This window comes from Mchenga conophoros, linkage group LG7 (assembly GCF_057382185.1).
Source record: "Mchenga conophoros isolate Kocher_MC1m ecotype Shallow Benthic linkage group LG7, M_conophoros_male_GT1.1, whole genome shotgun sequence".
NCBI classification, from domain to species: Eukaryota; Metazoa; Chordata; class Actinopteri; order Cichliformes; family Cichlidae; genus Mchenga; species Mchenga conophoros.
This window is the reverse complement of record NC_140532.1, coordinates 44,051,218-44,193,403: the sequence shown is the minus strand read 5'-3', so window position 1 is coordinate 44,193,403 and position 142,186 is coordinate 44,051,218. Positions and strand designations below refer to the sequence as shown.

At 39.5% G+C, this 142,186-nt stretch overlaps 8 protein-coding genes across 17 annotated transcripts in view; 5 read left to right on the top strand and 3 right to left on the bottom strand.

Annotated features, from left to right (window-relative positions):
* The window catches only part of cabp1b (calcium binding protein 1b), a 17,437-nt gene extending 6,398 nt beyond the window's left edge, over positions 1-11,039 (top strand). Inside the window, exons 1-8 of one of the 4 annotated variants that reach the window (XM_085279501.1) lie at positions 931-1,823; positions 4,366-4,533; positions 5,414-5,444; positions 5,550-5,693; positions 6,331-6,440; positions 6,536-6,610; positions 6,724-6,796; positions 8,883-11,039. In XM_085279501.1, the coding sequence (XP_085135627.1) occupies positions 1,641-1,823; positions 4,366-4,533; positions 5,414-5,444; positions 5,550-5,693; positions 6,331-6,440; positions 6,536-6,610; positions 6,724-6,796; positions 8,883-8,908 (810 nt within the window). In that variant the 5' untranslated portion in view covers positions 931-1,640 and the 3' untranslated portion in view covers positions 8,909-11,039. Of the gene's footprint in view, positions 1-930; positions 1,824-4,365; positions 4,534-5,413; positions 5,445-5,549; positions 5,694-6,330; positions 6,441-6,535; positions 6,611-6,723; positions 6,797-8,882 lie in introns of those variants that run through there. The other 3 variants (XM_085279498.1, XM_085279500.1, XM_085279499.1) reach the window with 3 other exon arrangements.
* Positions 11,040-13,311: 2,272 nt separating this feature from the next.
* On the top strand, positions 13,312-22,562 carry gpat4 (glycerol-3-phosphate acyltransferase 4). The gene is made up of 13 exons (XM_085279493.1): positions 13,312-13,423; positions 15,494-15,736; positions 16,776-16,845; positions 17,535-17,823; positions 17,900-17,974; positions 18,069-18,158; positions 18,351-18,444; positions 18,538-18,653; positions 20,844-20,899; positions 20,990-21,075; positions 21,158-21,286; positions 21,378-21,457; positions 21,693-22,562. Exons 2-13 carry the CDS (start codon positions 15,569-15,571, stop codon positions 21,841-21,843), a joined length of 1,404 nt encoding a protein of 467 aa, XP_085135619.1. The 5' UTR covers positions 13,312-13,423; positions 15,494-15,568; the 3' UTR covers positions 21,844-22,562.
* Positions 22,563-23,639: 1,077 nt separating this feature from the next.
* On the top strand, positions 23,640-40,215 carry rab11fip1b (RAB11 family interacting protein 1 (class I) b). Of its 2 annotated transcripts, none has more exons than XM_085279492.1 (6): positions 23,640-24,133; positions 33,697-34,100; positions 34,201-36,112; positions 37,988-38,860; positions 39,176-39,290; positions 39,420-40,215. In XM_085279492.1, exons 1-6 carry the CDS (start codon positions 23,793-23,795, stop codon positions 39,624-39,626), a joined length of 3,852 nt encoding a protein of 1,283 aa, XP_085135618.1. In that variant the 5' UTR covers positions 23,640-23,792; the 3' UTR covers positions 39,627-40,215. The 2 variants fall into 2 exon arrangements, with proteins under 2 accessions (XP_085135618.1, XP_085135617.1); XM_085279491.1 differs by having other exon boundaries at positions 23,641-24,133; positions 33,697-34,124.
* Positions 40,216-45,326: 5,111 nt separating this feature from the next.
* On the top strand, positions 45,327-50,022 carry brf2 (BRF2 general transcription factor IIIB subunit). Of its 3 annotated transcripts, XM_085279495.1 has the most exons (5): positions 45,327-45,462; positions 45,817-46,040; positions 47,297-47,356; positions 47,459-47,780; positions 48,891-50,022. In XM_085279495.1, exons 2-5 carry the CDS (start codon positions 45,893-45,895, stop codon positions 49,723-49,725), a joined length of 1,365 nt encoding a protein of 454 aa, XP_085135621.1. In that variant the 5' UTR covers positions 45,327-45,462; positions 45,817-45,892; the 3' UTR covers positions 49,726-50,022. The 3 variants fall into 3 exon arrangements, with proteins under 3 accessions (XP_085135621.1, XP_085135622.1, XP_085135620.1); XM_085279496.1 differs by lacking the exon at positions 45,817-46,040 and having other exon boundaries at positions 45,406-45,462; XM_085279494.1 differs by lacking the exon at positions 45,327-45,462 and having other exon boundaries at positions 45,526-46,040.
* An 8,315-nt stretch (positions 50,023-58,337) lies between these two features.
* On the bottom strand, positions 58,338-68,530 carry LOC146570808 (prolactin-releasing peptide receptor-like). 2 transcript variants are annotated; one of them, XM_085279488.1, is made up of 3 exons: positions 68,454-68,530; positions 63,542-64,020; positions 58,338-61,173 (listed from the first exon to the last, which is right to left on the bottom strand). In XM_085279488.1, the coding sequence occupies exons 2-3, from the start codon at positions 63,988-63,990 to the stop codon at positions 60,540-60,542; spliced, it is 1,083 nt and encodes a 360-aa protein (XP_085135614.1). In that variant the 5' UTR covers positions 63,991-64,020; positions 68,454-68,530; the 3' UTR covers positions 58,338-60,539. The 2 variants fall into 2 exon arrangements, with proteins under 2 accessions (XP_085135614.1, XP_085135615.1); XM_085279489.1 differs by lacking the exon at positions 68,454-68,530 and having other exon boundaries at positions 63,542-64,156.
* Positions 68,531-89,117: 20,587 nt separating this feature from the next.
* anxa4 (annexin A4) lies at positions 89,118-99,224 on the bottom strand. The gene is made up of 13 exons (XM_085279486.1): positions 99,086-99,224; positions 97,996-98,045; positions 97,254-97,341; positions 96,450-96,544; positions 94,397-94,510; positions 93,834-93,924; positions 92,936-93,015; positions 92,100-92,156; positions 91,907-92,000; positions 91,612-91,707; positions 91,189-91,247; positions 89,554-89,676; positions 89,118-89,330 (listed from the first exon to the last, which is right to left on the bottom strand). Exons 2-13 carry the CDS (start codon positions 98,002-98,004, stop codon positions 89,274-89,276), a joined length of 963 nt encoding a protein of 320 aa, XP_085135612.1. The 5' UTR covers positions 98,005-98,045; positions 99,086-99,224; the 3' UTR covers positions 89,118-89,273.
* Positions 99,225-99,656: 432 nt separating this feature from the next.
* LOC146570806 (AP2-associated protein kinase 1-like) lies at positions 99,657-120,744 on the top strand. 2 transcript variants are annotated; one of them, XM_085279484.1, is made up of 20 exons: positions 99,657-100,693; positions 101,943-102,061; positions 103,271-103,379; positions 103,630-103,772; positions 104,875-104,996; positions 105,304-105,385; positions 106,638-106,770; positions 106,873-106,976; positions 107,282-107,364; positions 107,518-107,678; positions 108,169-108,290; positions 108,405-108,743; positions 109,014-109,159; positions 109,256-109,431; positions 109,514-109,603; positions 111,474-111,569; positions 112,503-112,610; positions 113,017-113,187; positions 114,283-114,390; positions 118,932-120,744. In XM_085279484.1, exons 1-20 carry the CDS (start codon positions 100,531-100,533, stop codon positions 119,609-119,611), a joined length of 3,255 nt encoding a protein of 1,084 aa, XP_085135610.1. In that variant the 5' UTR covers positions 99,657-100,530; the 3' UTR covers positions 119,612-120,744. The 2 variants fall into 2 exon arrangements, with proteins under 2 accessions (XP_085135610.1, XP_085135611.1); XM_085279485.1 differs by lacking the exon at positions 118,932-120,744 and adding an exon at positions 114,711-117,892.
* A 2,476-nt stretch (positions 120,745-123,220) lies between these two features.
* Positions 123,221-141,533, bottom strand: antxr1b (ANTXR cell adhesion molecule 1b). Of its 2 annotated transcripts, XM_085279482.1 has the most exons (18): positions 140,935-141,533; positions 138,174-138,245; positions 138,005-138,076; positions 137,817-137,898; positions 137,665-137,698; positions 137,346-137,425; positions 135,260-135,328; positions 133,953-134,033; positions 133,810-133,870; positions 133,353-133,451; positions 131,100-131,169; positions 130,836-130,914; positions 130,478-130,573; positions 130,313-130,354; positions 130,125-130,217; positions 126,175-126,339; positions 125,366-125,446; positions 123,221-124,658 (listed from the first exon to the last, which is right to left on the bottom strand). In XM_085279482.1, the coding sequence occupies exons 1-18, from the start codon at positions 141,132-141,134 to the stop codon at positions 124,281-124,283; spliced, it is 1,854 nt and encodes a 617-aa protein (XP_085135608.1). In that variant the 5' UTR covers positions 141,135-141,533; the 3' UTR covers positions 123,221-124,280. The 2 variants fall into 2 exon arrangements, with proteins under 2 accessions (XP_085135608.1, XP_085135609.1); XM_085279483.1 differs by lacking the exon at positions 135,260-135,328.
* Between the last annotated feature and the right edge of the window lie 653 nt (positions 141,534-142,186).

Below are 142,186 nucleotides of genomic sequence, written 5' to 3'. Positions count from 1 at the left end.
CTGAATTCTCACTTAAAACTCCTGCAATAAACACGCTGTGCATTTTAAAGTCATGCAATATATGTACAGTATGTATCACCAAATCACAACAATAGTCCCTTTAAGGCACTTTATATTTTAAGGTAAAGATGCTACAAAAAATAGAGGACACACTAACAATTAGGTGGCCCCCCTAAGCACTTGGTGACAGTGGGAAGGAATAACTCCCTTTTAAGAGGTAGACACCTCCGGCAGAACCAGGCTCAGGGAGGGGCGGCCATCTCCCGTGAGCTGTTAGGGGTGAGGGGAGGAAGACGGGACAAAAGAAACACTGTGGAAGAGAACCAGAATGGTATGGAAACACATATAGTGAGACAAAATGAAATGAGTGAATTAACTTTAAGCTCATATTTTTGTTTGTTAAGTTTTTATTGCACCCTGGAATAAAAGGTACAGCATTTACTTTAAATGTGAAGCCTAGTAGGACAAAGTGTTGATCAGTCAATTAGCCCACATTTGCATTTGCATGCATTATCCTTTTCACTACTGTTTTTACAGAGGCTTCATTTTTAGAAAGCCACATTTTTGGTCATTGTGCCTGACAACAAATGTATGCGTGTGTGTGTGTGTGTGTGTGTGTGTGTGTGTGTGTGTGTGTGTGTGTGTGTGTGCGCGTAAGATAGGCTGAGAGAGAGCATTTATTTTCCGTCTGTGTGTGTTTGCATTTGCACACACTGATTTGAATCCTCCAGCGCGGTGGTTCAGAATCCATGTGTCATTTCTTGCACATTTTAGCTTTGATCTGAATCCGAGCCCTTCAAGCTTAACGTGACTTTGTGATGCTTCTACGTCTTTGTGTGTATGTGTGTGGTCGACACATACGGGGAGAGGGAGAGAGAGCAGGGATGGATGCTGGGGGTAGAGTGGTGGGAATAGGGGGGAAGAGAGAGCGTGTGTTATATTTTTAGCTCCACAGCCCCACATCCAAGAGTGTCTAATCGAGCGTGTGTACGAGTGAGAGAGAGAGAGAGGGAGAGAGAGAGATGTGTCTGTGTGTGCATGTGCGTGTGTGCATGTTTGGATTAGTGTCTCCAGCATCTTGCTCAGGGGAAGGTAATATGCTTGTCCGAACGAGCTTCTTCTGTCACATTCGTATAGATGGTTTAGAACTGTGGGGTGAGCAGGACTTGGGGGAGCAATTGAGGGGGAAAAGAGCATGAGACAGACTGACGGACAGAGAGAGAAGAGAGAGAGAGGGAGAGAGATAACAGAGACAGAGAGAGAAGAGAGAAAGGGTAGAGGGAGGGAAGACACAGTAGGAGAGAGGATAGAATGAATAAGCAGTCTTTCTTTTCTACTTCTGGCATTTGCATCTCGAGCTGATTACATGCATGCTTCCTCTCTTTCGCGCATCTTTGTGTTTTTTCTGACCTGTCCGTCATTCTTGTTTACATATTTCCCTCCCTTTGTCTCAGTGTCCCTCCCCCTCGTTCCAGTGTCCTTGCCTCCAGGTCCTCTCTGCACACTCCTCTCCGTCCTATTCCCCTCGTACCTCCTATTATATCCCTGCTCTTCTCCCTGCCTTCTCCCAAATGTCTTCCTTTATTAGTCAATGACCCACTGAACCCTCTTTCGCTTTCTAATCACTCTTATTCCCATGCATGCCTGGAAACACTTGCAAACACACATGCATACACGTGCACTTACATGCAGGCTCACTAACACAGCCACAGTTAGAGAGAAAACATAAGACAGGAAGATTTTTTTTTTTTTTTGGTTTGTTTGTTTTTGCAATGGGCAACTCTGTAAAGTCGCTTAAAATTTTCACCAAGAAGGTAAGGTCCGCTTTGAGGTTTTTCATTCTCCTTGAATCTCCTCCTTCCTGGTGCATGTTTTTCTAATGGTTTGTCCCCAACCTGACCGATGGCTATTTGACTGGATCTGCACTGACTGAGCTGGCGTACTGTTAGATATTTTACATTCAGGCTGTGTGGAGAATAACAGCAGAATAATTTAAGATTAAAGCTCGTCTCTTATGTACTTTTAGCCAAGTCAGGAGCTTTTAGTTTTGATCTTTAAAACTCAGTCTGCATTTACACGTTGACATTTTTAAGGACTTCAGAAAGATTTCTCTTTCCTTATCAGTGCATGTATTCACATAGAGGTTCAAGGGGCTGGTCAGTCCTCTCGGTTGACCTGTCGACTGCATCTGTGAATTAGGATCACATCACTTAAGGTCAGTCAGGCTGCACACCACCTTATCAGCCAGGTGAAGATGCTACCTTGTTGAACAGCACCTGCAGGATGCGATCAGGCAGTGGAAATGTTGCAAACAGGTGTGCTGTTTTCACTGGCTCAGAGTCTTTGGGCTTATTAATACATCTAATTTTGGATTACATCTTTCACGTATCAGCGTATGCTTGAATAGACCATCAGTGTAGCAGGGAGACAGACCCACGAATAGAATTTCCTTTATTGCGCCAGCTGCACATCCTTGAGGAAGAACAATATGACAAGCAACTGTTGATGCCATCTGTGCAAAAATTGGTTGGAGTGCTGAAGAAGTTCTTGCTTGACTTCAGCGTTTCTTTGACAACCTCTCAGATTTTTCTTTGGTCTTGTATGTGCGTGTGTGTGCGTGTGTACGTGTATTTTCTTTTTTAGTTATATAAAAGCTAGCGCATGTGTTCATAGTACTTTTCTGGCACGATATAGCCACAGACAGCCCCGCTCCATGCATCACTTGGTCAGATTACCCAGTGGGCATCCGCTCCTGTGGTGAAAACTGTAGGAATGCACGAACTGGCAGGACGACTGGCATGGTAACAGATGGAGTGTGAAGGTCATTTGTAGAGCGCATAATAGTGTGTGTTTGTGCATATTGCACAAGCATGCATATTAATTTTTCATTGCATATGCATGCAGATGTCTTGTGCTGACAGTATAAAGCATCTGAACGTTGTACAAATTCATGTCAGAAAGATTTCAAACAACAGCAAAATGGTCCGCTGGTAACTCGTTGTGATATAATGTCTACTTCTCTACCTTTTAGCTTTAAATTCCTGCATTGAGTTGGATGTTAAAGTGCAGTAATTCAAAACTAGATCAATGTGACATGTTTTATAAGAGATATTGGTGCATTAAAATTAGTTAATCTCATCTTGACCAAAATGCACATTAGACTCTGTTTTTTAAATAGCAATCTGAGCTGTGTTGGTCTGCAGCTGGACCTTCTGGACCTTATTTGGCTTAGAAAAACTGTTTTAATTAACTTGTAGCCCTCTCGGTAATCACAATGACTGATGTGAGAGAACAACATTCGCCCCCTGGTTGATTGGCTAATTGGTGATTATAATTAAATGGCTGGCTGAACGTCAGCATCACCTTCAGGAAAACTGTTTTATAATGTGCACAACCCCCCCAAAAACAAAACAAAAAAACAGAAAACTAGCCACTTCTGGGTAATTTTAAGTAACAATCCCAGCAATAGTGCTGTAGCTGACTTGCATGGACTCACTATAACACTCTAAATGCCCTTATTTGACCTTGTGCTGAACTAAAAGAAAACCGTACTACTGCTTACAGATTTGCAATCTAAAAATAAATTGTGTCAGTCCAAAGCACAAGCACTCTTGTAGAAAAAAAATATTAAGAAATTCTTTGATTTTAGTAGAGCTTGGGTCTTATTTTGTTAGTTCTGGCCATTGCTTAGATAATATTGCACCCTCCATTTTCTGTGATAAGATCTGGGGAGCAATCATGCAACTGCTTTCTACTACTATTATTATTATTATTACAATTCATCCCTGTAGAGCAAAAAAACTGATATCAGAGTTAAGTGTGACCAGTGTGTGGAGTTGGACTTGTTGTTTCCCCACATCTCAGCAATTGTGGTGAGTGCAGTGTTATCGTAATCACTGGAAACAATGGCCAAAGCTACTCAAGTCAAACCACATTGTGTAATGAATCAAAATGATCACAATAACCTGTGAGGACCATTAAAAAATGATAGGCACTATTTACATTAGGCTATTGCTTTGTGACATGAAAAGAGGCCTGCATCCTGCTCTGCAGTGTTCTGCTGTGCAGGATGGTTTTTGCCGGATGGATTTATACGTAGATGGCATCAGTTGCTCTGTCACTATATTTTACACCCACTTATCTGTCACTGAGATCCTTTCCTCTGTCATGACTCACCTGACTCCACACTTTCCAATGACTGACAGACATATGTCTGTCATCTATGATCCTCCTCTGAACCCTCCCTCCTTCCCATCTCCATGTTGGCTCCTTGTTGAAACAATACCTCAACAAACTGAGTCACACTCTCTACCCCTGTCTTTGCCTCTTCATCCATATCCGGCTACCCACCGGATGCTTCTTCAGGACCAGAAGAAGAACTACAAAGCAGTGCAATCCTGTGAGGAGGGGGGATCTGGGGGGGCCTATCTTGAGCCACTAGTAGCCCTGGCCCAGAATGGAGCCAACATGCACAACATACTGGGGCCTGCATGCATCTTTCTACGCAAGGGCTTCGCTGAGAGCCGGCAGGCTGTACGTAAGTCCAGAAAATATCATGTGCATGCATGCCAAGAGAGATTATAGCACACAATGCAGTACATGCACAACAACCAAATCCCATGTGTGTAGCAATCACCTTCTACTGTAATGTCAGCACTTCCTGCATGTATTGAAGAGTGGTCGGGCTTAGAAGATGGGGTTTTTTTGTTGGATAATTTAAGTTGAATGCTGAAAGGGCATGTGAGCATCTGTTATGCATGAGGATGGATGCATTTTGTAGCTGGATGGAGGATTATTAGGACAGGTTATGGCAGCGGCAGAAATGCTACTCACATGGTGATTATTTCTCTTCATCTATTCCCAGCAGCTGACAACACGACTCAAGGTCTTGTTATTAAAGCCAGGAGCAATGCTGAAATCCTCAGTGCGGACGACTCTTCTGATGATGAGCTCTCATATGGGACTTCTTAAAGGATACAGTGGTCGAGACTAGTTATTCTAATTCAATGGACTGACACATATTATTTTGTATTAACATCTTCCTTTAGTCTCTGTATTTACCCTAAATACTAACAATTTTCACTCATTGCGCACACATTCGTTCTAAAGACACAGTAAATGGTTCTGATTCTTTTCTGCTGCAACAAAGGCCATACATTTTGTTTCTGGTATTTCACTTTGATCCCACTGCCTAATTATAAATAGAAGACTCAATGTTTTATTAACTGTGTGATCCCACTAATAATTTCTTTCTCTCTATAGCTGGAGTGAAAACTGAAAGCTCGTGGCACTCTGTGGCACTGTGGTTGCCAGTTTACTTTTTTACAGTGTCATTTTGTATGCTGGGAATTGGCCTGATTTTTTAAGATATCAGCAGTGTTTGGGTACTAACTTGCAATATGATCCTCCACAGGATCGAGAGCTGAGGCCAGAAGAAATGGATGGTATGCTATGTTGTTAGTAAAAAATAAAGAGTGAATTTTACAGTATTCTGAAGTAGTTTTCAACACATCTTTGTCACATTTACACTTAATTTCATTTGGTCTCAGAGCTGCGCGAGGCCTTCAAGGAGTTTGACAAAGACAAAGATGGGTTCATTGGCTGTAAAGACCTGGGGAACTGCATGAGAACTATGGGATACATGCCAACAGAGATGGAGCTAATAGAACTGAGCCAGCAGATCAACATGAACTGTAAGTTAGAAGTGTGCCTGTGTGCTTGATTCATTGCCAAATATGCATAAAAATTGAAAGAGAGATTTCTCCCTAATATGCATTCACTTCTTTTATCCTGTAGCGCTGCTTATCCATCTAGATTGTTCTGATAAGAGCCGCCCAGTTTTGGAGAGATTGGCTGTAGAGATATCAGTCTTCTCTTTTATGTAAAGGAACCAAATGCACTTACCTTATGGTGGATGCAAACTGAACGTGACACTCAGCTTGTGTGTTCTGGCTACAAGATTTGCACAGCCACAACTGGATTACCCAAACCTTTATTTGGAAGTTTAAAAGGTTGCCATTTGACATCCTAGTGTTCTTCACAAAAAGAATCAGGACATTTTAACTCATGAAATTCCCACTTCCTTGGTCTCTGGTCATCACTACATATTGCCATCTAATACCGCTATATTAAAGGTAAAATAAGCAGCTTTACGGCCAATCAGAACATTGAAGATTGATAAATAGTGCTAGCTGCCAGGATTTTGGGGTAAACTGACCCTTTAAAATTAGAGTTTACTCTTCACCATTACTATTCATATGATAATGTTGAAATGAAGAAAACAAAATTCTGCCAGTTTTTGCTCATAAAAGCTGACATTTTATCCGTCAGTGGGAGGACATGTTGACTTTGAAGACTTTGTTGAACTCATGGGGCCCAAACTTCTGGCTGAAACAGCAGACATGATAGGGGTGAAGGAGCTGAGGGATGCCTTCAAAGAGGTAAGGAAAGGCGGGATTTTTTTCAATGCTATATTTTCATTTAATACCAATAAATATTTTTTGTTTTTAGTAATGTGTTTATTTCCCATTTTCAGTTCGATACTAATGGTGACGGCGAGATTAGCACTGCAGAACTCAGAGAGGCCATGAAAAAACTTCTGGGACAGCAGGTACAGAGCTGCTCTCGTGCCTGTAGCTTTCCATCCATCACTGTCCAGCCTGTCTGCTTTTAAACCTTTGTGCCACAGAAGCTCACACTATCACACCAACCTGACTTTTCTAGGTTGGACACAGAGAACTGGAGGAAATACTGCGAGACATTGACATCAACGGAGATGGACGTGTAGACTTTGAAGGTAGAAAATACTGTGAAGTATGTCTGGGAACACAGTATAACCTTTTTTTCTGCTTTTGTCCTTCTCTCTCAACCTTCAGTCTATCTCTGAAACACACACGCACACAGCTATTTCACATATAAGCAAAATCCCACTATGTGTCTGCCTTATATACCAATACCATGCTGAGAGTGAGGTGAGGGGATGAAGCAGTAGGTCTGTCTCAGATAATCTCCTTGCCAAAGGTTTATGTCACCTCATAGATTACCCACAGAGAGAAAGATGTATACAGCAGGATGCCGGGGATGAAAATTTAAGGCTGTTTTGCTGTTCTCAGCAGTGTTACTAAACTTAGAGATACATAATTTCAGGTTTTTGGGTGAAGATCAGAAAAGAACGTACAAGAAGATGTGAGGCAGGAGAGAACCATCAGGTTGCTAATGAGGCTGACGAGAGAATAAATATGAATACTCAGCACTTGGTTATGCGCTCGAGTGCCTCGGTAATTGTTTTAAAGCTAAAAATAGATATGGAAGCAAATATAATTGGGTAGAAAAAGAAATGAGGTTTAGAAATTGCTCTCATAGACGGTATGAATTGGGGTCTACTCAGATCTACTTGAAACCTCAAGTTCAGCTCTGTTTTAGGATCCTGTAGTATTAGTATGTATCCAGTACTTATTTAATATCGTGTGCATGCAAGTGGATCAGCGATTATGACTTTTATAAGCCCTGGTAACACCTGCAGACTGATTCAACCTGATGTGTAGTTTTGCTTTTTGATATCTTTATTAAACTTTAATTGATTTTTTTGTCTTTTACTGGGAACTTTATAGCTTTTTTTTAAGCTTTTAATATAGCACAGCAAACTGATATCAAGGGTAAATGTGACGTGTACTGGACACAAACACAAAGCTCAGAGAGGCAGAACTCTAATAAACAAGGACTTATTTTGGCTGTTGCAAAGTGCCAAACAAGTCGAAACGCAAGAAAAAATAAATACCATGTGATAACACACAACTCGGCAAAGGAAAGGGGACACAGGACTATTTATATACACAAGGCTAATCACGGAGCTGGGCAACAGCCACAGTAAAACACGGACACACAGAACGTGCATACCTGACTAATAACTCCACAAATAACAAAAAGCTGGAGGCTTATCACACTTTAAAATAAATGAAAAATCAAAACCTAAACCATAACTACACGTAAGAACCAAACGGAGATCAGGGAATAAATCTGGAGACATAACAAATACTGTCTGTTTAGTTGCTTAACGCTCCATCATCTCAGTGTTGTGGCTAGCATTTGGCGCTTTACCACTGAAAACAGCTGCCTGCTGCATCTGGAAACAATGCTACTGGAGATGTGAGAGTGGCTCACAGCAGTTTGTTATTCCATAAAGTTTAAAGGTATCACCTGTATACACCAGTTTTGACACCTCAGTATATATCAATAAAGACATATCTTGTAAAGAAGGTCATGAAATATACAAGAAACCACTCAGTTAAAAAAAAAGACCTTCAAGGGTTCCTCTCATTCAGCTTTTAGAGGAAGAAAAATCAAAGTGCTAGTCTGTGTAGCCAAAACAATGAGCTAAAAAGCACAGAAATGCTAAACATAGCTGTGTGAAATCCAGTGATCATTATCTTGTTTGAGCCCAAAATTTACCCTACTATCTTCAGACTAACATATTATTAGCCCCATGACATCATCAGTACAAAATAAAGGGCAAAAACCGAGTTTCTCTTACGTAAACTCATGAGCCGATGTGTCATTGACTATTTAACTTGCATATTTTCTTTGTTGACAGAGATAGATTGGCAGTAATAATACCCAAGTTAATGCATGGCCTAGAGATCAAGTCATGCTCATTTAGCAGCACACGATCTCTGGCGATATCATTAAGACATTTTTTTTGGAAGCAATATAAATATATTCAGCACTTTGAAGCAAATACAGGCTTTCTCATATTCTGCTGCTACTGAGCAAGGTCAGCTTGTGCTCCAGTATCTCCAACAACCATACCGTAGTTCTGCTCCGTTTTGGCCACCACAGGAGGTCCCTGCACTGTGTGAATAATCTCTCCTTTGTTTAATTTTCAGAATTTGTGCGGATGATGTCTCGGTGAGTTCCTGGCTGAGAGCTAAAACGACAGCCTGGATTCTCTGTTGGGTTTTGGAGGAAAAGAAGTGCAAGTAGCACAGAATACTGATGAAGCTTGAACTTCTGAATCTGTCAATGAAGAAGACAGCAAAAAAAACAAAACAAGAAAACATATCAAACCCTGCCCTGAAACTGCCACGCTGAAGCACAAATGCTGACGACTACAGTCGGGAGCAACACTGTTAAGAATAATATGCTGCTGCTGTTTCCAAGAGCATAAACAAAACCAATAGCTGCATTTCTGACTTTTGCAAAGTAGTTTTTACAAACGTATTTTCCTTTAACGACAACATTTCTAATGTTGATGTGCTTTTTTCTCCTGACTCAATGGGTGAAGCTGTTTTGCTCACCTACAAACTACATGCTATTACACTTTAATAATTGTAGCAATTAAGAAGAAGCAGCAGTATGCCAGCAAACACCCGAACTCATACAGCACATTCCTTTTTTTAATGCCGAGCGTATCTGAAGCACAAATACAAATGGCAACATAGAAACATGTTACGTGACCCCTGTCAAGCAGCGTGTTTGTGTTTTGTGCATACTGTTGTTTCTTTCCACCTTGTGCTGTACATGTGTTATGTCACTGGAGACTATCGTGACCCAGTATTTGTTCGGTATATGTTATGTAGCACCGATACAGTTCTCATGACTTTAATAACATTATACCTATTTTACTGTGATATATAGACTATACATATATATTTATGTGTGTGTCATTGCCACTGTGCATAAGACTGACGGACTCTTTCAACTGCAACTTGCTAATCTTGAAGATAGGCCTTACTTTTTATATATATGCTGTGTTTTGCTATTTCTGAATTACTTCCGCGAGTATATTCAGAATACACAAAACATGTTTTGACACTGAGAAATCATCCACGCCTGACTGTGCAAGCGTGGGATCAACAAAGAGGTAAATTATAGGTGGTAAAGAGATGGGGTTAGTGCTTTTATTATCATCAGCGAGCTTTGATAATTTTGAGTTTCTTTGTGAGTTTTGCTGAGTGAACAAAATATTTGTGAAGTTAAAAAAAATCTCACTTGGTGCAACATTTACACTTTTACCTTTAATACCTCAAAATCAGTCAAACGACCAACCTCACTCTCGAACTCCCTCCTGGCACACGCTTATTTTTAATACACTGCATGGACAAAGCTATTGGGCCACCTATACACTACACCTAAATCCCATTTCTTAATTTCCACTCTAACTCTGTTTGAAATGCTGACTATAAGTGATAGGTAAGTTCTCTGTCTAATTTTGCTACAGTGTTACAAAGTCAAATGATAAATTTAACTGAATCTAATTGAATTAAATGCACTTGATTGGCATATATTTAGATTATACAAAATATATTTTCTTTAATAATGACTTATTTGAATAAATTGACCTTTGATTTTATATAGTTCAGTTGCACTTTGCTCAAAATTATTGTTTCGTGTTTATGAGGGTGAAGAATCATTTTTTGTGTGTGATTGGTCGCGATCTCTATTCCACTTCAACCCAAAGGTGTTTGTCGGGGTTGAGGTCAGAGCTCTGCAAGTTCTCCCACACCAGCTATGCCTTTATGGACCTTGCTTCGAGTACATTGATGCTGGAACAAAAAAAAGGGGGCCTTACCCAAACGGTCCCCACTACGTTGGAGAATTGTCTAATATGTCTTGTTAAGATGAAGCTATGGGCGGTCCAATATTTTTGTCCATGTAGTGTACCAGCTTCCTTACCGTCATTATTATTTCCAAGGAAGCAGTGGAAGCTTCTTTATGGTAAAATAAAAAGCCAAAGAAAGTTTACAAACATTATTTGTGAGTCTAATCCAGTTTGGTAAGTAGATGCAATATTTTTCAGAAATTTGATGCACTGAATTACCTTTTCAAAACGACTGCGTGAAATGCGCTTTAGTTGTTGGGACAGCTAAATTATTTGTAGACTGTTCATGAATGGATGTGAGGGTATATGCATGCTGTTTAAAAAAAGAAGAAGAAAGAGTTGTGATTTTACTTGTTTTAACTGTGTGAAACTATGCATGCTAATAAACTACTGCAATTTGTAGCAGAATCTAAAAGAAATAAAGATTTTTATTCCAAATTGAGATTAGGCCATGTGTGAATGTGTGTTTCTTCTTAACCTCAAACACTGTGATGGGGATGTTTCCTTTCTTTCTTTTGACTGGAGTCGTGTCACAGAATTCACATTTTTATTGGACAATAAGATTCTTGTTTAAAGAAACTTTGAAAATATTGAGACTTGACTCTCATCAGACCTACTGTAGTATTTGCACTCCATACTAGCATCTGCTCACATCTTCACATAACAAAAAAGAAACCCTTGTTGGATGCCTCATTATCTTTCACTTCCACCCACTGCTTCCGGACTCTAGAGAAACCAAAAAGGGACATTTCTCCTCTTATGTGGAGTTTATTCAGAAGCAGAGACTGGAGGATATGTGCAAAATAGCTCCTTTATACAAATAGTCAGAGTCAACAGATAAATGCTGAGGTGGAGATAGAGTGATACAATCTGTGAGGAGTGAGAGTGCACTACTTGGAAATCTGAAGTTGCATGTTCAGTCTAAAAATGGTGAGACAGAAATACTTAATACTATAAAAAAAACTTAGAAATGATTTGGAAATATGCTCAATGGACATTTTATTGGGTACACCTTGCTAGTACTAGCCTTGATCCCCAAATGCCTTCAGAACTTCTTTTTGACCCATTGAATGGTGCTGGAAACTTTCCTCAGAGATTTTGGTCCGTACTGACATGATAGCATCACACAATTGCTGCTCATCCATGATGAGAATCTCCTGTTCTACCATATCCCACAAATGTGCTCTGTGTGAACAGTGAACTCACCGTTATATTGAAGATACCAGAATGATATGATTTGAGCTTTGTGTCATGGTGCATTACCTTGCTGAGAAAAGAATCAGAAAATGGATACACTGTGATCGAAAGGGGATGGACATGTCCAGCAACAATACTCAGCTAGGCTATAGTGTGTAAACAATACACAGTTGGTACTAAGTGTGCCATGAAAATACCCCCAACACTATCATATAACATTTCCAGCTCGAACTGTTACTTCTTGCTTCAAGATTTGACATGCCGTGTGTTCAGATGCTCACATGCATACCTGGGTTTAAACAAGCGGTAATTTGATAGCGTTGCTTTTATATCAGCTCCCACCAGTTCTTCTTTTACATTCTCTGTAAAACCTAGAGATGGTTTTATGGGAAAATCCCATCTGATCAACATTTTCTGAAATACTCAGACCAGCCTGTTTGGCACCAACAACCATACCATGTTCAAAGTCAGTAAAATCTGTTACTATAACTCAGGTTCAAAAGTTATAAAAGCATCACCAAACATTTCAGGAAAGTTTATAAATGAGCCGTGGAAGTATGGAATAAGGTAAGAAATGAAGATAAGATGGAAAACAAGGTGCTAGTAGTTTAAAATCTGCTCAAAACTGACTTCATATAGTAGAAACAAACACACTGTAAGCTGTGTTTCTCTTTCCTATGTTTTGTTTTATACACACTTTCATACAAAATAAAATGGAAACACACAAAATGGTGTTTTGACATTTCAAGTGGCCTGTAGCTGAACTTGTGTTTTGCTTTCCTTACACCTTCAGTAATTTTGGAAAATTAAACTTATGCTCAGTACATGAGCCCAAAGTTTCTCCATGCCTCCAGTGCTCCAATGCAGTTTGCACATCTGTCCAGCTTCATCCTTGTCTTTGCAGTTGGCTATATAATACAGGGCATTTTAAAATTAATGAGTTGCAAATACTTGGCAAATCTACACTATTTGCTTTTTTAACTTCAGAAATATCACAATAAAAACACCCAGGACACAACACCAAATGATCAGATAGCTTTGATATTTCTAATATAGATGGAAAATAATAAACTGCAAATATCAGTGATAACTGATGCAGGTGTAACAATGCAGCCAGTCGTATACATGTTATTTTAAATGGGTGGTTTAGAAGCGCAAGGGTGCTCTATATTACATTTTGCTCATTGGTGCAGATTAACTTCATTTGTTTCATTTATTTATTTAAAAGGGACAATGTAATTTAACATAGTCAGAATATAAAGCATAAAACTGATGTAAATAACAGTAGCTCCTCATAACATTGTCATCTGTTTTGGTTTTCCAGGTGGGAATACAAAGCTGTAAGAACCTGACTTCATGTCATCTACAGTGTTTTCTGGCATACTTACTGTAATCAGATTAATACCACGTTCAATCCACAGTGCAGTGACAGCAGCCCTCATTGGCCACCTGTTGCCTTGTTAACTCTATACAGCTCTGTCTGCCTGTGATCTGCAGCCACAGCATGCTGCTGAGAGGCTGCACAGGCAGCACAGTGTCAGAAATCCCTGTTCTTCAGTCCGGACTGTCCAGATGGAACACCACCTGCCATCTCAATCCTTGTTGACGCGGCGGTAAATCCAATGGCCGGTAAGAACTACCTTTAGTAGTTTTAGACTTCAATGGCTAAAAAGTTCATTATTTAAATTAAGGGGCGATGATTATAAAACATAAAGTAAACTTGTTAAAACTCATAACAGATAGGTTTGAAAAAATTGAAAGAAAGAAGTAACACTGCTAAGTCTGCTAAAGTAACATTAAATGACTGTTCCTGTTTGTATCTTCGCGAATGACCACCTAAAATATCCCTGGCTATTATTCATCAAGCACATTTGTGTGTTTTGATACAACATTTATCATTTATATTATGTATAAGAACATCATATCCTTTTTTTCCTGTGAAAGATCAGACTCTTCTCCCCTGCTACCTTTTCAACACAACTTTTGTTAATAAAATATAAAAGCATTTAAGGTAAAACGTTAAAATAGTTTATGTTTATTTCGTAACGAATTTCCTGTTCTTGACATTGCCTTCCCTTCCCAGTTATACAATAGGGTGCACCAGGCTCAAAATCTTAGCTCATTATCTATCAGTCAATCACACAGCAACTCAATGCATTTAGGTATGTTCACATGGTGAAAGGCGATTTAACTGTTCTACTGGGGAGTTTCTGCACAATCGTCTCTAGGATTTATACAGAATGGTCCAAAAGGAGCAGAAGAGGACCACATAAGGAGACACTCCTGGCAGCTAAGAGTAGAAAATTGAGCTGTTTCACAGGGTTCTCCAAAGTGGACGACAGAAAAATTAGAAACATGTTGACTGATATGATGAATGGTAAATGGTAAATGGCCTGTATTTATATAGCGCTTTACTAGTCCCTAAGGATGAGTCTTGGTGTAAACAGCATGGAAGCAGAGATCCATCCTGAATGACAATGTCTCAAATGACCTCCACAGTCACCAGATCTCGATCCAATAGAGCACCTTTGGGATGGGATGGAACAGGAGTCACATTGTACATGTGCAGCTCACAAATCTGCAACAACTGTGTGATGCTGTCATGTTAATATGGACCAAATATGGACTACTTTCCACATCCTCTCGAGCTCTTCTCTCAGCCCTTGATATTTCTCCAGCTTCTCGTGTTCCTTCTTCCTGATGTAGCTATCACTTGGTACAGCTACATCTATCACTACGACCACCTTCCTCTGCTTGTCCACAACTACTATGTCTGCTGGAAGTCCCACAGGATCTTAGGTCATTCATTCTTGACAAGCCTTGTGTAGCACCCCTCTTGTCGTCATGTTGAACATCATGCCAAGTATTGTGTTGTATGTTTAGTCAAGACAAGTTTCTAGCTTCAGCCTCACGTCAAGTATAGTATTGAGTGTATCTTTCACCACAAGTTTCTAATTCTTGTACACCACATTAAATAATACCTTGTGCCTTAGTTAAATAAAGCATTTGAGAACTTTGAACTCTGCACGCCTGTCTTTCACTTGAGTTCAGTTCTGTACAGGCCCTCGGGCCCCCTTGACAGTATTGCTCACGTAGCTTTTGTAACCAGTTTCCAGATTCAGGTTAGCTACTCTTGCACTCAGTGCTCTGCCACACTTGGGGCTTGGTACCCAATCTCAGATGAGGGTGATAATATCTCCCCTATCTAAAACCTGGGGTTGAATATTTAGTCTTAGTTATCCTAAGATGCATTTGCTGTCATCACAGTAAACAGATAAACCTTTCCATTATTTTTCATATTTGTGCAGCTGTACAAGCTTCTAGCCAGTCACCTGCTCTAGTGATACTATAGTGAGGGAACCTCAAATGATTCTGTTATTAAAATTATTCTGTGCATCTACACATTGATTCTGACAGCAATCAAACATGTTCCAGTGTTTGAAGACAATCAGCCTACAGCTGTGAGCAGCAGCCACTAAGCCAGTCTTCAAAGGATGGAAGAAACTTTTGGCTTACAAAGGCTCTCAGAGAAAAGTCATTGTTTATTTGAAAAATCAGATGTTTTTTCTTAATTAATTTAATGATAAGTCACCTGAAAGGGAGCCCCAAGTGTGCTATTGCATCTCTTATCATGGTATTTTGTGCTGTGTTTGCCAAATGGTGCCAATGACTTAATGACTTACTCCATTCTGATTTCAGACAGCATGGCTTTAAACAGCACAGACGACTTTCCCTGAAGCTGAGTGTTTCAGTTGTTCTCCGTGCGATAACAGCATGCCTCCATTTACATGGGCTGTTCACAACCTGCTGTGCAGGTGTCTCAGCATCCCCATCTCTGCGTGGTTCACTCTTCTGTGTCTCTTTATCATTGTGCCAGCTGTACTCGGAGGCTGTTTTAGTATCCGCAGCTTGTATTTGAGGACACTTCTCAAGATATTTGAGGTGAGCTTGATTTGGGTGCCTAATATCACTAAAAAGGTACAAAATCAAAATCCTTTAAGTTCATATGTGTTTCATTCAAAGACTTTCTAAATGATAAAATCTGGATTACTTAATGATCATTTATTGTAACCCCTGAGTTTTTAGCAAAGTACATTTAATCATGTTGATTTGAAAAATGCATTGCAACAACAAAAGGCGCAAAGAGGATGGAGGCCTTTGTTCTTAAGGCTCAGAGGGACTGTTAGAAGCACAGGGGATGTTGCTGCTGCTTCTTCGGGGAGTAAGGCTTAGTGACTCCACCCTAAGAAGAAGCAAGCATTTACCCATGTGATAAATTCTACTACTCAGGAGAAATGTAATCGTAATTAAAGCTTAAGGAACATGCACGAGGATTGCAACTGTTTTTTGTTTTGTTTTGGTTTACGGGCTGGAGGACCAGGTTACAACATGGTCACCCTGCTTGGATGTACAGTGATGTTTTATTTGCAGTACATGCCATTATGATACTGTGACGATGATATAGTGTTTTTTTTAAATGTCTTCTCTGGTGCAAACATCATGTTCCTCAAAACTGTTTGGTTTCTTTAAAACAGTTTTTTTTTTAATTTTTGGAAAAAGGTTGGATTGGAGGTAAATTGGATCACAATATCAGAACTGTTTCTCGAGTTTCTATGCTTTGTTTTCTTAGCTGCAGGCTTCTGAGCCAAACTTGGTTTCCCATCCTTTTCCTCAGCAGAGCTTTAGTCTCCAGGGAGCATCTTGCCCAGTTTCATTACTTTGATCATATTTTTGTCTGTGCTTTCCATTTTCTCTTTGAATCTGTGAACTTGAAGGTATTTTGGAGACCTATAAGGGTTGTTACTAATGCTTATCTAATGCCACAAGAACAACCTTTGAGAGCTCAAATAGAATAGAAAAGCCCTATATAAGAATCAGTCCATTCACAGCTGCTTGTCAACAGAAGAATGAATGCAGCGGTAAATTGTTCAGCCTCTTTTTTATATACTTGTTTTTTTTTTATTTTTTTGTCCTAAATTAGTGGGCAACCTTACGAATGGAAATGAGAGCAAAAGAAAAAAATCAGCAACTCTACAAAACACATACAAATGGTAAACCTTTTTTTCATATATTGATCAGTGTTATGATTCTGGGACGTGTATCTTAGTCATTTTGAAGTGGTTTTTTTTACTATTTAGTTTTCCTTATGTAATCTGGTTTTCTTGGTTTTCTTTGGGTTTTTATATTCATGTATCTTTTCCCTGCAGTACATTAGTTCTGTCCTTGGTCATAGTTTTGTATATTATACTTTCCTTACTGTTCTGCCCTTTTGTGTCAAATCTCCATCGGTCATGTTTACCCTTGTTTGGTTATTTCCTGTTTTATTTGGGTAACCAGTGTCTTCTGTGTTTTGGTAATTAATTTACTTGTCTAGTTTCCCATAATTAGTGCTCCCCTCCTGTCACTGTCTGCCTCAAGTACCTTGTGTATTTATTGGTGTATTTATTGTAATTGCGTCTCCCCTCGTCCTTTGTGGGGTAGTCCCACTAGCTGTGCAGTCCTTAGTCCCAGTCCTTTTTCCTTGTGGATTTTGTCACCTATTTCTGGACTGCCTGTTACTTGTTCTTTTATTGGTTCAAATGCTCAGGTTTAAACTGAACCTTTATCTACTGCATCCTGTATTTGGATACTCCACAACACCTCACACAACTGAACCTGACAGTCAGTCATAAATGTTTATTTGACTTGTATGAGTTTTAAACAATGAAATCATTCATTTTTCTCTGCACGCTCTCTGCAGGTATCATAGCCAAAGAATCACCAGCATCTTTGCAGCAGGAGATCCGGGGTTCTGCCAGCTGTCTGTGCTCAGATCATGAGTTTGATATGGCTGATATCTTCTACTTTTGCCGAAGGGGCGTGGAGAGCATAGTGGATGATGAAGTGACCAAGCGATTTTCAGCCCAGGAACTTGAGAGCTGGAATCTGCTGACTCGGAGCAACTACAACTTCCATCACATAAATATGAGACTTACACTCCTGTGGGGGCTGGGACTTCTCACCCGCTATGGCATCCTGCTGCCTCTCAGGTATGACTTGTGTCATTAAAAGAACTGTGATTGGCTGGGTGACTGCTGAGGAAACTATTTGTTCTTTTTTCTGCAGGGTTACTCTTGCAGTCACTGGCATTAGTCTCTTCCTATTCCTGACCACCTTAGTGGGGTTTTTACCAAACGCAGCGTAAGTTTGCACAACACCTAAAGTCTCCAGTGTTGTGAGCACCAGCCTGAAGAGATATAAAGTGACTCTGTGGCTACATGCTGTATGTCTTCAGGTTAAGATCCTACCTCAGTGAGAAGGTTCACATGATGGGCTATCGCATGTGTGTAAGCTCTCTCACGGCAATCATCACCTATCATAACAGGTACAGTAAAAAAAACCCAAACAAACATCAGCCTTATTCAAACCCATGGCAGCATCACGTTGTTTGACAGGAAAACAGCTTTAACGTAATGTCTCGATTTAAGATATCCTAGAGACTAATCGGGTGACTTTTTAACAACAAACATGGCAGATTTTCACTATTTTGTACTGTGTCTATGTGTCTTATCTGCAGAGAAAACAAACCAAAGAATGGTGGTATATGTGTGGCCAATCACACGACACCCATTGACGTGATCATCTTGGCCAGTGATCGCTGCTACTCTTTGGTACAACATTTTGTTTCTCTGAGTTTGTGTACATCAGCATTTATCAGAGTATTTGAGATGAGCAGAGTTTTTGTTTTTGAACTTGGCTCTCAGGTTGGACAGATGCATCGTGGGTTGCTGGGGATGATCCAAAGAGGAATGGTCAAATCCTCCCCGCACATCTGGTTTGACAGATCAGAAGTCAAAGACAGACACCTAGTGGCCAAGAGGTAAAATTGCATCGTCTTTATATATAAATCCCCTTTCCTCATGAGAGACAAAAAGTAAATCAGTGTGGGTGACCCGGGATAGGAAGGATCAAAACTGCCAACAGAACATATAAAGAAAGAAAGCAATCACTCATTTATTCAATGAGTGATTGCTAATAATATTAAGTTAATATTAAAATTTACTTTGAAGACAAATAGGAGAATTCATTAATTCACTAAATATATCATATATTGCTATTTATGTTCAGATTTGTTTTCATATTTCATTTATTTGGTATTTTTTGATGTTCTTTTTTGATGTTTACATTTATATCTTTACTATTTCCCATCATTTTAGACCCCGTTTATTGACTGACTTTATGTAAAGTGTATTTTTCTTTGCAGATTCATTCATGCATTTTTCTGTTTTAATTTCTGCTTCAGTATGCAAATAAGTGTGCTGTCTTTGGCTGCTCCCTGTTCTTCAAGAGGTCACCACAACAGATTGGTCCTCATATTTCACTGAGCTTAGATTTCACACCCAGTGCCCTCGCCGACTAAATGTGCTTGGGAACTGCACTGGAGTTGTGTTCTTGTGTTTCATCAGGAGGATTCCTTTTTTTGGGGGATGTAACCACTTAGGATGTTAATGTGGTTAGCAACGGATAGGAGGCATGGCTGGATAAATACAATACTGTGCAAAAGTCTTGATCCACTGTCATTTTTAAAAATATTTTTCAAGGAAAATGGGAAATAGGTGCAGCGATTTATTGAAAACATACATGACAATACAGCACATAAGAAAAAACTGTCAGCTTTGTTTTCATTTATTTAAGCAGTCGTCACAAACAGTTTTCTAGGCGTCTTAAAGCACATTCAAAGCTCTTCTTTGGATGATGTTGTTGCTTCACATGGGTTCAATAATGTTGGGGTCTGGGAAGGCCAGTGCATCACTGATAGTATTGCATTGTGTTTTTGTTTTTAATCAGGTGCTATTCTGGATTGGCAGTGTGTTTGGGATCATTGTCATGCAAAACAATGAAGTTAGTCAGATACTTTCCAGATTGTATTGCATGGTTTATTTAAATCTGAAGCTACTTTCCCACTTTCATAATTTTGTTGATTTTGACAAGATCATCAACAGCACTGGCTTAAATGCAGCCACAAAGCATGAAAGAGCCTCCACCTTGCTTACAGATGGCTGTCGATGCTCACTGTTGTCCCTCCCTTCTGAACTTATTTGTACACAGTGGCAAAGATTTTAACCACAAGCTTCAAACTTGAATTCATCACTCCATAAAAGACATGTATCCACTGATTTTCATTTCAGTTCTTGTGTATTTTGGCATCCCTCAGCCTTTTCTCCCTGTTTCCCTTTCTGAAGATTGGCTTCTTGACAGCCGTCCTTCCACTGAGACCATTTCTGATGAGGCTTCAGTGAACAGTAGCTGGATCAGCTGAAGGCCCAGATGCATCTCACGTGTTCTGTGTCAGATCTTTGCTGATTTTTTTCCTATATCTTAAGGACATTAATTTCAGATACTGTTCATGTGCTTTGGATAGCTTTTTAGGTCTGCCATTTCTTCTCTTTTCCTCAAACTTTTTAACAACATGCTTCACATCTACATTACGTGTAGACACAACATTGGTTTGTCTATTGTGTTATAGGTGTGTTTTTTATGCTTAAATGATCCACAGGGCATTATTAAGTGGCTTAAAAAAACATTATTGTGAAAATAGTCAGGGACAAGAACCGGACTCAGAATGAGTGAAAAGGCAGCCAATGTGCAAAAGACAAATTTCGGAAGATCTTCAGAAAGCCTGGAAAACTATTGCTTAAGAGCACTTGAAGAAACTATAAGAAAGTCTAGAAGCTTGGAAGCAAAGCATAAAGCATAAATGAGGGGTGACTCAAGACCTTTGTACAGTAGATGCAATAAGGGGGTGTATATAGTTATGTGTGTGTATTTGCATATGCATGTATGCATCATATCACAGCCAAAATACTGTGTGTCAGGCATTTACCACTGCATGATTCCCACTGTGAGTTTCACTAAATTTGGTTCACGTGATTAAAAGTGAAGTATTCAGCAGTCAGTGTAATACATTGGTTTCGGCTATTTGTATAATTGCAGTAGGTAAGACTAGATTTAAAGTGGTTAGATTTCAATACAAATATTTTAATCTGTTTGTTCTGGTTTTTCATTTCAGGCTTAGTGATCATGTGGCTGATAAAACCAAACAGCCCATCCTCATCTTCCCTGAGGGTGCGTATCATAATGGGTGTAATCTAAGCAGAAAGCAGCCGAAACAGCCTCGTTAGTATTGTTAAGATCCTCACACTGTGTAATTTTCAGGTACTTGTATTAACAACACATCAGTGATGATGTTCAAAAAGGGCAGCTTTGAAATTGGCTGTACTATTTATCCCGTTGCCATTAAGGTAGGAGCTTCAGTCCATTTCCTCCTATCTCCTCATACTGCTCTTACTCACTGCTGACGGGCCGTTTATGGTCATCTTGCAGTATGACCCTCGCTTCGGTGATGCTTTCTGGAACAGCAGTAAGTGTGGCCTGGTGTGGTATCTTCTCAGTATGATGAGCAGCTGGGCCATCGTATGCAGCATTTGGTATCTGCCACCTATGAACAGAGAGGTAAAGCCCTGCCTTAATTTAAACAATTTAAATCATATAATGTTTAATTCATCTTTTTAAGAGCCCGATTTTTCTTATTGTTCATATGCAGGAAGGAGAGGATGCAGTACAGTTTGCCAATAGAGTGAAAGCCGCCATAGCTGCCCGAGGCGGATTAGTAGATCTCATCTGGTGAGACACGTTTATATTTATATATAATTTATATTTCCGAACAATGACGTGTTCATTGTTGGAAAAGGGAAATGTGAACAGTGGTGCAACTGGGACTTAGAAACTGTGCAGTGTTATAGTTGCCCAATTTTACTTGTTTCCTTCAAGCTTTACGGAAGAATTAACAAATGCCGACTTTGCACTTGTAACCGCTGACAATTCAATGAATAATACCCCTCAATGTATGTTCTCTCAGGGATGGTGGACTGAAACGAGCCAAAGTGAACAATGCTTTTAAAGAAGGGCTGCAGAAACTTTACAGCAAAGTTCTTGTAGGTGACCATGAAGACCAAAGTGAAAGGATGGAAACCCAGAAAAAAAAAAAAGATTCAACCACAAGACAATGAGGACACAGTGAATGTATGTTATCACTGCAGAGTTTTACTTCTTAAAGAACATTTTACATAAGGTGAATGTAAAATACCACAGGCAGCAATTTGTACAATAGCTGCTTTGTTGGGTACAACTTTCTAGTACTGGGCTGGACCCTCTTTCATTTTGGTCCAAAATGTGCCAAGAAAATATTCCCCACACTGTTACACCATCACCATCAGCCTGAACTGCTGGTAAAACGCAATATGGATCCATGCTTTGATATTGTTTACACCAAATTATGACTGTGCCATCAGCAGAAACCGAGACTCAAACAGGCAATGTTTTCCAATCTTCTGTTTTACAATTTTGCTGTGCACTCAGGGACACTCTTCTCCATGCCACAATCAGAGTCACTTATATCGTCTTCCTTCCTCATTCTGATACTCATTTCAAACTTCAGCAGATCTTGTACATAGACCATGTACATATTACTAAATGCATAGGATTGTTGCCCTGTGACTAGATGATTAGATATTTGCTGTAACAATGAGTTACACTGTTATTTCTACCAGGCTGTAGACCAAAGAAAATGATTTTATGCATCTAACTATCTATATTGCTTTGTATCCAAGGTCAGTCTAAATGTATTTAAAGTTGTACTTTATTAACTTCTCTTTTTTAACTGTTTGCATTAAGGCCAAAAGCTGAACATCTCTGCAACCGTTTTGTGGGCATGTGAGCTTGTTGTTGTAGTATCTGATTAAAACATTTTCCTCTGACTGCAACAAGTGTTTACTACTAAAGCTGTTACATCACAGCCAGACACTTTGGCAGTGCTAGCTAATGTACTAATCGGCTCAAGTGTCTATATGTGACTTTGATCTTTGCTGAATTTTGTCCATGAAAAGGAAAGCGAGATCACACTTTTTCAGGGCTGCTCCACCGTTTAAGCCTTAATAATGAAGAGCTTCAGTTTACTTGTCCTTGACTCTTACAGCAGACTTTCCTCTACAAAGCAAATTAGCCACATTTTTCTTTAAAGTTTGTTCCCTTCCTCAAACAGCAGGAGTCAGTATTTGAGCAGCAATTTGTGACATGGCAATCCATTTACCTTCATCAACAAACATCTAAATTGCTCTATGGACTCGTTTAGATAGCAGTGACAAAAATAAATAAATAAATTTACCGTGCCTATGCAAGTGTATTCAAGGTCATATGTATAGAGGAAAAAGCCTGCAAGGAACCAGCTCTGAAACTGGGGGAAAACAGACCTGAGAAATATCATCTCACATTCGTGGTTTTTCGGAGACTTACAACCTTGATCTGCAGGTTTGATGTAATCCATGAAGACACTGGCACTTCAATTTAATTACAATTCAGCAGAGCTGAAGGTGACACTGAATCCAGCCAAATGTGGCTTGTCGGGTATCCCATCCCCTCTCCAAGTGACAGAATCATTAGAGCAGAGGTATCAGATTTTAGACATCAGTGGCATAGCTGCTATGGAAGGAGGATTTTTTTAGTTTTAAATTATGACACAATTTGGAGCTAGTCTAAAAATACAAACATATAGAGCCAGATTATTATTTAAATGCATGCACCGTAAATACATCGAGGAATAATAAAATCTTTTACATTCAGTCCTGGTGTTATTTGGGCTCATTCAGTATGCGATGACGCTGATGCAGTCTGACAGGTACAAACAAGCATCAGGTGTTCTCTGTCATCTAATTGATTGCTGTGTCGCGAGTTTCGTTGGAGAAAACGTGTAACCTGTTAATCTGAGGGCGTGCTTTATACAACCAAGGCCCCTTTCTCCGTGTAACCACGCCCAATCAGCTGGTTCCTGAAGTTCAGCGAGCCTGAGGAGGAAAAAAAAACTTTCCCTCGCTTCTGTGCGGTCTCTTGGTGAGCCGATGGTAGCCACCACTGTGTTTTGTTTTGGAGGATTACATTTTTAACGACTCTGAGCCGTGTCAGCATGTCCTTGACGGATCAGCAGTGGTGTCCCACAAGCGTCCAGGTAACGGTACTCCAAGCCAGGAGCCTTAGGATAAAGGGGAAAAGTGGCACCAACGATGCGTACGCGGTCATACAAGTGGGCAAAGAGAAGTACCAGACTTCAGTGGTGGAGAAATGCGTGGCTCCGGTGTGGAAGGAGGAGGCCTCTTTCGACCTCCCGCAGCTGAACCAGGGAGGAGGAGGCAGCACGCTGCACGTCCACGTCCTTCACCGGGCTCTGGTGGGCCCGGACAAACTGCTGGGACAGGCGGTCATTAATCTGTCACAGCTCAGTGAGGACAAAACACGCAACAAAACCGAGTAAGTTTTCGAGTACAGCCCCGAAGTCGGTGTTATCTGACGTAAAAAGTATTCAAAATGTAGTCACAGTACTAAAAATAAAACAAAACTACACAGAGTGACTCATTTCACAGTAGCAAGGGGAAACAGAACTATAATTATCGATGATTTCATATAACTCTGTCATGCAGTTGCCGATGATAACAGCATTTATTAAAATGGGTGGGGGCTTTTCACAAGCTGCAAATTTTTTCCCCTCCTTTAAAATGATTTCACTTAATTATTCGGCTATAACTGTCTTTAAACGGTTATCGATGTTGTGTCAAAGAGTGACCGTCTGCCAAAACTGATTTCCACTGTTTCCATGTTTTGTTTTGTTTTGTTTTTTTCTATGTAATGTCTTTACTTATATTGGTAAATTATATTGGTAAATAGACTTTAGTGAACAGTATTTACCAAGGGGTTATTTTAAAAGTATCTTTATGACTCTGTGTTATTGTACATCATAACCATTGCAGTTCTTTCTGGCCATCTAAAATATCTTTAGAGACCTATTGTTATATTTGTTGCAATTTCTGCTATCCTCTTGGCCTGATTACTCTTAAAAATACTTTTTAAATGGATAAATAAAAGCTATATAGAAGTCACTTTGCCAAAAACAGATTGGGGCTTCTACCTTGTGATAGGAATGTTGTTTGTGACTCAAGATGACTTGATATAATTCATGAGGGATTCATATGACATGTGACATATTATAGGCCAAAAAATTATTTATAGCATTTTAAATATGGGCAATCCCTTTTTGACAAATACCAGATCACATTAAAGTTACTTCAAAGGAAGCATCGCTTTGCCTGCAAAACCGTCCCCTTGGAGTTTCTCTGATCAATCACTCTTGCTATGCAGCCAGCCTCCTTGACCTCTCTAAAGACGGACACGTCAAAAGAAATCAAATGAGGATTTGTTGGTTTCTACTTGCATGTAAATGGGGACATTACGGGAGGCCAAGTGAATAATAAGCACCTCTGATTTTCATCTGTGACACAAGGGGAGGGAACCCTCGGTAGCTCCTTCTGTCAGTCATGCTGTAGTTTCTCGATCTTCATAACACCCCATTAAATAACCAGTATGGTCAGAATCAATAAACATGGTATAATTTGTGAAAACTGGCTAATGGTTGCCCTATGAGTGTTTTTATGTGTTTGCAAGCCTCACTGGGCATGACTCCAATATTTATCTGTTATATTTGGACTTTTTTTTTTTTTTCCCTTAAAGTTGTTGTGATGTGAGCTATTGGAGGATGCACGCTGTGCACTGTTTATGCATCAGTGCCCAGACCTGCTCTGGTGGGTTCGACTTAAGAGTGCCGCCTACTTGCTCCAGTAGAGCTTAAGGGATTTGTTCCCACTAAAGCAGCCTTTAAGAATGCCAAGCAGCATTATTTACCCAGGCAAATGAAGTGAGCTAGATGATTTACTTTCATTGACTGAAGGTGTCAACAAGAGGGAAATTGCATCAAGAAAACCCAAGCTTCTGTTCAATTTTTTCTTTGTTTCAGAAAATTAAAAACTTAAATGTTTAATTTAACAAAACTGCTAAATATAATTAACTATGTGAAAACATCCACACCCATCTATTAGTGTGCAGTAATAATGTAAGTGAACATGTTTTACTGGCCTTGCTGGTACTTTTCTATCTGCTCCTTTAAGCAGAAAATGCTCTTTACTCTGTTAAGTGTATTAGTGCTGAAGTTAAATTTTATTTATTATCCAAGACAAATCTGTCCAGGTCCACAGTGAGACATCTGTATCTCTGTAAGAATGGAAAACATTTTCTTTGTAAGCTGTTCCTGAGTGATTTATTCCCCCCGATGTGTAGCTGGTATTATACAAAAGCACACAACAATCTAGCCTGTTAATCTTAACTCAAACACACACACTTGTTCTCCTACCTGTTGAAAGGTTTTCTTGTTGGTTTTTTTTTTTTTTTTTTTTTTTTTTTTGGTTCCGCTTTGTTAAAGGTCTTTGGATAACTGCATCAACAAGAAGGCTGGATTTGATGTTGTGATTCATTAATTTTCACATTTCCTCCGCCATGAGGAAGCAAAGAGGTCTAGCCATACTCTGGCATTGTGTTTTTTGACTGAAATGAGCTGTGACTGAAAGGCATTTGGTCACAATTAATTTTTTATACCGCTCTGCCTGTTTGGCTAGTGCCCAGCTCTATTATGCTCTGGAAAGAGGATGCTCGAGTATGCAAATGTGAACTCCACCTGCCTGCAGGTTGGACTATCTGATCATGGCTGATTTAATATTTAAGTTTTCCTCAAGCAAAACTGCAGAAATCTGCATTTCTGCAGTATTTTTATTATGTGTGAAGTCAGAAGCTGGTGCTGTGTAAACACTAAGTTCGATCTCTGTTGATTTTTATGTGAGCTCTGCGAATGCACGTTGCCTCCGAGGTTTCATTCTGGCTGCTGCCTTACATTCCTGAACACCTTATCAAGGAAAAACAAACAGTGATGGCAACAGCAATGGTCATGCAAGGTCAGTTTGTCTGAGTAAGACCACTGTGGTAGTACCAAGCTTTATCACACAAGCAGGGTTACATGTGTCATGCTGCTAGCACAACAGTGCTACTGTTAAATGTGCACGATGTGTTTGTGAACTCTGGAAATCAAGAATTCGACCATGTTTAGCACTTTTTGCTTGTTGCTTGCAATAGACATTGGTATTTTATTATGAGGAACTATAGTTTGTGCAGCTGTGTGTGTTTGTTTGTTAATAATTAACAAGGAAATCTTCCATTTTTAGCAAACAAAACTGATTATTTAAAAAAAAAAAAAAAACAATCCCACTATGAGGTGCAGTGGTAGCTGCTCTGGTGCGCTTGTGGTCTTCCCGTAGTATGGTTTTCCCAGCTGTCATGGACATTTTCTTTTTAATTTCACTTATTAAAAAATGTCTGTCACACCAATAAAAAGACACTTTTAATTACATGCACATTAAAATAAAAACCCACTCATTGTATAAACAGACTCGTGAGTTTTGTTATATAAAATTTATGGGCTGCAACCCTGTCTCCAGAAAAGTTGGGGAAAATCTGCAAAGTTAAATTATTTTAATTATTTTCAAATCACTGAAATCATTTAGTTTACTGAAAGCTGTACAAAGAGCACACAGCAAATGTTGAAACTTAGACATGTCTTCAATATTTTTAATTTGAAGCTAGCAGAAAGTTCCAAGTCAGGTAGGGGCATGTTTACTTCTGCGTTACATCATCTCTTCTTTTGGCAGTATTGGGTATTTGAAGACTGAGGACACTAATATATAGTTATTTATGCAGAAAAGCCTTTCAGGCTTGATGTAGGACTTCTGTTCAGCATTTTTCGAGCTCCTCTGTCACATTTTTGTTCCATAATGTCCCACATATTTTCAGTTGGCAACAAGTCTGGACCGCAGGTGGGCCAGTTTGCATCCAGGCTTGTTTGCTATGAACCGTAATGTTTAATACCTGGATGATTTGAATTGGCAGTTTCTTGCTGAAATGTAGTAATGTGCAAAAGTTTTGAACCACCCCTCATTTCTTTATGTTTTGCTTCCAAGGAGCCAAACTTTCTTCTAATATCTGAGTGTGGTCCTGTGCGATCGTTTTCCATTTCAAAGGTTTTCTGTGGACAGTGGCTGCTTTTTCAATCACTTTCACTTCAGTCCAGATCTGAGCAATTTCTCTTTCTTTGCTAAACGTTAGCCTAACTAGCATAACTATCTGCAGCAGATGAACAGTATCTGAAAGTCATGTTTTTAAGAAACTGGGAAGGGAGATAGGGGCGGGGGGAGGAGGGTGTGGGGATCATCTTGACAGAGAACAGAGCAAAAGGCAGCCAACATCCAAAGATGCTTTAAATGTCCTTCAAGAAGCCTGGAGAACTATTCCGGAAGACTACTTAAAGAAATTACAAGAAAGCTTGTCACAGAGTTTATAAAGGTGGTCATGCCAAATACTGACTTTCAAGCTCATTTCAATGGTTTTACCTCATATCCTGTTTTCCATGCATGTTTGCCCATGTTTCAGTAAATAACTTCACCCTTTCCAGTTTTCCAAGAAAAAATATAAAGAGATGAGGGGTTGCACAGTCCTGTATGCCAGGCTTTCCCTTTAAAAAGCATGACCTGGGTGGACCAGCATGTTGCTCCGAAACATACACAGTATGGTCCAATATCCTAAATATATACTGTGTGGACACACATATTACACCATCTATACATTATACCTACAGGAGCTACTTATCCATGGAAACCCACGCCATGAAACTCTTGCACACCGTGTTTATGCTGATGTTAATACCAGAGGAGGTTCTAACTTATTCAATCATCAGTGTTTTGGACTTTGATGCACTATTTGCACTTGGCGACCTGCTCTGTAACATTTTATGTGGTGTGCCTTTTTGTGGCCAAGTGCTGTGGTTCCTAAACACTTCCATTTTGCAATATTACAGCCTACAGTTGATTGTGGAATATCTAAGAGGAAATGCATTTCCTCTTAGATGTATGTATTCTCACTTTTCAACTAATAACAAGTGTCAATAACCAGCCAGATATTCCCTCATAGTCTTTTTTTTTTTTTTTTTTTTTCAGAGTGTAGGAAGAACCAATTTTTAAAAGAATTTTGAATGTTTTGCTTGCCAGTCCACAGGACTGTTTTACACTTTGCCTCAATCAGTCTTAAAAAGACTTTGAGCAACAGTGCTTTTCTTCCCTCTTGTGGCTTTTTTTTTTTTTCTTCCCTCTCCTGTCCTTTTGTAGGGTTATGACTTGAATTTGAGGACCAACAGTGGTCTTCATTGGCTTTCATTGATTTCCACTACAGAGCATAGTCTGTTTTTAATGCTGTGCCACCTGAGGGCTGGGAGATCAGGACAGTTCAATATCAATTTAGCTTCCCACCTCCCTCTTTTTTTTTTTTTTTTTTTTTTTTTTTTTTTCTTTGCTAGATTCCAAATGTCTTTTCCATTGTAAATTTCAAAATGTTATTCATACTTTTATTTATTTATTTTACTTCTGGAAGAGGCTCTCTGGGATGTGCTTTTTATGCACAATCATGCTAAGTCATCTAGGTGTGTGTTGTTGTTTGTTTGTTTGTTTGTTTGTTTGTTTGTTTGTTTGTTTTGTTTGTTTTTTGTCTACCATTAACTATTTTTAAACATTGGGTTTGGGAGATTGTCTTTTGTTGCCAACATTTTTTTTTTTTTTTTTTTTTTTTTAAACCTATTAAAAAGGAGTTTCAATTTGTGCAATGTCTCATTTGTGCTACAGTTACACAAATATATGGGGTATTTGCATGACATACACATGGAGTTGTACAAGGGCATTACAGCAGCCGTCTTAGCGAGAAGCGTTAAATTAAAGGTGCTATCAAGCAGCCAACTTAATTCAGTTTTATTAATATAGCACTAGGTCGGGGAGGGACAAACATCTGATGCGACTGATTGGAGGGCGATGGGAAGTGGTGGAAATACAAACTGTGTGAAGTGCTCAGTGTATAAAGGGGAAGTCCCTGAGCCATTTGAGCCTATAGCACTATAAATAAATGATGGTTCAGGGTCAGCTGATACACACCTGACTGTCAACTATATCAAAAAAAGGTCTTAAGCCTAATCTTAAAAGTGGAGACTGTGTGTCTCCAAAAGCCTAACTGGGATCTAGTTCCATAGTAGAGGCCTGATAGCTGAAGGCAATGATTCCCATTAAACTTGTAGAAACTCCAGGAACCACAAGTAAGCCAGCAGTCTGAGAGCAAAATATTATGAAGACTTTAAGATGTGAAACATGATTAAAGGAATAATTATACACTTGTCATGAAACGGTGTAACGAGCTAATCTAGTAAGGACAGATCTCAAGTATAACTTCTGTTCATCATTTCTGACTTCTTACATAGCTTCATTGCCTTTTTCAAGTTACTGTGTGATCTAGCATATGTTATACAGTTTTTCAGTTTTAAAAGGCACCAATTTCATTCTCTGTTTTGGCAAAACAATGGGAAAGTGAGTTTCTTTTCTTTGCACTGACCTTCATTTTCTTTCTCTGACTCGTGGATACCAATAAGCCTTGAACATTATCACTGTTGAGCTGTTTAACTCACTCAGCTCTTCTCCCACTCACAGCTGGGTTCTGTGATAAGAAGACAGGGCATTGTCTTATCAGTAGTTCACAAGGAAGTGCGTGTGTGTGCACACGAAGTAAAATAGCTTTACAAAATGTTGAGTCATGCATTATCCTCCCCTGGCTCTGCCTGTCCAGCAGAGCTGCAATCTTTCTGCTACTTACAGAGGTGTGAGATTAGTCAAATGGCCTCATCATCACCCAGGATGTCTTGTATGAAAGCCATCAAAGCAGCTGTAACTCCTGCACAGCACTTACTACATTCAGCCAGCTAACGCCCAAACATTTTTGCAACTTCCCTTCTCATTTAACTGAAGTGACTTACTACTTCTGCTCTTTTTATTTAATTTTTTTCTTGTTCATGTGGGATGCAACTGTGTTGCAATGCAGTACTATTTTGTACTGTCAAAGTACTCATCTGCATGTGTTTTTGTCTATTTGTTTTTATATAAGTATGTTATGCATATATACGGCTGTTATTGTGTACATTTAATATAATTATAAAGATTTTACATTTGGTATAAAGAGGTTTGACAAATTGTCAACTTACAGTGAGGGGTTCTGGTGAGTTTAATGCTGCATATTCTGAATATTTAAGCACTCAGTGGAGTGGTTTCTCAAAGGGCGAGACTGTAGCTATCCAGAAGGCCTAAGTGACTGCTGATCCACATGCTAGACAGCAGACTTTAACACCAGAAATGCCAAATGGATATCTTTTGGAAGAAATCTCTTCATCTGTTTAGTAGGCCCCGAGAGGTTTGAAGTACAAATGATGAGCTCCTTAGACTACAAATGGGCCATTGTCATTAGTCTGTGCTGTCACTGGACACCTCAGTGTCACCTTGCTAGTACTGGGTGAGAGCCCTCTTTTGCCATCAGAATGGACTTAATTCTTTGTAGCATAGATTCAACAAACATTTCTCAGAGATTTTGCTGGATGTGTACGAAGAATGATGGATCCATGCTCTCATGTTGGTTGTGCACAACTCTGATCATCTAAATATGAGACTGTTGAAGGAGAATAATGACTATTGTTTAATTTTGGTCAGACATTAGAAAATGTACCTTCAGTTTTCTGTTCTTGGCTGACAGAAGTGGAGCCTGGTGTGGTTTTCTTCTGCTGTAGCCCATCTGCTTCAAGGTTTGACACAGTCAGATGCTCTTCTGCATGCCTCCATGGTTTTAAGTCATTTGTGTTACTTTGTCTGCATTCTGCCCCCTCCTCTGACTAAAAAGGTGTTTTTGCATTTAGAGAACTGCTAACCACTGGATATTTTCTTTTTCTTCTGTAAACTCTAGAGATGGTTGTTTAGGCAATTACTAGCAATTTCTGAAATATAATGGCAACAGAAACTACAGTATGCAACATTCAAATTCACTTATCATATTTCGTCTTTGTACTTCAGCAGTTCAGTCTGACCATGTTTACATTAAATTGCTGATTGACTGCTGTATGTGCATTTTAAATTCATAAAATTAAGAATAAATAGTTAATCAGTTTTAATCCAACAATTAACCTTCTTGTACTAGATTGCATGTAGATGATGAACTATCCTAATTTATCTCAGTACACACAAAGAACGGGACAGACAGTAAAGTTATTCTGGCAATGATATGACTGAAAAAGTGGAATTTTTTTGTTTTGTTTTTTACTTGTATTGAATGAAATATTTTTCATAACTTTATATCACTTGTAGATGTGTCCCCATCCCATCTAGACGCGTTCTGTTGAATGGCATTTATCAGGCAAGCATGAAGAAGCCACACATGACACAGTTATGTCAAGGCCTGAAATCTGCAAATCACAACCAATTACTCATCAGCAAGTAGGAGGCTGTGGATCGTTGACAGCAGTAAGCCATTTCAAAACTTCCAGGAAAAGGCGTTTTCCCCAGCTTCTTAATTTGTTTGCATGACATCTGAAGCATTCCTAGGATGATTAAAATCTCACCATATCTAACTCTGGATCATCCAAAGGAAGCGCTGTATTCAGTTCTTTTAGTGTGTGTGTGTGTGTGTGTGTGTGTGTGTGTATGTGTGGAATTTCAGTGGGCTGTGTTTTGTCAGGGCTGAAGTTGGAGGGAAAAGTCTATTTATGGCACACAAACGCGTGCATGCACAAAGCATCTTTGGACAATAATGTGTAATGCAGAGAAAGAGACAGAAGCCTGCAGCACAACAACAAATGCATGGCCTCGTCCTCATTTCCTCATTTCCCTAGGAATCCAGACTTCAGTGGGACTTGTTTGCTCAGTGGTGAGCTGACCTCAGATTTTTGCCTGATGGGCACTTTTTATGCTGACTGACTTTTTTTTTTTTTTCCTTTTTCCTATTGTGTTAGATTTCTTCTGCCTGTTCTGAGACCCTTCTGTCAGTACTGGATGGCGAAGGTGCAGAAACACTGGAAAGCTGGCCCTGTCTGGTCTTGCTTGGCATTTTTAGGATGTCTGTTTAGGATTTTTCAGCATTTTAAACATGAGACTTTAATTTTATGAATGAATTTTTAGGGCGTAACCAGCATTTATAATTGGTTACTTTATTGTCATCTTGGTGTGTTGTTATTATCCAGCTGTATCAAAATTCTCTTTGGTGTGCATGTGTTGTATATTTAAAGGATGAAGGGGGGGGTAATAACAGAATAAATTCCCTTGAACCTGGCAGGCTAAGTTTCGCAAGGATCCGACTAAATCTCGGATGAAAGCTTTCTCTTTCAAAGGGGCAGTTGGCTTGTTAACTCCCTGCAGGGTTGGTTGCATTATTTAGGAAAACTGGCATAAAACATTTTGACAGTGAACATCAGCACCGTACACCTACCATGCTCTGAAGATTTGATCATGTGAGACAAGCAACAAGGGAACAGGATTTAATAAAGGTTGTCAACTGCTGAGGGTACACACAGTACAAGCTTTCATAAATTCTGCAGGGCTGCTGTAGACTTGACAGAATTTATATTTTTAAGACTTTCCTTTATGGTCAGTTCGCTGGTTGAGCTTAGATCATCACAGACTTTCCAAAAACATTCACGCTGCCACTTTCCATTTGCAGTGAGATGGGTCATGATTTCTGCAAAGAGGAAAAATGAGCAGGACTAGACATTCACATTACTATAAATGAGTCCAAGTCTTGGTGACTCTCATTTGTTTAAATCATTTAGATCGTGATCAGTATTAATTTCTTTTGTTACAAGGGGTTTGTGGTGCATTTGATCTTTATAATCATTACAGAGACATTCAGTTTGGACCTTCAGACAGGCCTCACTTGACTTATAGATTGAGTGATAGATTTTGGTCACAAGTAGCTTGATTTTGTGATTGCACCCCACCTCTAAAACGACCACATATTTCTAGATATTTGATTTGCACTTTTATACAGTGGATGTGTAAATAAGTACAAAACGCTAATAATTTGTGTCTCTTCAACAGATGGTTTAAACTTCTTGATAAGACTGGTAAGCCAGACAAAGACAGAGGAGAGGTGCTTCTGGATATCCAGTTCATGAGAAACAACATGACTGCCAGCATGTTCGACCTTTCTGCTGCTGGCAAATCTCGGTCTCGTCTGGGCAAGTTCAAGGACAAAGTTCGTGGCAAGAAAAAGGAGTCAGATTCTGTGACCAGCGTGGCGCCGTCTTTCAGTCAGGTCCTGACGGACAGCGAGGAGGAGGGCACCGGGGATGGTGAAGCGGCGACGGGCAAGGATGGAAAACAGAAGAAACACAAGATTAAGTCTTTGTTTTCTCCAAAGTCCAACTTGCAGAAGAGCATGTCTCAGTCTATGTCTGTTCTGCCTGGGAAGAACTCCACGCTCACCGGCAGCCAATCATCTGGTCTGAATGTCGATTCCTCAGAGGGTCAGGAATGTACTTTTTCACCATTAATGCTTTCCTCTTTCATTATGTTGTGTTAACGCTCTCATCTTCTTTTCAGGTAAAAAGAAGTTCAAGTTCATGATACATAAACGCTCGGGCAGCTCAGGCAGCAAGGATTCATCATCTGGTCGTGAAAAACAGGTTTCTGTAGAACAGAGTAATTTATGCATCAATGGCAGTCACGTATACTGTGAGGAGCCGCCATCTCGGACTTCTCGCATCAGCTCAAACTTCAGTCTGGCCAGTTCAGGTCATGGATCAATGGAGGATGTCCCTGAAAACTCTCCACCACCTGAGCAACAAAAGGCAGCGAGGCAGTGTTCACCTTGGGAAGAGGATGAGAAGGAGGAGGAAGACACTCCTGAAGTTGAAAACGTTAAAGCGAATGTGAGTGATTTAGAAAGGACTATAATAGAGGAGGAGACGAAAGAAGAGAAGGTTAAAAGGCAACAAGAGAGGCTTGAAAGTTTAGCTGAGGACAGAGAAAAACAAGAGGAAGAGGAGACAAGGAGTAAAGAAGAGGAAAATATTAGAAGTGAGGAAGAAAAGAGAAGACAAGAGCAAGAGGAAAGGGTTAGGATGGAAGAAGAGCGTGAAAGATTGGCAGAGGAAAAGAGACTACAAGTCCTAGAGAGAAGGAAAATAGAGGAGGAAGAAAAGAAGAAAAGAGACGAAGAGGAAAGGATTAGAATTGAGGCAGAGAAGAAGAGGTTAGAAGAAGAGGAGAGGGTTAAGATGGAAGAGAGAAGGCAAGAAGAGCAAAAACTGGCAGAGGAAAAGAGACTTGAGGAAGAGATGAGGGCACAGGAAGAGAGGAGACGGCAAGAAGAGGCAAAAATAGCTGAGGAAAAGAGACTGAAAGAAGTAGAGAGAAGGAAACTTGAGGAGGAAAGAAGAAAGCAAAGAGATGAAGAGGAAAGGATTAGAATTGAGGAAGAGAAGAAGAGACTAGAAGAGGAGGAGAGGGTTAAGATGGAGGAAAAGAGAAGGCAAGAAGAGCAAAAAGTGGCAGAGGAAAAGAGACTTGAGGAAGAGAAGAGGGCACAAGAAGAGAGGAGAAGGCTAGAAGAGGCAAAAATAGCTGAGGAAGAAGAGAGGATTAGAAAGGAAAATGAGGAGGAAGAGAGGAGACAAAAAGAGGAGGAGGAGCTGCTGAAAAAACTAGAAGAAGAGCAAAAGAAAAAAAGGATACAGTTGGAGCAGGAAAGGAAGCAAAGGGAGGAAGAAGAGAGGGTTAAGAAAGAGGAAGAGAAGAAAAGGCAAGAAGAGGAGGAACGGGCTAAGAAAGAAAGGGAAGAACATGAGAGATTAGAGGAGGAGAGGAAACGGATTGAGGCAGAGGAGAAAATTAGACGACAAGAAAGGATCAGGATGGAAAAAGAGGAAAAAAGGAGACTAGAAGAACAAGAAAATCAAAGAGCTGAAGAGGAAAGACTTAGGAAAGAGGAGGAGAAGAGACGGGAGGATGAGGAGAGGGCTAGGAAGCAAAGAGAAGAATATGAAAGACTGTTAGAGGAAAAAATGCAACAAGAAGAACAAAGAAGACTTGAGGAAGAGGAAAGAATTAGAAGGGAAGAAGAGGAAAGGGTTAGGATGGAGGAAGAGATGAAGAGGAGAAAAGAGGAAGAAGAGAGGACTAGAAAGGAAAAGGAAGAAATGGAGAGGCTGGAGGAAGAGAGAAGACTGCAGGAACAAGAAAAGTGGAGGATTGAGGAAGAGGAGAGGATTAGGAGTGAGAAGAAGGAAGAGGAGGCAAGGAAGCTGGAGAAGTTGAGGAATGCAGAAGAGCAAGAGAAGAGGGGAAACAAAACAACAGATGAAGTTAGGGCTGCAGGGAAGAAACCCAAAGTGAGCAGTCCTGCAGTCACTTCCACTAATCCTTTTGATGAAACCTTCTCTTCCAACCCCTTTGAGGAGATTCCCAAGTCCCTCGACAGCAGCACAGCTGACGAGCCAACGGTTCAGCAACGGTTAGTTAAAGCTATACGCTACGTCAATCACAAGCACTGCAGTAAAAGTGTGATTTAATAGTCTTACCTTGAAATACTTGAATTCATTCATACATGTATACATACAACCTCCTTAGCTCTCGAGAACCTCTGACTTTACAGAGGGAGTTTATTTACAGTGCATTTAAACAATTTTGTTAATGTAATTTTAAAACGACCAGACAACAGCTCAAGGTGGATGGAATTTTAAGGTTCTCAGTCTTTGTTTAGCATTTTCTCCATAGCACTCAGTACCAAGTACAATTGTGGATAAAGACAATGGAATTTTTTTTTTTTGTTTTTTTTTTTTTCTGGTCACGAATGTAAAAAGTTGGCAAATCAAACCTGATTTTAGCGATTCAGGTCACTCTTTCCAATTCATTTATTTATTTATTTTTTTCCTTTTCAAAGTGGTGCATTAAAGTCCTTCCAAAGCTGTTGTAAAACAAATTAGAACCACAGGTTTCAGGCAAGGCTGGAGGAAATGTCAAAGGAAAATTGAAATCTTTGTAGTGTCCTCCGGGAATATTAACACTTCGACAAAAAAAGTTTGTGCAAATTAATTCAGACGTTAAAATGCTTTTCCTTTTAAGAGAAACTGCCCTGTGCTGGTAACGCTTAAAAGGCTTGGTGATCACCCCAAGGTAGTTACATTGAACCTCTGTAGACCTTTCCTCAACTAAAGTGTTAGACCGCCTGACATTGTTAAGCATTACATAATGTGCACGGTTGACCAGGCTTAAAAGCAGAACAGGACAGCATCAGGAGCAGAAGAGAAAAGGAGGTAGTGGAGCTGAATTATAATGGTTGATTTAAAAACAACACAACGATGATGTACATGCAGGGAATGTGTTATCTGAAGTTACCTTTTGTGCTTTTGCTCCGTCACAGGTCAGCAGCAGTTCTTCTCAGTACTTCTCTATTTAATAGAATAGAATAGAATTCAACTTTATTGTCATTGCACATGTCACAGGTACAGGGCAACGAAATGCAGTTTGCATCCATCCAGAAGTGCTTTAGCCATGATATAGCTATATTACAATATATATTACCAATAATATAGATATGTAAGTATATTACAGAATGGGTCTATTACGGTATGTAATATGTTATGAATATGCTATAACTATAAGTATGTACAGGCTATGAACAGGATATAAATATGAAAAAAAAAAAACTACACAGAATATGAAATAAAGAACTATACAGAAATATGAGATATACAGCTATACAGAAATGGGAACTATGCAAGTTGTAAACAGTTGTAGAATTAAAAGTTATCGTATGATTATTTACACAGAACTATACAGTAGTGCAGTTAAGAGGCTATATAAAGTGCTAGTGTGTGTGTGTGTGTGTGTGTGTTAACATGGGTCAGATGTCAGGAGGCAGAGTAATGGGAACATAAGTGACACATGTGACTGTTGCACAGCTATGTGTGCGTTACAGTTTATATAATTTTGCAGACTGGGCTGAAAGATTGAGCTCACTGCATAGTTTTACCTCATTATGTGAAGTGAAAAATACTAGAAACTTTGTGAAGAAGTCAGTTTGACAGAAGAAGTAGATGGAAAGAAACTTCAGATGTGCTCAGCACATTAAAATACATTTCCTTTTATAATAGTATCTCAATATCTTATGTTACCTTTTCACTTTCTTTTGGTTGTCCTATAACATTGCAAGAGAATTTGGGACAAGGTATCTTTAATATTGTGAAAAATAAAGTCCTATTATATCAATCTATATTACTTGCATCATTAGTGTGTTTAGCCCCCCACGCCTACCAACCCTCAGTTGAATTCCTGTAATTAAATGCTGACGTATGCCCAAATGTTATATAGTCTGTCTCATTTCCAGGTGTCACTCTGCCATGTCATCGGTGAGAAGTAAGACTGGTTCTGTGGATGAAAAGGACCTGATTAGTACTCAACGGGAGAAGCGAGCAGCTCCTCAGCCGCCAGTAAGGAGTCAAGCTGGCAAGCAGCCTCACAGGGAGCAGGATGTGCCGGCACGACATCTGGCACAAATTAACAAGCAAAGCAAAGACAAAGATGTCAAAACTGTCAGTGTTCCCCCACAGCGCTCGGTGCAAATGATCGCTCCGCTGTGTAGGTCTCCCACAGATTCAAAGAACTCCCAGAGCCTGATGCAAAGCAATAACGCTAATGGAACAACAAACGAAGCCAAACACAGCAAACGTCCTGCGCCGTCCGTACCTCCTCCTGTGGGAGAAAAGCAGTCATCAGAACCAAAAACGAGCTCTAATCTAGGCGGCGCAGAGACCAAACAAGTTAAAGTTGTTTGTGGCTTAAATCCTTTTGAGGATGATGAAGATGAAAGTGAGCTCACAGCTCAAGATGACACAGCAGTCTCTAGTAATACTGGTTCAATACACTGGCCTGCAGCTGTGTCACAAAGTGCAGATAAAGATGCTGCCTCTCAACCAAAAATCAAATCCTCAAAGACGGCCCACGCTCCCCCACCTCCTGCAAAGAATGACATCAGCTCGAACACTTTAACGAACCCGGGCACGGAAAGAAGCCATGCTACAGGTGATCGAAGTGCAACTGCGCCCGATAACGATGCACTCCAAGCATGCGACCCGTATTATGAGTCCACAAGTCCTGGGCATGTCCCAGTGAGTCCACTCCAAGAGTCCCAGTCCCTTAAAGTCCAGAATATAGTGGAGACAGATGTGAAGAAAGACTGGGCCCCTACACCTTCACGCAGGTGAGATGGTTTGGTTGCTAAAGAATAACTTTTATAGGTCAAATGTTACTATATTTATATTTTTATCTGTACGCACGTTTCATTTGTGTAATTTGCAACATTCAATCTTATTAGCTTTCACTTACACAAATGTTCAATGTATTCTGTACAGTATAGTAAGCTTGATATGGGTGAACTGAGTTTTATTATTGGGTATTATGTTCAGTTTAATTGTTGAATGGATTACTGCGCAGTGTACTTGGTTATACGGTTTCCTTTACTCCCATTCAACAGGTGCTTACGTCTGTCTTTTATGCTTTGTTTTCATCATTTCAGGCTTCAGCCGGTAAGACCTCTTAATCCTCTTGAGCAGCAGGGTGCCTCAGTTGTTCAAGAGGAAAATGAAAACAAATCCACAGGAATCCCCAGTGGACTTCAGGACAAAACAACGGTATTTGTTTCTAACTCCCTCTCTCTCTCTCTCTCTCTCCCTTTTTAAGATTTTCAACAAGAAATAGGCTGATGGAATTTAAGTTTCTTATATCCTGGCACTTTTAAAGCATGCTTTGTCGCTCCACAGGTGGATGACAGTGGGATGAAAGGGCCTTACTCCCAGCTGACCCGGGAGGAACTGATCTCTCTGATCTTGAAACAGGAGAACCAGCTCTCGGAGAGAGATTATAAGATATCGGAGCTGGAGCAGTACATTGATAATTTACTTGTGCGAGTCATAGAAGAGAAGCCAAGTATCCTCATGTCCTTGACCGCTATGAAGAAAGCTGCTTAGGTAGCTTTGCAGGCATCACTGTATTCTTGCTGCACTTAATCAGACCTGTTTATTCACAGCTCGTCCACATTAGAAATATCACTTTATATATTGGTTACGTTAATGCAACTGGAATACTTTTGCTGTAAAGTGTGGAGGAACACTTTAGATTTCAAATATTTCATCACCCAATAAAATTAATGATTTGAGGGAAAGAAAATCTTTGAAATATTTGAAATATTTAGCTCTCTCAGCTAAAGGATTCAGTTTGGAAAGACTTTGTAGTTTTTAGATGATCGATAAATTTAGACATTTGTTTCATGTGAGTTTAAAGGATATCTTGTATATATCTGGTCATGCCTGTCATCTTTCTTCTGGAAATAACTTTGATAAATGTGTAATCCTGCCAGCATACCAGACTTGTTGCATTTCACGGTGAAACTCGAGTTGATTTCTCTCTGTAGAGCTTACTGTCAAAGTTTACTGCTAATTCCCATGTGCACTTTAAGTAGCTCACACTATTAACTGTTAAGACACTGAACACTGTACTGAGTATTTTTACTGCTTAAATAAATTTGAAAAATAAAATAAAACCATGAATTAATACAAACACTGTCTGCTACCTTATTTAGTTTCTGATCAGATTATAGCGCGTTTTAAAGATTAGTTTTCCTTTCCTGAAGAAACAGTTGTTCTTGTTTTTTAAATCTTAATTTATATCCTGGAATATTTTTCTGTAGGCTTAATTTCATCTCTGTACGCAGTACTGAAATTTAAGTGTACATGGTCTTCTTCATCATCTTAAAATTAATCTTGACATTAATTTACTAAAGCTTGTTTAAAACATTTGCTTTTGGTGATGTCAAAGGAGAATGGCCAGACTGCTTTAAGCTGATAGGAAGCCAACAGGAAGTCAGATAACCACTCATTATAACCAAGGTGTGCAGAAGAGCATCTCTGAATGAACAGCATATTAAAGCTTAAAGCAGATGGGCTACTGCAGCAGAAGACCACACCGGGGGCCATTCCTGTCAGATGTAAACAGGAATCTGACCTCAGTCCAACAGAGCACCTTTGTGATGTGGTGGAATGTGAGACCTGCATCGTTAATGTGTAGCCAACAAATCTGCATCAACTGTGTGATGCTGTCAGGTCAATATGGACCAGAATCTGTGAGGAACGTTTCCAGCATGTTGCTGAATGTGTGTCATTATGAATTAAAGCATTTCTCAAGACAAAAGGGGCCCCGCCCGGTACCAACACGGTGTACCTGTACGCGAATCACATGGTTAGGTCACCTAGCAGTATTTATAAAACTGAGGATTACTCTGATTTAACATTTGATCTCCTTTTGGAAAAATAAAAACAATAATCATATGAAAATTTCTAGTAATGCAGAGGCTAAGGTTGAAAATCGTGTTTAATCATATCGTCAACATGACCCTAAGATTGCTTAGTCTAAAGTTTGTCTGAAGACAGTCTGCTTGGATATCCTTTTATGCTGTACAAAACATGATGTTCTTGGATATTTCTTCAAGAACTGGTCATGAACAGATGGAGTAATTTGAGATAAACAATCCGGTAATATGAGTACTAATGGGAAACTTGCCTTGGCTGTGATGAGTTCTCAAGGTCTCAAACTGTGAAGTTGTCCTAAAAAAGGTCCCTGACCTCCGTTGCGTCTACCTTCTCAGAATTTATAGTTTAATAATTCAACAGTAACTTCTCAAAGATGGGTTAAAATGTTAGAGCTACTAATCCACGTCAAAGGGGGGTGGTTCGAGCATCTTACAAAGGTGCCTCCTGGGTGTTCCAGGCATGCGTGACTGAGAAGAGACCCCAGGGTAGACTCGGGACGTGCTGGAGAGATTATATCTCTTGGCTGGCCTGGGAACGCCTCAGTGTTCCACCAGATAATTTGGAGAATATAGCTGGGGAGGGAGAGGTCTGGGTCTCTCTGTTTAGGCTGCTGCTCCTACGATGGATGGATAGATGGGTGAATGAATGGGTGGGTGGGTTAGTAAATGAGTGAGTGGGTCCACAGTTTCAATCTACACAGAAAATGGCGTCCCTCCCACGGCTTACATGGACCATCAGTCATATATCTTACCAAATTCCCTCAGAATGGGAAAAATGACTCCTAATAGCAAAAGGTTATCAAAACTCCTGATCAGTAGTCTGTGCGCAAGTGTCTATATTATTCTCTCCCAACTATCCCTGTAACTCTCTCAAAACCTTCCATAATTACATAAATGTGAAAGGAGTCCAGCCAACATTTGTGTCAGTATTTCTTCTTTCTTCAGTATCTACCTTTTTCTGTCTCTTTCATGTTGGGAAGCTTAGATTGTTTTTCTTCTATACTGCCTTGAGTTAAACCAGGACATTGTTGGTGTTGGGTTTCCATATTAACACAGTGTCCGAGTGAGTAGACAATTTTAGGTGAAGGAGTCACTGAGTTTTGCAACCTGTAAGATTATTTCTGGGAATTATTTGCTTACCTCATTGCCCTGCAGCCTTGCTGGCTCTGGTTCCAGTCTTAGAGTACCAAGCCTGTTTTAGTCCATTTCCCTGCTCTGGACACCTGCATGACTCCATTATACCTGCCCCCAGTCTTTACAGCCCCTACAGTGTGCTTGATTGTTTAGGACTCCTGCATGCTTCTGATACTGCTTCACTTGTTCTCTCATTCAGGAAATTCAGCAATCGGCAGTGTCTTTGAGTTTTTGTGTGCGTGTAACGCATTGTGATATCCTTTTCTACCTTCCCTTTCTAAGTAGCTGACAGTGATTTCTCTTATTTGCATTATATAGTGGTGACCAGCTGTTATCCTAGTGTAGATTTGTGTAGTGTGGCACTTTGCATTTGTTAGCATTTTACAGACTGGGAAGACCGCACATTTTAAACAGATGCATTTGTCAAATGAGCTTTTACACTCTCAGAGGAAACATTATGTGCATTATCTGCTGTAGATATGTTTTTGGGGTTTTTTTGGTCTTCTTTCTCATGTGTTGCACAACTATGCTTATTGTTTTCCCAGTATGGGTCAACAAGCTTAGTTGCATCACTTTTTTATTCAGATTAGAGTTGGACTGATTCCTGAAATAATTTCAAGGAGGGCTGGTCTCTTTAGGTTTACTATAGAAAGGTTACCTCCCTACTTTATGTAGAGTTCTAGTCTGGTCTTAATTTTTTCTTTATTGTAGCACAAATGTATTGACCTCAGTGTCTTTCGCTGGCCCTATTTGCCTTTCAAATGCACATATTTTGCACTGCATGGATGGATCTAACTGAGATATTATGATATGTTGGCTCTTGAAGAAAAGAGTGAAACAGGGATTTTTCTTTTGAACTACTTTTATAACCACTGGTAATTTTTGGTATTGTTTTTTTGTTCCTGTCTTTTTGTGTTCATTCCAGCCTGTAATGGCATCCTCTGTTGTTCATCTTGTGTGAGTCTTCATTTTGATTGTGATGACGTCTGTGATGACGCATTTGGCCTCCTGATTCTTTTGTGAGTCTTCTTCGTGAATACTCACACTACTTGAAGTCCACTTTTTCATGGCTTTTTGGGGTTGCTTTTCTTCTCCATCATTCTTTTTGTTCTTTGATGCCTGTTCTTTCACTGGAACTTCTCTCTGCACTGACATTTTCTGTTATTTATTAATGCTCCATTCTCCATGTTGCCCTCAAGTCATTCCGATTTCATGCTGTGAGTCGTTCTTGGGTAAGTAGTTTATCCTGCTGTGATGAGTAGCCTAAATGCCCTCTCTAACATTTCTTTCTTCCTCAGTCTTTTTAGTCTTGCAACATCATCAGAATCCCTTACTCATTTCATGACTTTCCTTTTCATTTATTACTCAACTCTCTCACACCATTTTGAATTTCTGGTCCATGCTGAGGAATGAGGTTTACAGAGCTACCAGGCCTACAGAGGACACCATAACCACAACACTCCTTACTGTTGTCCTGAGCTACACGAGGCTGCTCTTTGTAGATTTCAACCTCCCTCACAAACTGGTGACAAAACTGACAGAGTGTCCAGTCACTTCTGGTCTGACTTTCTGTCTCTTTGACTCCCAAAAGGTGAGAGTAGGCTGCTACAAGTTCTCAGCCCTCAGTCTCAGCACCGGCTCTTCACAGGGATGTGTGCTGAGTCCCTACTCTTCATCCTCTATACTCACAACTGCACCCCCACCCATTCCAGCAACAACCTCATTAAATTTCCAGATGACACCACTTTAATGGGGCTCATCTAAGGGAGTGATGAGTCTGCTTATTAGGTGGAGGTGGAGTATTTATCTGGTTGTCGTAGTGATAACAACCTGATCATTAACACCACCAAGACCAAGGTGTTGATTATTGACTACAAGAGGTAGAAAATGGATATTCAGACCATTTTCATTTCATGTGTGGATAAATTATTGGACTGATTCCTGGGCATCCAAGCAGAAGAGGAGCTGACCTGGAAGAAGGCAAAGCAGAGACTTTGCCTCACTCAAAAATCTGCTTATGTCCTTCTATCACTGCTCAGAGAAGTAGAGAGTGGTTTCCCAGCTGCACAGTAGAAGAGAGAAAAGCGCTTTCAGAGGGTGATCACAGAAGATCACCTCTCTCCTCCCTGGAAGAGCTTTACAGTTCCCGGTACCTCATAGAAGGAAAGAGCATCCTGAAACATCCATCCCACCTCGGACACTTTCTGTTTGAACTGCTGCCCTCGAGCAGATGTTTCAAGACATTAAAAACAAGGACAAAAAGATTTAAAAAATAGCTTTTATGCAAAAGCTTTAACAGCAAAAAATGCTGCTGGAACTTTGCAATTTTGTGAAGACAGAGAGCTATGCAAGCTGAATGCCTGGAGAATGCAAAATGTCTTGTGTGATGTGTGAAGTATGATGCGTGTTTTATCTTCCTTTTAAGTTGAGTAGAGAGTTAGCAAGTATAGAGGTTGCTCATTTATAAACTTTTTATACATATATTTATGGACACATTCTAAGCCTTTTTTTGCCTTTGCACTGATAGAATTGCATCTGATGATACTATCAGATGTACATGTAAAAGTACATGTGTACTTAAATTAAATCTATTACTGTCATTATTATCATTATTATTATTATTATTATTATTATTATTATTATTATTATTATTATTATTATTATTATCATGACCTTGATTAAAAAGGGTTATTTTCAAAATTCAGATTCCTGATGATAATCTCTGTTTGTACTCTTAACACTCTTTGTTATTCTGATCAAAGCTTTCATTCAGCTGGCCACCCTTTGGACATGTGCCTTGTTCTTTGTCTCTACCAAATGTCTACATCTTACATCAGACCTTAAAGAAGATGGCAGGGGAAGCTAGGCTCTTATCAAGATAAAAAAAAAAATTCTGGTAAACAAATTTTGCAATACAAAAGATGAGCAAATGTATGAAGCTACAGTTTGAAATTCAACACAAACAATCCTGAAACATATATGAATGCATACCGAAAAACAGGTAGTCACAATTCCCGTTCCACAGAAATTCGTGCCCCTCATGACGCCATTTAATTATTTTAAATGTCTTGGGAGCTGACATTCAGTCAAATTTAATTTCAAATATCGACAAAAAAGATTAAATCATACAAAGAAAACGTTACCTACATATAAGAATGTTATCAAGCTGATTCGGGGATACTGAAATAGCTGAAGAAATCCCTGCAGTTAAGCTTAACTGAAAGTTTATGTCTGTTTGGCTACAGTGACTTACACCCACTGCTTGAGTGGTTTATAGACAGAGGCCACGATGCACCCGTAGGATGGTCTGTTAGTAACAGCATTTAATTTTATTTTCTTTTTTTCTTTTTAAAGACTGTATATAGGTAAGTTGTAAACGTGATGTTATATTTTCGTACTAGGCTGTGTGGCGATGCGTTTTAATGAGCACTTATCCAAAATTTCCGGGGTCGTAAAACCCGTTGTTTGTGTTTCAACCATCATTGGTTTCAACAGTGATTCTGTTATGAATAACTCACCCCGGAGGGTCGGCCTTGTGATTTTTTTAATCGCTTACAAAAATGACGAATTGGCCGAGCGGAACCTTGTAGAATCCGAACCTTGTTTCTATCCGGACACATATTATTGGGCTCCTTTCTCGCGACCGGTCGCTTAAGCGACGTTCATTGGTTGTTGACAGTTCCAGGTTAGTAACAGGATGTTGTGTGTGTGTGTTGCAGGTGTTCCTATCAGTTTAGTACCCGTTTCATACCTTTAGCTGTCCCTCAGGCGGCGGCAGCAGCTTCACTAAGGATAATGTCTGCTGCTGGTATGCGCTGTCCGGCCTGCGGTTCCACAAACATTGTAGACGATGACCTGTACTCTCAGGCTCAGCTGGTGTGTGTGGACTGCGGCTCTGTGGTGTCCGAGGGAGTCCTGGCTAATGATCCAGTGGGAGGTTCAGGTACGAAAATGAGACTGAAGTCAAGTCTGTCCCGTTAAAAGACCGTGTTAAATATGAGTAGTTTTTTTTTTTTTTTGTTTCTTTTCATAATTTTGTTTGCTGAGCTCACCGAGACAAAGTACTGATAGTAAGCGGGACCTGTATGTGCTCCCTAGTGGAGAAATTATGTAATGACGAGGCTTAATTTCCTCACAGTTAGAGATTTCTTAGATATAGATTCAATAAGGTTCTGGAAACATTCATCATAGATTTTTGGTCTATATTGATGTGAAAGCATCATACAGTTGCTGCAGATTTATCATCTGTACTTCATAATGATCATCTCAAATGTTCAAAGGTGCTCTACCGGACTGAGATCTGTGAGTACAGTGAACTCATTTTCAAACCAGTGTTACACTGTGGTTATAAAGGGACGGGACATGGTCAGCAACAATACTCAGGTAGACTGTGGTGTTTAAATGATGCTAAGCTTGTACTAGTGTGCAAAGAAAACATGCCCCCACACCACCATCACAGTGAATTTTAGCCTCACTTACCTGTTCCAGAGTTTCCAAAGATGCTCATCTGCATATCTTGAAGTTGAGGTTCTGTTTCCTTCCTATCAGTTTGAAGCAGCCTGGTCTTTCTCCTGTGACCACTGGGGTCAAACAGGGCATTTTCGACCGCTGCTGCTCTGTTGTTCACTGGTATTTTCTGTCTTTCAGAAAATTTTCTGTAAAACCCTAGACATGGTTGTGTGGGAAAATCCCAGGAGATCAGACATTTCTGAAATCCTTTAAATCACATTTCTTACTCATTCTCATGACTTCAGCAGGTCATTTGACCATGTCTGCATGCCTAAATGCATTGAGGGGCTACCATGTGATTGGTTGAATTGATAATGATGTTTATGAGCAGTTGGACATGTATGGCTAAAAAAAGTGTCAGGTAAGTGTAGATACATAATTTGAAATTTCTTAGCATTAGTCAGGCCGGTTTAATAAATTTGTTCTACTGGGGAGGTTATGTAAAAGGTTATGTAATGTCAATAAATGTAGATTTTTTTATTTATTTATTTATTTATTTTTTGCTGCTGACATTGACTACTAACTTCAGTACAGGGCAATGACTAGAAGGGCACTTGAAGATTGTAAAGCATGTAAAGTAAGTCCATATGAATGAAATTTATGACCCTCTACTGCTGAAGGAATGGTAGATCTCTCTCTTTACATTTAATCACTTTTGGACTTTGCCTTGATTATTTTCCCCTCTTGCAGATGTCAGCTTCAGTCGAACCACTGCTGTTGCCAAAAGGCCGTGCACAAACCTGATAAAAGGTGAGCTCTTGCCCTCCAAAAGAAGCTTTTCCTTGTTACTTCAGTGTAATTCAGTCCTGTTGCTTGTGCATTTCCTCAAATGGATTTGTTTTACACCTACAGGTCAGCAGCGTGTGAAAGCCATATGTCGGATTCTCATGGTCAACAGGGAGATTGAGGATCTCTCACAGACGTATTACAAGATGGCCTATGAGCATAAAGCTTTCCTCAAAGTGAGCCTTCAGAAGAAAGAGATTCTTACTGGTTGCTGTGTGCTTCTAAGCTGCAGGCAGCTCAATTGGCCCATTACTGTGGGAACCATCAGCTGCCTGCTGGATGCCGACTCGATGGCGGTGGGAGCGATTTATCAAGAAATGGTCAAGAACCTCAGCATCGAGGCCCCGATCATCAACGTCACTGATGTAATAGAAGCTCACTGTCATGAGTAAGTGAAGAACTTACTGCAGCTTTCAGTCCTAAAATGCTAAGTAGGTATTTCAAAACAACTAATTTATTGCAGTTGTAGGTCTTCTAACTGAGACCTACAGTGGTGATGTAATTATTTGATTCCCTGTTGTATTTGTTAGTTTGCTCACTTCCAAAGAAATTAACCATCTTTACTTTTTTAAAGGAGACAGAATATGAACCAAAAATCCTGAAAAACACATTACATAAAAGGTAGAAAATGATTTGCAGGTCATTGAGTGAAATAAGCATTTGATCCCAGAGCAAAACAGGACTTCATAGCTTTGTTGACAAGAACAGCAGGAAGACATTTCTTGTAGTTAGTATTTTAGTTCACTCCTCTTTACAGAAACTTTTAAGTTTCTTGGCTGCTGCCTGTTAGCTCGAAGCCTCAGCTCCCTCCACAGATTTATCTGTAGGACTGAGGTCTGGAGACTGGCAAGGCCACTCCATGACTTTAGTGTGCTTTACCTTTAGCCACTTCTTCGTTGCCTTGGCAATAAGTTGCCATATTTAAAGTTTTGGCCAAGGGAAGGAGATTCTGAAATTTCGTGGTGCATGGCCCTGTCCATTGGCCCCTCGTTGTGTCGTCCTGTAACCCTTAGCAGGAAAAACTGACCCAAAGCTTAATGTTTCCACCTCCGTGCTTGACTGTGGGGATGGTGTTCTTTGGGTCATACTCAGCATTTCTGTTCCAAATACGGCATGTTGAGTCGTTTTTTTGTTCAGTCATACCGATAATTTAGTGGTAAGTTATCCTTAGTTATAGAATATGTAGTTATTTGCTTTTATTTTAAAAACATTTTTGGCTTACATAGTTTTTTACTACTTTAGTTAACTTAAAAAGCTGATTTTGTTTTTCCACTTGTTTAACATTCATTTCTCTCTTGGCCTGCCCTGGTTTTAAAGGAGTTTCTTGTTTCAGCGTTAAACCTCGATTAAATTTTAAAACCCATTTCATTGGAGTTACTTGAGGTTAACTGTGTTTATCTGAAAAGCTGATTGTTAAAATATAAAACTGTCAGTGCTCTAGATGATTTACCAGCTCAGTCTTTATCTCAGATTTACTGGGAGCATTTCTCTTTGACAGATACAAAATTAGCTCACTTGATGTTCCTGAAGAATTGGCTGAGAATTCGAGGGACCTGACCAAACGAGCTGTGGCCCTGGTAGAGCTGGCAGCAGATTCCTGGATTGTGACTGGCCGTAAGCCCATCCCCATAATGATGGCAGCGACGTATTTGGCCTGGCAATCCTTAAAACCCAACAAGCATCGCCTGAAATTCTCCCTGGACAAGTTCTGTCAGGTTGCCAAAGTGAAAAAGCTCAAGTCTGCTATGAAGAGAGTAGCTGAAATCAAAGAGGTGTTGTGTAAGCTAGGCAAGGAAATACCCTGGGTCAGGGAAACAGTGACACCGGATAATGTTATTCAGCTGGTTGAATGCATTCTGCAGAACAGGTACGCCCTGCTAAGAAGGGCTATGAGAACCCACGAGGACGCTCTGCTGGAGGAGAGTCAAGCCAGCTGTGCTGAGGCTCCGCCTGAGGGGACTGCTTCCTCCCAAATCTCTGAGTGTGCAGATCAGACTCCAATTACGTCTTTTGTGAAACAAAATGGGTCGAATTCTGACGGGAAAGAGAAGCCAGGAGATGTAGACTATAATCCACGTGTACTGCCAGAGCACAGCGACACTCAGGAGAGTCAAAATCCACCTCCAAACTGGGGTAAAAGAGTTCTGTTTGCTCCCCCATGTGTCATTAATGCTAAGAAAAGGAGAGCGGTGCAGCCTGAACACACGGATGTGACTGGTGATGAGGAAATCTCTGACAGTGAAATTGACTCATACATTCGCACACCTCAGGAGGCTCGAGACTTCGCTTTAATGCAGCACATGCTGTCTTTGTCTGACAGTGCTAAATCATAACCGAGCCCAGTGACTGGTTCTTCAGAGATGGCTGGCATATTTAAGTTTATGTGCACTTTCTTTTTTTTTTTTTAATGACTGTTGAACTCAGGATGCAGACATTTTCGTTGGCTTGATTATATAACCTATTCATCTAATTTTGTACAGTCTACATAAGGGGCTATGTCTTTTGTGTTTGTACTTTAAAAAGCTTCACTCAGCACTTGAAAGTGTAGCATGAGGAAGTTAATGTGTGTAAATATTTTGTTTTAATGGAAATGTGATTAAAGCAAAGGCCTGATTAAAAGGATGCACCAACTTCACCGTGTACATTTTATGATTTTTGGATGGCTTTTCTGTTTGTTCTTTTATATTAGAGCTCTTATCAGTGAAATAACACATGGCTATAAATAGAGCAATTACTGCTGAGTCCACAGCAAACAAACATAAAGAAAGTAATAAACAAATGTAAGTGAAATCTAAGGATGTGTTTGAGTAGAGCTCTGGTAATTAGTCAAATATACACTCACCAGCTATTTCTTTACTTACACCTTGCTAGTACTGGATTGATCCACTCAAATGTCAGATTTATTAAAGCAGAGCTCAACGGTTTTGTGTAAGAGGAAAATGTTTGAAATACTTTTTATTGGAACTTGTTTGTACATTCTTCTATCTTTGATAGCAGTTTCCATTTCAAAGGTCCTATTTGGGTTAATCCACGAGGGGATTACCTGCAGTTGAACTTCCCAAAACAATCGGCTTTGTTGCTATATTGAGAGAAAGTTCAAAAGTATAGAAGTAGCAGACATGCATTTGCATTCTCAACCTCTGTTGGATTTCATTAAGTATTTACTTCCTCTTCAACATTTGTAATGATGAAGATAGACCTCTAATGGTGCTTTTGCACAGGACACTGCATCCTCTTTACTTGCTGCTTTATTTGGTGCATTGTTTAAGGACGCTGTAAATAACAAAGAAAAATAGTCAGGTTTTAAAACTAATACTGGTAATTTTTGTTCTGTATGAAAACTGTCTATTCCTCATTGCCCTAATTAGAAGCTTTAGAACAGCAACTGGCCACTTCATTAGTTACACGTTGCTGGCACCCAGGTGAACCTTTTGCCTTCAGAACCTCCCTAATGCTTTGTGGCATAGATTCAACAAGATGCTGGAAACATTTCTCAAATTTTGGAGGCTATTTAAAAGCTTATCGTCATGTTCAAGAAGACTGTGGTCCTAAAGGGCTAGACATGGTCAGCAACAACACTGAGGTGGGTTGTGGAGTTTAAATGATGCTCAATTGATATTAAGGGATCCCCACACCATTACAGCACCACCAAAAGGTTGAAGCACTGGTACAAGGCATGGTAGAGGCATGTTTATTATGATGAGAGATCAGATGAGGTAGCACATTTTTCCAGTCTTGTCATGTCCTGTTTGAATTGTAGCCTCGGTTTTCTGACCTTAGCTGTCAGGAGTGGCACCGTGTGGTCTTCTGCTGTTGTAGTACATCTGTTTCAAGATGCTCTTCTGCATATGTTGGTTGTAACAAGTTCTTCCTATAAACTTTCCATTCATGTTTATTAAGTTGAATTGGTTTAACTGTCCACCTCTGACTTCTGGTGTCAACCGAGAGAACTGCCACTCACTGGGTATTTTCTCTTTTTCCGACCAATAGTCTCTAAACCCCAGAGATGGCAGTGTGTGAAAATCCCAGTAGGTCAGTAGTTTCTGATATACTCTGAAATAGCAGCACTAGTATTAATGCTACATTTAAAGTCACTTAAGTCACCTCACTTCTTCATTCCAATGCCCAGTTTAAAGTTTAAAGAGCAGCTGAACAGGCATTGGGTTTAAGGTTTGAGTATGACTCTGGTAGTTCCTAACATGTGATCCAGTTTAATAAGATCAAATTTCTCACACTAATGGACACCATTTGAAAGAGCTTTCTTCTGCATATTATGTATGAAATGCCTCATATATCAGATGGACATGGAAAGAAACTCGCCCGAACATCAAAACCATAAATTTCAATTAATTTTTTTCCCCTGACAGACCATTTTTGTGACAACATCACAAATTCTACCTGAGATATGAGACCTGTGAAGTATAATAAGCCCTTTTTGCTGAAGTCATGTTGACATATTGAAGTACATTCAGGTTGTGTGTGTCCTGTCTCTTTGTTGTATGAACTACAAGGATTTCCTTAATACAATAAAGGGACGCATTTCCAACTATGAGGAATCTGCTGTGGAAAAAGCCTGTTGTCCTGAGGCTACATTGTGTTGAGTAAACGTCCAATTTTCGTTTCACTTCAGTGAAAAAGTTTGTTGAAACAGGAAATATCTGTTTGAAAATTATTGTTATTGAACACAATGCGTCTTAAAACTCAAAATTCCCACAATACATAATAAAAGATTCACATAAGTGGCAAACCTGAGAACTTAAAAATCAAACCCACAAAATAAGTGCCCAAAACTGGGGTTCCTCTTGTAGTGTGACTTCAAAACTCAGTCAGTCCTCATAGATGTATAAAGAAATAATCCAGCTTTACAGCTTAAAAAACTGGTGTTGAAGTGGGACAGAGTGATCTGGAATGACGTTCTGGCATTTTCTGCTAATTATGACTTAAATCTGATTGTGTGGTTAAATACATAATAATACAAAGCACCATTATTTTTCCTGTGCTGCAGCCTGGCAGTCTTTTCAGCTGATCGCACTGAGGTACTTGCTCAAATTAAAAAGTGGCATCCCACGGTCCTGCTTGCACCCTCTGCGCATCCTGTTTTCCTTCTTATCCCCTTCATGCTTTCATGCACACAGATGTCACAGCTGATGTTGTGGAAATTCTGTATTATAGCCATCTAACAAGTCCTGAAAAATGGGAGCGCGATAAAAGAAATGTGTATTTTCCATTGAGAGAAAGCCTAATGTGTGATAATATAAAGAACTGATGTTAGAGGACAGGAGAGGAAGATGAGAGTTAATTTATGTTGTGAAAACACTTGGAAAAACAAATTGAATTATAATCAACTTGTGTTATTCCAAGTATGAAAATTTTAAGCTGTTTAGTGAATGCTAAACAGCTTACTTGGCAGTGAGCACTGAGATGGATTGGTAGAGCTAGTGGTAGGGTGCAGACAACCAAGTAAAAAAGGTAAAAGAGCATGTATAGATTTTCTTTTACTTATGTATTAATCACATTATTTTATTGTATGATGCCTTGGTGCCACTGGATTTTAACATGTCTGACACCCATACTGTAAGACAAATGGTGGGGGTGTAGTAAGGAAGTTGGGGGGAAGAAGACCACTCCACAGGAAGAGTCTTTTGTCTCTTTGAGGACTCTGGGAGGTAGCAAGGGAGTGTGAACCTTAAGGTGTGAAATAGCTGCGTCCTGCCTTTTGTTCCTGGAGAAGGTACTTAACTGAGAGCCATGCTAGGCTCAGAGAGACTCTGCTGACCGTCTGCCCCGCGGTCATGCTCTCCACAAGCTTGGTTTTCTGTTCTTTGTGTGTTTGGATTAAAGAATGTTAGCTACCGCTCACTGCTCGTCTGCAGGCTTTATTTAAATGGAAAACTCCCACAACAACAAGCATAAATGTGGCTTTTCTTTAAAGGAAAACAATCAAAGAAGAGTTTGCTGTTGTCTGTTGATGACAGGCACCTTTAAGTGAAATTCATTATAGATTATTTTTTATTATTAATGATTGATCAATTTCAGCAACCGTAGCGGTTATCAATTTAAATTTATGCTGGTCATGCTTTTTATTTTCACTCGTAAAATGCTATCTTTTGTATTAATTTTGTACTTGGTGAGAATGCTGCCATGATAGCTCGTGTAATATTCTTAAATGTTGTTGAATAAATTGTCTAAATCCAAAACCCCCCCCCAAAAAAACAGGTCAGCTGATCACAGCGTGCACACAAAGAAAACTCTACTGGGGCTCACAATCCAAATCATCATGCTACACTGGATCTTAGCCTAACCCCACCTATCACATCCCGTTTAAACCCTTGATCAAAAAGCATGTTTACTGGTGCAAGTTTTTGGTCTCTGTGGATAATTTTCCTCTTAACTGGAGTCATTGAACTCAACCTCTCTGGTGTGTTTGCACCTTTGTTGCCTTTTGCAGCATTTTAATTATCTGACAAATTACATGTCCTGCTGTTGCACTTCAAAGCCTTTGTTTTAAAGTTTTGGTAAATGAAGTTAAAGTGTATACTTTAGTGTTTATTTGTTAGAGCACTTTGCAAAATTCTGGAGCTACCTCTCATTTCCTTATGTTTTGTTAGGAAAATGGATATATGTGCAGTGATTTATTGAAACATAAACATACATGGAAATACAGCATATTAGGTACCACCTTTGTTCTTCAACACCGCCTGAAGATTTCTTGTAATTTCTTTAAGTAGTCTTTAGGAGTAGTTCTTCATGGATATTTAAAGCTCTTCTTCGGATGTTGGCAGTGGCGTGTCTAGAAAATTTTTGTTGGGGGGGCCAGGTAGGGGCACAGATTTGGAGAAGGGTGGCAGATTTAATTGGCAGATAATGTTTTAAAAAAAAATTCTACCAACCCTTAACCATAATTCAATAATCCTATAAACCTAATAACCAAATGCACTTTTAACTCTTATTAGAATGAGATTTTAACCACTACGGTGCAAAGTTTTTAGATACTGCGTTGATAAAGTACAAGAGATACAATCAGTGCTTTGTCAGTGTTTACTCAGCAGTCAAGGACATCAATATTTGCATAGTATTTTTACTGACATATAGTGCACATATGTTTTGGGCAAAAACATTTTTGAAAATTAAAATACGAACATTTGTAACAAACAATTGACAAATTAGCCAATGCCAATGCAAAACTTTATCTGCCTGTTAAAAAAAGAAGATAATCTTCTCACAAACTGGTGTTTGATTTTGAAACAGGAAAAAAGTGGGGAAACAACTGAAAAGACTAACATTTGAATGAAACCTGAAAGCAAGTAAATACTTTCTATGCTGCCTTATCGTAAACTTTGGTAATATTGATAAAGAACAACACTGGCTGATGATAAAATACAGTCAGCTGGCATGGTGACACTGCCAGTATTAACCTGCAGGGCTGGACTGGGACAAAAAAATTGGGCATTTTTACTACAGACCGACCCACCAGGTAGTAAAGCCATAAAGACTTTGACTGAAAACAAACCCTGTTGTGACAGTGATGTACAGTCTTGTTGGTATATGTATGATTTCTATACATTTTACGTCAGATAAAAACTTTGGTTGTAAGATTTAGATAATTATTTAATAAAAACTAGGTATTTTAAATGAGAATAAGAAAGAAAAGTATTTCTTTGTGCCCACCTTTCCCTGTTAATGCCCTACCTGGCCCCCTGGCAAAACTTTGCTAGACCCGCCCCTGCACAGTTACCAGCTGTCTGCTACATAAAAAAGGATCCTGGTGTTATTTATCTCTCAGAAACAGTTCATAACTTCCCTTCAACTCATTCATGTCACCTAAAAGGTAAACCTGTTTCTCCATCACCTGTTCAGCTCTGATGGTTCAGTAAGGACATCTCCTGGTTTCATCTTCATGTTTCCCTCTCACCACATATCTAAACAGACATCATGACCAGCAGCTTTACAGCTGTGGCTCCAGCAAACATCAGCTGATACTAGAAATTAATATTAAATACATTCTAACAACAGCCGATCAAGCTTAAACGTGCTGCTGTTGTTTAGCGCAACATCTGCTGGTTTCCTCTTTCTGGCGCAAAGTGGGCGATAAACAAGAGAGAAAAGCCGATCAGCTGATCATTGATCAGTTTCATGATTGAAGTAGCAACAGGAGAGGGAGGGGGAGAGAATGAGAGAAGAGGCAGCTGTGCAGCATAAAGACAGAATAAATCCAGCTTTGTGCCTTTTTTCCATTCTAGCTAAAGTCCGGGACAAACTGCGTCTCTTCTCAGCTCAATACGAAACGTGTAATATTTTCTCTGAATGAGGGACCATTCCATTTTTTTAAGGAGCCGTTGGCAACTCTACTAACCTTATGAATAAAATAAAGTTCACTATCAGTAACATCATAGCACCCACCCAGCTGTATAAAAACTCCGTCAAACTGGCTAGAACGCAGTACGAGTTATTGCAACTGACAGTAAAAAGTCAGCAACATGAAAATAAACTCCACCTAAACTTGGTTTATATCTGACCCAGATAGACTGCAGGTCATAACTTCTTACCTGGAGTTCAGTTCACCTGACACTCGGACTGGTGGCTGCTTCGGGTCTCTCCTCCTGCCTCCCCTTCCCTCATCCACCTGCTGGCCTCTGTGGAAGCTCCGTCATAGCCACCACCAAACAACGGAGTTATTTCTACACATCGACCTGCATCTGGCCAATCCACCACCTCTCATTGTTCATGCCATTACAAAAAAAATAAAAAATAAGTCACTGGGGATATCCCCGGTATGCCCGATGGCCAGTCCAGCTATGTTAACCTGCAACCAAATCTGCAGCTCCATACAGCAATGTTACGACTTAGATTATATCTTATAACGCATAACTCTTATGTTAGCTGCCCTCAGTAGCATACTGTCTGAAATATTCCACAGCTGCAATAATTCTTTAAGTGTTATTTTTTTCCTTGGTATTCTAATTTCACCGAAGTTTACTAAACTCAACAAACTTGATATTACTTACCGGGACATTTATTCTGTCCTCATTTTCTTTCACCGAAAAATTGTTTCCTGCAGTGCCATCTTTCGCGCTTGGCTCTCCTACCTTTGCTAACGTGATGCGCATAGCGCAGAAGCGATGCTGCATTCACTTACACTCGGATATCTGAGCGTCACCGTGAAAACATAATCGGACATTTGACATTTGATTGAATTTTATTGTTTTGCCTTTGGGGTGGCACCTGGGGTGGCCAGTCTGGTTTGGGGGGTGGCCTGTGCCCCCCCAGGCCACCCCGCTGGACACGCCATTGGATGTTGGCTGTCTTTTGTTCTGTTTACTGTCAAATATGATCCCACACTGCTTCAGTTATGTTTAGGTTTGAACTTTGGGGAGGCCAATCCATGACTGATAATTAGTACCATTGCGTATGTTTCTATCTAGGTATGGTTTTACCGCATTGGCAGTGTATTTAGGATCACTGTCATGCTGAAAAATGAAGCTGTTGCCAATCAGATACTTTTCAGATAGATGCTTTCCACCACTGGATGAAATGCAGTCGAAACCATGACACAGCTTCTAGTGTGTTTTACAGATGGCTGTAGACACTCACTGTTGTTCTTCTCTCCTGACCTTTGTACTTACTAATGCTTATTTTGAACTAAAAATGTCAAATTCGTATTCATCAGTTCATAAAACCTGTTGTCACTGATTTTCAATCCAGCTCTTGTGTAATTTGGCATATCTCAGCCTTTTCACCCTGTTTGCTGTCCTTAAGAATGGCTTTGTGGCAGCCAAATAAAGTGCCAGATGCATCTCTCGGGTCTTGTATCCGGTCTTTGCTGGATTTTCCCTTGTCTTTTTTCTTAAGGACATGACTTTCAGATACTGTTCACCTGAGGGGGGTTTCTTGGCCTAACTATTTTCTTTTATCTTCCACTAGTCTAATTACTTCATATTTTAAGGACACATTGCACACCATGTGGAGATTTAGCAGGTTTTCAGGTGTTAGCTCTTTGGGAATCACAATGTTGGTGTAAAAATATTATTTTATGCCCGTAAAACTGTGCTATCTTTGGCATTTTTCAAAGACTGAAGGGAAGAAATTTAAAGAAATGACTATGAGCTTTGCAACATGCTGCTAGTGACAAAGAACTACAACATACACTTATTAAGTGAATTCTTCGTTAAGTTATCTGCTATGTACAGACACATTACTGATTCATCCCTCGAGTTAGGTGCCTTTTAAGTGTATTAGCAAATGCGACATTCCTATAAAGGTAAGGACTGGACTGAAAATGAGCAAAATAGCAACAAATGTCCAAACAAAAAAGTCTTAGTGCTCAAGACCACCTCACAAAATGAAAAGAAAGTCTGGCTGGAAAATAAAAAAAATGAAGACTTTTGCAGCTTAATGTTTTTAACATCAGACATGTGCTGTGTGTTGATCCTGTGTGGTTTATAAATCCATTTTGATAATCACACTTGCCAACATTTTCTAATAATCCACTTAAAAAGACAGCCCAAAATGATGATTCCCCTTCTCTGTTAAAAACAAAACAAACAAGAAAAAACACAGATAATATTGAAAAAAAAATTCATCAGCTTGCAGGTTAAAAGTAAAACACAAAAATTAAATAAACAAAATCATACATGACTGAATGAGTTGATGATAAAATTTTCACCTACTTAACTGGGTGTTGTCGTGCTGAAAAACAACCACTGCAGGAAGCGAACATCTTTGTTGGCAAGTAGCAAGTTCTCTGACGTGATTGGGGAGATCAATAAATTATCACATTTTTCAGTGTCCTAACAGGCCTAATTGATATGCAGACAACACTTTTCATCCTCCTCTTCCATTTAATTAGTAAATTCAGCTGTGCAGCTGCACTCTGACCAAGTTGGATATAATTTGCTTCCCGTTACTGCCATCACACAGGCCGGTCAGAAACAGCAAGGTCATTTCATCTCTGGATTTAATCTCAGATTTTCCATGCTACACATTACAGTATACTGTTGTTACATGCCACACCACATTATTTATATAATTTTAAACATTGTGTGATCATTATAACACTTTTTTTTGCAAAGTATTTATACTGTGTCCTTTAATATAAGAATATGATAGGGAAAAAAGCAACAACAAAAAGAGAGAGCACGCTGTAACATTTGAAATGTGTTGACTCTGCTGCAGAGGCACAGATGTGCACACAGAGAACACAAAGCAAGAAGCATAACATCTGCTGTGCAAACTAAATAAAACTGGATTAAAGACGGTGTAAACAACAGGCAGCTCATCTGTTATCAGTTCAGTGTAACATGTTGGTAAATGCAGTAGACAATTTTATTAGAAAGCTGCATTAACATGACTTCTTTCTTTCTTTCTTTCTTTCTTTCTTTCTTTCTTTCTTTCTTTCTTTCTTTCTTTCTTTCTTTCTTTCTTTCTTTCTTTCTTTCCACATTTTCTGCCTGGATAACCAGTCTTTCCCATTATGTGCAAATTTCCAAAAGCCAGTGGAAGCAAGAGAAACCACAGCACAGAAAAAGCAACATCGAGCCAACTGCCACAGTATGATTATTTTTCTGCAGTAATTATATTATGCTATCAAAAATAATTTGATGACTTAAGCCGCATATTCATCAAATACAGGAAATGTGGGCCTTAGGGACCAAGCTGATGAATTTAATTTTGCACTACACAAAGATTAGCTCTGACACCAGCCCTCCTGGTGCAAACAACCACCTTTGTGGTTTCCAAATGCAATTTGAACTCATGGTTTAACCCTCCTGCCATCCTTTAAAAAACTCACACCCATCACCCTAGGGACCATTCTCAGCCACGCCATAAAAAGACCATATATCCATATTTTATTCCGCTTTAAATTAGCCAACCTTGTAAAACTACTTCTCCCTGAAATATTCATGTAAAGTTTTAATTATATTTTCGTTGTTTTAACCCTTCAAATCCCAGTGTTATTACATGAGCGCCCTGTGTTATAAGCCCCAAAAATCAAAAAACGAAACTAAATATTTCCACAAAAAACCAGTTGAAGTAATATGTGATTGTCATTATAAGTAGGCCTTTAGATGGACCAAAGATTGGCACCAACATACATTTTGACCTGCCATTATTTTTTTTGCATTTTTTTTGCAATTTAAAAATTAAAACTTCAAGGCCCTGAGTCTTCATTGACATCCAAGACAAGAAGAAAAAATAAAATCATATAATGATAATTTGGGGATGAAAAATAGCGTTTATAATGGAAGTCAATGGGCAGAAAATGGTCCCCAGGGTGATGGGTGTGGGGATTTCTGCTGCTCAGCCATTTTAGGCTGATTTAAGGAATTCACACTGGAATATTAACATTGACAGGTAAAAACTATCCTGTGGCAAGTTTGGTTATATTCCACTGAACACAGTGGAAATGGCAGCCATTTAACACATAGCAGTGGCACAAAAAGGTCCCAAGAAGGCAGGAAGGTTAATGTGCTATTCATATCCAGTAAAGCTGCACCCGTCTGACATGTTCTCTGTCATTTTTGATTAAAAGCTGAAACCCTTCTGATCTTATCTCCTGTAATTCACTGGAAATATTACTATTAAACAAATAATTACAAACATTTTTTTTAAATATTAACATTTCTTTTCAAACAGCACTGTGGTCCATGACAGAGTAGTCTAACCGTCTGATATTTATGAAATCTGCTGCTGATATGCCCCCTCCCCCCGTGTTAGCAGAGATTCTTATCTTTCAGCTCGTGGCACATGGCAACCCATAGAAAGGAAATGTGCGGATCTAAGTAGCCACAAAAGTAGCTGCATGCACTCATGCTTGCCTTAGCCTGGTTTGGGTCCTCTGAGTTGTCGCCGCTCTTAGCTTAAATGATCAGCCTTTTACAGAAATAAACAGGTGCTACTCCCACCTAAACACGACTGATCGTGCCATTTAACAGATGTGGTTCCGAAGAAAATGAATGCACATTTTTAATGCTACCCAGGAAATAAATCACCTGAGATTCACCCCCATCCCGTTTTATAACCAATGACTGCATTACCACGAATGTTTAGGTGGAATGGTTTGCTGGTGAGACCTGTGTTTCCACTTGCGCTCAGGATGAGTCAGTAAGTGACACTAAATTAACGACAGAGGATGCTCTTCACTAGTCAATTACAATACCACGCTGGCGGCACAGTGATTGGCAGGCACTCCAATGCGATGATGGCACTTGAACATCTTCCGCAGCTCGGTGCGGAAGCGGTCGTGAAGCCAGGCGTACAGGAAGGGGTTACAGCAGGAGGAGCTCATGGCGCACAGGTGGCACAGCAATTGGATGAGCAAAAAGTAACGCTTGTTAATGAGGTGAATGTCAATGTCTCTCAGCACGTTGAACACGTGAATAGGAAGCCAGCACACCGCAAAGGCAGACACCAGGAGAGCGACCAGGCGAAAGATCTTTCTTTTGCGAGCCTGCTGAGCGCCTGCCTGGTCCTGCGTCCTGTGGCCTGGAGCAACGCAGTTCCTCAGTTTGACAGTGATGCAGAGATAAGAGACAAAAACAGCCGAAAGCGGGAGGACGTAAGTAACCAGCAGGGTGCTGTACGCATAAGCACGTCTTTCTTTTTCCTGACCCAACCAGAACTCCTCACAGATAGTGAAGCCTTCCTCTTTGAATTCAACATGATAGGTGTGGGTCACTGCTGGAGCTACCAGGCCACAAGACAGAAGCCAGATCCCAGTAAGGACAGAGGCACAGGTCGCCACAGAGGTCCGCTTCTTCAGGGGGTGAACTGTTGCATAATATCTGCAATGAATAAGGAATAGTACTTTATAAAAAAGAAAGGGAAGGTGCTCATGCTTAATTAATGAATGGCTATTAATGCAGTCGTGAACTCCTACAATTATAATACTCAAGCTCATTGGCAGTGGCGTTACTTAATATTGGCTATAAATGTTAAGTTGAATCATTTTCTCATAACCAGTTACTTTGCATTCGACGTGCTTCACTGAAGGACAATCAAATTTGTTAGAAAAGACAGAGTGGACTCCGTGACCTGCACAGTCCACGAGGAAAAAGAGTGAATTATTTATATTTTACACTTTAAAACTGAACCCAGTTGTGCATCACAAAATGACAGCAGCATTATATTCTCTGTAAAAGTAAAGGGACTTTTCATTTCATGTTAATGTCTTCCCCTTAGAAGGAGGAGACATTGCAGAATGCAAAGTACAATTGAAAACTTAACTAAAGATCAATGAATTTTTCATGGGTCCAGTGAGCAGACCTGTTCAAATCTGAGGTCTGTTGCATGTCTCAGGGGTTTAATGATGAACACTCTATACAGCTGAATAATTATGTTATGTCTGGGTCTGGAGCTCATGTAAATGAATTAATGCATTCAGTGGAAAATCTTTATTGTTTAAGTGTCACCTCAATGAAAAGGAAACACTCAGTAATCAGTCTCCCTTCATATCTGCCTAATTTCTAAACTAATGTCTCATTTCCAAGTAATCATAATGAGTTATAATTGCAATTTATAATCAAATTTACAGTTCTCTCATATATACTGTGAAGTATTTGTTCCTTTCCTGATGTCTTTCTATTCTTTTTTTACTTTTTTTTTACATATTTGTCACACTTTGTCCATGTTTCAGATCATGAAATAACAACAAAAAAATGCAGTTCTTCATGAGTTTCAGCGCTTTTGCTGTTAATGAAATTAACAATTGTCACACTAGAAGAGCAAAAGTGAGACAATCCCCAAAACAGGACTGGTTTTACATCTTTTCTCACATTTAGGATCAGTTTCACTGCTGGTAGCCCAAGGCGATACCTGGACCCAACAGAGGTAGCACAGGTAGTCCAGCTCCTCCAGGATGACTCATCAATTTGTGCCATGCCAGAAGCTTTACTGTGTCTTCCAGCAGTCTGAAAATCATGGAGGAGACTTCAGGAGTCAGGCACATACTCTAGTAGAGCTGGATGGGGCTGTAGAAAGCGCTTAAACCATCAGCAGGACCAATATCTGGTCCTTTGTGCAAGGAGGAACAGGATGAGCACTGCCAGAGCCAAAGCCCTACAAAATGAACTCCAGCAGAACACCAGTGTGAATGTTCCAACAATCAGAAACAGACTTCACAGAGATGCCCTTAGGATCCGACATCCTCCACAGTATTCACTGCCTGGCACCGTGGAGCCCAATTTACATTGGCCATAGAATATCTGAACTGGCAGATCCACCACTCGCATCCCGTGCTTACAACAGATGAGAGCGGGTTCACCCTGAGTACATGTGACAGACGTGAAAGGTGTCTGGAGAAGCTGTGGAGAAGGTTATGTGGCCTATAACCTCGTTTAACATGGCCTGTTTGATGGTGAGTCAGTGATGGTCTGGGGAGGGATGCACAGACCTCTGTAGGCTGGCCAAGAGCAACTTGTGTGCTATTAGGTATCAGGATGAAATCCTTGGACCCATTGTCAGACCCTACATTGGTGCAGTGGGTCCTGGGTTCCTCGTGGTGCATGACAATGACAATCCACGTCATGTGATGACAGTATGTAGGCAGCTCCTGAAGGATGAAGCAATTGATACCACTGACTGTCCCCCAGGCTTGACTAACTTAAATTCAATAGAACACCTCTGGGACATTATGTTTCAGTCCATCTGATTCTGCCAGGCTACACCTCAAACTGTCCAGGATCTAGGAGGAAATCAGGACTTCAGCCATCTTCTCATTCGGAGGATCCCTCGACATTTTCAGACATGCATACAAGCGTGGGATCTGTACAAACTGCTGAACACTATTTTAAGTTGCTGCAATGAAATTTCGACAAAATGATCTGACCTGCTGCATCAATTTCTCATTTTGATATTTGGGGTGTTTTCAGGGTCTGATCATTTTTATTTCCATCAAATGATGCGGCAGCCTTTTGTACCAAACACATTACCCAGTCCATATCAGTGTAGATATCTAAGAGGGTTTTTTTTGCCATTGAGATGTGATGCGTTTTCAAGCCTTTCTAATTGTCTGTGAGATATATACATATATATGTACAGAGCAAGAGAGAGAAAGAGGGAAAGACAAAGGGAAAAACATTTAAAACAATTCAAATAATTCAAATCTTCAATTTTGATCTAAAGAAGATCTCATATGCCACAAGGAGCACTCACCTGTCCACAGCAATAGCAGTGAGTGTGAAGACTGAAACATACACTGTGACAGGTTGGACGAGAAACACCAGATAGCACATGGTGCGCCCGAAAACCCAACCATGAGGGTTGAAGGCGTAGGCGAGAGTAAAGGGGACGCAGGTGACACACATGAGCATGTCAGAGAAGGCCAGATTTCCAATGAAAAAGTTGGTGACGTTGTGCATCTTTCGGGTTCGGCAGATGACATAAAGAAGCAGGTAATTCCCAAAGACACCCACCACCACGACTAGAACGTAAAAGGGGATGATGAGAGGTTTGAAAGTTTGCAGCAAGGCCACGTCTGCAAACTGGGAGCTGCGGTTGGTGGAGTTGGTTTGTACTGCAACTTCATAAATGTGCCCATCAGTCTGTCTTTCTAGCAAAGATGGTTGTGTGCTTCCAGTCAAACCACTGTGATTACCCTCCATGGGAGAAGAATCAGTCTGCCAGTAACTGCACTATAAAAACAAAAAACAAAAAGCAGTGAAACGACACGACATTCTAACTTTTCCAAAGGTAAAATCTCAATTTTATCCAGTCAATCCAAGCTCCATTTTTATGCATTATATTAATTGATTAAAATGTTGCTTCCCTTTCCGGTTATTGTCACATGCCATCTAGCAGAGAAGGAATTGCAAGTTAATTAATTAACGGGAGGAAACATTTAAGCGTAAAATTAAATTAACGACTTCCTTGTTTTTGTGTGCCTGAAAAGTGGAACCAGGAACAGCTTCACATGTGTAAGGTGGGACCGAACACCTCTTTGCTCCGTGGTTCGAAGACTTGTGGAAGACTTAAAAGAACTACAGATATTTAACTAGTAAAAAACTGTTTTAAATCAGCGAGCCAAAACTCGCTGATTTATCATCATCGATGTTAAACCTGTCCTTGAAGCTGACAACTGGAACACCACCAGATGGAATGAAAAAGAAACGAAGGAAAACAAATGTACACTAATTTATCAATCAAACTAGCTCTTCTAGGCATCATGTTGAGTTTACAAGGCTGGTAACCTCCTCAAAATTGCAATGGGCTGCCATTATATGGATGAAAATTTCTGAATTTCTACATATTAAATCTCCTGTGCAAAATAACTTCACAGCCTGATTTTGAAGCCAGCTTGCTGATGCAATGTGTCGTGTAATTATCTAAATGTAGTAATTTGCAAATAGATGATGAAACAGAAGCCCCTCTGCAAAGCAGTAGTGTTTTGAAATGAAGTCTAAAAGGAGCGCTGTCAGAATCGATGAGGTTTATTATTGTGGTTGTTTTGTTTTTGCACATAATTTCATGAAAATATTTCTGTCCTTTTTACCTCACCAGATTGCATCATTTGCAGCTGCAGCACAGACTGTGACTTTCTGTACTCATTCTGTTCTTTTTACACTTGACACTTATACTGCTCTTTAGTGTAGCAGTACACCGAATAACTAAGGACTGAACTGTACCTTGTCAAGGCCTTTTTTTTTCATTCAATTCTGCCATTGATGCAAAGGACTGATTCTGACAGCTTATCCTAATGTTCACCAAGAGTGTGAACAAATGAAAAGATTGTAAAATTTGATCAGATTTCCTCCATAGTTTGCTGGTACTTGTTCAGGATTTTGTTCTTTTCAGGTACAATTGAATACAAGTCTCTCCTTTGAACCTCTTACAGATTTCGGCAGTGAAGAAATTATGCACTCCATAATTTGTATGTATCACAGGGCTTTTTCATGCTTGTAGAGTGCATTTTCTTTCAGTGACGATTTGCCAAATGGATGTTGACAGGTCTAAAAGACTGACCCTGGTGCTTTAAATGTGGTTAAAAAGATCAGGGCCCGTATCCCTAAAGATTCTGAGAATCCTCTCAGAGAGCTCCTAACTTAACCTAAAAATTCCTTGCCAGGAGTTTTAGCTTAGAAGTGATTCCAGAACATTTTCAGTGAACTCTGAGCAAGGAATGGATGGAAAATCCTATCTTAGTGAGGAGGTGTGGTTGACCCCGTTGCTAGGTATGAGTCATCATTTCAAAAGCCGTGATTGGTTGATCCTACAAGTTTGATGGAAATGAGCTTTTGGTGATAATGAGCAAAGGATGTACTCTCAAATCAATAAACATATTATACACTCTAATCTTATGCTGACTGTAATTGTAAATAATATTTCACATTCAAGAAAATATCTGGAAAATGAATAGTAAGCTGTAGGGGTTATAGCCATTAGAATCTAAAATATGTGAAAACTTAAACTCATTACACCCTGTTCAAATAATGATTCGTGTCTTATTTGCTCATATAAATATCCTAGCTGGCATATTTTGTACTTTCACTCCCATATGGACCCCGTTGAAAACGAGATGGCCTATCTCAAGAGGCTGTCCTTAATGAAGTAGAAATCACAACGTTACAAGTCCAGTGTGGTCTTAACGAGGGTAACATGGCTCAGCTTTTAGCAATGTCTGTGATTGCAGACCCAAGTCATCACTGCTGCATTGTTGCATTTTCCCGGTTGCCAAATACCTCGGGGTTGTGATTACTTTCGTCTCCGGTGTAATAGCGTTGTGGCGTCGAGTTGGTGAAGTAATTGCATCTCTAAGGAGATCCACCACAAACATGATTCCTGCACGATCCAATCTGTAGCATCTCAATAATTCCCTGTCATCCAGTGTTTGCAGGACATCTCTCCTGCCTCTTCTGTTGGCCATTTTGTGCAGCTGCTTAGGGGAACTCCTAAGCCACTAAAAGTCCTCTTCCCTGCTCTTAGCAGATCTCGCCTTAGGAGCCCTTTTAAGCGCTAGGAATCTTGAGGAATAGCTTTTATATTAACTGGGATTGTCGTGTCACTTTTAGGGGAAATTCTAAGAAAACGTCATGACTCTGAGAATTTTCTTAGAATTTGGCCGCTAGGAGCCACTTTTTGCACAAAGATTCTTTAGGGATACGGGCCCAGATCTGCACAAATAAAAAGTACTTTGCTCCCCCAAATTACTTTCCACACAAATTAGGCTCAAACCAAATGACATAGTAACCTGAATGTGAATAAGGAGAAAAAATGATGGAGTCTTGTGCACCAAAAGAGCTCCAAAGGGACAAAATATAAAGTGCTATCAATAAACGTTGTATAAGTGAAAAAAGGTAAACAACAACAAATTAAACTGCTATTATATGCATTTTTTTATGTTTAATAAAAGCATTTTAGAGAACTTTCAACAGCTCTTATGTGGATGAAGGTTTAATGTTATTGTCTCTATATCTAACCCAATATTAATGCATTGATTTGTTTGGGTTTATTTTACATCAGAGCTTTGTAGGAACCCAGAACCTGCTGCAGGGTTCCTACAAAGCTCTGATCTCAGGTGAGGAGCTTGTCTTGCTTTACAGACGGGCAAATAAGCTCTCATCTTTCAGAAAGATCACTTCTGACAGAATTCTGTGTATTGTACTGTACATAGGGGTATCAGGGTTTCACAGGTTTTTGGTGATTCTCAGCTGATGATGCTGTTGGAGTTCTTCCAAATACTTCTCAAAATAAGGCTTTATGTCTCTTTCATCTGCTACCTATTTTTGTTTCGTGTCCAAAGCTCATTATGTTGTACATCTGCAGAAGAGCCCGGATATAACAATATAACAATAACCGTATGACTGTTCCCACCACTAACACATGACCCTACGCTGTGTTCACTGCATCATTCCATGTTTGGCACTGATCACCACCTGCACTCGTGTATATATCATGTATATATCTATCTGTCTACTTAGCACTTTTAATTCTTATTCTCATTTTTATTTTCATGTCTATTTAAGATTAATTTATAACAGTATGTTTGCACTGAAGCACCGCAGCAATTTCCTAATGTTGCATTTGGCAATAAAACCCTTTCTGATTCTGATTCTGATATCTAGAAACATCTGCCTGCTGCAGAATTTCTGCCCGTGAGAGTCTTCGCTAATGCAGGGTGACCACCACCTTGTGTCCTGTTGCTATGCTGATGTTTTTCATTGTGTAAGATTTCAGATAACCCGCCAGCTCTCCAGCAGCCTCATCTTTCTCATATGTCCATCCCAGATACAGGTTTGTACACCCTTCCAGCACTTCTCATTTACTAGTGTTTTGTTATTTATTTAAAAAAAAATTAATTTAAAAAAATGATAATTTAAAAAAAAAAAAAAAAAAAAAAATTATATATATATATATATATATATATATATATATATATATATATATATATATATATATATATATATATATATATATATGATTTCTATTTATCTAACTATCTCACTCTCTATCTAAAAAGATGCCAATTTCTTCTCATTCAGATATTTGCAATTTACATGATTACAAATCTAAACTTTTTGACAGACTAATAGATATTTCATATCACTGTTCCAATATACTTTTTTTTAGCGTTAGATGACATACACAGGTCTTTTTGGTTCCTTTGTGTTCACACACTCACCCTTCAACAATACAAAGCTTCACATGTCCATGCCAGCACTTATTTGCAATCTGATTTTATGTTAGAAATCCAGCTGTAGGCCCTTGGATGAAAATGCCAAGAAGCATCATAAAAGAGGTCTGGCATGCAAAGCTATTAGCTCACAACAATGTATACCTTTATATGCATTAATTGAAAAAAAAATGTGGATAAGCATGCAATTGCCATATATATATATAATATTCTGAAATTACCTAACATAAGCCCCTACCTGTGAGGCTTGTGTTACATGTGACTGGAAAAGCTTGAAAAACAGGAAACACTTGTTTCTGTTCTAATTACATATTTTTATGCACTTGGAAAAAGAAAAATGTTACTACTACTGCTTAAGGTGCAGCTGAAAATAAAATAAAATAAAAAAGAATACAATAACATGAAAATTCCTTAAAAAACAATCAGCTGATAACCTACCTGTGCTGCTGTTTCTCAGTGCAATGACGAGTTGAGTGTGTGAGGAGTGTGAAGAGCAGACCTTCCTTGTGTGCTTCTCCACGGTGAGTGAGCTCGGGCTGAATGCAGTTTTATAAAGACAGGAAGAGAGAGTGCGCGAGAGAGGAGGAGAAAACGGGGGGAGAGAGAGTGGGTGAGAGAAATGCCAATAAGATAGTTTAGTTCCAAGTCTAGGTTGGACTTGCCACAGACTTTTGATCTTCAACACGTTAGTTAGCGGTCTGACTGAGAGATCTGGGAATGGTGACAGTTAAGATAATTAGAGCTGTGTTCACAGGCATGTGCAGGACTCGCTATGACAGTAGTTTAATTAATTGCTTGCTGAACTGTTTGTTTACACGGTTGCGTTGCCAGTAACCTTCTGACTTAACACACAATCAAAGTGCTGATTGTCAAAAAGATCAGAAAAATGGAAGCTGAAGCTGGATTCCTTCCAATCCTGCTGGAAAGGGGTCTACAAAAGCCCACGTAAGACAACAGCAACGCATGTTGGCTGCTACACATGCAGGTCTGCATGTCAGCAGTATATGAAGTATCTCATGTAAAAATGAGTTATTAATTACCATGAAATATATGAATGAACAGTTAAGGGTGAAATAGAGGAATGAAGATCGTGACTTACACTCATATTAATGTGGCTCACGAGAAGGGTTACCACTGTACTGAAATTAAGTAAACACTGCACAAGTGCTGTTGCAGTTCATATATATATATATATATATATATATATATATATATATATATATATATATATATATATATATATATATATATATATATATATATATATAATTAGAGATATATCATAATTATATATGTAAAAATGCAGATGGTTAATAGTGGCTACTACCATTACCTCTTGGCAAAAAGGTCTGGGATTAAAATCCAAAAGCTGGCCATGGGCTTTCTGTGTGGAGTTTACATGTTCTTTCAGTGTGTGTGTGTGTGTGTGTGTGTGGGTGCGTCCTATCAAAAAAATGCATGTGGGTTAACTGGTGATTCTAAATTGGTTGTGAATGCTAGTGTGAATGGTTAGCACTGCAGTAGACTGGCAACCTGTCCAGGGAGTAACCCCCCCTCCTCCTGTGACAGCTGAGAGAGGATCCCATTCAACTGCTACCCTGCATTGAATAAGCAGAAGGAAATAGATGGGTGGATGGCTGGAAAATGCAAATATGTTAATAAAAAAAAACAAAACATACCCAATGGACCCGCAAAAGGTCAAGTTAGGAAAAGCGAGAACAGCCAGAGGCTGCAGCACGGTGTGGGGCTCAATTTAATTTACCACTCACGCTAACTAAGCGATCACACCACAGTTCCACTACAAATCCAGATGCAAACTTAAACTACACCGCCCCAAGTGTGCACACCGAAGAAGAGTGTGGTACAATCACCAGCACAGTATCTTTCAATGCCAAAAGACATAAAACAATCTATGTATTAAAATTACAGGATAATTAAAACGCAACTGGATAACAATTAATGACAAGTCCGCATAGTCCAGGCACCTACATGTTTTGGAACGTCTTTAAAATGAGTCTTTCTTGGGGAAACACATCAATCTTGGAGGGCCGTGTTGAGTTTTTGTTTGGGCAACAAAAAAAGTGACTGTTACACCTGATGCATGGTCGCTTGTTGCCCAAGCACCTCCCACTAGCACACCCACTAAGGAATCCCATACACTACATTAATATAGCCAAAAGAAAAACTGTGGATTGCTCAGATGTAATGAATGGATCCACTGAAAATGAATGAACGCCGATGCCAGGCAAAAAGGAAATTGAATTAACTGCACTTCTCTCACTGAGGGATTCATCATGACGGAAACTGACTTAGGGCGATGAGATGGTCAACAAAGCTTCCTGTCTTTAAAGAAGAATTGCTTTTCAAATGTTTCCATTTAGAGCATTGTCCCGCTAAAGCCTGTACAAGTGCTTGCTTACAGAACACAGCTCCCAGAGCCTGCACAGATGAATGATGTAAATCCAGCAGCAGTTATGCCTCAGCAATTCTTCTGCTATAAATTTTTTGACTTTTTAGAGGAAAACAAGGCTGTCATTTCAGTTTTGTGACAGCTGGGACCCTGTTTACAGCTGGGACCCTGTTTACTAGAAGGTTTTTAAATTTCTGTACTTTTGGGTGACAGAAGGAGACATGTGGCCTGGTCAAAACACAGAGAGCTGCACTCTAAATGATCTTTAAATATAGTAAACATACCTTGTGTGCCACAGACTGCTCCCAAACACGAGGGGGCAAATAATACCTCTAAAACACTTAAGTTGGCTTTATTAAACGTTAGATCTTTAGCTGGGAAAACATTTTTAATTAATGATTTAATCACTGATTTTATGTTTTTAACAGAAACTTGGTTGGACCAAAGTAATAGTGGAGCTGTTCTCATTGAGACGACCCTTCCTAACTACAGTTTTATCAGTGAGGCCAGGGTGAGCAGGAGAGGAGGAGGGGTTGCTGTCTTATTTAATGAATCATTTCAATGTAAGCAGCTATCTCCTGGAAGTTTTCAGTCTTTTGAATATGTGGCTTTACAGCTGAAGGCCCCATCCAAAGTTCAATTCAATTCAATTCAATTTCTTTATTGTCCCACAAGGGGAAATTAGTTTAGCAGCAGGATATAAATAAACAGAACAATACTATAAAATAATAATGACAATAATAGTGATAGAAAGTCCAAGGACAGACCTGGAGTCTTTTAGTCTTCCTCACAGGTACGCTAAAACGGCGGCCGGAAGGCAACAACTCAAACTCACTGTGAAGTGAATGGTTCAAACAATTAATAATAGAATGAGCCTTTCTAAGCACATTTCTATTGTAAATGGCCAAAAGTCCATCTTGCCAGCGCCCTGAAATTTTGCTAGCAGTTTTTACCAGAAGCCCAACCAATTCTTATTCTTCACCGTCAGGTTACCAAACCAGGCAGCGATACAAAAGGACATCACAGATTCGATAAAACTTCTATAAAACAAAGACAACATCTCAGATGAGACATTAAAAGATCTCATTTTCCTTAAAAAGAACAGTCTTTGTTGAACTTTTTTAGTAGTGGCATCAGCATGAGATTCAAAACACAGTTTATGGTCAAGTACCACACCTAGATATTTATAACTCTCAACGATCCCAATATCAGCAGTTTTAATGATAGTGGGTGATGAGCTATAAGAGGACTTCCTAAAATCAGTAATCATGTCTTTAGTTTTTGACACATTAAGTCATAGGTGTCAAACTCTGGCCCGCGGGCCAAATTTGGCCCGCAGCCTAATTACATTTGGCCCGCGAAGCCATACCAAATTACTATTAGAGCTGGCCTACTGGTATTATACAGCTAATATATATATTGTTTAGTATTAAGCATTGCTTGTTTCATATTCAGTTTTCCAGCAAAAGTTATTTGAGTCCATAAGAAAAGATTCATTCTTAAATCTGGAGCAAGATTTTTTTTCAATAAATATTAACGTTAGCCCGCGACTTTGTTCCAGTTTTGAATTTTGGCCCACTGTGTATTTGAGTTTGACACCCCTGCATTAAGTGAAAGGAAGGACTCATCACACTAATTCACAAAATCATCTACAACCTGTCCATGGCCTGACTCGTCCCCCACTAGAAGACTGACGATCACTGTGTCGTCAGCAAACTTCAGGATGTGTCTGTTCGTGAAATTGCTGCGACACTCATTCGTGTACAGAATGGACAGAAGGGGAGAGAGGCAGCAACCCTGGGGTGATCCATAGAGGAGGTGAGCACATCAGAAAATACATGATTCACCCTCACGCATTGTGACCTATTAGTCAGAAAGTCTGTCACCCAGCCGACCAGACTAGTGTCAAGCTTGAAATGATTGTAAAGCCTGTCAGCAAGTAAGAAGGGTTGAATTGTATTGAATGAAAGTCAGCAAATAATAATCTTGCATGGGTGTGGGGGGCCTCAAGATGCTTATACAAGAGATGCAGGAGTGTGACAACAGCGTCCTCCACACCTCTCCCTGCTCTATAGGCGAACTGCAAGGGGTCAAGATGGTGTTCAACATGCATTAAAATCTCCTTCTTAATTATCTTCTCAAATGACTTCATCACTAAAGAAGTCAGAGCCACAGGCCTATAATCATTCAGCACCTTAGGAGAACTGCCCTTAGCAACAGGAACAATGACAGCATGTTTCCAAATCTTAGGTACTGTCTGTAGCTCTAAAGAAAGTGAGAAGATATGGTGAAAAATCCCACTCAGCTGATCAGTACCTGTCCACAGATGTTGTCAGGTCCAGACTCTTGCTTTTAGTGTGTCTAAAAAGATTAGCTAGCCCCCTCTCATCAATACAAATTGATGGGGGAGTGATAGTCTTTTCCCTCAGTGTGCTGGTCTGCCTAGAACAGTCAAAGTTCTCAAAACGAAGGTAAAAACTGTTAAGACTGTCTGCCAGATGTTTGTCAGCGGTAAACCCCTCTAAGGTAATATTACTTTTACCTTTCGTCTGTAGCCCTGCCATTGTTTTCATACCAAGCCAAGCTCCTTTGAGGTTGTTACTGCTGAGTTCTGTCTCAATCTTATTTCTATACCTCATCTTGGCAATCTTTATTGCAGCCCTCACCTCCTTCCTCAATATTCTCATAGTGGGAACGTCTCCCTCGTTAAAAGCAATTTTCCTTTTAAGAATCAGATCCTTAATATCTTTAGAGAGCCACGGTTTGTTATTAGGGAAAGTCTTAAATTCTCTGACTGGAATCACAGAGTCTTTGCTACACACCACATCAGTGAGTTCATCCAAATCAGAAGTGCTCTTTTGAAACAAGGACCAATCAGTGCAATCAAAACACCCCAGAAGGGCAACACAACTGTCTTTTGTCCAGACATTAGTCCGCTTCACACAGGCCTTCTCCCTCCTAATCACAGATCTGTAAGCAGGGAGGAGATGAATAACATTGTGATCCGAAGAACCTAGCGCAGGTCCGGCCACAGACTTATATGCCCCCTTAATTGGTCCATAACACAAATCCAGCGTTTTGTTATGCCTTGTAGGACAAGTTAGCCACGTCTCGGTAAGTGCCATCAGACAATCCTCCCTGTATTCCCGTAGATGAAGCACATTTCCTTGTAATTCATCCGTTTTGTTCCTAAGAGATTGGACATTGGCCAGAATCATAGAAGGCAGAGGAACACGATTCTTCCTCCGAAGTTTTCTTACATGCTGACCCACGCCGCCTTTCTTTCTGCGTTTTCTCAAGCGGCGGGGCTTTCCAAAATTAGTCTTTGACCGGGCAAATAAATCCTCACCAAGAATCACATCTGTCCGAGCATTAGAAGAGTCGTACATAGACAAACAGGACCACTGTAATCCAAGTAGTTCCTTGCATGTATAAGTGATTGTCAGTGAGAGTGAATTACTCCAGGTGAATATCGCCAACAATAAAACTAAGGTGTAGAAGATCTCCATCTCGGCAAAAAAAAAAACTTCATAAAAAGTTAAAACCACAGTTAAGAACAGAGTTAAAACAAAGTTAAAAACAAAAAGAACACCAGTAAACACCTGCTGCAGGTCGCCACAAGAGCAGCGCCCCTTTGTGTTGTGTTGTGTTCTTAATGTTTACAGGCCTCCCAAATACTGCACAGACTTTTTTTAATGATCTCAGTGAACTGTTGTCTGTGATCTGTGTTGATTTCGACTGTGTAATTATTGTTGGGGATTTTAACATCCATGTGGACAACCCTCAGGACAAAGGGACTAAAGACCTGAGTAACACTCTGGGCAACGTTGGGCTGACTCAGCATGTAACAGAGGCCACACATGATAGAGGACACACTCTTGACCTACTGATCTCCAAGGGCCTGAGCATTTTGAAGGTTACTATGTCTGATGTGGGCCTGTCTGACCATTACTGTGTTTTCTTTGAAAGTAAAATTTCAGCTCACACAAATATATCAACAGCAGTGATCACAAAACGGTGTATAACTGAATACATTAGTGAGATATTTAACCAGGTCTTCCCATTAACACCTGACCTGTCCAGAGGTTCAGTCAATGAGCTCGTCAATAGCTTCAATGCTAGCATGTTAAATGTAATGGACACTATTGCTCCCATTAAGGTGAAGGTTATCTCTGGAAGGAAAAAGTCTCCATGGAGAAACTCCAAACTGGTGAAAAATGAAAAAAGAGAGTGTAGGAAAGCTGAGCGCAGATGGAGAAAAACAAACCTCCAGGTTCATTATGACATCATAAAGAGAAACTTCACAATTATAATTTACAACTGAAGAGTGCAAGGAGGTCCTACTTCTCTGACATCATCACCAAAAACAGTCATAATGCTCGGGTCTTAATTTCTACAGTTGACAGGCTAACAAACCCTCCTGTGTCAGTGGCAGCTTAACGTCATTCTACCATGGCCTGCAATGACTTCGCCAAATTCTTCACAGACAAAATCCAAAAGATTAGACAAGCAATTGGTACATAAACAGCATATTCAGGATATATACTGTGTCCACTGAAAAACTGTTTAAACACCATGAAACAGTTTCCCCCTATTAACAGCAAAGACCTGGAGGACATCTTAGGTCACTGAACTCCTCCTCTGCTGTTTAGATGTCCTGCCAACAAGTTTTTTCAAAAAGGTCTCAAAGACTTTGGAGTCAGACCTGTTACAGATCGTCAACTGTTCTTTAATATCAGGTGTGTTTCCAGAACCACTAAAAACTGTAATAATAAAGCTGTAATAAAACCTATACTGAAAAAGGACAATCTTGACATGACACAAATGAACTACAGGCCGATCTCAAATCTCCCATTTTTAAGTAAGATCATTGAAAAAGCAGTTTCTCAACAGCTCAATTACTTCTTAAAACAGAATAACTGCTATGATGCCTTCCAGTCAGGTTTTAGACAGAACCCCAGCACTGAAACCGCTCTGACCAAAGTGTTTAATGACATATGTCTGAATACAGACAGTGGAAAAATGTCAGTCTTGGTTTTGCTGGATCTCAGTGCAGCATTTGATACAGTTGACCACAACATATTACTCAAACGACTGGAGAACTGGGCAGGTCTTTCAGGAACTGTACTAAACTGGTTCAAAACATACTTAGAAAACAGGAAATCCTTTGTATCAATAGGCAACTTCACATCTGAGCAGACAAGTATCACATGTGGAGTTCCCCAAGGTTCCATCTTGGGACCCCTTCTGTTTAACATTTACATGCGCCCACTGGCACAGATTATAAAGAACAACAAAATTAACTATCATAGCTATGCAGATGACACACAAATATATATCACAATGTCACCAGGAGACCGAGGCCCTGTACAGGCTCTTGGTAAATGCATTGAGGAAATTAATGACTGGCTGTGCCACAATTTTCTCCAGCTAAACAAAAACAAAACTGAGGTAATAGTCTTTGGTGCCAAAGAAAAACGATTACAGGTGACCAGAGAACTTCAATCTATACACCTAAAAACCAGGCGAGAAATTTGGGTGTAGTGATGGATGCAGACCTAAACTTGGAAAAACACATTAAGACAATAACAAAATCAGCTTCCTATCACCTCAAGAATATTTCATGGATAAAAGATCTGATGTCTCAACAGGACCTGGAAAAACTAGTCCATGCATTCATCTTTAGTAGGCTTGATTACTGTAGCATCTTTACAAGTCTACCTAAAACATCAGTCAGACAACTACAGCTCATTCAGAACTCTGCTGCTCGAGTCCTCACTAAGACCAAAAAAGTTGACCACATCAGTCCAGCTCTGAGGTCTTTACACTGGCTGCCTGTCTGTCAGAGGATAGACTTTAAAGTTCTGATGCTGGTCTATAAAGCTCTGAATGGTTTAGGACCAAAACACATCAGTGACCTCCTGAACCTTCCAGATCCCTCAGGTCATCTGGATCCGTTTTTTTTATCAGTTCCCAGAGTCAGAACCAGACATGGAGAAGCTGCATTCAGCTTTTATGCTCCTTATATCTGGAACAAACTTCCAGAAAGCCTCAGATCAGCTGAAACACTCAGTTTATTTAAATCCAGGCTGAAGACTCACCTATTCTCAGCTGCATTTGAATAAAGCACCAAATCCACACTTTTAAGCTTAAATTTCAAAACGTACATTTTAACTACTGATTTTATCTATTGTTCTGATTTTATCTGTTTTGATTTTATATACTGTTTTGTTTGTTTGTTAATTAGTTTGTTTGTTTGTTTGTTTGTTTTAATCAATTTTAAATCATGCTTTTTATTTGTTTTTGTTTCTAATGTCTCTGTAAAGCACTTTGAATCACCTTGTTGTTGAATTGTGCTATATAAATAAACTTGCCTTGCCTTGCCTTACCTTTGTGTATGAGGCAGAAATTTGCTCCAAATTTCAGAGGAAGCCACATATGAAAGCATGAATCTTTGTAAAAGACATAAACAAGGCTAGCAAGACACAGTGTCTTGTGCCATTTCTCATTAAAAAAAAGAAAAAGAAAATAAATACATAAACTGTATATCACACTGCATATACACATAATAATGATATTACTGGCATAGACAGAAAAAACAAAAATAAACTGAATTAGTTTGATCCCCAGATGCTAGAAGTCTATCTTTTCATGTCATTTTCGCAGATTTAGAGGTCTAGTACTGTAGGAAGGAATTTTTACCTGGTGTTGTAAGGACTCACAGGAAAGGGCGGGCCTGTGGCTGCAAAGTTCATAACATATGCAAATCATGTTTATTCTGTACAAGCAGAAGCATTTTTTTAAAGAAAAGATGAAAGTGCCCATTTAATGATGCAAAAATGTGTTGCTGTGATGTTGATGCAAATGAATCCCGTGCGAATCGATGAACCATCTGGTGTCAGGTCCCCCAACAAGGTTCCTTTATTATAAATAATATTAAAATATTTTCAAAAATGCTCAATATATCTCTCAGAGTGATTTCACAAAACAGATTACGATTAATTGTGTGACCTTTAGTGTTTTCCTGTAATCGTCTTGAACTTAACTTAGTAGAAGAGCTCTTGTCCCTTTAGCAGGAAGGAAATTACATATTTAGAGAGTGCAACTAATCGAATGTGCAGCTCATTAAATTTGAGTTCAAGTCTGCTGACAGATGTTTCCACAGGAACTTTGTTCAAACACTGTTATGGCTGATACATAAGCGGCAGTTAATTAAGGCTTCATTAGAGTATTGGATTTATCACTCATACACCTTTAAAAGTTGCACGTTTTGGGTTTCGTTTTGAAAAGTCTCTTTTGCTGGAGTCAGTCCAACCACATGATTACTTTTTTCTTCATTTGAAAAAAGCTCCAATGGAGCATTTAAGCCCTGACTTTCTTGGAAACAGCTGCAGAGCTGAATCCAAATTTTATTAAAGCAGCTATAATCAATATTTTTATATAGCAAGAGACCCACTCAGTGTTGTCAGTGACAAACCGACAGACCATCATTATCTGAGTCTGCTGCTCCCTCCTGCAACGAACTTTCACAATTCAGCTCATTGTTCAGATGTCTGGCCCACAACTTTACTGTAATGGTCTCCCACCAGCGATACAGTGCATCGTTTACAGCCTCTGCTTTTCTAAACACACAGAACATAAAGCACCTAAAGGGCAAGACATTTTCTCTCAGGAATTATAGACTGCAAGCAGTGTTCACACAATTTGGAAACACAAAAGGGACAAAACAATGCCAATGCATTTATTTTGACCTCAAGTGACTACAATGAGGTTGCAGTTTGTAATCCTACACCTACGCGGCCGAAATTAGTTGTTACAGGTTTATTAAGAAATTATAAACATTAATAAATTAGTATTGCTTGCGTGTTGTTAATGTTAACTTAGGTTTTAGCTGCAAGTTTTGTTGCTTAAATGTAGGAAAGTTGTGACCCACCGGCAGCCCATGGATGGGCTTTCCTTGCAGCTTCAGTCAAAGATTGAATGGCCCTCCAGCAGCTCCTGTAATGTTCAACTTTGCAAAATGAGCATCCTGCAAAGCTTCTGCATCCTCCTTCTCTTGGCTCACAGAAAGTCCTCCTGTCCCTGTTCCTACACTTTTCCTGCAGGTCTTGGTACCTTGTGCGTTTTCTTCTCAAGGTATTGTTTGAAATACTCTTTCCAAGGCACCGTGAGTTCCATTGTGATCAAATGTTTTGAAACTTCAGAGGTAATTATCAAGTATGGTCTGACTGAAGTTTTAACAGTGAGCTCTGGGAACTGCTTTTCACGATATACTTCCAACTGCCAGTCCAAGGCTGTGTGAAATGGCCTATATTTGTTTGTTGGTTTCTCTGAGGCTTTGACAGTTGATATTGTCTTCTTTGAATCATGATGCTGTTTGCTGCTATTAATAGATAAGTCTAGCCACTGCCATAAGAACCTGGTCATGGCGCCACAGTGGCTGTCTGCCAACGTAGACATTGTCAAGCCCACCTGATGAAGTTCAAACTGAGCATCAAAATGGGGAAACAATTTAAGTGACTTTGAATGCTGTTGGTACCACACAGGTTTACGTTCAGTATTTCACAGCATTTCAGAAACTCTGGGAGAAAATACCTTGTTGATGCCAGATGTCAGATTAGAGTGACCAAATCAATTCAAGTCAGATTTATTTAATGATCCCCAAATTACAATAGCAGTCATCTCAAGGTTCTTTATATTGCAATTAGGGCTGGGCCATATTATAACGTTCACGGTAATACCGGTATAATGTTAGGCAACGATAGGAAAATGAAATATCGGGATGAGTAAAACGCGCATGCGCAGTGCCTTTGTTTTCGTACGCACATGGCCGATTGTTGAGTGAAACAGATGAACCAGAATTGGTTTGTAAAAATGGTGCAACTTCAGTGATGTGGAACTGCTTTGGTGTTTGTCCGTCAGATACACGACAAAGCACATTTTTTTGCAGAACATGCAAGCGGCCGTCGGACTAAGATGCCCTTAAATCTGGGAGTAATCTGGGTCCTAAACTCCGTAAACTTCAGGTCAAACGAACACTGCAGCATCACTGAGACTTAAAAACTGTCTAAATTCTTTCATCTTTAATAAAACGATCAGCATTGCTGCTTTACCAGGTGTAACTATGAAGTTTAACTTCCAGGCATCCATGAAAACAAAATGTATTACATTTAACGGAGTTAGAAGTTAGCAGGAAGCTAGCGGAAGTTAGCTCGCTAGTTTCGCTAGTTACCCAAGCATGCTATTGCATGTTCTGACTGAGAGAGTTCTGAAAAAAATCAAACGTACAGCTCTGCTATCACTTCCAACATAAATGAAGACAGGAAACTAAACAGCATTGACGTTTGTAGGGTTACTGAAGTTGGGCTAGCTGGTATATAATGATGTGCTACGTGATCGCTAGCGGCACAGCTATGTTAGCATAACATAAACAGTGAAGCTGGAGGACGAACACTAACACTTTTCCACTTATAAAAGTTAACGTGAAGGTTCCTCATGGTTAGAGACAAATGCAATCGCATGGCAGGGTGCTGTAAACGGACCAAACTTCAGTCAGGAGAACAACTGAGATAATCCATCCACAATACAAGGTTAGTCATTAATATACTGCAACAACATGGGAATAGAGCAGCTGCCAGAGAATTCAACATTAATGAATCAATGGTACAGAAGTGGAGGAAGCAAGAAGAATGAGTTTAATAAAGTTTGATTTATCTGACTGCTTTGTTTCGCTTAATGTGCCTTATAATCCCGTGCATTTTATGGTCCGAAAAATGCGTACTGCACCTCTTTTTAACTTCAGTGGATATTATACATGGTTATGCTCAGGATATGTCAGCCCATTTCTACTGGAAATGCCTTTTGGTTAAACTTTCAGCAAGGAATTTGCATTTGCACTGTTACATTTTTATAAAGCTTTAATGTACATAAAAACCAGCTTCTTGTTTAAGTGAAAATAAATGATAGGTTGTCTTTTTGCGCTAGTAATGTTGTGGAGTTGTATTTTGTCTCGCATCAATTATATCGTCAGTTATATCGTTATCGCAAATTTTCAAATATATATCATGATAAATATTTTTGGCCATATCGCCCTGCTCTAATTGCAATGTAACACTCTACAATAATATGGACACTAACCCCAACAATCAGACAACCCCATATGACCAATCCCTTGGTGAAAGTGGGAAGGAAAACAGGAAGAATCTGGAAACTCACCAGCCACTCTATTAGGGACTCTTTAGCACTGTCAAACCCAGTGCTAAAGAGTCCCTAATAGAGTGGCTGGTGAGTTTCCAGATTGTTGGATTTTGAACATACCTGCATGTGTGATGAGGTTTTTATAGAGACATTTAAAATGTGTGTTTTATTTTATTTTATACAAATGAAAAAGAAACAGCCCTTAAAGAATCATAATCTATATATTTTCTAAAGTATCTCTCTACAATGTGTGACTGCAAAATGAGAAAAAGAGACCTATAGAAACATTTTAAAAGGAATTTAAAATATAAGTACAAGGGGACATATGTACTTCAGAAGAACTGAGAACAAGTGTGAAACTCACAGGAGGAAAACTAAGGGCTTTGCTGACACCCAGCTCACGTCGGTTCTGATGTGAAGTGACTCATATGATTGCTGAGGTCATCATCATTGATCTTACAGAAGGTGAAGTATCACAGCACTCGTGACTTGTTATGTTCTCAGTTGATGGGGTCTCAAAACACCTTTATCTGACTCATAAGACGCACAGACTCTGTGTTCACTTCATCAGGATAAAAATCACTTCAAATGCTGCATCACACCCTGATGTAAACAACCCGCACAGTTTGTGAGGGACATGTGGAAGAATACTGGTGTAGTAAAGAAGAAAATATTAAATGAGAGGTTTATTTCTTTTATTTGAAGGATTTTATCACCACATTTTCTTTCTTTGCCTTCCATGGAATCTGCTCAATGTTAAAGGGGCGATGCACTTTTTTAAGACATGATCGTACTGTGGCTCTTGAAGGAGCTCTCATAGCTTCGACAAAATAACCATAATGATCTCTTCAGGGTAGCTCAGCTTCAGCTGGTGACTTAAAGCAACGGTGATCAATAATTTCATTCTGACAATGGAGCACATGCCTACTTGGATGAGAAAGGGTTCACTCAAAGTGATTTTTCATCCCTCTCATCAAACTTATGCCTTTTTGGCAATAGGAGGCAGCTGTTTGAGGTTTTAAAAAGGGGGGGAGAGAAAAGGGTTTAAAAAGCCGTTTCTTGCCCATCACCAAATGACAGATAAACGACAGCTGGTGAATGTAGAATAATCATAGCAGGGGCTTAAATCACAGCAGCAGCAGCTAGCTGCGGCACCACTGGCTCCCTCCAGAAGCCAGAGCATTACAGAGGCGAGTGCTGCTGTTTTGGGGTGACGCCTCAACCTAATGTAGCTGTTTGGCACCGCCAGGGGTTGATGCCACTTCTTACCATAGTTGTTGCTGCTTAATTTTGTAGACTATATCTAAATTATATTAATTTTTACCATCTGTGGCATGGAAAGCTTTTTGTATGGACCCTTAGACTGCTACAGTACTTCAGTCTTCTCTCTGCCCTTTCAAAATAGGCAGCATTATCTTTGAATTTTCTCTGAAACCATTAATTTTTATGAACATACTGATTAATAGGACTGTAAAATACCATACAGTACTGTATGATTTAGTTATTGTGCCTCCCAGCAACAGATGTGTTCAACTAATTAGCAAGTATAATAAATGTGAAATGCCTAATAAACATCTGGTTTTCAACTCAATTAATGCCAGAAAGTATCATACTAAGTGAAACATGTAAAGATCATAATTAATATACAACTTCCTTACTTACTATCAAAACACAGTTTTTAGGGAGGCTAATGATGCAAAACCTACTCATGGCTGCAGTTCTAGGACTTGTATAATAAATAATGATGCAGAGTAAAACATTAATCTGTGCTTTAACTTGTCCAAATAAAGGACCACAAGTCGCTCTAAGTTTCAGCTGGTCCTGCAGAGACATGGGTGCTGTGTTGATGATATTTTAGTTCCTTCCAGGACCAGAGTTGAACATTATTGTTCTCATTGTTAGAGCAGTATTTGCAATTAGGCAACATTAAACCATTTTGAATTCTGGATAGACATGGGAACACAAAGTTAATGAAAATTAAAGTGAACACAGATTTATAACGTTGAGAGAAGCTAAATAGAAGCTAAATTAAAGCCTTTAATTATGCTATAATTTAAAAAAAAAAAAAAGAAAGAAAAGTTTTTTGGCGATGATTTTTAGCACTCATTAAAAAATCCCAACAAATGTTCCTGCTTCTGATTAAAAAGGCTCATATTAAAGATTTTGTGTCCAAATATGCAGAAGATAAGTAGCCAGTTGGTTATTAGGTACACGTGTTGAAGTCATCCCATCACATTTCAGCAGCTCAGTGCATTTAGGCATGTAGACGTCATCAAGACCACCTGCTAAAGTTCAAACTGAGCATCAGAATGGGAAAGGTGATAAGTTGTTTTTGTCAGATGGATTGCTGATGTACTGGGATTTCCACGCCACTGTTTGTATCATGGATGTAAAGATACATTTTTAAGACAGTTTGGGCCATAAATCAAAAATGCTGAATGTGAGAGACCTCCATATTTAGTCAGAATGTTAGCATGTAGTTGTACAAATATCAGATTATTGCCTGATACAAAATAGATCCAATATAGAGTTCAAGCCTATCCCCACTGTCATAGGATGAAAGGAGGGTTACATTATGGACAGGTCACCAGTCTATTGCAGTGCAAAATCAAACCCATGAGCCTGAAATTCAATTTAAGGCCAAGACCATAAGCAGCACGACAGAAAGTATAGAACAAAAGGATATGACATACGCAACAAAGCAGAGCAGGAATATGTCTGTGTAGGTTCTCAGTCATCCAGGTCATGGTAATCTAAGGAGCTTGGAAAGAAACTGGATGACTGGATTTAAGTTTCTTGAGGATGTTTCACCTCTCATCTGAGACGCTTCTTCAGTTCTAAGACCAATGGTGGAGAGTCAGGTGTATTTAAGTGGGAGTTAAGAGGGTTGTTGACCCACCATTGATCATGTGCCTTATCACATGAGCCAAGGTGTGAAAAAGGGTGTGGGTCATTAGTCATCAATAAACAAACAAAAGACAGTGAAGCACAAAGGGCACAAGTACATGAACGTGACATTAACCCTCTCCAGGCAGACGTTGCAGATTTGCAACAGTTAAGAACTAACAACATGATTACCCCACATACATATTTTATGAGTTGTTTTTTTTTACTCAGAAGTACCACTGCAGGACTTGGTTGTGCATTAGCAACAAAAAACTTAATTTGGGCCTGAGTGTGTTAAGAGCGCAGACAGCGAGGCCCCAACGAGGCTGGAATAACAAAATGAATAGAAACCAGAAATCAATTTCACAAGAACAAAGACTCAGAATCACAAAAAATAAAACTAGCACTACAGTGGCAAGTAAATCAAAATACGAATGAGAACTGAACCAAAGAACTGAAGCGTAACATGACTGGAATAATAATGAAATCAAAGCAGGAATCCAAGACGTCAATCCAAATAATACCCTGGGAATTTTTTTAACAAGCAGATTGAATCTTTTATCTTTATCTTTATATATTTACTATTTAATTAACAGGGAACACACATAGTTGGTTTTTTTAAGTGGTGTTATACAGCACAAGTCTACAATCCAAGGATCCGAGGCTTAAAAGAAAAATAAGGAGAAAATTGTAGCTACTTGGCTGTCTGTGCGTTTGACTTTCTGGATAACACAGAGAGATCATTGTGACGGGTATCTGAAGCTTTCAGTAAAAACAACGAACAACAAAACGCAAAAATCAGTGTAGGACAAAAGAACGTGTATGCAAATGTATAATGGCTTTCATGTGCCTTAGATTTGGTGCAGTCTCTAAAAAGATCTGTGTGGATTTGTCGGATTTTGAACAAATCTCCTTCATATTCTGGTTGTCTGGAAAAACCTAATATTTGATGTGTTAAATTCCAGTTCATTGCACCTGCAGCTACGTGTGCAAATAACACATTTGTTTTCAATGCATTCAACCACAACAACAGCTTAAGTCTTCCCCTGTGACTTTGCCAGAATTTAGTCCATATTAATGCTTGTGTGACTGTGTTTGTGACTGTGTGTGTGTGTGTGTGTGTGTGTGTGTGTGTGTGTGTGTGTGTGTGTGTGTGTGTGTGTGTATTATCAGAACTTTGGTGGTCCTCAGTCAGTCACGAGCAGAGCAGCTGTACATCAGTTTTCGTTTTATTCCCTGAAGGAAATGACCTTAATTAATTAAGATTTTCTGCATTGCCCATCTACTGCACTCACAGCCTTCACAATGGACCACCTAGAAAATGACTGTGCACTAAATTATCATCTGACTTATAAGAAGTAAATGTGAATAAATATTTTTAGCAATTTGCATTTTTTATGCACTCAGTATCGACAATCAGGCTGAAGATGATGTGAAATGTCCATTATTTTGCAAATGAGGATCAGATTTGATCCACAGACATGAACTTATTTACATAGAAACTGATTTGTGTTATGCAAATTTCTTCCTAATCTCTCAGCGATTGAACACGGTGAGCATTTTGTTTGTTTGCTTGTGTAAATTGGGAGCTAAATTACGCTGCAAGCATTTGCATCTCGCCTGCTCCTCCGGCATTTGCTTTAATTTACACAACATGTTTGTGTATGCGAACACATTTGCGTAATGTGTTTTTCCCTCATGAAGCAAGCAAATGTTTCAAGTAAAAGAGCACAAAGTTGGTCAGACTAAGTATATGTGCTCAGGATTTTCACCGAGGAATGGTAATATCCATCCATCCATCCATCTTCATCCGCTTTGTCCGGGGCCGGGTCGCGGGGGCAGCAGCCTAAGCAAAGAGGCCCAGACCTCCCTCTCCCCAGCCACCTCCTCCAGCTTATCCGGGGGAATACCAAGGCGTTCCCAGGCCAGCCGAGAGATATAATCTCTCCAGCGTGTCCTGGGTCTGCCCCGGGGCCTCCTCCCGGTGGGACATGCCTGGAACACCTCACCCAGGAGGCGCCCAGGGGGCATCCCTGTCAGATGCCCGAACCACCTCAGCTGGCTCCTTTCGATGGTAATAAATTACTTTAATCCCACTAGATGAGAATGAAGTAATGGATCAATACTGAGCAGGAAAGCAATGAATAATGATCATGTTATGGAGCAAATTTCAGATCACATAATACCCTCTATTTTTGCTTAATGAATTTCTGTGAAATTCATTAATGGGCCCATTTGCTCAGCTTTCATGTCACTGAAAATATTTAAATCTGTATTTCTTTAAAGGTAATTAAGGTGTCCCTTTGAAGTAAAGCAAAAATGAGGGATGAATATCTGTTTAGCTTTATAAATAATAAATAAAAACCTAAACAAATAGCTTCAGATTTCAGCTGTGAACCTTAACTTTGAAAGTCAAAAAAATTCAGCTGACCCCAGCTTCTGCTGGTCATCAGAATCAGAATCAGAATACTTTATTCATCCCGAGGGAAATTATAATACTATACATAATAATAAGTAGTTCTCAGATCCACTGATATCTGGGCTGGTGCTCAAACAGAAACACAGAACTGGCTTTGCACTGGCACACTGCTGGAAAGAGGTATTTAGTGTCATTTCTTTGTCCCAGCAGGTGGCCATGTGTGAAAATCTTGTAAAAAAAAATGCAGCTGCACATCAGCACCAAGCAACATATAACATATTTCCTGCATAATTTTGCCCTGCCATTTTTGAAGTACAATTTTGTTAGAAGCAGAAGAAGGTGGGTAATGTGGCCTTCGGGAAACTAAGCCAAATTAAAAGTTAAACAGAAATAGATTATATATGTAAAAAATATATTAACAACACTCTCTCTATTGTATACACCCACCATTAGGCGGCTCAGGTGTTTGACCCTCACTCTGCAGCCCATTAGTGACCTGTGGCTGATGTGAGTTTCTGCAGTCACTTCTGTTTTATCTTTGTACAACAATGATGCTGTAAGCACTTGGTGAGGGTCAGTACATTTTTGCTTGGCTATTTTGAAAGGCCATGAAAAAAATAATGGAAAGGATTTCCATGTTATTAAATTGCTTTATTTTAGCATTAGGCAATTCTGTTATTTCAACTTCACTTATTTGAGTTGGACCAACGTAATTAATGACTAATCAACTTGATTTAATTGAGTTAATCCAACCCACGCAAATTACGTTAGTATAACAAAGTATTTAATGCTAATATAAAGTCATTTATTATATTTTGTTTGGTAAAACATTATAACACGACTAGCAAATAAGGCGCAAGTACCCTGTACTTATGTGCATTTTGCAGGCCACAGATCAGGTTTTCTGGAATGCGAGCCATATTATAGAGTCACATGCAAGACCCTCAAAACAATGAAACAATTACACTGTAAGTACCCTGTACTTCTGTGCATTTTCCGAGCAACTAGTCAGGTTTTTTCAGGAAACAATGAAACAAGTACACTGCAAAAACCTGACTTGTTGCCTCAGTTAATCATCAGTTAATTGGATTGTGGGAGGAAGGCTGAGGACCCAGAGAGAACAACACAGAAAAGGCCCCAGGCAGTTAGTAGATTTGAAATCAGGACCTTCTTGCTGTGAGGTAACAGGGCTAACCACCGTGCCACTGAACTGTCATGCCACAGCAGGAATCAAGGAGAACATTATGCATATTTGTTTACTCATCCACTTCTTTCATTCAGCATGTTGTTGACTGCAGTGGCATGTTGGTAGTTTAAGCTCATGTACATGTAAGTCAAGTCCTCTTTAAACCAGTGCTGTCTTTTACTTCCTGCATGTGTACTGAATGAGGCTTGAATCACAAACAAAGCAAATCTAAAACTGAATGTAAAGAAAAAAAGAAAAAAAAAGTTGTGGTTTGTGATGCCAATTCACCTTAAGAAACACACATATACATTCATTTTCCCAGTCTTGCATAAGTTACTGTGAACTTGAAACACTTTTCTATATTTCCACCTTTTACGGTAACATGACAGCCACATTGGTCCTGAAGCCAAAGCAGCATACCTTTTTACTTGTTGGCAAATCCATATTGTTGATAATGATCTTCTGTCTCAGCTTACCGCCCACTTATGTCAGCAGAGGGCTGAGTGCACAGTATGCATTACATACGGTTTGCTGGAGGTTTTCTTGCTTTGCTGCTATTTCTCTTGTGCTGTCTGGTACATCTGCAGTGCTGTGTTCATTCACCTTACACAGGACTATTTAAGGATAATTCTTAATGTGTTGAAGTAAATATAAAGAAATGACCTCCGTGTGTGACCTTGCTATCGGTGCATTCCTCGAGATATAAAATGGCGTCGCTTGTGTTTGCTGTATCGACTTATTGTCACGTTGTCTAGTTGTTTTTTGCTGTAGTAACATATGTCCTGTCGAGTCATTCTTTCTAAGAGGTCTTTTATAATGTTTACCTTGATTAGCTCATATATTACAGTACACAGTGAAATACCAAATCCTCTTTCTGTCTTGTGAATAGAATTTACCAAAGGTGCTTGTAAAAAGGATTAAACTGAACGCAATAAAACAAAATGATTTCTTTGAAAGCTTTTGCATCACAATATATATAACAATGCGATAAGACAGAAAATGACATTACAAATTTAAAATGTTTTAAAGAATTTACACACCTGTAATAAGACCGAGATCAATAAAGGGGCACAAACTCGATAACTGCACGATACCTATGCAGGGCTAAACAACACAGCAGCCTTTTGGGGCCTCTAAAACTTCAAGACAGCCTTGAAAACGCCTTGTTTATTCCTTCTTAAATGGTTTCAAGCTATAAAAACAGGCCAGATAAAATAGTAAGGAGCCCACTTATACGGTTGAACATGCCACCAGATTGTCCAGGGAGCAAACAAACATTACAGAAAATATGGATGTCAGGATGTCATGGATCTGGAGACCAGTGCATTCTCGTTTTGTACACTGATCACTCACTAGGACCGCCATAAAGCATACTCTGCTTTTTCATCCATTTTGCATTAGAAGTGACCAAAATGTAAGAAAATGAACGTCTTGCTTCACTGAAGAAGAACTGAAACTAGTGACTGAGACCATGAGGTCATAAATGAAGTAAGCAATGGGGCATTTTTCAGGCATTTTTCTTTTTGCAGCTGAGAATGGAAGTTTAAAGAGGCCTCTTCATTGGCTTGACTTTTATGGGCCCACAGCTCCTATTTGGAGTTGTTTTGGTTCCACCTAGTGTTCACCTTGACCACTGCACACTACAGCATTACCTGGGCCTATTGTTCAGACACTGAGCTGTAAGTTTATACTTTATGTGACATTCCCGATAACCTGATTAGAGCATGTACTGCCTCCCAAATCAAGATAGCATCTTGTTAAGTAATTGAATCAAATGATAAAGGGCTGACTTAGCAAATGAGGAACTGCTACCAATTAAACAAATGGACTTCATTGACTAGATGGTAATGAAAATGCTGCACTGTAAAAACAGCTAGATGCCAACAACATCCATCTTTGTGTTGCTTTTATGTGGAAAGCATATAAATTTCACCCTCTATAATGCAATTAATAAATCCTTAACACAGCATCAACAACAAGGAAAAGAAAAAACAGAAATCTCTGCACAGGTCACTGATCTTTGGTTTAATTGTTTTTAGAAAGCGTCAAATAAGGCACAGTGAAATGTAAAAAGCACAGATGAACAAACTGTAATAAAAAAAAGCCAATATTGTAGATTCCAGAGTAAACGCATGGCTGAATGTTGGAGTGAGATTTTCTTTACTCGCCTCCACAGAGCTCGAGCAGGATTTTGCGGTAGTCACCAGATGTGTCTCCCTACGGGGGGGTGGGGGGTAAAAAGGAAAAATTAGAACATATTTTTACAACTTCAAGGCTTCTGAACCCCCCCAAAATTATCTTAAATATTGTCTTGCAACATTTCAAAACAACATAAGGACATTACATAAAGTCAGAAGTGCATATATTACACCCCAGCTGATGTATTGCAAAGCTTTTGCTGACGAAAGGGCGTTACCGTCTCCTTTCTTTGGTGCCTCACCTTGATGAAGGAGTGTAGAGTTTTTCCATACATCTTCAGGAACTGTGCTTTAATGTCCAACATGTCAATCTCAGCCCTGGCTACCATTATCCGGATAAGGACACTGTCTGTAGTGCCCAGGCCCTGGAAAGAGAGAAACAAAAACTGTATTTGTACTGCACTGGACTCTGCCGCAGACTATAACAGCCTCGGACTGATTTCTTTTTGGCCTAATTCATAATATATTATGGCATACAGTGCTGTGCAAAAATCTTGAGCCACTTTTATTTTTATATCTACCTACAAGAAGCCTGACTTCCTTGTACAAAGTAGTTTTGAGCAATCATTATTCAGGCTCTCTGAAGGTCTTTCAGATTTTTTCCTTTGGACAATGGTTGATTTTTCCACTCATTTCCACTTTCACAGGGATGTTTTTTGTTTGCTTGTTTGTTCAAACCATTTAACACTAAATTATGAATTATAGAAGCATAAAAAAAATCTAAGGGAAGCTTAGCAAAGAACCAAGTTTAAATTGTTGTCTTTAGGCATTTTGTGACAGGCTACAGTAACAGCCTGTCACAAAAAATGTTTTGTTCCAAAAAACACAATTTGCTCCTTTTCTTTTATTTGAACCTACAAAAAAAAAAATAATAATAATAGTAATGTCAAAAATAACAACGTTTGACAGGCGTGAAATTGTATTTTTGGACCAACAAGGTGCTATTAGCTGAAACCTGGGCAAATCTCAGCATGCCGTGCAGCGTGTCCTTAAAAATTTGGAAGAAACTGTGAGAACAAAAGAAAAAGCGGCACGCTTAAGAAACCATCTACATCAGATCAACAGTATCTGAAAGTCATGTCCTTAAGAAATTTAAAAAAAAATCCAACAAAGACCTGATGCAAGGCTGGCTGCATCTCAGGAAGTAGAGGGTGTCGTCTACCAACTGAGTGGTCGGTGGTTTGATGCATGTCTATATGGCTAAATATTTTTGGGAAAGATATTGAACTCCAAGTTTCCCCTGATGCATTCTTTAGAGTGTGTGAATGTTAGACAAGTGCTGTTTGAAGAAGGAAAAACATAGGTACATAGGTAAACAAAAGTGTTTTATATACCATAGTGGGCCATGTGCCACAGGACCTGAAAGATACATCCCGCCCTTCAGCTGATCAATCTATTGTCTGCCATACCCTCATCAGAAATGAGCTCAATAGCTGTCAAGAAGCCATTAATGGTGAGGTCCAACTTCAACATTAATGAAGCAGAGAACAGGAAAAAAGACAGCCAACATCCAGAGTTGAACTATACTTGCAGACTTTTTAAAGAAATTACAAGAAAAACTGTCTGAGAGAGTTCAGGCTGTGTTGAAGCATAAAGGTTGTCATACCAAATATTGAATTTGCAGGCTCATTATAATTGCACAAGCTCTGTTTTTGCCTTAAATGCTGTATTTCCATGTATGTTTGAACACATTTGAATAAATCTCTGAATCCATTTCCCATTTTCCTAGCAAAATATACAGAAATGAGGGGTGACAGGAGGCTTTTGCATACAGTAGCACTTAATGGAAGTAATTCTTTATATTTGTGGTTGTTTTATGATAGAACTGGAAGTGGAAGAAAGAAAAGTAGCTATGTATTACTGCATGAAATATTTACCTTCATTGATTTGTATAATCGCTCAGCAAAAAAAGCCGGCTTGTTCCTGATGCATTTCACTGCAAAGTAGAAAACAAATCACTGCACATGAGATGCAAATCGTAGTGTATGATGCAGAAAAACAATTTATTCTACTTGGTTAATATATTAAAAAAATATTGTGAACAGCAGCATTTATTTGATCTCTTGTGACTGAAGAGTAGGCCTTAAGTCGACCTGCAATTCCTCATTTTGTGCATTTTTAAATATTTAGTGTCAACTGATCAGTGTATTTTTGTGTTTCTGCAATAAACTTTATACAGACCACCTGGTAAATCAGCAGCAAATATTGTAAGCTTGCTTATTTATTTATTTTCTGTGCTAATTTGAACCCACGTGTATCTTAGACTTCATCTGAAGGCTCACGTAACTGAAAAGACACACCTATAGCCAGAAAGACGTCTTCCAGGCAGCCAGACATCTCCCTCTTGATGCTCTCCTCAATGTCTCTCCCAGAAATCTTCTGGTACTCCTGAAACACTGGAGTGGGACATAACGTGATTCATAAGGAAGTTGCCAATAGTGACCTGATGACTCACTAATTAAAAGATTATGTGATTTAACAAGTGATTTTGGTCATAAATTTGATATAATCATTAACTGAAATTCCTTTGGTGGCCAATTTAAGGAAGTAAGGCAATGCAAAGTATTTTCACATGACACCAAGCACTTATAGTACCTCGCAGCAGATGGTTTCGGTTCCTCACACAAAGCACTGTGAGGAATTTAACCTCATCTGTGCCCCATCGAGCCTCACCAGCCTCATAGATTTCCTATAATCACAGACATAAAATTGTTTATCAACCAGTCTCTACGCCTGTGTAACAGGCGAGTTAAATACACCATTTTTCCCTTATGACCTGAACCTTTACCTTGGCATCTTGAATAGCCTGGGCCTCGTCCACATTGGTGCTTTCATCCCGTCCAGCCTGCAAAACAGGAGATGCGTCAGCTCAAGAGAACGTGCGTACAAGATTAAGCAACAGAAAAAAGTAATATTAACTGGTTATTTTATTATGCAGAAGTGGCTCATTCTTCCTCTTCCCTGAAGAATAGATATTCGATAAAGGTCCAACTGACATTTTACAAGTACGGCTGAACCTGCTAGTAAATACCAGGAGGTTAATACTTCATACTTATAATCTACACAGCTTGACTTTGTTCCATTTGACAATGGTAGTATTTGCGATGCTGCATGCAAATATCACACTAAAGTCCAAAATGTTTGGGTTTCCTTACTTTTTTGATTGCTAAGATGCTAAAGGTTCTAAATTTTAAAACAAGCCGAATTTATTTTTCTGTTGTTTATTTTCTATGAATTTTAACTTAAAGCTGTCAAACAGTGTCCGTTCTTTGGATTAACACAGTTTAATAAAAATGCAAAATAGATAAATATTCACTTATGTCAGCTTTGTAAATGATCAGACGTCTGATTAAAGCTTTGTAAACAAACTGGAATAGAACAGCGGTTTGCTGGATGAGGATTTAGGGCACTTACATCAGAAAATGTTCAACAAATGACTTTTTTTTTGTTTTGTTTTTTTGTAACACGGTTTGGAGATACAGTGAAGTTCAGATAAGCATTAGAAATATTAGAAACTTCAGTTGGTCTGGACGGTAGAATTGCTTGTCTACTTTTGCGTCTCTGGCCAGTGTTTCGCACACTGAATAACACTATAAAAAAGGTTGTGGGTCAAAGTTTGCTCACCGTGAGTAAAGAGACCAAAACCCTTTGAAACATTCCAGATGTATCCCCAGTTACAGCATCTTCCAGTTTCTTCTCATATTCTGCCATTAATAAAAAAAAGACATAAAATCATGTGACATTGTACTCTTTTAGTTTTTATTTTAAAATTACACTTACCACTAAACATGCAGTTCACTAAATGTACATTAGGCTCTGTTGGTTGTTAGTACTCGTAGGAAAGATGCTGTTAAGTTGCTACTTGCTCAACTAGTTCAGTCAGTCATTAAATGTGTCAAACTACCGTCAGCACTAATAACAGCTTCTCATGTAAATATTAGCCATACAGTAGATCAAGACTGAGCACTCTGGAGGATTCTTGTCGATGGCTTATACCGCAGGAGGCGTGTTAGACATAAGTAATATAATAGATTCTCAGATTTCTACATTATGAACAACAGCTCGTGGGAAGAATAATATTTACTGCAGGCTTAAAAGGGAGCCATAATCCAGATTTCTATGAGATTCAAACAAAACAAAAATAAAAAACAGATTCGGAAGCCAAATATTGACATTCACGTTCAGTTAATATTCATTCTTTTTAATCTAAAATTTCCAACTGTTATGCTCTATAGAAAAACACAACAAAGCAGACAAATCACTCAAGGCAAGGTTACTGAAAACCACTTTATAAATACTTTCCAGCTACTCTCATTTCACCCACAGAGGAACAATTCAGCAACAATAAACCGCCACACAGAGAGCAGCAGTGGCTTTTATGAATAATTTACAGCATCCAGTGTTTTCTAATAAAGGAGGTCATTGCAACTCCTAACAAAACACAGAGTTTTGTTGGTGCTACATAATATCATATATCATTGGTACCAGCTGGTAGGGAGACCTGACGAGGTGACACTGTTACCTTTCTTGTAGACGTCGTTGATGACTTTTACTTCCTCGTTTGACCTTGAGGCGAGGATATCGATGAGACAAGCCTCTTCGGTTCCAGCCCCCTGTAATAAATCAGTATTCCGTAAGCTGCACATTGGGAATTAAAGGAAAAGGCTGGCGGTATTCAATATATTTGTTATTGTCACATAATACCACTTCCTGAGGTTGCCAGTCCCAAGCAAATTTCTTCAATATTTTCCCCAAATCACTTCACACTGTTATAAACAGTGCAACTGTTTAAGTATACATGTATATAAGTTGAGCTACGGATTAATACATATTTGTAAAACAGCAGAGGGCTGATACTGTGTGCAGGATTAGCTCAAAATAAACTACAGTATGTAAATAACAGCAACCGAGGTGTGTCATTCAAAGACTGTGAACATAAATGATAATTTGTGTGACATAAAAATAACAGACATGGCATACACAGATAATACATGTATATTTTCCTATTGTCCCCAAGGTCAACAGGAAAATATACAGGCGCATTACTAAAAGACTAGCAGCTCTATCAAAAACCTCTTCAATCACCTTCATTGCATTTCTCAGCTCGTAGGCATCGTATACAGGCGCCAGCATCAGCAGACCCAGGACAACACTCCTGAAGTTCCCACTCAGCTCTGAGGACAGATCATCAGCCAGGTCCTGAAGGGGGATGGAAACAGATGAATGTTCTTATTGTTTTAAAGTTAGTCCTGCATTTATTACTTCTAGCCTGGACTACTGTAATTCAGTATTGTCATGATGTCCTAAAAACCCTCTGAAAAGCCTTCAAATGATTGAAAATGCTGCAGCAAGAATACTGACAGTCTACAAAGAGAGCACATTTCTCCCATATTGGCTCCTTGTCATTGGCTCCCTGTTAAATCCAGAATCAACTTTAAAATCCTTCTCCTCACATACAATGTGTTGAATAATTAGAGTCTAGCTTATGTACTGTATCATCCCGATAGAGCACTTCACTCTCAGGATATTTAAAGTAAACCGGGAGGCAGAGCTTTAAGCTTTCAGGTCTTGCTTCTGTGGAACCAGCTTCCAGTTTGGATGCAGGTCTCTACAGCGTCTCTACTTTTAAGATTAGGTTAAAAACCTCCTTTTTGATAAAGCATGTAGTTATGTTGGAACAGGTGAATCTAATCCTTCCTTAGTTATCCTGCAATAGGACTAGGCTGCTGGACAGCTTTACACACCTCTTTTCACTCTCTGTTTAATCATTAGGTATTATTAATCTCTTGCCCTCCACAGTGTGTTTTTGTCTTTTTGTCCCTCCCCTCACCCCAAACCGGTCATGGCAGATGGCTGCCCCTCCCTAAACCTGGTTCTGCCCGAGGTTTCTTCCTGTTAAAAGGGAGTTTTCCCTTCCCACTGTTGCCAAGTGGTTGCTCATAGGGGGTCGCCTAATTGCTCAGGTTTTCTCCATATTATTATAGGGGCTTTGACTATGGAAGTAGAATATAAATCACCTTGAGATGACTGTTGTTGTGATTTGTCGTGATATAAAAAAACTCAAGTTGAATATTTGGGGTGGCTGTAGCTCGGGTGGCAGAGCAGGTCAGCCACTAATCAGAAGGTCGGTGGTTCGATCCCAGGCTGCATCCTGGCTGCATGCCAAATATCCTTGGGCAAGATACTAACCCTATGTTTGCATACTGGTGGTGGTCAGAGGGCCCGGTGGCGCCTGTATCCGGCAGCCTCACCTCTGTCAGCGCAGAGGGCAGGGCAGCTGTGGCTACAATGTAGCTTGCTATCGCCAGTGTGTGAATGGGTGAATGTGTAAATGTAGTGTATGGACTAGAAAAGCGCTATACAAATGCAGGCCATTTAAGTGAATTTATTAGGCTGTGTCAGTGTAACAAACACAGACTCTCTACAACATTCACTTGAGTGAAATGGATTTATGTTGACCATGACTTCACTCATTCCAACAGCATTTGGGTCTCCGCTAGAGGGTGTGGTTCTTGGAAAGAGTTTTGGTGAAAAGAGGAGCTTGTTCCACTCAGCCCCACCCCCTCCCCGTGTGGGTGTCCGCGTGTGCAACATGACTCACTTTTCCTGACTGCAACAACTCTGCTCACTCTGCTGTTCCCATAGCTCCCCTCAGTGAACTTTCAGTTGCTTTTAATGACTTTGTACCAGATGTGCAGTGTGTACAGTGTGCAGGGAGATAAATATTATCTTAATATGTCAATACAATAAAGATCTCAAGCTTCCCGTTTTGTTAATATATTGAGCCCCATAATCAGGAAACAACCGAAGTGACAGTGGGTAACACACCTATGTGGGTTCAGTCTGTGTTTTTTATTGACTCAGACCTTCCTCTTCTAGAAAACTCACAAGCCCCTCTCCGTATTAGCCTTTATTTGCAAGTGTTATTCATTTCTGCTTTGCAGTTAAAGGTTAACTTGCACCTTATCACTTTACCCCACCTAAAATAAGGACAGTGAGAGTACACAGCGGAGTAAGAGGCAACACATCTGCTGTTATTGCCAACAGCATTCATCAAACTCATTTATATATTATTACTGTATTTAAGATGCAAAGGCACATCTTCAGTTATGAATGGACTACTTTTGCTGCATCTCACCTTCCCCACTGTTTGTTTGTAGGCAATTTTGATGCGCTGCCTCTGGGCAATAGTACGGTGGGCCAGGATCTCAGTGATAGCTGCCTCATTAGTGCCTGAAAGAAATTTCATAGACTCAGGTTATGTAATCTTAACTGCTGTCAATCTTGAAATAAAAAGGACCATATTTATTTCTTTTGCTGGAAATGCATTTAAAAGCATAGGTTTGGTCATTTTATGTAGGCCGTAGAGTCGGGCGACACTGCTGCAGGCCTGGAGATTATCCTAACACAAGGTTGTTTGTTCCCATGGCCATAGAAACCATCTGTTTCCAATGGAGCTCAAACAAGAGTCAGGAGAAGATTATTAGAGTATCAAACCCGAACAGCTTGAACATTCCTCTCCATGAATTTGCTGAATTTGTTAACACTACCAAATGCTGAATGTTAGAGGGGATCTACATAGCACCTACACAGTATCTCCCTGCTTGGCTTTAAAACAGCATAATCCATGACAAAGCTAGTCTACTACTACAACCTGCATGATAAGCAAGACTCATTTCCTTCCTTATCAGGAGTGAAAATGTTGCAAAACACAAAGGTTAAAGATTAGTCACTGTCAGAGTAAAAGATTACCAATCAAATGGACTATAAAGGAAACACTATGATACCCCATGACTGCGTGAGCACTGCGCAATGTTGAAATTCGTTTTCAAACTTTCCTTCAGAAGAAGGGCGAGACCAAGGAGAATTTATTTTCTCCATAGAGGGCTAAGGATATCTTCAGCTGATGGTCAGTGGGTGACAATGGTGTTGGATCACTCACCAGCTCCTTTCATGGATTCTCTAAGCTTCTGGGCATCTGCGTCGGGATTAAAATTAGCAGCTTCAGTCACGGTTCCACGGTTTCCGATCTGATTACAAATGACAAAAATACAATTATTACTCTATTAAACAGAAATTAAATAAGTAAACACAAAGCTTAAAGTACAACTCAATCATTTTTCCCATTCATGCCATTTTTAAATAATCTCACTATGTACACGTGAAGGGTTTGACATCAATTTGTTTGAACTAGTTTAACACATCTGTGTAAGAGCCAATTTTAAAGCCAGTATCCATTTCTCAGAAGCTTATCTGCCTATCGCAAATTTTATCTTTTTCAATAAGTAGAAAAATAAAGATATGCAGATGAGCATTTGTAAACATTTTACAGAATTAATTAAAAATATGTGTAATAAAGTATGTCTGATTATTGATCATTTATGCTAAAGTCAAAGGCATATGTGCTACAATGCATAATTATTCTTCTATTCATGAGTGTTAGATTATTTTACAGTTTTAAAAAGCAGGATTGAATTGTAAGGGCTCTATAATCTTGTTTAGGGGACTTGCATTGAACATAAAAACAAAAAAATTAAGCAAAACAAAACTATTTAATAAACTACCTTTATCACGGGTTGCTGAACCTTTAACTTGTCTTTAATTTGAATGCTGTGTCGAAAGTGCAGTGACTCCCTACCGGTGATGCAAATTCACACATGAACGTGCAGCTGAGAGAGACTTACTGCTGCCATTGTAGGAAGAGTGTAGATTTTCAAACTGGAAGTCCTGAAAGCTACAAAAGAACAGATTTAAAAAATGCACAATGAGTACTTTATTACGTTGCAGGGGCAGGAAGATGTTACAGGTTTGAATGTGGCCTTCGTTAACCTTTGATCAATATTGTATACAGGTCATCATCTCACAGAGGGTTTCCACCACACGACGTTTCGTCACAGGTTCTCATGTGTCCTACATCTGTGGTGGTTTCCCGGGAGCTTATCTCATTAAACGTGTTTGTTTGGATACACCTGTAATTACTTCACTGAGAGGAAACCTAGTACACTCCCACCTGGTTTTATCCCTGTGGAGATCAACTTACCCTGTTCACTTCCATCCACTTATGATCCGGCACATTAAATGTTTTTACCATAAATTATACATAACATGACTAATCTCCCAGTATTTGTCTGTGGAGATATTTGATATTCAAACACGGGAGCCTAAACTCTGCACTTGGGGTTAGGGCCACACCTTAGCGGTGTGTAATGTAAATATGAGGCATGCGATTCTTGCTGTTGCCAAAGCGCAATAGTGCAACCTAATGTAGAAATCCTCATTTGCGTGAACAAACCAATGCCTTGCTTTTCAGGGTAAACTCTTGCACTTGATCGTGCATGGAGGGGAAAAGTTCTAACAACTGCTAGATTATAGTTTTCCTGTTAGTAAACCTGTTTGGGCTGCTCACGCTCATTCTGATTCTCCGAAAGCGAGCAAGCGAATTGTCAGTGAATTCACATACAAGGATAAACTAAAAGCTGAAGCTCAAAAACGAAATCGACTCATAGTGCCAAAGACATTCTTGAAACTGAAACTTATTGATCGATGCCTTATAGATCTATGGTTCAGACGTGGTTAGATACGAAATATAAAGAGTACATCGCGTCGATTAAAAAGTCAGGAAACAGAAGACTTTACACTTAACTTGTCTTAAACTCAGTGGGCACACCCTACAGACAGATAGACAGAGGAGCTCCCGCCTAATCTCCACGCTGACAAAGTCACACCGCAAAACAGCGTAAATAAATGACTGACCGGTGCTAAAGTATAGCTTACCTGTCCCGGAGACAAAACTACTGAGCCTGAAGTCAGACACGAAGGTAGATCGTCACAGTACAGCGAACTCTACAGCTTATAACTACCAGCTGTTTTTCTTGCGCCTCCCACGGACGTCAGTTTTTTGCAGGGTCGTTCGCGTTTTGAGGTGCGTTCGCGGAATGTCGGCCAAGGCATTGCTTTGTTCCACTGCAGAAAAAAAAATTACCTTATAACTCAGAGTCAAAATTTTGAGATATGCAGGTACATTTTATGTCTTGTAAAATCTATTGTAAATTATAAATATATTCTAATGTTTTTTTTTATTTTCAATCACTTTATTCCATGAAATTGAACATACACAACGTAAATTGTAACATAAAATGACATTATTTTTGTCTCCATTGTTTTTTAATTAAACCTATAAAATCGAAAGTAAAACATAAATGCAGAATATGTCTTTATATAATTGAATTTTATTTTATCATTTGGATGCACGCGTGCGAGCGACGTGACGTAATCGCGTCACATGATCACATAAGCTAGGGGGAGGCTGCAGCTGCGCTCTGAACTACAATACCCATAATTCCGTCCGCTCGTCAACAGCAACAGCTAGGATGTTGCGATAACGGTGGAAGCCAAAGATTGCTGTGGTTGCAGAGATTATACCGCTGGGCTGAAACCTCTGTCTACTGTTTTGGTAGATGTCAGAGTCTGTGATTACATATTCGCAGCTATAACTGCGACAGGCGGAGTCTTCAGTCTACTGTCGATTCGACGCTTGTTTGTGTTGATGAGAGGCTTCATCGCGCTAATGCGTTAGCCAACTAAAATCATAGTTTTTATTTATTTATTTATTGTAAATGGAAGCAATTAAATAGCGACACGGTCAGCTAGCTATGTGGCAACAAACGGTCGCTCCACTTGGCTGAGGATGGAAATATTTTTGCTGGCAACGCTGTCAGACAAGTTACACGTCGGTTACATCGCACCCGAAGACATTATCTTCAGAGGATAACCTGGATAACCTTAACGTACACGAAATGTCATAGCGCGTAAGTAGCTAGCATTGAGCTAGCCTAAAAATGGCTGGACGAGATGGAGATGGACCGAATGTTATCGCCGTCAGCAGCAGCCGACCGTGAACAGCTGGATTGATAGCTAAAGAAATACTTTCTCCGGAGATGCTTTAGCCTCCTGGGTGGTGTAATTCACTTACATAACAGTTAGTCGCAACGGCTCTAGCTATCACCAACTGTCTTGATCTGGCAAGCAAATGGGAAATTTGCCACCAGAAACCTGAGTTCTCACAATATTATATATCATAAAGGCATCACTACAGGCTCCACATAGACTCGTTAGGGTTACAGTCTGAGCTGCTTTATTATCTATATCACTGCAATAATTGTGCATACAAGGACCTACAGCTCATCTGAAGCCGCAAATACCCCTGTCATTTTGACACTATGAGGAAGTTCTTTGATTCCCGTCGGGAGTTAGTCAGCTCCGGGCCTGGTTCTGGAGGAGGAGGGAGCAGCTCGGGGTCCAGCCACGCAGGCGGCAATTTCATTGGACGAGCCTTTACTGTCGGGCGACACCAAGTCACTGTTGAAGAGATAATTGCTGAAGGTAAGAAAGAGTTGCAAAGACCAGATGATGCCATTTGTTTGTTTGTTTTTGCCCGTTCTCTTGTCTCCTGATATATGATATGTGTCCTGCATGCCCAGTGCATGGGTCGCATAACAGAGATGCAACCTTGTATCATTCCCACAGGGATAATGGAGCTGTGAATCTATGTATTTCAGGTACATAAATGCTAAACATAGGCAAGCTACTTCATCCAAACTGTACTCTGACTAACACACATGCATACAATTTTCTTTTAGCTCTTGTGAATCAGATGAGTGATTCAAGCAGGTGGAGATGTACCTGATGTCAGGCATATGTGTGATTTCTTTGAAATGAAAGGTTTACTGTCAAAGAGATTCTGTATTCAAGGTTTTTGTAAGAACAGCCATTGGCAGGAAAACGTGGAACATCAGGATAATATAATGGGTGCTGTATAAGAAGCCTGAAACCTGACCACTAAAAAGTAGTTTTAACAGTTATGTTAAACCAATACATTTAGTCTGAGTGTGCATTTCTAATGTCCAGTAGCAAGTGAATAGGCTTGTGTGAACATTAGCTGTGTATATTCTGTTGTAATGCTTGCATTAATCTATTCTTAAAGTCTCTTGTCTAACTTAGACACCCCTTTATTCTACCAGGAGCTCTCTGAACCAAAGACTGCACAGTATCTATGCTTTTAATCAGTTCTGTTAGGCTGCCAGCTACACGGCGAGTGCCCAGTCTGCATATAATACAAGAAAACAGTGCAGGACAGCTCATCGCGATGTCAGCTTTTACTGTAGTCACATAGACGCTCCAGACGTGGCTCTAAACCCTCAAACTAGACTGATGCTCTTGCAGATGTATAGTACCATACTGCCATTACACATGATGAGCGAAGGATGCAATGTAAGCTGTGATGTCTGCCTGAAATTGATGACTCCACAGCTAAACTCTGCACAGCAAATTTGTGGTCTGAGCTATACCAGATGGTTAGGCCTCAATGTAGGCCTCTACGTAAACCCCGCAGCAATGACATGACTAATAGATATTATGCTATAAGGCGGTGCCATTTGGTGCTGATTGTGCTTTTTGATGTGAGAATATACATGGATAGAAAGCTCGACAGTTGCTGAAGAATTGAGGCTTAAAAATGAGCACGTCTGCTAAATGTTCAAAATCATGGTATCCTGATAAGGTTCATAAGATTGATGTTTTGATTTTATTTTGAATGCACATTTTAAATGTGTCGTTTCTCTGCATCATGCAGGTGGCTTTGCAATCGTGTTCCTCGTGAAGACAAACCAAGGGGTTCGTTGTGCTCTGAAGAGGATGTACGTCAACAACGAACACGATCTCCAGGTCTGCAAGCGTGAGATTCAAATAATGGTGAGTGACTGAGACTAAACATTTCTCCACAGACTTTCCCTTTAAGCTGTCGTGGTTTGGCATGCTGGGTAAAATCACGTAAGGCAAGCACAAAAAAGTCCTTCAGAAGAAATCCACAGATGCCTCATTCTGTCCAGAATAAGTAAGAGCAATGCACACCCTGCAGCAGGCTTGTTTGGATTGTTCTACCACATTTGCCATCCTAGTACTTAGTGTGCTGTTTTTCATTTGCCTTTCATGGTTTGATATAAATAACCAGATTAATGGGCTGTTTATTCCTTAATGAATTGTTATTTTCTAAGCATTTATTATTGGTAAGGTATATTAAAAAAAGGATGGGTGTTTGACACATCTCTGATCACATGAAATAACATTGATCTGCATATATCTGCTATAAATATGTTATACATAAAGATGTTTACATTACTCTAAAGTAAAGATTTCTAGGGAATATATATATTTAGTATATAAACAGATATTAATGCCATGGTAGCCTACCACAAAATATGAATAGTCTATTATGGGTCTTGGAAAGTTTGACAGCATTTTTGATGGCTATCCTGTATTTGTCTTTGATGTTAGAGTCTGTATAGTTTTCCGTTCAAGGCAGCACTCCAGAAAGAACCAAGGAAGAAATATATGGCAACAGGTGTTCAAATTATTAAAACATGGCAGATTGTATAATTAAACAAACACTTCATAGAATTATTTTCATCGTTGGCTTTATTTTGCTTCTGAAGCCAACTGACCTGTCTTCCCCATGTGATGTTTGTGTAATGCATGTATGGTCGGAAGGGTAAGACGGCGCTGGCACGGCTGGCAGCCTTAATCCAATTTCCTTCGGGATGAATAAAGTATGATCGATCAATCAATTAATCAATTAACTGACTCCAGTATTCGCTGTGAAGATGGGGCTTCCCCAGCATTCAGGGATTTCGTCACATCTCAGTCTTTCTCGCTTTGTGTCTCGCACACTCTCATTGAGACACACAAACACACTCATACACAAGCAGATGGTGCTTCACCTGGGCTGTACTACTTGACATTTTTTTTTATTACATAATAGAGTTTAGATTTCAGCTCTCCATTGACACTGCCCCTGCAGATGAACGTCTCATACTACATCTCAAAACGCTGACCTTATCGAATGAATGGGTTACTTTCTTTTATAGAAAGAAATGGAAACATTTTGTGTTTGTGTTCTTGCAGAAAGATCTAGTTGGTCACAAGAATATTGTTGGTTATCTGGACTCCAGTATCACAGCTATGGGATCGAGGGACGTATGGGAGGTGCTTATACTAATGGATTACTGCAAGGGTGAGTGCTGAAAGCGAAGTGAAACCTCATGCCTTGATTATTGAAAGAATTTAAATTTCTGTTGGCCTTTCAATTTCAGGATGGATTTGTTAAAGTGCAGTTGTGCTATTAAATGAATCAAAACACGATTACATGATAAGTCTGAAAAAAAATGTGATAGAACATGCAGAAGTTAAGGTAAAATCAAATACTTCTTTAGTTAATTTCCTCTGTTTTTCAATGTGCTGCCTAATTGGATGGTATTTTGCAGGAGGTCAGGTGGTCAATTTGATGAATCAGAGGCTGCAGACTGGTTTCACTGAAGCTGAGGTGCTGCAGATCTTCTGTGACACCTGTGACGCTGTTTCTCGTTTGCACCAACGCAAGACACCTATCATCCACAGAGACCTTAAGGTGACACATTTTGCCACTGACACTCACTCTAAAACTGCAGCAGTTATCTTTTTCTCTGGTTTGTTTGATATTTTTTTTCCACAAATTAACAACTTCCAGTCTCAACTGGAGTCAGGATAACTGCTATTGGCTTTTGCATAAAGTTTTATGCAGTTTTTTTAACCTTTAAGTTTTTGAACCTTTAAAGCTCAGGGTTGGGTGCACAGAAGCAAAGTCAGTTTAGGCTCTGTCCCAGCTTTTTGAAGTCATATGTGAACAGCCAGTAATTCACTGCTATGTACCCTCTGCTTTAAGAAAGAACAGTTGGCCAACACCTACTGTCAAGATACTCCCATCCTGGCACCGTCCTTATATAAACCACACTAGTGCAGGCAGATTATTTTGTGGAGTGTGCGACATGTCAGAGGAAAATGTGGAAAATGTTCCCTGACTCAAAAGAATTTGGCATTAATGTGAGAAAATGGCCTAGAACAAAGTATAAAAGATTTCAAAGTGGCTGTTTGTTTTAATACAAATATTGATTGATTCAATCATTGGTACACAAGAGAACATGCACAAATATATAGAGCTATTAATATTTTACTCCGTTTTTAAGCACTATGCTGTGAGTTGATTGATAAAGAGAAGAAAAAGGTAGTTTTAAAAATACTTCAAATAACTTCCACTCAGTCAGCAGCTGTCTCATTAGTCTCTGGTTACTGTCACTCAGTAATTATATAGAATTATATGGACTTCAGTGTATTACAGATTTGCTTTTGATTTATTTTTTTTGTTGTTGTTGTTGTTGTTGTTGTTTTTTAGTGATAAAACCTCAAAAATAATGTGTGACAGAGTCTTTAGAGCATATCGAGAGGAACGTGCAAGTTTTGAATGTGGCTACAATCTGAAAGTCATAATGTGAAGGTGTAGATTATAGATGCAGTGCACCTTTATTATTATTTCAATCTCAGATCTTGCAAGAAACAAAGGCCGTTATTTGACTTGGCAGTGTGGCTCATCGCTTACTGCCAAAATTATTCCTTTCACGATAAAAACCCTGTATTGTCCTCAAAGCAAGCAGCCCTGCACGTCACTGTGTGAGTTACGTCTTGTATGTCTGCAGGTGGAGAACATCCTCCTGCACGATAAGGGTCATTATGTGCTGTGCGACTTTGGTAGCGCCACTGACAAGTTCCAGAGCCCTCAGACTGAAGGAGTGGCTGCTGTGGAGGAAGAGATCAAAAAGTTTGTGCCTCTTTTCATCCTCAACTTTCATTCATTTGCACATTTTCTAGGTAATGTGGCACAGAAACTGACTGCATTTTTAAATTCCTAAGCAGCTTCATTGTTTTGTTTTTTTTCTTTATTTTATTATGTTTTTGAACTTTCTCAATATTTCACCGTTGTGTGGAATTGAAAGGTTCTGTTTTTAGGTTTAATTTGTGATATCTGAAAGCAAAACTCATTTGTTTGCATTTATAAGCACATTGTGCTAAGCAAGTTATCTTTTTTCAATACCTCACTAAAAATCTGTAGCTGTCCCTTATTGCAGGTATACCACCTTATCATATCGTGCTCCAGAAATGGTGAACCTCTACAACAATAAGATCATCACCACGAAGGCAGACATCTGGGTGAGTGAAGATTGCAGACTGCTGTGATATTCATGATGCATGGTAGTCGTGATGAGTTAATACATGCAGCATATACTGGTACCTGGTATAAATCTCAACTTAAATGTAATGTTTGCCTTAAACTACAATATTGTGCAAAAGTCTTGAGCCAACCTCTCATTTATTTCTATTTTGCTTCCAAGGAGCCAGACTTTTTTCTTTGTGTGTGAATCATTTAATCGTTTTTTTACTAGCAGCCTGTCACAGAAAACACGTTTGTTTGCAAAACTACCGAAAATAACGCAGTTTCACAGGCATAAAAGAGTAGTTTATGATTCCTGCAGGTCTAAAAAAAACTAACTAGAGAAGAGGAACAGTATCTGAAAGACGTGTTCTTAAGAAATAGGGAAAAAAGTTTTAGTTGAAATTATTTACAAAAAGTATGGAAGAGGTCAAGAGAGAGGTACAACAGTGAATGTCTACAGCCATCCGTAAAGCACAGTGGAGAATGTGTTTGGGGTTGAATTTCTGCCAGTGGTGATGGAGATCTTGTCAAAATTGATGGAATTGTAAAATGCAGAAAAATACCATCATATTTTCAATACCATCTGAGTTTAGTCCAATTTCAACTGCTTAAGTTTCTCAGCATGACAGTGATTCCAACCTCACTGCCAACGTAGTAAAAGCATATCTGGTTAAAAACACAATGCAACACTATCAGTCATGGATTGGCCTCCCCAGATCACAGACCTCAACATAATTGAAGCAATGTGAGATCTATCTGACAGAGAACAAAAAAAAGGCAGCCAGCATCCAAAGAAGAGCTTTGAATGTCCTTCAAGAAGCCTGGAGAACTGTTCCTGAAGATTACTTAAAGAACTTGACTTCAGACTGTGTAAAGCTGGTCATACCAAATATGACCACCTTTGGTTTGAGGCTTGTGCTTTTTCCTTATATACTATATTTCTGTGTATGTTTGCAGTTTCAATAAAGCATCGCACATATTTCTCATTTTCCTAGCAAAATTTTAAAGAAATAAAGGGGTGCTCAAGACCTTTGCACAGTACTGCAAGTTTGACATTATAGCCAAAGATTAAACACGTCTTAAAAACAAAAATATAAAATCTCTAGGTTTGTGAAATAGCTATGATGTTAATACACAAATTTATAGTGCTATCTCAACTGGTGTTTGGATGGGAAATACTTTCTTATCACCATATTTGATGAATTATCCTCCTCTCTTCTCGGGCATGCATGTGGTTGTCTTCTCCAGGCACTGGGCTGTTTGCTGTACAAGCTGTGCTTCTTCACTTTGCCCTTTGGTGAAAGCCAGGTGGCCATCTGTGATGGCAGTTTCACTATTCCAGATAATTCCCGTTACTCTTATGATCTTCACTGCCTCATTCGTTAGTACCGCTTACATTTCAGAAGCATAAATTTCATATCTACTAACAGACTGGTGTCTACCTTGTTGAGACTTTCATTTTTATGTACACGGTATGTTTCAGGGTACACGCTGGAGCCAGATCCAGACAAGAGACCAGATATCTACCAGGTGTCCTATTTTGCTTTCAAACTAGCTCAGCGGACGTGCCCTGTTCAAAATGTGAAGGTCAGTGCCTCTTGGCACCAGAAGTAGTCAAAATATTTGGATTTGCTTGACTTTGTCTCATCGAGACTCTGCTATGGGTTCTCTGCCTGACCTACATATGGATACAGGCCAGTTGTCACGCTGTGGGAGGAAGATAAGCTTGGATTCTTTATTTTCATAGAGTGTAAAATACTTGTTAGTCCTGATGATATTTTAGTTAAAAAAAACTTTTTTGTGTGTGAAACATTGATTTTCTCATTGCAGATCTCTTTGTAAAATCTGTGCAGACTTCATTGTAAAGCCTTTCCTTTTTTTTCATAAACAAGAATTCTCCGATTCCTTCCAAACTTCCTGAGCCAGTCAAAGCTAGCGAGGCTGCGGCAGCAAAGAAGAGCCAGGCTAAGCCCAGGCAAGCATGACCTGCTTTCACTGTGTTACCATTAAAGCTGTAGTAACGTAGAAGTAATTAGGTATCATCTGTATTCTGATACTCATTAAATAATTATGTTAACACTGTTTGCCATGATTAACAAGAAGGCCAACATCCTCCCTTTGTTGCCAGACTGACAGATCCAATTCCCACCACTGAAACCTCCATCACCCCTCGCCAGAGGCCCAAAGCAGTCCACACCCAGCCTGCTGCTGGCATCTTACCCATCCAGCCTGCTGCTCTGACCCCTCGCAAGCGGGCTAATCTCCCTGTTGGTGCAGCACAGCCTGTGGGTACGTACAGCACTCTGTCCTTATTTTCCTGTCTGTCACAGGAAAAGAAAACCAGTCTTTTGAATAAGGATGAGAATAAATACAGGGATGTCTCTAATCTTTTGTGTGCACGTTGAATACCTCAATTCTCAACAAGAACAGCTCAAATAAACAGGTGAAGACTCATGCAAATTAAAGTTATCTAACCAAAATCCCAAAGTGATTATGAAATGAATTTCTCTGCTTTCACTTATAACAATGCTTCAGGTACTGTAGGTTCTTTTTTGTGTGATGAATCACTTTGATGTGTTTGCGTTTAATAGACTGTTTAATTCACTTTAATGCATTTTGATGAGCGTTATATCGTTTTTTTGTTGTTGTTGTTTTTAAATTCAAATAAACTTGTTTGTGTTGCTTCACATTAGGTCTTTTGAGCATCTGTGCAAGTATTCAGATCAAATTGTCTCCACTGACTGTAGAGTAATGCGCTCTTTTGTGTTTTTGTCTGCAGGAGTCAGTTTAGATCTCTCTCAGCCAGCTGCAGCTCTTCAGTCACAGAAGGCTCAGGCTTCAGCTCTGCCTCTCATTCAGTCACAAAATAATTCAAATCAGACTGCAGCTCTACAGAAGCAGGTTCACTGACCATTGTGTCTTCTTTAACAAAACAGATTATAAGTTGCTTTTATTTGCAGATCTACTGTTTTTGAGTGACAGTTCCTTTCAAATGTTAAAATCTTTGCATGTTAGGCTGTGCAGCCAGCTCCAGCTGCAGAGACAGCAGCACCAGCAGCAGTGGCATCACCGGTGACCAAAGCTGACATCCAACCACAAGCACAGCCAACAGTACAGCAACAGACTACACCCACCTCTGTTGTGAGCTCAGCCTCCCAACAAGGAGCACAGACCCCATCCAGCCCAGCCCCGCCTCAGCGCCCAGCTCGTCGTAAGCAGGCCAGCCTGGCTCAACAGCCAGAGGCGCAGCCTTCCCCCAGCAAGCCTGCAGTATCTCAGCAGCAGATAACTCAACCGTCAGCTACCCAGGCTCAGCCTGGCGCTACTGAGAGCAGCCAAAAACCAGCTGAGACAGTAAGTGGCTTGCTGGCAAACATCTAGCTTCAAACAATGCCTAAATACCAGCACTGCAGAGCTGTCAACGTCATCCTTTTCCCCTTAATCTACGTGTGGCATGTCCTGATCTAAAGTGTTTCTCTGTCTCATCAACCAGAGTCAGTTCAAAATGTGAACAAATGTGTTGTTTTTTTATATTCTTCCTCTTGTGAACACAATTAGCTGTCTTTCTAAATTAAATAGTTGTTGATTTTTGATATTTTGGCTTCCTTTGCCTCTTTTGATCAGACCCCACCTGCTACTCCAAAGACAACTGAAGAACTAAACCACCAACGCACACCGAGTGACGCCACAGCTCCTGCTGTTTCTGCAGTTCCAGAGAGCGACTCCTCACAGCAGCCACAGGGAGCTAATGAAGAAGCGGCTCTCAATCAGTAAGTGTCACATTTTCTTCAATAATATTCAACTACAGCTTCTCCTATTTGGTTTATTTATGAGGTTTTGCTGCTGTTGTTGATGTTTACTTTCAGATCACTTCCGTCTCAGCCAAATCTTAGTGATGTAGTACAGGACCAAAGTAAAAATGTTCCTGCTTCTGGTGCCACCACAAACACCCCTACACAGCCAGCGTGGAACCCCTTTGATGATGACAACTTCTCCAATCTCACTGCTGAGGAGTTTACAAGTGATGCCAAAAAGGCTAATGGTAACATCTGCATGCTAATGTTCATGTGCAGTATTTTTAAAATAGGATAAACAGTGAATGACAGAGACTCTCCTTTTATCAGACCTAACCCCAGATACTGAAACAACTGCTTCAGAAGAGTTGATACCAGGCCTTCAGGCCTCAGCTGTTGATACCACCCCACAGGAAACTGGTATGTGAGTTTTTACACATAGGATAGGATAATTCACATAGTTTTTCTTCTGTGTGGTCTAAGTCAACGGTCCCCAACCTTTTTTGCGCCACTGACTGGTTTATGTCCGACAATATTTTCACGGACTGGTCTTTAAGGTGTTGCGGATAGATACAACAAAATAAAACCAATGCCGGTACCAAAAAAAAAAGATTTATTCATAACACACGGGAAAAGACCCAGGGAAACCAAGTTAACGATAAAAACAATAAAAAAAAATTAACGCCTGAAAACCATGAATTTCATACCCGAGCCTCAACTCTCGCAGCCGGTACTGGTCCGTGACCCCGGGGGTTGGGGACCGCTGGTCTAAGTGATCCTTGATTGATTAAATTTACTATTATAATCGAAACTGTGATTATAAAAATGCAAAAAATATAAGCATGTAATAACCTAATGAAACAAGTAGATACAAAATATGAAGGTGATCTTGTCAAACTAAAATGATCTCATTGTACTTTAATGCTATCCTTAATAAATATAACAGCATCAGGAAGTTTAGGAACAAGAGACTCTACAATAATACAGAGAAAACCCCAACAATCAGAAAACCCCATATAAGCCTTAACTTAGAGACAGTGGGAAGGAAAAACTTCCTTTTAACAGGAAGAAACCTCCAGCAGAGCCAGCCTCAGGGAGAGGCAGCCATCTACTGCCACTCAGTAAGGGGTGAGGGGAGGGAGACAGGACAAAAGAGACACTGAGGAGAAGAGCTAGTGTGAATAAATGAATCTTGATAATTAATCTTATGATTGTTATCATATCATCTAACACTAGCATGAGTTTATTAAGACCGCTGTAGATGATATTTACTGTTATCTATACTATGTTTTTTTCCCTCCTTTTGTTCCACATGAAGCGCTGCACTATAAAATCTGGAGGAGAAACTTTAAAAGTAAACCTCTTAATGCGCCTAATCCTATAATCTGATAGCTTTAATGAGCTTTGGAAAACAACAGGGCTGCACTGTAGTGTGTGTTAAACTGGTAACTAAGCTATGCTGGCTTTCTTTTAACTTGGCTCAATCACTGTAGTTAACTATCCTGCAAACCTGACCAGCTCCAGTGCAGAGTTTTGGTTTTAAAATCAGCTGTGCTCATTTTATTTCAACGTCTTCACTAAATCGTCCCTGGTGATATTCTTTTTTTTCTTTTATATAGATTTCCAGCTGATAGAATATGTTGTATATAAATACCTTGGCCGTTACAGTTACATGAACTGTGTAACTGTCACTTCGCTACGGGAAAGCGTTCAGCTGATGATGTGGAAAATGTATAAGTGTTGTTGTATTTTGTCTGAAAGTCTGTTGCAAACTATGTTTGAAAATAAACATCACAGATTAGATAACTGATTAGTCAGGTGGTATTTATGAAAGAGAAATAGCTGTGAATTAATATCACCAACAACTGTCATGATTTCCACATGTCCTTCATTATGGGATAAACAACAAAATAACAGAATCAAAACGATGTAAAGACGACTCATTCATCGATGAGATGTTCAGACCTGACCTGAAACAAATATTTATTTTATTATGAAATAGTTTTCTAAAGCACCGCTGATCATCTAAAGGACACTTTTACTTCATGAGACAAGTCAATTGTTTTTTAATTGTGAAACGAATAAACAGGTATTGCACTTAGTGAGGTTAGGTAAGTTCATTAGCCTCAGTTTTAAAGCATGGTTGTTGGATCTGCTTTTGAATCAAATTTGCACTGGAGCATAATCAGGCTGTTTTCCTTTTGTATTTTTAGTGTAATTTTCCAACCTTATGTCATGGATTATAAATCTTTCCTTTATGACACCTCTCTACACCTCCTCTGCTTTCTAGTTGAAAGACCAACATCCATTCTTGATGTGGAATCAGGAGCCTCGCTGCTGGCTGTCCCTGATCCTTTCCATACCCTTGAGCTGTCAGATGCACCAGGTAAATGCCTGTCTTTGTGGATTAGTATACTGCTTGCATATGTGTGAACTGTTATTTCTAAATTTCCTGATTTGTTTTAAGTAGCGAGCCCATTCTTCGCCACACATGCCGATGCCTTTTGCAATATTAAAGAAAATCAGATCAGCATCAGGCTTACCTGGTAGCGTACGTTCCAGCAATAGTTCTTGCTAGGCATGATGTTCTCAGGTTGTGTGTCCATCTATGCCCTTCTCCTGAACCCAGTAACAGGAAATGGTTTTTAATTTTTGCACAACAAAACACTTTAGCATTATATTATCCAAATATATTGTTTAACAAAATTATTAGACCACCACCACAGGAAAGGTTTATGCCCCAGCTGCCCTAAATTAGCAGTATTGGTAATTACCAAATCATCTTTTATGTTTCTGTAATAGTAACACCAGTATATATACAAGCTCACTAATATATGCCTAAATGTATTTATTGATGTTAGTATGAATTTACAAATTTATTGTTTTACACAAAAAGAGAAAAAAATAGTCCATTATTATTTTTTGATTAAGATGCCAAATTACAGTTATTTACTTAGGGCAGCGATTTCTAGCCTGCCTGCTTAGCCCTGTACTGGACTCCGACTGTTGTTAGCCCAACCTACTGCTTTTGAATGTAAGGACAGGGTAAGAAGGTTGCAGAACAAAGCTATACCCCCAGACAGAAATTACAAACTGGAACTGAATGGAATCCTTGAAAGTTTTAAGTTCGAGCAGGCTACTTGGTGAAGGTATGCAAGCTTCTTTTATCAGTAAATTCTTCAGTTTAGACAACATTGAACTCCGGGCAATGTTTTGAGCTTTGTGTGAATGCCTGTGACTTAACATCTTTACATTTTTGACACAGTTGTGCTTAAATATGTCTCATTTGTCTCCCTCTTATCTTTCCACTGGGTTTTAGAGAAACTGATTGAAGGACTCAAATCTCCAGACACATCTTCACTCATGCTTCCTGACCTCCTGTCATTATCCGATCCTTTTGGTGGGAATGTGGAAGAGTCTGCAAAAGGTGTGTGTGTGTGTGTGTGTGTGTGTGTGTGTGTGTGTGTGTGTGTGTGTGTGTGTGTGTGTGTGTATTCAAGTTTCTGTGTTTAAAAATGCATCAAATACATGGAAAGGTTTAAAAAAAAAAAAAAAAAAAAAAAAAAAAAAAGCAATTAAGGCGTTTCAGATATTATAGTGTAACGCTATTTATAGTTTTCCTTTCCATTATTTAAAAAACCCTATAAATAAGAAGAGAGAAGTTTATTTATATTTACCTTTGTGTATAACTTCACACTTGGCTCTTTTAATGTTTGAAAGTAGTAGAAGAAACCTCACTGACAGGCTGTGCATTCATCTGTTTACTTGTTGTCAGTGAAAATTCAACCATAAGAAGACCTCTTCCTTTGTCCACCTGTCCTGACTTGTCTCAGATCCTCTCACGGCAGACGACTCTCTCCTGGGCTGCTCTCTGATCTCTGGTCCATCTGCCCCCCTGGCAGCAAGCAGTGCAACTTCCTCTGTGTCTTCTGCTCCCACTTCTGCTGCCTCTGCTTTGGATGATTTCAGCCTGTTGTCTGGAGACTCCATACAGCCTAAAGCAGGTAAGGAACTCTGCCAGGGCTGAACTGAAAGCAGCATTACCTATGACCTGCCTACCGTGATCTTTGACAGAAACTTTCCTGTATTGTGGGTAGCGGTGTTTTCCTTAGAGACATAGCACCAACGATGTTCTTTACCATCTCAGTCATGCAGCAGACTGAGCTCTGCTGTCGAACACTAGCTGGGGAGCAGAAACCGACATCTGTTGTCAGCTACAGTTTTGAAGACTGAAGACAATATCAGCACCTAACCAGTGAAAGTGAGATGTGCAGTTGTAGTTCAGTGCTGCAGCCTCTTCAGTTAATTATCCTGCAAGCTTTGGAATTACCACAAAGGTGCATGTTTGGTCTTATTTTTGTTGGCTAATTAAGAATGACACTTTAGCAGAAAAGCTAATGTGGATGTTGCAGCAGGCTGTTGTCTGGCTCCATGTAGCCTTCTGCTGTGCCTCTGTGTGGAAAAAGGGGAGGCATTGAAACCAAATGATCAAAGAAATCCTCACCAAGTGGAGTTGGTTTTCTGATTCACCATTCAGAAAAAAGACATTTTCACCACTGAGTGGCATCAGAAGCACGGCTTAACAAAACCATTTTCATTCAAAATGTTCTCGACTGGCCTCATGTGTTTTTTGTTTTGTTTAGTTTTTTTCCTGTTTGTGTGTCTTGTGTTTCACTTAATCTTTAAAAGTTAAAAATGAAGGCAAAGTAATTAATCTGTGGAAGTGTTCTCTATGTCACAAAGTGAGAGCTGTACAGCTGTGGTTTAGTTTTTCGCTTCTCGGCTGGTGAACAAAAGCCTTTGACTGTCGTTGACAGTGCCAGCTTCAAATCACAGCCTGACTGTGCACCAGCTGCATGAAAACAATAACTACAGGCCTCTCCTCATAGCATCTTATCAAACAGGCTTTGTGCAGCAGATACGTTTTTGGAGTAATGGCTGGGTTTTTTTGTCTTTTTTAGAACATTTTTATTGTAATGAGGAACAATAAGCAGCAGCTACACTATAAAGCCCTTATAAAATTGTTTTCCTTAGAGCTACCTCTAGTTTCACTTCAAAGGTTTTCTTTTTTGGGATTATTTGGCTTTTATTTTGTGCAGACTCGTCTCTCCTGATCTCAGACTTTGAGTCCCAGCAACCCAGCGCAGAGGCTGGTACAGAGGATGAGTTTGACCCTATTCCCGTCACAGGCCGAAAGAATTCCCAAGGTATGTCTTTACACTCTCCTCTAGGAAGCACTGGATGGGAAAGATGGTTCCAGAAAAAAATGAATCGCAGTGATATTTACTGAGACGCAGACCAGCTAGCTGTATTATTCTACATGCTCAGTCAAAGTAATGTTTGAAAACCTGTAGAAGGAAATGGGTAAATTCAGCCCTCTCTTTCTCTTTTCTCTTTCTTGACCTCTCTCCCCCTTGCTTTGATTGCTTTATGTGACTCCCGCTCCTGCGCCCCTCCTCACCTCTGTTTGCTTGTATCCGTCTCGACCCCTTTGCCTCCCTCCCCTCCTTTTTTGTCTCTCGGCCAGTTTCAGGAGGCCACTCGCGCAGTAACAGTGGCGGCTCTGAATCCAGCCTTCCCAGCTTGGCCCGCTCCCTGCTGCTGGTGGACCAGCTCATCGACTTGTAGGCACTCTTCCCCCCCCATAGAAGCTGTAACACTGGATTATAGATTGGCATAGCATAACAGCGATCAACACTGTTGTCATAGCTAGCTTCCTGCACCCCTTGGCTGTCATCAGCATTGTAGTTGCTGCAGTAGAAATCACCTTTCAGTGCTTTTTTCCATTCCTGTCCTTTCCACCATATCGATCCAATCATCTGGCCTATCTTGACTTCTCATCTCTCACCTTCACCGTCATGTTTTATCTCCTTGCATCATGTATTGTGCATTCTGGAAGAGTGGCCAATACGCAAACGTATCATCATCATACTTTCTAAAGATGAACCATTACACCATTTCTGTCAATCAGGATATAATACAGCTGTCCAGTTTGTCTGAAAAACACTGCATTATTCCTTATAGCAAACTATAGAAGATCATTGTTGTAATGTATAATAAGCATAGTTCTAAGTGGTTGTAGTTATAATCGTGCGCAAGTGAATTTGTCGTCGTTTGCCTTTTTAAATTCTCCTCCCCAAATTTATTTGCACATTTTAATGAAAAAAAACATGCAGAAAAAAAATTGAGTGACCATTTATTCAAATGAGGTTTATTCCTGTAAAAGCCAAACTTCTTTGAAACTTAGTCATGTAGCCTGATTTGCACAGTTGCAGAAACGTTACCTCTGTCAGAGCTGTAGGAAGGAATAGCTTAAAAATTTAAAGCTGCTATAGATTAGGCTGAGAAACATTAAACGGTGTTACAATCTGGAAACCAGACAGCCATAACCTCAGTGAAGTGCCATAAAATAATAATAATAATAATAATAATAAAAGAAGCAAACTGCTGGATTTCTGAAAGCAAAATGACAACGTCACCACAAAACTGAACTACTAGCAAAATACAGTATGTCCAACCACGCAGTGAGAGCCAGCACGCTTTCTTTTATGCTCTTATTTTGAGCTTCTTCGTATTTCTTTTTTTTTTTACTTTCGTCCTCAAGGCAGGCAATAGATAGGGTTGGAATTAAAAATGATGAAACGGGGTCATTTATCTGTGTTAATAGCAGCGTGCCATATCGATAGTAATGCATGACAATAATTTGAAAAATCAGCAGTAATAGGATATAAAGTAGCAGTTATATATAGGCAGAGCATACATGACTATTCATATCATTTCTTGGCACTAACGCATCATTTCACAAATTATTTTCACATTAGCATATTCATTCCACATTGTGCAATTCCTTCTGCATTCCTTATGTTTGTTTACTCCTAATTTGTGTAAATAGATATCTGCAACTCCCTGCAGGCTCCTATCCAGACCGTATATTATATGAAGTCATTGTCATAAAGCTTTACTTGTGGAAAACATATTGCTTTACTTGTGAAATCTCTCTCTCCCTGTTAATACATGTTAATATTATAGCGTGTTAGAGAATGAATGTAAGAAATAAATATTAGTCTATAATACAAAATATATCTATGATTCTTAACACCATAATCATTCAATAATATTGAAGAATATATATAAATATCTCATTCCTCTTTGTGGAATTATGTGTTAAGGAAGTTTTTTTTCTTTCTTTCTTGGTTCTATCTACTCAATAATTGTCAGTACATTGAAAATGTATAGATGATAACCCTAGTCTGTTCAGTCTGAAAGGCCAGACTGAATCCTATGTCTTATTCTATCTTCGTGAAATGAAAGTGAGCCTGTGTTCTGTTTGTTTACATGAACTGATGAAGGATTATATTTTTATTCAGAACAGTCTTCTTCAGAGCGGGAGTTGATGCGCTTCATTTGAAATTGTGCTTTTAAAGTCGTTTCTTTTTCTTTTCTTTTTTTTCTTTTTGTTTTTGTTGCTTAGCCGGTTTTAGTGGTCACAGGATTCATATCAAAAAGCATGGCAGTGTTGTTGAATGTTACGTTCATGTGTGTTGGTATACAGTGTTATGACGTGTGTGTGTGCGTGGAGTCCAAATTGTTGGCTGTGTTTTTTCCAGTAGCCTGTTTGTGTTGATGTTTGCTGCAAATATGACGACGGTCACGTCTCCTCTGAAAGCACAGGCCCCGACCCTCCTCCCATTCTAAATTCTCTCAGGTAGTCAGAGCTACATTGCTCTCTCCGAGAGCTGGAAATGTACAGTATTGGCTTACTGCTCCCTGTCTCGTTGTCCTCTCGAGGTCTGCTCTCCGTATTGCAGTTATTGAATTACAGATGTGAAACGTGTGAGGGGCTCTGTGAAGTGTGGAGAGGTATACTCTGCCAGTCTGCCAGTCTTTCAGTGAACATACTGCACTCCTGCTGTAGCTGTGGTTCAATTATCAGACAGCATCGCTGTCATGAGTTAGAAAGGATCAGCTCTGTAGTCAGCAATATTGATGTGTCCGTAGGATCCGATGAAGATACTTGCTTCCGTGTACCTTTTACTCGTTAAAAAGTTATTTTGTAAAGGACACTCTAAATGTCCTGATATGTTTGTGCAAGATCTAATAAGAAGACCAGAAGTTTCATGCTAGCAGGTTTAATTACGTACACTATATCGGCTCCTGTGTTATTTCAGTTTATCTGTCTCTGCCCCCAAAATTGGAAGTGTTTTGAGTACATCAAATTTTTGGTCCTCATAAATCTGCAGGAAAAAAGAGGTGGAGGAAGCTGTTTTAAAAGCAGGCGTAATGACTGCAGGTCAGCTTGTGTTTTTGAGCATCCTCTTTACAATCCTTCCACTGAACAGCTCAGTCTTTTGCAGTCACTGTTTGAACCTATGCAACTCCCGAGCTTTCTCCCTGTAGCTGCCAGTGTGCCGTTGAAATCAGTGGGAAGACACAAAAAAAAAGCCAATCGAGACGATTCCTTGATGTGAAACAGAAGCCCCTCTTTTATTTTGTTCTTCTTTTTTTGGTCATTTGTTTGTTTTCTCCTCTCTTGTTTTTGCCAAAAGTGGCCACTGCCCATTACCTGATATTACTGAGTGTTTTGAGACGCCTCCTGTCATTAGGGCCCAATCCCGCGTCAGAGCTGTGATATTGTGTGCTCCTTCTATTTTTGTGAGATAACTAAAGAATTATAAAGGGATGGCAAATAAAGTACAAATGTGAATGTCAGCTTGTCGAGTATTGATTCTATGCTAATTGTGTAAGTGGTTTATAAAGACTACATTGTTTATTTATCCTGATATTTCTATTTTTGCTCAACTTTTTTTTGTTTGCTATAATGATATCTACCTGAAGTAAAGGCTTCGAATAGGATTTTGTATGTAAATAATCTATTAAATGTGATGTTATTATGTAGGAGGATAGGTTTAAAGCATTAATAAGAATCTCCCTGGGAAACACCTTACCTCTACTCAGGTAAGACGAAACAGCAGCTTCATGCTCGATTTAATTCTAATTTAATTTAATTTGTCTATTTTTTTGAATTTTTTTTTTCTTACGCCACGTTTTCTGTGTTGGTATTGAGGCAGTTTAATAGCTCCATTATTTGTTTTTTCAGTTAATATTTTTATATGCATGCTTTTAAAGGAAACTTTTTTTTATTTTTTTTTTTAGTCTAACATCATCATGGAGGTTTTCAATTACATAATTATTAATGTAATCATCCATCTTTAATCAATAATGAATTTTAAAGGAGCAATTAAACAGCAACAGTTACTCCTTCATACACTGTATTACATAATTCCAGTTATTCGTGATACAGGTCTGACAGATCACGCTGGCATAGCTGAACATTTTTGTGCCCCAGCACATTTTCCTAACAAGTTTTTGACTTTTAACATGCATCAGATAACTCAGTGTACATTCATTTAATAAAAAAAACTTTGAATTAGAATTCATTTTATGAATGCCTGGCCACTGTGATTTGCACCAAAGCAGGTGAAAAGATATCCTTGAAGTTTAACTAAAGTTTGTGTTAAACTAATGATCAACCGTTTCCTTGATTTTTTTTTTTTTTCTCAGTGTATGTTGCACCATTTTGACAATACTATGATTTTTGTCACAAGGAGCAGTTTACTTGATTCTTTTTAAATTAAGCATCAATTTCTTTTCAATATAAAAATAATAAGAAAAGAAATGTCACTGTGTTGAAAAGCTCTCGTGCATCATTCTCCCTAGGTGACCTTTCTCGTGTCTCTTCCTCATACAGACCTGCAGAGGGAGCCGAACAGCAATGAGCTGCGAGCCGCCTGGACAGCAGCTTCTGTGCAGCTCGCAGAGGAAAAACAAAAGCTGAGAGTCCAGCAGAGGACTGCATCATGTGTCTATGATAAACACATGTTGCTGACAGATGAATGGTACAGTCAACACCATACCAGACAAACTCCTCGCACCAGTCTTCATTTCACACTATTAGACCAAGAATCCCAATTCCAGCCTCCAGACAGCCAGTTTACCTCTGATGTCTTCCAGCTGGCCCCTTTTAAGACTCCAGCAAAAGAAACTAAGGTGGCGTCTCATAAACCTGTTGAGGTGTCTGATGTTTTCCTCCAGGCCCCGTTTGGAAAGAGGCAGGAAACCACCAAAGAAGTTCCTATCAACACTTGTGTATTTAAGTCTGGTGCACAGCAAATCCAAGCCAGCAAACCGCGTCATTCAGCTAGAACGCCATTTTCTCACGTTTTTCAGAGTAGACGAGCGGCTCCAGAGACGCCTTTGCTTCAGCAGCCGGTGGCCGTGCACCGGGTCGTCTCCAGGATCGGTCAGCAAGCCGCCGTAGGCTCAGTAGCTGTGGGGCCGTTACATTCCTGGACCATAGGGGGTAGAGCTCTCGATGACCCTTTTACCGCTGCACCATTTCAACCAAGATGTTCTCAGGAGAAACCCTGATTATATAATCATCTTTAAAAAAAAAAAACAAAAAAAAACAATTAGGAGCTTTTTTTTTTTTTTGCAAGTAATGAAGAAGCCAACATATAGTTCAGTGGCAGTATTACTTAAATCTCTGGTGTAATTTTACTTTTGAGATTATTGTTGGCTATTTAAAATAATTGAAGTAATCCTTAAACCAGTTCATGTTAAAACTTGATGTTCTACCTCAGCCATGAGATCCGTCTTCAGTCTGAGAACCGCAGTGCATCACATCAGCACTTTACAAATAGTTTGAGCTTTGGCTAAAATGGTCATCGTTCATGGATCTGTCACTGACAAAAGTTAATTTAAGTTTTTTAAGGAAATCCCTCCATGTGTCACATTTTGAAAGGAAAGAAAATCATGAGCATTCTAGCATTATAGAAAACACAAACAACTTCGATCTAATACAGTAGGTGCTGTAATTGTGAGTAGTTGTGTTTATAATGTTGTTGCGGTTTCCTCCTTAGTTCACATTTAGAATACAGATTGTGCCTTTGTTTTCCAAAATGACTCAAAGCTGGTCGACAAACTGACTTAGTGTTCCCACTGACACCAAATCTTTTGCTATAAACCAAAGAAATTCTACAAAACTAAATGTTTCTTCATATTTGCTGCTTTCAAATGAACCGAGTTAAAGCATTGTAGATTTACTAAACCTGCAGCTGTACGTTATTCAGAATAAAGTTCCCAAAGAATGAATTGATTACTCACAAGCTACCCCTGTTGTTCCCAGTTAGTTCCCACTAACTGCTGTCATTATAGCACAGCCAATTTTACAAGCTCCTTATAATGATCTTTAAAGAAGTTATATATCATATCTGTTAGTTTAAATCATTGGCGTTTTATGTGTTTGTAGAAACTCTTAGAAAAACCAAGTTCATTTCCAATAAACTGCTACTTCAGTGAGTTTTTTTTTATGGTTTACAAGAATTTGTTTCCAGTTTTGCTTCACACTTTGGCAAAGATGTGGACTTTTTTATAAACCATACTGCCTTTGCTGGAAAAGTATTTTGTTCATGCGTAGTATTTTTTTGAATCTATACTATCTGATTATTAATACTGGACTTTAGGAAATATCACCAGTGAAAATAAATGAATTATGAACACAATGGAGATCTTTTTATTCACTGCTTTGACAAACAATGGTCACATTTCTGTTCTGAATGTGTTGTAAGAGACATAAGCTGAAACTATTAAGTTTTTTGTCTGACTCTGTTTGGATCGTCCAGATTTTGAAGATTAACCTCTAAAGATTTATATAGCTGAAGGGAAATAGATAAGCACGAGAGATTTATTATAAATTAGCTCAAGGCTGTGTGTAAGCTGCACCGTGGCTCATAAATCTGCATGACTGGGGGTGATTAAGCTGCCTGAAGACACTCACTGCCATTGTTTGTGCAGCCAAGGTAAACAGTAGCACTAGCAAACCTCAGCAAAAGCATAGTACTCCATTTATTTTGACTGTTTTTAAAGGTATGGGGGAGAAAGAGCTGCACAAACACTGCTGCTCCTTCTCGCATTGATGGCGTAGGTTAATAAAAGAAGACAAACACTCTCCCCTGTATAGCTGCAAACTGAATGAATCTTTTTCTTGCTTTCATGTGAATTCTTTGCCAGCATTAGGATACATAAACACCTTCTTCCACATCTCCAGGTCATAATGGTTATATTTTGCTTTCACTTCGGCAGTTTGCTGCCTTTAATCCCACTGCTGCCTCTGCTTCTGGAAGTTTTCTTTGACACGCCTCCATGAGCTCACCGCTCACAGGACTGCAAGTCCGCCTGCGCGTGTCTGCGAAAGCATTTCCTACTGGTGAAAAAAACTGAACAAAAACACATGGAAAAGTTACATTAGGATTTATTTTAGGAGATCTGAGTTTAATGAAAATCAGCTGACCGGCTGCTCTGGATTGTTACATAATGCATTTTCCCCTGTCTTTTGTTATAGAGAGCCACATCTCACCCGAAAAGCATATCGCTGAAAATGTGTTGTAATATGGTTTAACCTATCGCAACGATATACATGAACTTGCCATTTTATTAGGCACACTGAATAAACGGCTTGTTAGCACAAAAGTCAGCCAATCACGTGGCAGCAGCCCAACGCATTTAGGCACGTAGACATGATTAAGATGATCTGCTGATGTTCAAAGTGAGCAGAGCAGAGTGATGTAAGTGACTTTGAACGTGGCATGGTTGTTGGTTCCAGACAGGCTGGTCTGAGTATTTCAGAAAGTGCTGATCTGCTGGGATTTTCCCACACAACCATCTCTAGGGTTTACAGAGAACAGTCCAAAAAAGACTAAATATCTAGCAGTTCCCCGCCACTATAACTCAAATAATCACTTTAGAATCAAGGTATGCAGAAGAGCACCTCTGAACACACTGCGTGCCACTCCTGTCAACTAAGAACAGGAAACTGAGGCTATACAGTTCACACTAACCACAAAAATTCACCAAAATTGGACAGCAAAATGTTGCCACCCTGACGAGTCTTCATTTCTTCTGCAACATTCATACGGTAGGGTTAGAGGTTTATGTAAATAACATGAACGCGTGCATCAATGCATCCGTGCATCCTGCCTGTATCATTACTTCAAGCTGGTGGTGGTGATGTGATGGTGTTGGTAATATTTTCTTGGACCACGTTGGGCACCGTAGTAAAAATCAGGCATATTTAAAAAACACCACAGCCTTTTTGAGTAATGCTGCTGACTCCATCCCTTTATGATCACAGTATATCCATCTTCTGATGGCTTCTTCCAATAGGGTGGATGTGCAGTCAACAAGCCGTGTGATGCTATCGTGTCAGTATGGACCAAAATCATGAGGAGTGTTTCCAGCAGCTTGTGAATCTATGCCAGAAAGAATTAATGGGGGTCCAACCCAGTACTAGCAAGCTGTACCCTAATAAAGTGGTTGTGATTATATGTTCTGGTTTTGTAGTTTATTATAAATCCTTTCAGTAACTTATATATGCATGTATGTATATGTCCACATTTCAGCTGTAGGTGTTTTCCCACTGAAGCACAGCAGTAAAGTCCATCTGCCTCTTTTACTTCCCCATTCCCACTGACTTCCATACATGGAAAAATTGGGCATTTTCTTTTTTTTTCTTTCTTTATTTCTTTTTTCTTTTTTTTTTACAAGGATTAAGAATCACTTCAGGCAGCTCACTTCCTCCGCTTCAAAGCTCATGGAGCCACTCAGAAAAGAAACCTTATTTTGATCTTTTCCACTTTTTCAGTCTTGCAGTCCTGAGCAAATGAGTATAGTTTTGTCCTCTGAAGTGACAGTAGATAAAAGATAATTGATATTTTTAATTCATTTTTGTTTTTTATTCGAGTGTCCCTAATAAAATTGCATGTAATATACAGGTAGTTTTGAAGGCACATATTTCAGGTGTGGATTTGGGGATCTCGCTGAGTCATAACAAGCGATTCATAAGATGACTTTCTTTTAATATATATATGCTATGATACTAGTAGCTGTCTTCTCTCCACTGTGACAAGCCAAAATCTGTTTAGGCTTAACAAGTGCACACATTTATCGGGTTACGTGGTGATACTGAACATTACACACATCTACTACACACTTGAGAGGAGTTTATTCATTCAAAATGAACGGAAACATTTGCAGAGGTGCCTGTAGTGTACAAATTTCTGATAAAAATCTCTGACACGGGGCAAAAGAAGGAAAGGAAAGTTATCTTTAAAATGATTTATTGCACATCATAGTGGTGTGAACAAATCAGACGTAACATAAATCTGAGTCTGCCGTTCTGCCAGCTGAATCAGTCGCACAGTGACTTTCCAGAGGTCACATTTGTGACAGAACTTAAACAGCGTCACACGCTGCCAAACTCAGTGTCTGAATACTCGAACATCTCCGGTCTGCGAAAGAATTTATTTCCACACTGATGAGGCGAGTGGACCAGTTTCTCTGCAGCAAACAATGTTTGTGTCAGCAATGTGTAAATCTTAACTGTGGTAAATATGCTTATTTGTTTTCTTGCCAAAAGCTAGGTGAGGATATCAAAGCCACTCTCGTGCCTGTACGATGAATGTGAAGCTAGGGTGCAGTTAGCTTAGCTTAGCATAAACACTTGTAGCAAAACAGCTTGCCCAGCTCTGCTTACTTTAAAAAAAATTAACCCAAAAAACCTCAAAAATACTCATAGTATTAAAAACAATCAACTTCCATTAAATACAATGTGTGTACATGTATGTTTTTGTGATTCAAAGAACATTCATTCACAAAATATTGCTTCCTGGACCAACTCTCATGTATAAAACACATGATACCTTTGATGAAGCACTGGGTTTTCTGCTGTTCAAACTCATGACAGTTTAAAGACAAAGGTTACAATTTTCATTGGTAATTTGAAATGTTTGACCAAATTATCTGATTTGAAGAGCAAAACTTCTTTAAAAAAAAGAAATGAATGCTAACTCCATTAGCCAAAGCTGTGCTCATTTACACCAAAAAATTTCACTTTTTAAACTTAAAAAAACAAAGTCACAGTTCATATCATGGCAGGTGTGGGCCACGAGTGGGTGATCACCAGGTGAAAAGACACAGTGAAAAGCCCTTTTTTAGGTTCCCGTTCGGAGCTGGGATCCTCCAGGATTTCAGTTTTTAGTTATCAGTGGTTGTCATGATTGGGGCGTGGAGGGGGCCGCGATGGAGGTGGTGCTCTACACGGAGGTGGACCCTGAGGTGGAGGCGGCAGAGAGCCGGTAGGAGACGGAGGAGCAGAGAGAGAGCTGTTGCTGGTTGAGGGCAGGGCTCTGTTTGGAGGTGGCATGTACATGGGCGAGCTGGAGGAGGATGGCGGAGGAGTGGATGGCAGAGGAGGAAGGGTTGAAGTTGGAGAGGGGGGCAAGTGGGAGAGCTCGTTGCCCTCCGACAGACGGCGCTGGTAGCTGTGGGGCAAAGTGTAGACAGGTGTGGCGGGGTGTTTGTAGATGGGGTAGCGAGGAGCAGGATAGGATTTACTCCGGGTGAAGTTTATGCACCTGCCCTGTAATTAGAGCACAGGAAGTGTTCACGGCTCAATACAGAAGTTTGCTTTTGTTAAGTACTTCAACTGTACAGTGAGAGACATGAAGAAAAAGGGCAATTAAGACAAGAAAAGTCCAACATCTCCTGTGGCACAGCAGTTAGCAGGTTTGGAGAGATACAGCTCTCAGATGGAAAGAGAAAATTCCACCATTACTTTGTGCTGTGGAAGAAAACAGCATTCCTGACAGGCCAGCCGTGCTGATGCTGGGAGTTTAGGAAGGCAGGCAACATCTACTCTTAATGATTTCTGCAGATGATGAAAGCAATGCTCCAGACAATGCTGCAGTTGTTTTCACTTTTGTCTACTCGCTGTGCCACTTGAGGGTTTCCTTGAAGTAAATACTCCTGGGATTTGAAGCGGCTTTGACTTAAAAATGTTTAGTTTATTGGATAAGTGAAGTTAATGTCATGCAGATAAGATTCAAGGTTATTTTCCATCCACTCCACTTTTCTTTTTTTCCTTGTTTGATCCTGAACTTCAAACATTCCTATTTTCCAAAGATAATAAATTCAGACTCTTAAATGTCTTCCTGCCACAAGCTGAAATAGCTGGTTCGCAATCCTTTTATTATTTCAACGTGTGCTCATCTTACAAGCGTGAAATATCCAGTTGTGTTACCTTGCAGAGGAGGTTAAAATGTTACCTTTTATTTTCTCATGCCTCACCTTGTCTCCGGGATAAGGTCGCATTACAGACACTCTGTCGTAGCCTTTTCTCAGAAATACACACAGAGCATCCAGTTTGCCCTAAAGGAGGACGAATAAAAAAAACAAAACAGCATAAATAAATAAAAATACCAACAATCCCTTATCCACAGTTAATTGCCAGCCTGGCTCTGGAGCACTTTTGCTCCAGATGTATCTCAGGAGGCTTTAATATGACAAAGAGACAGATAAACAAAGAATGTATTTTGTTTGAAATAACACCCGCGCAACAAATTCCATATTCAGGGGTTAGCTCAGTGCATGTCTGGTTCCTATTACCATCCATCCAGCTGACTAATATGTGAGGAAACCAATTGTATTAACTGTTTCCTGGTCATACATAAAGTCTTTTTTTTCTGTGTTGGAAGACATATGTAAGGAAGGGTCCTACATGTCAAAGAAGAGCATCTGGAAACACTATTATCTATATATTACATATGTGATCCATGCCTTAGAATACATTTTATGGCAGTAATACATTTCTGTGTCATGGCCATGAGATTTAAAACTCTAGGAAAAGCCAGCAAGTAGAGCTGAGATGAAATTTTTTTTCAAAACAGGAAAGCTACAGTAATACTTTGGATTTATTTAACCCTTATTTAACCAGAAAGTGTAACTCTTGATATTAAGAATCTCTGTCGGGAGAGTGTATTAGACCAAAATAGCACGTTTTATTTATGGCAAGCAAGTCTACTGTAGAACACAGTGCACAGAAGGGCCATGAACAAACTGCCAAACAGATGGACATGAAAAGTGAAATACTGGAGCACCTTGATGGGCGAGTACCACTTGTGGGGTTGGGAAGATTTGTGTGAGTTGTAGTAATGCCGCAGTGGAGCAGGATCGTACTCCTGCGCGGGCATCACAACGCGAGCGTTTTTAGCCTTTTCCAGTTTGGCTCCTTCTTCAGTCGATCCTTTATCTCCCCATCGAACCTGAAAAGAAAGAAAAGCTTTGTGTTTCAGACAGCCACGTTAGTATGGAGCCTCCAGTGGTCTCCAACGGTGGTAAAAAAGCTCCACAACTCAGACAGAGAATGGATGAAGGGGTGATAGAAGATAAATAAGGATTTTGTCATCAGTCATGCAAAGCTTCTCTAGTAGAGTCCAAGAGGAAAAATATGAAGCCAGAAAAAAGTGAAAAGTTGGACCAAAGTTGTGATTCTGGAGAACTGACAAGATCTGAGCCAATAAAATCACATCCAGTGGGTTCTAGTTTTACCACTGCCTCTGCACGTGTGTCAGGGTGCCTGAATGTGACTGCTGTAAATGAGGTTTGTGTTTGACACAATGTGCCGCATTTCCTTTTACTCAAAGAAACAAAAAAATCTCTTTCCTTGTACGTTAACATGTTTTGAAGCATTCCTGTGTGGGTTTTAATTAAAGCCAGTCCACTGAAGTCCACAAGATCTCAAAACACACACACACAAAAGTAGCTCCTTTGGCTCTGACTTGAATTGTTTCAATTTGCGACACAAGTTTTACATTTAGGTTTTATTTCTAAACCTTCAAGAGGATATAGAGCATTAAGTCTCAAACCATATTCACTAAGAAATCTTAAGATTCAACAAGAGCCCGACTGGGTTTTTCTCTAATGCAAATATCTCGATTCTCAGAGTCACCAATAAAGCTAAAAAAGGAACCCGGCACAGTAAGAGTGAAAGCATTTCTGTCAAAGCAGCCTTGAAAGTTCATTACTCAAATTCACTCCCTTTCAGCTGCACCAGACAAGCCACCAAGGCTTTAACTTGGCAGAAAAGGCACATAAATGAAGCTGTGCATACTTTCCGTAGCTGGTTTTGGAAGTGTTCACAGCAAAGACTCTTCAGACTTCACAACCAGTCTGTTAAAAAAAAACCCCAAAACTTCACACTGACTGGGTGACAACTGTCTCCTTGACCTTATCCTCCCAAACCACGCACACATCTGGTCCTCTCTGGTCTGAAGATTCTGTTGTCTTCCTCCTCCTCCTCTCGCATTTCAGCGTACACTGGGAACAGCTTGCTTGCTCTTATCTCAACACCATGAACCAAACTGCTCCACTCTTTGGAGCACTTATGCCGACTTCGCAGTTTATTGTGCACAGGGCCTCATCTTAACTCTTTCTGTTTCTCAGAGCTAATTACGACAACAAAGTGACTCAGTGCCGTCCAGCACAGAGTCGCATACTCATCTCTTTCAAAGGCTGACTTGCTTCCTGTTTTCTTGTGTATGCTTGCTGTACTACTGTTTGATCTCATTCCCGTCTTTGAGCATTTACTTTCAGCTGAATGCCAGAGTGAAGCTTGCCACGTGTATATCAGTGAGGCTGAAACCAGTCAGCAGTAGAGCAGGGCGATATGACCAAAAATATTTATCACGATATACATTTGAAAATTTGCAATAACGATATAACTGACGATATAATTGAAAGTAGACAAAATACTTTACAACTCCCCAACGTGCAAAAAACAAACAAACATCAATGTATTTTCACTTAAACAAGCAGCTTACAGTGCAAATGCAAATTCCTTGCTGACAGTTAAACCAAAAGGCATTTCCAGTGGAAATTGGCCGACATATCCTCAGCATAACCATGTATAATATCCACAAAACTTAAAAAGAGGTTATACACACACAATACGGTAACATTATGTTGAAGCACAGTATGTATCACTCCGTGAGGCTCCTGCCTACGATGCTCCGACAATCCATCAAGCGGTGCGGCTTCGTAGCTTAGCAAAGTCGTACTAAAACATTTGACAAATTTTCGAGCGCCGTGTACGACATAAAATCGTTTCGAGGTCAGTAAACACAACCAGAATTCAAACATAAGGCACACGGGATTATAAGGGGCACTGTCGATTTTCAGAAAAATCAAAGGATTGATTTTAAGTGTGCCGTATTTTCCAAACAACACGGTAATAACGACGGCCCACTAGCATGCGCTACCAAAAATAGTGCTTTGTTGTGTATCTGACGGACGAAAGCTAAACCAGTTCCACACCACTGAAGTTGCTGCATTTTTACAAACCAATTCTGGTTCATCGGTTTCATTCAACGATCCACTTTCGCTCTTCTCATTCTGCGTCGCCGCCATGTGCGTATGTAAACAAAGGCACTGCGCATGCGCGTTTTACCCATATTCTATAGCGATATTTCCAACATTACACCGGTATTACCGTGAACGGTATGATATGGCCCAGCCCTAGTCAGCAGCACCAAATAAAATGTACAATCACATTAGAACATTTTAATTTCATTTTCACTTGTGTAAGATTCAACAAGAGCCCGATGTTTTTAGGTTGCCAAGCAACTTAAAAACTCAAATAGCATGCAATCTAGCACACAAGCAGACTGGTAAGACTATATAAGTATATAGTCACAGGGTTTTTGACCGACATAGTAGTATTAGTTGTAATAGTCGCCCGAGTGCTTTCATATTTTCATGTTCTCATGCCCCTCTGTGTTGCCTTGTTAAGTCTTAGTATTCTTGTCTGGGTTTTTTTTGGTCCTTTTTTACTTTCAACGTGAGTTTTTTTTTGTTTTCTGTGTTAATTTTGCTTCCTGTATGACTTCCTGTTTCCCTCTTTGTTTCCACCTCATTCTCCTCCTGCGTCTAAACCCCAGTCAGCCCTTCGTTTATGTGTGCATCTACATATTGCCCTCATTCTGTGAAGAAACAATATCTTTCCATCATCTTCTGTTTGCTTACCCTAATGTCGGCACTCAGGATGAGCGGTCACAGGAAGCTGATTATCAGCTTGTTAATTTAACCAAATGGTACACATTAAAGGAGCATCTGACTAATCACAAACAGTGTAGTGTACAGCGTGACAAGCAGCTGATTTTACCAGTGAAAATGAAACTATAATATTAGAAAAATATGACGATGTTAAACATACAATACAGACAGTTCAAGTTTCAATTCTTTCAGCTGCAGCCCCGTTTATGCTAAATGATGACAGTTTGACTTAAAATCCACAAATGCAAACAGATGTCCTGTATTATATAATAATGCTTATAAACAGAAACAATTCTTTGCAACCAACAAGGAAAGTCAATGAGTCAGATTTGAAACTTTAAATGCTACTGAAAAACAGAGGGTGTGAGGGCTCTTCCAGGAATACTGATGCTATTTTCCAGAGAACTGATTGGTCAGTAGGTCGTGACTTCATGGTGCTTCTACAGTAGAAGTTACCATGGTGATACAACCCAATAAAGAAGTGATCTGTATTTGTAGTCCAGAAAACCCAGGGTTAACAATTACAGAGATAAGCCCAGATCCTGCTCCGCAGTACAGACCTCTGGCTGCACTCCTTAGATTCTTTAGTATTCCTCATATTCCTCTTTGTATCCTCCTTTTGGACTGTTTATTTTGGATTCTGGAACAAGCTACAATGAAACGGATCACCCCTCGTTAAACATTCGTTCTTCTGCTTCCCACACTTTTGGATCCTAAATCTCCTCTCAACAATCCCCATTAGGACATAGCTCCATGATAGAGTTTAATCGCATTAAATAAATAGAGTTTAATCCTGGAGATAATTCAGTTAAATAAAAGAAAACAAAGAAAATCACATTTTTTGGCTGGTTGATTAATTTAAACTGTACAGCCAAGAATTTGATTTCTATTAGCCAGCATGAGCAACTGGTCGATACTTGTTGTTAATGGGAAATATGCACGATAGTTATTATACATATGCAGTACTGATCTATTTACAGTTTGCTTTCTGGATTACCTCCATTCTCTTGATACCCCCGACTCCACGGCCTCCGTAGTATGACGCATCTACCGTGGGCCACCTCTTCTTTGGAAAACCATCTTCATCATCCTAAAGAAAAAAATAAGCATACGTTATTTCTAAGAAAGGGAAATTTAGGAAGGAACTTTAAAAAAAAGAATAGAAAAAAGAAACACTCCACTTACAGAAATGTCCTCTATTACTGGTGGAGGTGCCTCATGGATGACCTGCAAACCAAAAAGACAGTGCCTGATTTTTGTTATCGCACCAAAGAGCAACAACCGGAATCATGTAATTGTGAAAATAAGCATCGCTAATTTAGTTGGGATGTAAGTTTTTCATGATCATACCACGGTGCAGCAGAGAGGCCAAAACCACCACAGCAGAGCGATGGTCAACAGGAGCAGCAGGATCAGAAGCGCGATGGCCACAAAGGTCCCGTTAGACTACAAACAAAAGGACATATTGAGGATATGTTGCTCATAGATACACTATTTATATTCATCCACTAATGAACTGCAGAACACTGTGGCAGTGGGTCGAGCGGTTTAACCTGCATAATGTGCGTGCGAGATGACAAATTTCTGTGACGTTATGTCATTATGTGCAAATTCTCCTTCTAAGTCAATAAAGTTCCTCACATACTTTTAGCCATGAGGTAATGTGTGGGGATTGTTTTTGTCCCCTCCTGGTTTCCATTATACTTACACAAGCTACTGCAGTGATTGTGACAGAGCTTGATATGAAGCTCAGGCCATTATTCATGCTGACGTGGAGAGTGGCAGACCTGTAGAAAAGGTAAGAGCGTAACTAGGACTCGGTTTGCATACTTAGTGCTCATAGATGTTTACTGCAATTATAAATAGCGATACAGATGAAAACACTTTCATGCTGTCAAGCTGTGTATACTGCTTACACTTTGATAAGAAGTAATGAAGCTCATTAAAGTTTCCTGCAGCAGCGATTACTTACGTTCCCTGTTTTTCCAGAACAGGAGCTGGGCACAAAAGGTAGGTATCTCTCACCACCAAAGGTCTTTTCACTGTGCAAAATGAAATAATGTGAAAATTTATATTTAGCACTGCACACAGCAAAGTAAACTACACATTATGTGAGTATCCATGATGAAAGAGAAAGCTGTGAGTGATGCAAAGGAAAAATTTACTTCACTTTCCTCTTGCAGTCCTGTAACTTTAGGAGATTCAAACCTCAAAATATCTTCCTTTTTTTTGAATTCCTGGACTTCCTGCTCTTATGGAAAATGAAGCAAATGAGAGAGGGCTGTGGTTTATTTACCCTGGCTGAGCGAGTGTCTGGAGTGTGCAAAGACAGTGCTCGTCTCTGATGAGATCCACATTCCCCTTTAGACATCTGAGATGCGTAAAGCGCTATACCAGCTGATTAAAAGGAGAGGAAGAGTGCGCTGATGGCTTTTCATGAGGGCGAGGATTTACATCGCCAACAAAGAGCTTCTGTCCCCCACCCATCGTACTCCCACGCTGGCCAAAGTAAATTTAGCACAATGAAGAAAATGCTGAGGGCAATCCCTAAATAATACATTCTGCTGATCATTTAAAGGATAATTGTTGGCTGAACCGATTCATACATTTTTCTTTCTGCAAACACCAACCACAAACTGTATATAAAAGATGGCTGTTACTCCCAGCTCTGGAAAGTGAAGTATTTGCAGAAGGTCCTTGACTCTGTATTAATCCTAATAACCAGACCCCTCTGGGTATCAGAGACCACTCTGACAACTCTCGACAGGTAAATGATTGTATTGCTCATTTGCCCCAGTAAACATTTTCCTAATAATTTTATCTCCTCAATCATCAATCACTAGTTTCAAAACATGCTAAATAAAAAATTAAGATAAAAAATGGTTCCAGTTTCCAATTTCTTCCCCCTGACTATTCAGCTGTAAGTGGTGGTGTAAAATTACAGAGCAGGGTCCCTGAGTGCTGAGGGGCAAAAAGCAGAAACATGCTATCCTGCAATAAAAGTATTTTACCTGCAAACTTTAAACAAACTCATTTTCTTCCTCTGTTTCCAATCTATATAAAGAGCAAAGCTAACTCCACTCTACGTTAAGAAGCTTATGTTTTAGTTCAATAAGGAGAATCTCTAATCCCTCATCTAGCTGCTTTCCTGGGTGCTTGACTGCTCGGCTATTCTTTACGTCAATTCCACTTTCTCACACTGTCAAACTCCATGCTGACATCATTGCTGTAGTCCAATCATTTTCTTTATATCTCGGTGCTCTTCTGTCCTTCTGCCTTTTGGATCTCATTTGTGCATCTGCCTTCTCTCCATAACCACTTCAGCCTGGTCACTCAGACCTCCACCCAAGCCTCTGTCTTCATCACACCAGCATCTCAACTTCAGGAAATCCTGTTCTAATTGCAATGGATTCTGTTTATTGACTTCAATAAGCATGCTTAATACTGCCAAATGATCTCTCCTGATTGAAATAGTTAAATACATCAGAGTGTCTGACTTTCTGCAACAAAGTGTGTCTTTGAAAGAATATTTCAAAGTGAGAAACTATTCATTTAGGTATAGTTATAACCCAAAAAAGTGGATTTCTGAAAACATAGCATTGCTACATCCAGATGCAAGCATCAAGATATAGTTATAACCCTCATCACTTGTGTTTTTACAGCATTAATAAAGAAGTTATAGAAGGCATCTGTTTGAGTTTGTGCACACTGACTGGGTGGAGGTGGATTTCATTGTCCAAAGCAATGACTGAATATAAACAGAAGAGTTTTAGTCTTGTTGGGGCAGAGCTCCATAATTAGCTCACACGTGTAAGATATTATACACTTCAAAATATGATTTCGCAAAAGTTTTAGCAAATAGTTACAGGCACAAAGTAAGATCAGTAAGCCTATATTCACTCTAGTTTTGCTTTGTGTTTTGGTCTTTAGCAACTACTCATAGAAGTATTTGGCTCTGTAGCCTCATCACATTCACCAACTGGTTGCCAGTCTTGCCAGTCTGCTGTTTAGCCCTCAGCATGTATCACTGCCTCAGTAACATTAGTAATTAGTCAAAACAAATCAATGAGAGAGAAAGCTGCAATGAAACTCTATGAAAAATGAGAGGGCTGGAGAGCTGGGTAACATAATGGTGTGATGGTTTAAATAAATAAAGTCTGCATGGGAGAGGTGAAATTACAGCTAAGAATGAATTAAAATGAAAAACTTTGCAAGTGGTACTTACTCAAAGTAACAGTGTCGTTGATCCAGAAGCTGCAGAGAACTTTCTGTACATCTCGGGCATGAAGGAAACCATTTCCACTCACCACCACCTGGAAGGATTCTGAAGTGGGATTAAATTGATCATTTAATCAACTTTTGTCTTTGTGGTAAATTTGGAATACTATAGAGTGAGTTTTAGGGAGGGAAGTGCTCTCAGTAGGACTACTGGTCCATACCGATGCTACAGTACTGTTATGTCATAGTATAATGTCATAATATCTGATATAGATGATGAAAACTTTTATGGGCCTAAGATGTACCTGTGTGCCAAGTTTGGTTGCTAAACTGTGATTTTAGTAATTGTCTGTGTATAATTTGGAGTATATATCAAAAGTAACGATCAAGTGTAAGTAGAAAGGTGTATGTATACATCAAGCTTTTGCATTTTGAGACAGTATTTTGAGTTCAAGTTTCTTCACCTCCTTCACAGATGCTGGAGGGCTCGACAGCTAGGATTTCAATACATGATCTCTTTAGGATCTGAAAGAGAAAATAATATCAGAAGCTTAACTTAGTGCAGGACCTTCCACTGATATAATGCGATCTTATTGTGTTTTAGTACCGAGTCTATGACGCCTTGCAGTGCTTGAAATCCATCATTCACAGGGAAGACGTGATCCTTGCTGTCAGCTATCGTTGAAAGCTGTGGAGAAAAATGTCTACATGGTTAAATTGTTCTTTAGCTGACTGATTAATTGATCTTCTAACTGTTAACCCTTTAAGACCTACCATAGAACCAAGTCCGCCAGTGCTTATATCATATCATAGTTGATATACATCAATAATAATAATAATAATGGATACTTTATTGATCCCCATGGGGAAATTACTTGTTTTTCTCTGCATTTGACCCATTCACTCAGTGAAGCAGTGGGCAGCCCACTAAGCAGGCGCCCGGGGAGCAGTGTGTAGGGACGGTACCTTGCTCAGGGGTACCTCAGGGTAGCCGTTAAGTGGATTCGAACCGCCGACCTTCCGATCATGGGGCGACCACTTTACCTACTGAGCTATCCCTGCCCCTAACATATTAAAAGAACCGGTCGATACAACCATTATAGCCCAAATTTTAATAATATGTATGCAGTACATTTATAGTAATTACATAAATTGCAAAAAAGTGCAATAAACTACAAAACAATTGAAGATCGTTTTTGTTTTTTTTAACATATATTTCTAGTTAGAGAAATTTAAGAGGCTTATCCCTCAAAACTGTAAATACAAAAAAGTTGCACAAAATAGTTTCTCACCACAGGAAATTTATTTTGAGTGTCTTCATAGTTTTATTTTTGAAATACACCAATTTTTATATAATGCAGGAAAAACTAAAATAAATATTATACTGCAAATTTGCAAAAAAACAGCACATGCATCAAAGTAAACTATTTCCAGCAGTGCAATATGAGTCCTAAGCATCCCAGAAATGACACAGAAAGTCATAAAGTCAAACATAACTTTTAAAAACACCAGTACAGGCTCGCTAGGCCCTGATGGTAAAAAACTACATTTCCGCAAAATGGCGTCACTTCCAGCTTCGGGCAGGTCATGGTGGACATGCGATAGTTCGTGCTGATGGACGTAGGAAGTGTTACAAACAGCTGATTGGATCAGCAAAGCGTGTTTCTGGAATATTGTGTTTTTGTTCCTGCAAGTGCTTTTTATGAAGTTTTTGCAAAGCTATATGTGGAAGGAAACTGTGACCTAGGACAAGCTGATGGCATAAGATGTAAGTACAACTCCTCCGGTTTCATATGCAAAAAAAATTATTGCGCTAGCTCACGTGGTTGCAGTGCTACTGGGATTTAAAAATAGTTAAGCAAAACAGAGCGTGCCCGCTCCGACCGGCTTTAAAGGGTTAACTGTTAGATTTACCTGGGTTTCATTAAAGTCTTTTACTCCCACACAGTACACAGTGGCACCCAGTTGCCGTGCTCTGCCAGCCTGAGAGAAAGTGAGACATTAAACAGAATAAACAAGCTACAGTGAAATGGTGAACGCTCACTGAATCACATTAGAATTTGGTTGGGCTGAAACTTAAAAGCTCCATCAGCTATATTGTAGTTATTCTCATGTCACTGACAACTGCTGGGAACATCTGGAAGTAATGCACAAGAGGTTTCTGTTATCGACAGTATATGAAAGATGTACATAGCCACTGTGACATCACCCGTGGCTATTGCTGCAGGGAGTGCAGAATTATTAGGCAAATGAGTATTTTGTCCACATCATCCTCTTCATGCATGTTGTCTTACTCCAACCTGTATAGGCTCGAAAGCCTACTAACAATTAAGCATATTAGGTGATGTGCATCTCTGTAATGAGAAGGGGTGTGGTCTAATGACATCAACACCCTATATCAGGTGTGCATAATTATTAGGCAACGTCCTTTCCTTTGGCAAAATGGGTCAAAAGAAGGACTTGACAGGCTCAGAAAAGTCAAAAATAGTGAGATATCTTGCAGAGGGATGCAGCAGTCTCAAAATTGCAAAGCTTCTGAAGCGTGATCATCGAACAATCAAGCGTTTCATTCAAAACAGTCAACAGGGTCGCAAGAAGCGTGTGGAAAAACCAAGGCACCAAATAACTGCCCATGAACTGAGAAAAGTCAAGCGTGCAGCTGCCAAGATGCCACTTGCCACCAGTTTGGCCATATTTCAGAGCTGCAACATCACTGGAGTGCCCAAAAGCACAAGGTGTGCAATACTCAGAGACATGGCCAAGGTAAGAAAGGCTGAAAGACGACCACCACTGAACAAGACACACAAGCTGAAACGTCAAGACTGGGCCAAGAAATATCTCAAGACTGGTTTTTCTAAGGTTTTATGGACTGATGAAATGAGAGTGAGTCTTGATGGGCCAGATGGATGGGCCCGTGGCTGGATTGGTAAAGGGCAGAGAGCTCCAGTCCGACTCAGACGCCAGCAAGGTGGAGGTGGAGTACTGGTTTGGGCTGGTATCATCAAAGATGAGCTTGTGGGGCCTTTTCGGGTTGAGGATGGAGTCAAGCTCAACTCCCAGTCCTACTGCCAGTTTCTGGAAGACACCTTCCTCAAGCAGTGGTACAGGAAGAAGTCTGCATCCTTCAAGAAAAACATGATTTTCATGCAGGACAATGCTCCATCACACGCGTCCAAGTACTCCACAGCGTGGCTGGCAAGCAAGGGTATAAAAGAAGAAAAACTAATGACATGGCCTCCTTGTTCACCTGATCTGAACCCCATTGAGAACCTGTGGTCCATCATCAAATGTGAGATTTACAAGGAGGGAAAACAGTACACCTCTCTGAACAGTGTCTGGGAGGCTGTGGTTGCTGCTGCACGCAATGTTGATGGTGAACAGATCAAAACACTGACAGAATCCATGGATGGCAGGCTTTTGAGTGTCCTTGCAAAGAAAGGTGGCTATATTGGTCGCTGATTTGTTTTTGTTTTGTTTTTGAATGTCAGAAATGTATATTTGTGAATGTGGAGATGTTATATTGGTTTCACTGGTAAAAATAAATAATTGAAATGGGTATATATTTGTTTTTTGTTAAGTTGCCTAATAATTATGCACAGTAATAGTCACCTGCACACACAGATATCCCCCTAAAATAGCTCAAACTAAAAACAAACTAAAAACTACTTCCAAAAACATTCAGCTTTGATATTAATGAGTTTTTTGGGTTCATTGAGAACATGGTTGTTGTTCAATAATAAAATTATTCCTCAAAAATACAACTTGCCTAATAATTCTGCACTCCCTGTACAGTAGTTCAGCATGCATTCACACTTTAGGTTCTCTAATGTTCTAATAGTGTTTTGAGCAATATAGTGAGAAGAAAATACGCAGTACGCTGTATTTACATTATCTTATGCTTTGTACTAAAACAGGCTTTAAATTTCTATTTAAGTTAATAGTTGTTCATAAACTTCTTAATTAAGTGTTAGTAAGTTTCTTTTCACACGGATTCTTCTACCTCTCTTTGAGCCAGGTCAAACTGATTTTCTCTCAGTTCACCGTCCGTCAGGGCAATGATGACACTGGCTGTCCGGTAACCTACAGCACAGAAGGAAGCGCTGTTAAAACGCTAAAAAGAAAAAAAAATCTTTGAGAGCACAATCTCTAAGTATTTTGAACATATTTGTGATGTGAAGAGCAGCTGTGTTTCTATTGTTTCCTTATAGAGTGATTCTAACGTTTCTGAATTAGGAGTGAAATTAATTTTAATGTTTGGATCAAAGACTTTACTATGATTAAGTGTTAAAAAAAAGAAAAGAAAGAAAAAATCTACTTACCATCTCCAGTCCCGTAGTATATTTGCTCGCTGGCCTGAGAGGGAAGTTTTGAGGCGTCAGTGGCTATAAACTTTAAAAAGGCCTCATTTAAAGGCTCAGATGCCATACTGTTGGGTAGGGTCAGTTTTTCATTGACTTTACAGATGACTTACCCTTTGAAATCCTCTGTGCATGAAGGTGTCTCCGCCTGGCTGCACCATACGTAACTCCTCCAGTCCCGCCCGAATCTGATCTCTTATTATTGACACGTGAAAAAGGACAAAAACTACTGATCAGAAGGGGATGATACAACAAAAATAAAAAGAATTATTAAATTTAGGTGTGTTAGTATATGTGCCACCTGTCTTCTGTTAGAGGCATGAGAATCCTTCCTTCTGTTGAAAATACAATAAAAGACATCCGCAGCTGAGGACTGGGAAAACAAAAACACCGGAGATGATTGTTACATGTTTTTATGTTCTCTTCCCCCCCTTTACTCTTATAGTGCCACGGCTTGTGCGTAACTGTACCTGATAAACTTGTGAGCCAGATGATCGACAAAGTAATAGATCTCATTCCAGTAATGCTGCACACTGCCAGACCTGAAACAAAGATTCAGCGGTTTCAGTGACACACAGGAGCTTTGGCACAAAAAAGTCAATTCACAATTGACTGAAAAAGACATGCAACACAATTGACTAAGAAAGAACTTAGAAATACTCTAATAGTGAACAACTTAATGCTGTTATACTGTTGTTTAGCTTCTTCGCTTCCAGAATTAGGAAGAATAAAAAGGGAGTCATCAAAACAGACAAGAAAAGCGTGACATTAAAAGCTGAAAGACAGAAACACTGAATATCTGTGAAATTGTGGAAACTGCCTTTAAAGTCTAGATCTCCTTATAACCCTGTAATGTGATGTAATTAAAGATTGTTTTTGCACTGCATACAATATAATGGCAGAAAGAAGGACTGGAGTCTATTCTCACTGACAGTGAGCAGCAGTGATGGAGAACACTGTGGACACTTATTAAAGGAGTTTTAGTTAAAGAGTATTCTTATTGTGATTATCGGCTATCACCTGAATCTTTTTGTGTAAAAATATTTTAGAAAAAAGAGGAAATTACTGGTGTTGAGTGCTTTAAAAGAAGGTGACTGGACTTCTTTTTGGCTCGTGAAGATGTTTTTAACTTTTCATCCACAAGGCTTCTTCAGTTCTAAAACAGCTGTCTAAGAGTCCAGGTATTTAACCTGTAGTGGGGACAGTCCGTTGTCCGCTTGTCCCCTGTCCACTCAACTGAGCTTTAGCTGTTGTGGACACCAAATTATGGAATCAGTGTGAACAACTGATATTTTTAAACAGCTTCTAGAATCATAAATATTCTCCAAGACATTTTAAGTTTAGTACCAGAGGTCTTGCCAGTTTCAATCATTTTTTAACCTCCTTATTTTTTTATTCATTTTTTTCCATTTTATTTCTTATACATTTTATTGTCTATTTATTTCCATTTTGTATGTCTTGCTGTTATTTATTTTCCTTTTAGTATATGTTTGTTTTAGTTTTTTATTGCTCTTTTTTTTTTTTTTTTTTTTTTAACTAGAAAGCACTTTGTTCAGCTATGTTGTTATGCTAAATAAGGTTGGATGGGACTGGTATGCTATTCTTGGTATATTATTCATAAAAAAAATCTCACTTTTTTATGTGACTTTATTGCCCACTTTTACTCCAAGCCAAAGTTATAGTTCCACTTGAACCTTACATGGCTTCCTCCTGGGTCCAGGTTTTGCAACAGGTGCAGACCAACACAAACAACCAGCTGATTTCTCTAAGTGGAAGGCTGTAATTAAAGAGACTCGTGGAGCAAATATGCACAACTTCTTGTGGCCCCTTTCTCTCTCTGCACTCTCCCTTCACCTCCTCCCTTATGTTTTCATTTATCCTGTGATGTGAGTCGCAGTGCAGAGACAGCCAAACACTCGGGATCTTTGGAACATCTGGCTCTAATGGAGAAAGGGTTCTGCAGACCGAAGCGCAGAGAGATGAAATTGGGTCTGGATGTGGGCAGCGCCTGTCAGCGAAGAGCGGCCGCTTTTGGAAAACAGGAATCCCTGCAGGGCAGTTTATCATCCGCTGATGAATGCATGAAGATGTCACCGTGTAAACATACTTCATGTCAGTTCTTACAACTTTGAGGTGATTTGCAAAAAGAAAACGATATGCGTGTTTTTGATTTATGTATGCACGGCTCTTTTAAGAGAGAATTTATGAAACAGCACACTGATGTGACTTGACCTGTTCAACAGTGTCATGTTAGCCTCATGACATTTAATTGAACCCTTATGTGAGCTTATGGCATTTGAATCTCTTATAACCCGCGACTGTTTCCTTGAATAAAATGGGACGATACCGCAATAGCAGCTGAGAACAATAAGTATTCTAAGATAAGTACTATAATATCACTTAAGCCATTTAAGACAAAAAACAACATTTTTTATATGAATAGAAATATTTTGGGGTTTCACATTGTACAAAATAACACATTTAAAGGCTTTATTTTAGACTCCAAAACTCCAATTGGTGTTTTTCACCATGTTGGCCTTTATATACAGCATTTCTAATCTTATTAACCACTGAATGCTCTTTACCCTGCAACCCACACTCATTCATTCACAGATATTCATATAGTGCTTTTTCTTCAATGCATACGTCAAACATACTGACACTGATTGTGGCAACAGGGGCCACTTTACCTCCTAAGCTGTTTGCACAGTGATTCAAAGCTACTGATCACCTAGAAAATCAGTTGATAACTCATTCAGTTTTAAGTTGATGGTGTAGGTCACAGCAGCAATGAGTTTGTATCTCACAATGCAAATGCAATATCATGACTTGGAGTTTTGAACTGTTGTGGCAGGTACATCGTTAGGAAATTAGCAAATCTGATGACTGAGTCTGTTCTTTTTAAATCAGGCTTCTACTGGTGTGATCAGAAATTCTCAAGCTGGTGACATTTCAAAATTAAAAATGCATTATATGCATGTCACTTACGGTCACATTCGATTCAGTTTCTATTTGGAATCCAGACCCTACCTTCAGCTTTATAAAGGCCTTAATATTTCAGTAGGCTAAAACATGCTAGTTACATCATATTAGCATATTTTTGTCAGGCAATTAGCAGCCCATCATTGCCACTGGATGACAGCTTGAATGATGCGTGCACCTGTGCCTTCAAAAAGCACCGATGAGTCACACAGATCTCTTCTGTGATCAAGTAAAAATAAAAGCACTCACTTGTCCAAAACAAAGTAGAGGTCAAATCCTCCATAGCACGATGACCCGGCTTGTCTCCTCTCAAATAGCTGAGCTGTGCTGCCAGCCGCCAGGACTGCCACCAGTACACCCAGTTCCACACAAAGCACGACCCGCCTGCACCAGCACTGGGGCATCACTCCAAATTTAGGAGAGCAATCAGCCTGGGAGATGGTAAACATAAATATTGTCTCAGGATGAAGGATTTTTCTTTTCCTGGTGGCTCCTCTCCTTACAGTGCTCTGGAGGTTTCAGCCATACAGACTGAGGGATGAAGAGAGCTCTCCTCCTGATCAGGGTCCCATCTCCTCAGGAGCAGATGTGTGGTGGCAGAGGAGGAGTGAGGCTTGTGGGACTGAGTCTTTGACTCCCACTCACATCACACTTGTAGAAAACTTTGCTAAGAGTTTGCACAACAAAACAAAACTCTCACGCATAGGTGCTTCCTCTCTTCTCAGAGTGTTTCTCTGAATGACTCCACAGCTTTGTCCAGGTATTTGTTTTCACTCATACTTTTCCTTGTTTTGTTTTTTCTTCTTTTTTTCCTTGACTTCTTTTGGTAGTTCACTTGAATCTACAACTTACCCATCAGTGCCACTCAGTGGTAAACATATGCACTGTGCAAAGCTGTTACTGCAAATAAACATTAAACACTTTTTTTCCACACTGCTTTTAATATTTTAGTGGAACTGAATGCCAGATGATTCACAAGATAAATACTATACAGGGTTAATATAAAGTGTCCACATGAAGGATTTTCTCTTTGAGGCTGAACCATTTCTTGGTTATGCTGCTATAGGCTGAGACTGCTGCAGGGAACCCTGCAATACACTGTGATGCACTGAGCACTCCTCCACTCACCTCTTTTCATTACTCATTTCCTTGCTCGAGGCTTCTTCCTGGTAAAAGGGAGTTTTTCCTTCCCACTGTCACAAACTGCTTGCTCACTAAGTGCCGCTTGTATAGTGTTGCTTTGATTTGGTCTATATAAATAAACCTCAGTGGAACTGAACTGAAATGAACTCTTTTAGCTGATTAACACTCAGTAAACCAAATGGTTAAAGAATAACACAGGATGAGTCACATGCTGTCTGATACTGTATGTTCCACTTCAGAAGCCAAATCAATTTAATGCTCCACACTCAACAATTAGCAGTCATTAACAATAGAAAACGAATTTTATATTTCTGTTATGTAGGAATTTCAAAAACATGATTGCTGGATTTTATTATAT

Coding starts and splice junctions, on each gene's coding strand:
- gpat4 (XM_085279493.1), top strand. CDS start 15,569: ATGCCTCCATTTACATGGGCTGTTCACAACCTGCTGTGCAGGTGTCTC. Junction 17,975..18,068: donor GGGTTTTTACCAAACGCAGC/GTAAGTTTGCAC, acceptor GTATGTCTTCAG/GTTAAGATCCTACCTCAGTG. Junction 21,458..21,692: donor GGATTAGTAGATCTCATCTG/GTGAGACACGTT, acceptor ATGTTCTCTCAG/GGATGGTGGACTGAAACGAG.
- rab11fip1b (XM_085279491.1), top strand. CDS start 23,793: ATGTCCTTGACGGATCAGCAGTGGTGTCCCACAAGCGTCCAGGTAACG. Junction 24,134..33,696: donor AAAACACGCAACAAAACCGA/GTAAGTTTTCGA, acceptor TCTCTTCAACAG/ATGGTTTAAACTTCTTGATA. Junction 39,291..39,419: donor GACTTCAGGACAAAACAACG/GTATTTGTTTCT, acceptor GTCGCTCCACAG/GTGGATGACAGTGGGATGAA.
- brf2 (XM_085279495.1), top strand. CDS start 45,893: ATGTCTGCTGCTGGTATGCGCTGTCCGGCCTGCGGTTCCACAAACATT. Junction 47,357..47,458: donor GTGCACAAACCTGATAAAAG/GTGAGCTCTTGC, acceptor TTACACCTACAG/GTCAGCAGCGTGTGAAAGCC. Junction 47,781..48,890: donor ATAGAAGCTCACTGTCATGA/GTAAGTGAAGAA, acceptor TCTCTTTGACAG/ATACAAAATTAGCTCACTTG.
- LOC146570808 (XM_085279488.1), bottom strand. CDS start 63,990: ATGGAGGGTAATCACAGTGGTTTGACTGGAAGCACACAACCATCTTTG. Junction 61,174..63,541: donor ACTGCTATTGCTGTGGACAG/GTGAGTGCTCCT, acceptor TATTCATTGCAG/ATATTATGCAACAGTTCACC.
- anxa4 (XM_085279486.1), bottom strand. Junction 93,925..94,396: donor AGCTGAGAAATGCAATGAAG/GTGATTGAAGAG, acceptor GATTTATTACAG/GGGGCTGGAACCGAAGAGGC. Junction 91,708..91,906: donor CCGAAACCATCTGCTGCGAG/GTACTATAAGTG, acceptor GTCCCACTCCAG/TGTTTCAGGAGTACCAGAAG.
- LOC146570806 (XM_085279484.1), top strand. CDS start 100,531: ATGAGGAAGTTCTTTGATTCCCGTCGGGAGTTAGTCAGCTCCGGGCCT. Junction 105,386..106,637: donor CCACGAAGGCAGACATCTGG/GTGAGTGAAGAT, acceptor TGTCTTCTCCAG/GCACTGGGCTGTTTGCTGTA. Junction 109,160..109,255: donor GAAGAAGCGGCTCTCAATCA/GTAAGTGTCACA, acceptor GTTTACTTTCAG/ATCACTTCCGTCTCAGCCAA.
- antxr1b (XM_085279482.1), bottom strand. CDS start 141,134: ATGTTTACCATCTCCCAGGCTGATTGCTCTCCTAAATTTGGAGTGATG. Junction 133,871..133,952: donor TGCAAGGCGTCATAGACTCG/GTACTAAAACAC, acceptor TTTCTCTTTCAG/ATCCTAAAGAGATCATGTAT. Junction 130,218..130,312: donor CAGTAATAGAGGACATTTCT/GTAAGTGGAGTG, acceptor TTTTTTCTTTAG/GATGATGAAGATGGTTTTCC.